The sequence below is a fragment of the Molossus molossus genome, unplaced genomic scaffold, assembly GCF_014108415.1.
Source record: "Molossus molossus isolate mMolMol1 unplaced genomic scaffold, mMolMol1.p scaffold_m16_p_3, whole genome shotgun sequence".
Taxonomy (NCBI): domain Eukaryota; kingdom Metazoa; phylum Chordata; class Mammalia; order Chiroptera; family Molossidae; genus Molossus; species Molossus molossus.
In genome coordinates, this window is record NW_023425366.1 from 3,213,304 (window position 1) to 3,357,482 (window position 144,179).

Consider the following 144,179-nt stretch of genomic DNA (forward strand, 5'->3'; position numbering starts at 1 on the left):
TTACACGAGTTATATCCTCTTGTTGGATTGACTCCTTTATTATTATGAAATGCCCTCCTTTGTCCCTCGTTATAGCTATTGCTTTAAAGTCTATTTGTCTGATATGAATATTGCTACCTCAGCTTTACTTTTGTTTCCATTTGCATGAATGTCTTTTCCCTCCCTTCACTTTCATTCTGTGCCTTTCGATCTGAAGTGACTTTCTGTAGGCAGTTTACGTGCAGGTCTTTTTATTTATCTAGTTAGCCCCCTATGTCTTTCTATTGGAGCAGTTAGGCCACTTACAGTCACAGTTAACTATTGATAGATCTGTAATTATTGCCATTTTACTAACTGTTTTATGATTGTTTCTATTGTTTTTCTCTGTTCTTATTCTCTACTCGTATATGTTGATGACTCAGTTTCATGTTTGGACTCCTTTTTCTTTATTTCTTGTATATCTCTTACAGATTGATTCAGGCTCAAAGAAGCTTACAGAAAGAATATGAAGTTCTAATTAAAGAAGAGAATTCCAATAATAAGGTTTGGGTTTAGATTTATAAGATTGCAATGTAATCATGAAATTTCTCTACCTATGATAAAGCAAAAAATTTCTAAGATGGCATTTTAATAATGATGGCTGGTAGTTTATAAACACTATTAACTTAAGGATGACTATAAAAAGCAAGTGCAAAACTTAAATGTTGCAGTTGATTTCAAGCACACTTGATAAACAGATTTTAAGTACTGAAATTTTCTAGTTGTATAATCACCTCAAATCTCTATATAAGAAACTGTGACATGTTCAATTTGAGATATCAAAAGGCATTTAAAATAAACACCACAAAATGCATCTGTAGTTTCAAGGTCAAGTTTATTAGGAGAGTAAGAGATGTATTATACATGGACTATAAATACTGTGCAGCTGACTCTAATCACAGTCAAGCACAGAGACACAGTCAGTGCCGATCTATTTTGTGGACACCCTTGTTCTTTTGTTCCAAGAAAAGTTTGCGCCATAAGACTTGGACTTGGGTTTCGGAACCTTCCTCTCTTCAACGTCATAGCTCCATCCTAGAAAACAAAAACAGACTCACAGGAACAGAATTCAACAGTATACCTGAAGTACACAGTGAGCAGAAGCTAATGTTCATAAATTTAACGTTCATTTATCATCAGGAGTACATGTCAACACATCTGAAATATAAATACTTACTTAGTAATTTGTTCCCTTATAATCCTGTGACAAGAGGATTCAAAATATTGTCTGAGGATGATTTACCATCCCTTAAATTAAAGGTATAACTCATAACTCGATTTTTCCTTGCTCAATAGTCGTCGTTCAATTACTGATGGTTATGTCTCACATACAATCCCCACCCCTGTGTGGTTTAGTACGCAGAGTCTTCGGCAACTGCACGGAGGAGCACATACAATCCCCACCCGTGTGGCTTAGTACGCAGCGTCTTCGGCAGCTGCACGGAGGAGCACATACAATCCCCACCCCGGCGTGGTTTAGTACGCAGCGTCTTCGGCAGCTGCACGGAGGAGCACATACAATCCCCACCCGTGTGGCTTAGTACGCAGCGTCTTCGGCAACTGCACCGAGGAGCACTGCGCGATGTGACCGGGCTCCCTGTTTTCTAGAGGAAGGTGCTTCCAGCAGTTTGGAGCTCACTCAAGGTGATGCAGAAAAACATGCAGAGACCTTTCTGTAGAAATCACAGGGCTGGAATAGACCATGAAGGGTACTTGGTGCAATCCCCTGGGCTTTGATGAGCTAGTGATTAAACTAAAAATGTTTCCTAACATTTGTTTCAAGGGCTACCTAGTGAGAACCCCACAGAAGCACTTGATAATGCACATTCTTAGGCCTGACCAGGCCGGTTGGATTAGAAACTGGTGGAGTCTGGGACTCCGCACTTACGGACCCCAGGAGATTTTTATGCACAGAACCTGAGATCCACTGGTCCAAACTTCTCTTCTGGGAGAGGCCCTTTGCAGTGTTTTATAATTTTGAGAACTAGATTATTTACGTCTGTGTCTTCTGCTTTAAGCCCTGTTTTTCAGTTTTCTTAAGACATGGAGGACCGTATCAGTACTTTCCTCCTTGAAATGATTCGGTGACTCCTCTATCCCTAGTCCCAGCAGTCTCTATGGCTTCCACCTTTCTGCATAAGGTCCACTTCTATCCCTGCAGTTCATCCTTCTTCTCGGAACGTGCTTCAGTGATTCATCTTGAAACAGCTGATTCATGGCTGAATCATGCAATCGTGAATAAAATGTCCAAAGTGAATATGATGTTGTCTAACTAAACAAGTGTCTCGATCCTGTGACCTGTGACCTGTCATGAGTTCTAGGGCTTCATGGTGAGTCTAGTGTTTGCTGCCACAAAGCTTACGTTTCAATAGCCCCTCAGAATTCAATTTTGACACAAAGGTGAAGCCTATGAAACTCAAGTCATCCAAGAACACTGCTACTATTGCCTATTTCAGTGTCCAAAGGGGGAAATAATTAATAATTCCACTGCTAGAACTCCTCTTCATTTGCTAGAAGGATACAAATAAGCAGGCAAGCAAATGAATCAAATTACTTAAAAATACAAATTAAACATCAGAATCTGGGAGAGAAAACACTGATTTAATTCACCTGGTTAACATAACCTCACCTTCAGAGTAGAGAAAATGTCGAGCACTTTCCTACCCATTAAAGCGAACAGACGAACAGACAAAATCACAAAGCTCTCTTACTTGAGGAGGACCTCGGCCGCGTGAGCACACGGACAAGCGGCAGTGCGACCTCAGACATTCCCCAGAGGGCGCCGCGGAGCTCCTGCCCCGCAGGCTGCGTGAGGACGGAGGAGGGGGCCGCGCCAGGGCTGCAGAGCACGGCGCTCAGCCACTCACGGCGCCCCGAGAAGGTGCTCCGGGAACCTCTGTCGAGGGGATGCGCTTCCTCTACACACAGAGGAGCCTGAGGCACAGCAGCCAGGCTGGCAGCACGAGGCCGCGCAGGAGGAAGGGGCGAATCGAGACCTTTGCCTCGACCTTGCCGCCTCCTACGGTGCACAGTGAGCACTAGGTAAATGTTCGCTATTATTTCTCCTTCACATTTGATTCTACCTTCCTGACAACACATCTTCTACATGAAGTATCAGTGTACATAAAATTTAGATGACACCGGAACCCATTCATTTTGAATCTGTAATGCTTTGGCTCTTGCTAGGTGCAATTTGACGCAGTTATTAACTATAGAAAGGAGTTTGGTAAGCAAACTAATACTGTGAACTGAGCACGATATCTTCACTTGAACATTGTGAACTTCTTAGATAGTTCATTAGTCAACAAATGATGCTGGTAATTATAAAACAATACTCAATTCAATAAAGCAGGTAAACAATAACAATATTTAACGAGCATTTACTATTCATTTACTAACTTGTATTGATGGCCCAGTCTGTCAGGGACTATGCAGACAACAGAGGTAAAGCAGTGAATAAAACAAAAATATCCCCAAACTCCAAATGAGCAGGGGAAGAGGAATTAGTAAGTGAACGTGGACTGTAGTGGATGCTAGTATAGTAATACCCAGGGTTAAAAACACGCAGTCCTGCGGATGTGCCGAGGAGGAGACGTTCCGGGGCGGCAGGAAGCCTTCCCTCCCGGGTCACGTCTGAGGGGGTCTGGAGGGCGGGAGTGATCACAGGGCTGCCCGGGCAGGAGCCGGCCCGCAGACCCGCAGTGAAGCGCAGAGGCCACGGGTGGGGAGGCCCGCCGCGCCGGCCGGTGTGCTCTGTGCTGTGCTCAGTGCTTGGGGGGCATTTTTATTGAGTTCCAAAACTGAGTTCATAGGTTGCTTGGCTTATGAGATAGGCATTACATATACCCCGATTTTATATTTAGTTATGAAGGAAAATAAAGCACAGAGAAGATAAACAAGCAGTATGAAGCCACCTGGCTAATAAGGGGCAAAGCCAGGATTTCAACCCAGGTTGACTTGAAAGCTGTGACCGTGACCACCTCATAAATAAAACTGCACTCCTATAAAAACATCCTGTAATTGTGATTTTTATCTATTCCACCCTTTTCTTTCTGTTGGTGTGATTCCATAACCTTTTCCCTGTAGCTCTGTGAATGTGTGCAAGGCTGTCTTAACGGTCCCTGGACAGTGAGCCTACGCCCCACAGGCTGCACACCAGGTGTGCCGAAGGAAGTGGTTCTAGGTTCCATGTCTGGTGGTACGTTGCCCAAGGCCTCCCTGAACTTTTCTCACCAAAGGATGGGTGACAGAAGCTGCTGCCTCCCAGTCGCCTCCTAACACACCTTCTCCAGCCCAGTGAAGACGTCACAAGAGGAGGTGAAGAAATGAGAGTACTTGGGAATATTCGGGACCTGGTACATATGCAAACACATACCCGATAATCACTTTCTCACGTACATGGCTAATCTGGAGAAAGGGTTTTAACTGAATGAGAGTGTGGACATGGCTCTGTTCAGGAATCTGAGCTGTCGGGGTCACTGCTGTGAGACCGGTTGGTACATGCAGAGTGACTGGCCGGGGTTTTCTCCTGGTGACTAAGGAGTGTGCTGGCCCTTGGGAACGGCGCCCAGATTACAGTTGCTGTTGATGGTGATAACAACAATAAACAGAAGTGTCATTTTGGGCACTGGAATGTGACGGGCAGGGCACCCTGTGAAAACAAACACAGGCACACCTGGTGGAAACCTGCCTTTGCTGATAGCACCCTCTCCCCCTCACCCCTCTCCCCCTCACCTCTCTCCCCCTCACACTCTCGACAGCTGCTCCTGTGGACAACAGCTGTGCTCCCAGAGCCGCACAGCCTCTGGTCCAGTGAAAGCAGAGGAGGGTATGAGGGAGGCGTCTGATGACAACTCACAGCAGAGATAAACTCAAGTCACAGTCTGCATGTGTCTCCCTGCGGGTTTGCGAGCCATCACTCAGAAAACGTTTCTACCACGCAGGGCTGCTGTGATCATAAAATCTGCTCTTTTATGAAACACCGTCAAGAATGCGAGCCATCCCCGCACCCCTGCCCGCAGCCCCGCCCCACTCCAGAGCACCGTCGCCGCAGACCACGTGGCACCCGGCTCCCGCTGACAGGACCCAGCTACAGGGGCAGCAGCACGGACAGGGCAGCAGCTTCTGCACCAACCGGTGCAGGGCGGACCCTGCACTTGCCTGTTCCACATCCCATCCCGTCTGAAGCTTGTTCTTACAAAGAAAGAACACAATATAACTTTCAAGAAATACCACACAGCCCTGGTCCTTTGGCTCAGCAGTTGGAGCGCCGGCTTGCGGACCAGAGAGTCCCAGGTTTGGTTCCCGCCAAGGGGATGTACCAAAAAAAAAAAAAAATACCATGCAGAAATTTAAGAATGGAACCTCTGTAAAATGTTTAAATTTCTGTGGGAATTTTTTTCTACCCTAAAATAAGGGTTTAAAAATAAAAAAGAAATAACTCAAACTCAGTTTTCTGAATGGGCTCACAGACATGAGAACATTTGCAGTCTCTGAAGAGCGCTTCTGTAAAACCAAGCTGTGGTCCCGGCCAGGTCCCAGTGCTGCTCTGCTGGACCCTGAGCACTAGCCCTGCTCTCCGCATGCTGCTGGCTGGACGGAGCTCCCGAGAGGCACCCCCCCCCCCCCCCGCCCGGAAGCAGCCAGACGCCGGTGCACCTGCCCCACCTCTGGAATGCTGTCACCAAGATGCTCCGAGCTGTATGCCTCCTTATCAGAGACACTTCTGGCAAAAGCTCTGGTAATCTCAGAATGTGACCTGTAATATCCTGTACTGGATTTTCCCCGGACCATGTATCTTGTGGATCCTCCAGACTGGTTGGGACCTTGTACTTCCTACGACAGAGATGTTCCGTGTATTCTTTTCAATTGCTAACAAAAACAAAGCAACAACAAAAAACCTCTGCACAAACCAGACCACAACAATTCACTTGTGAATTCCATGTATGAGATGGAAAAAGAAAACCAACTCCACTCATTTTTACGCCCAGACCACTTTATATTTGGTTCAGTAATACAGAAGCAGAGGACATGCGCCAGTGCTCCGTCCCTTGTGAGCCATGTTACCCCTGGTGACCCTGGTCCAGGATCTGGACAGGTTTTTCTCCTCCAATGCCCTGATCGCAAACCCAGCACCAGCTCAGAAGGACAGCTGAATGCTCTCCCTACTGCGCACTTGTGCACAGAGCAAGAACCCCCCCTCCTCTGGCCCAGCACCAGCTCAGAAGGACAGCTGAATGCTCTCCCTACTGCGCACTTGTGCACAGAGCAAGAACCCCCCCCCCTCTGGCCCAGCACCAGCTCAGAAGGACAGCTGAATGCTCTCCCTACTGCGCACTTGTGCACAGAGCAAGAACCCCCCCTCCTCTGGCCCAGCACCAGCTCAGAAGGGCAGCTGAATGCTCTCCCTACTGCACACTTGTGCACAGAGCAAGAACCCCCCCTCCTCTGGCCCAGCACCAGCTCAGAAGGGCAGCTGAATGCTCTCGCTACTGCGCACTTGTGCACAGAGCAAGAACCCCCCCTCCTCTGGCCCAGCACCAGCTCAGAAGGGCAGCTGAATGCTCTCGCTACTGCGCACTTGTGCACAGAGCAAGAACCCCCCCTCCTCTGGCCCAGCACCAGCTCAGAAGGGCAGCTGAATGCTCTCCCTACTGCACACTTGTGCACAGAGCAAGAACCCCCTCCCCTCTGGCCCAGCACCAGCTCAGAAGGGCAGCTGAATGCTCTCCCTACTGCGCACTTGTGCACAGAGCAAGAACCCCCCCTCCCCTGGCCCAGCACCAGCTCAGAAGGGCAGCTGAATGCTCTCGCTACTGCGCACTTGTGCACAGAGCAAGAACCCCCCCTCCTCTGGCCCAGCACCAGCTCAGAAGGACAGCTGAATGCTCTCCCTACTGCACACTTGTGCACAGAGCAAGAACCCCCCCTCCTCTGGCCCAGCACCAGCTCAGAAGGGCAGCTGTATGCTCTCCCTACTGCGCACTTGTGCACAGAGCAAGAACCCCCCCCTCTGGCCCAGCACCAGCTCCGAAGGGCAGCTGAATGCTCTCCCTACTGCGCACTTGTGCACAGAGCAAGAACCCCCCCCCCCTCTGGCCCAGCACCAGCTCAGAAGGACAGCTGAATGCTCTCCCTACTGCACACTTGTGCACAGAGCAAGAACCCCCCCCTCTGGCCCAGCACCAGCTCAGAAGGGCAGCTGAATGCTCTCCCTACTGCGCACTTGTGCACAGAGCAAGAACCCCCCCCTCCTCTGGCCCAGCACCAGCTCAGAAGGGCAGCTGAATGCTCTCCCTACTGCGCACTTGTGCACAGAGCAAGAACCCCCCCTCCCCTGGCCCAGCACCAGCTCAGAAGGGCAGCTGAATGCTCTCCCTACTGCACACTTGTGCACAGAGCAAGAACCCCCCCTCCTCTGGCCCAGCACCAGCTCAGAAGGGCAGCTGAATGCTCTCCCTACTGCGCACTTGTGCACAGAGCAAGAACCCCCCCCCTCTGGCCCAGCACCAGCTCAGAAGGGCAGCTGAATGCTCTCCCTACTGCGCACTTGTGCACAGAGCAAGAACCCCCCCCCCCTCTGGCCCAGCACCAGCTCAGAAGGACAGCTGAATGCTCTCCCTACTGCGCACTTGTGCACAGAGCAAGAACCCCGCCCCCCTCTGGCCCAGCACCAGCTCAGAAGGACAGCTGAATGCTCTCCCTACTGCGCACTTGTGCACAGAGCAAGAACCCCCCCTCCTCTGGCCCAGCACCAGCTCAGAAGGGCAGCTGAATGCTCTCCCTACTGCGCACTTGTGCACAGAGCAAGAACCTCCCCCTCTTCTGGCCCAGCACCAGCTCAGAAGGGCAGCTGAATGCTCTCCCTACTGCGCACTTGTGCACAGAGCAAGAACCCCCCCCTCCTCTGGCCCAGCACCAGCTCAGAAGGACAGCTGAATGCTCTCCCTACTGCGCACTTGTGCACAGAGCAAGAACCCCGCCCCCCTCTGGCCCAGCACCAGCTCAGAAGGACAGCTGAATGCTCTCCCTACTGCGCACTTGTGCACAGAGCAAGAACCCCCCCTCCTCTGGCCCAGCACCAGCTCAGAAGGGCAGCTGAATGCTCTCGCTACTGCGCACTTGTGCACAGAGCAAGAACCCCCCCCTCTGGCCCAGCACCAGCTCAGAAGGGCAGCTGAATGCTCTCCCTACTGCGCACTTGTGCACAGAGCAAGAACCCCCCCCTCTGGCCCAGCACCAGCTCAGAAGGACAGCTGAATGCTCTCCCTACTGCGCACTTGTGCACAGAGCAAGAACCCCCCCCTCTGGCCCAGCACCAGCTCAGAAGGGCAGCTGAATGCTCTCCCTACTGCGCACTTGTGCACAGAGCAAGAACCCCCCCCCCCCTCTGGCCCAGCACCAGCTCAGAAGGACAGCTGAATGCTCTCCCTACTGCGCACTTGTGCACAGAGCAAGAACCCCCCCTCCTCTGGCCCAGCACCAGCTCAGAAGGACAGCTGAATGCTCTCCCTACTGCACACTTGTGCACAGAGCAAGAACCCCCCCCCCCTCTGGCCCAGCACCAGCTCAGAAGGGCAGCTGAATGCTCTCCCTACTGCACACTTGTGCACAGAGCAAGAACCCCCCCCCCCTCTGGCCCAGCACCAGCTCAGAAGGGCAGCTGAATGCTCTCCCTACTGCGCACTTGTGCACAGAGCAAGAACCCCCCCCCCTCTGGCCCAGCACCAGCTCAGAAGGGCAGCTGAATGCTCTCCCTACTGCACACTTGTGTACAGAGCAAGAACCCCCCCCCTCTGGCCCAGCACCAGCTCAGAAGGGCAGCTGAATGCTCTCCCTACTGCGCACTTGTGCACAGAGCAAGAACCCCCCCCCTCTGGCCCAGCACCAGCTCAGAAGGGCAGCTGAATGCTCTCCCTACTGCACACTTGTGTACAGAGCAAGAAACCCCCCTCTGGCCCAGCACCAGCTCAGAAGGGCAGCTGAATGCTCTCCCTACTGCGCACTTGTGCACAGAGCAAGAACCCCCCCCTCTGGCCCAGCACCAGCTCAGAAGGGCTGCTGAATGCTCTCCCTACTGCGCACTTGTGCACAAAGCAAGAACCCCGCCCCTCTGGCCCAGGCTGACAGAACTGGCACCCCCTGCTCACTCAGTCGGGATGGGATGGCACAGCAACTGCCCCGGGAGGCCACAGCGAGGTCTGCCAGTACTTGGGAGGCTCACGACCCCTCACCAGGCTGTGCACCCATAGTATGCCTAGGTGACGCAGAGCATAAACTTAAAATATAATTTAAGGGGGTGGGGGGAGAACAATAGCCTTTCAGGAATTTCACTTTAAAATCCCTCTACTTTGAAATTCCCAAGTATCTAATAATTGGGGTGGGGGTAGGGTGAGATTCAGAACAATTTAAAAGTATCTTAGATCTTTTAGAAAATAAAACAGAAAATAAATAAGTGTTCTGGATACACTGGCAAAATAATTCCACAGAAATTATATAAAATGATTTCAATGAACAGATAAGGCGAAAATGCCGGCACTGGGAATACTAGGGTAGGGACAGCTCACACACGGCCACAGCTGAGACACCCCACAGAAAGACCCCACCTTTGACAGGACAGTCATCGTCCACCTTAAATTTTAACCTTTTTAAATGTAGCTGCTATACAGTATTATTAATCTTATTTCCAAAGCAGTAATTAGAACCACATTATTCAGAATTTGCCACAAAACAAACTGGTCTGTGTTCCAAAAGTACACTTGAAACTCAGTCAATAGAAATTTGAAACACATTTTTCTAGAGAAAAAATGATACAACGTGGATGTCCAAAAGTCGCTCTCAGAGATTGGCTGGGTGTGGTGTGTGCACGGATCCCCAGAACCCCAGTTAACCCCAGCACACAAGGAACCCCACTGACCACCATGTAGGACATATCTCCACGAGGACATGACTTCAGACGCCTCGGAGTGAATCTGAGAACCTCACCTCTCCCTTAGGAGCCCAGCAGGCGAGCGGACATCCCCGAGCAGACGGGATTGGAGGACAGGCTGCGGAGGGAGGGCACAGTGCCCCCAGAGAGCTCTCGCACCATGCCGGGCACCACAGACACCCGCCTCAGCCTGTCACTGCCTGCATTCCTCCATCACTCCGTGAGCTGTAGGTACAAGTCACCTTCACTATTTGCGGTTGGTATTTGTGAGCTCACCTACTCACCAGAATTTATTTGCAAGCCCAAATATTTACTATGCTTCCATGGTCATTCATGACTCGCATGGGCAGTGAGTTGTCACCAGCTGAGGTCGAGTGAGGTGATGCTCTGCCTCTCTGCGTCTTCTCCCACACCGTGAACAAGTGCCCGTCCTGTGTCCACTTGCAGCCACATCTCTCGCTGTGCTTCATGCGGCAGTGCTGTCTGACAGGCCCCTCAAGTGTCGTGCGTCCAGGGTCCTGAGTGCAGGGGGCTGGGATGTGCCCGCCTGTCAGACACACTTCACCCAGGCAGGTGCTATAGGCTGAGAGTTCAGTGTTCATGAATCGACAATATACTTTTAATCAGAAACACATAAAAACAACATACTGATCGTTTGACAAGATGTTGCCGTCGGAAGCTCACAGGCATGTAACTGGTATTGCATGTTCACACAGTGTGGGTAGCGACATTTCTGTGCATAACTACTCCGAACAGCGGGTGTCAACGCTCTGTCCTGTCTGGTAACTCTCCCCTCCCCGCCCCAAAAAGCCACTTTTGTTTTCCTTTGCTATTCGAAATTTATTCCTTTAAGTCTATATAGATTTGAGCTGTACTGACTGCTCCCGTGAGCTGGTTTTAACATCTGTCCGGCCTTCTTATTTCATGAGTGAAATAAATTCTTCAACACGAGTTCATTTATATCTATATTAGCGTCATGATTTATATCCCCGGAAACATTCTTTTATGACAGTTCTGGCGGTTCCACCGAGACGCCGATAGGGTGGCCACGCGACGCCAGCGAACCGCACCGGAAGTGGCGTGCTGTCTCCTGGGGCCCAGGCAACTCTCCCCTTGGCTCCGAGAAGTGAGCACACGAGAACTTGACTGATCTGGTTCCCTTATTCTAATTCTGCTATTACTCTTGGGAACCGGTTTTACAGTCTGATCACTTAACGATTCCTTTAAACTGATTGATGTTTTGAGAGATTCATTCTTTGTTGGGTGAGAAAAAACTAGAACATCTGGTTTGTTAGTCTTTTCTGTGTATTTGAGCTCAAATAAATGAAGAATTTTACTCACCGAGAGGAGAAGAGTTCTTTAGTATGGACCAGTGGATTTCACAAGCCTGCGTTCACTAGTTACCCTATGGCTAAAGTTCTGGAATCCAAGTTACAGCTCTCTGTCACGAAGCCTATCGACCGGGCAGCCACTTCAGAAAGACTGTCGCCTCTCACTGTGCGGAGGTGATACTCTGCTACCTCCAGATGTTACTAATGTGTTATATTAGAATATCTCTTTCAGGGGCTCTGTTCTTTGATCAAATAAATGGGTTATTCCTAAAGTTCTCAAAAAACAAGGAAACTGAACTTCTAATACTTTTAATGTGCTGTATTTTAAAAATATTCTTAAGGACCTAAGAAATATTTTAGAATTTAAGTTCAGATGACATTAGGCAAATCTTTGGCAAACAAGACAAATTTAGTCATTTTGGATTAATAAAAGTAGCTATGTTTTCTCTAATTTATCAGTTTAAATATAATACAAGCATTGATTTTTATTCTACTGTGACATATTCTTTCTAAACTGATAGAATAAGCTATCATTACTTCTAATATTTATAATCCTCGAAAATGTAAATTTGTGTTTATCCAAAATGATTCATTATTCTAACAGTTTTATTTCAACAGAATTATGATTTATAGTATGTCACCATAAAATTCATTTCCAAGATTTTGGGAAACTTAAAACCTTAGCTATTACTGGATATTATTAGATCCCTAGATCAGTTATAAGACTACTGAACACTGATTACTAAGCAGCATTTTGAGTTCATATACCTTGGCTTCTCATTTGTACGTTTTAAAGAGAGGCTGTACCTCTGGGGCTGGGGATCAAACCTGCAACCCAGACACCTGCCCTGGACCTGAAGGGAACCCTCTAACCCCGGGGCCAGCTGGCGAGCAGGCGGGGCCGAAGGCCGAAGAGCCCGGAGTCAGAGGAAATGCCGGCAGGCCGAGGCTCCATCTGTGTGGGCGCTAGCACGGAGCCTTCCTGGGCAGCGCCCTCTGCCCAGCGCAGGCTTCACACAGCAGAGGCGCTGCTCCGCGGACTGCGGGCCACAGCACAGGCGGCCAGTCACAATCCAGTTATTGGAATGTTAACTGGCTGCCCCTTTACTTCTTTAGTTTAGATCCCGTATTTTCTAGGCTAATCTATGTCAACAAGGGGAATATCACTTATCAATGGAATTTTATTTTTATATTTTAAATATAGTTAGTATACAATACTGCATTCGTTAAATTAGTTTCAAGTGTACAATACTGTGACTTGAAATCTTTATACCTTACAATGTAATCACTCAACTAATTCTAGTAATCATCTGTCGCCAGTAGACTTACCACAATGTTACTATGTTCCCCTTCACCATCCACCTTTCCTCAATATCCCTCCTCTCTGGCAGCCATTCCTGTGGTCTCCATGAGTCTGTTTTTGTTCATTTGTCTTATTTTTAGATTCCACATGTATGTGAGATAGATAATTGTCTTTTTCCGTCTGACTTATTTCACTTAGCATAATATCCTCTAGGTCCATCAATGTTATCTCAAATAGCAAGATTTCATTCTTTTTTAATGCTGCATAATATTCCATTATGTATACATACCACTTCTTCTTTATCCATTCACCTAGGTCACTTAGATTATTTCCATATCTCGACTCTTACAAAAATGCTACAATGAACACAGGGGTGCATACATCTTTTCAAATTTGTGTTTCTGTTTTCTTCGGATAAATACCCAGAAGTGCAGATCCAGTTTTCTGAGGAATTCTCATACTGCTTTCCACACTGGCTGCACCACTCTGCAGTCCTACTAAAACATGTTATTTGTTGACTTTTTGATCATAGCCATTCTGACTGGGGTGAGGTTACAGAGTTGTATTAATATTTGGGATTTAGGATCTACACCACACTTACTGAATCTTGTTTCTTGGTATTTTTGGAATATTACGTTCGGCATATTTATGGCATGTCTCAGGATTATTATATGATGTCTTAAGATTTTTTTCTCTGTAAAGATTATGTTCATTCATTTTTTTTAGAAATTACATGAACATTCACTGTCTCCTTTGAAAATGGGCTTAAATGACTGTTTACAGATATTTTGTCTATAACATTTTGGAATGACTTAAATTGCATTATTCTTATGAACTCACACATTTCACTTTTGAAATTCTCATTAATGTTAACTATAGCCATTTCAAGTCTTCTGTCAGATATGGATGTTTTTTATTTCACCTGATGCTTTTCTGAAAGCTCAATCAGCCCCAGCTGTGTCTTCAGAGACTCCTGGAGCCTGTGGAGGACTCACGGGCACGGCCGGTCCGGGCTCCTAAGGCTGCACGGGGGCCGGTCTGGGCTCCTAAGGCCGCACGGGGCTGCGCCAGGACTTCCAGCTGCGGCCCAGGGTCAGACCCAGGGGCAGTGAAAGGGGAGCTGATTCCCCGGGCCTGGATGAGCTGACAAGGGCTGTTGGTGAGTTCTGTTTGAAATATTTTTGACATTGCTTTAATGTTCTATTTTCTGGACATATAAGAAAGTCCTTCATCCTTCTTCTTGGGGTATGTACAACTCATTACAGTTTAGTAGACAATCACTGGTGACCTCTCTCTCCCTGCACAACAGCTACAGATTCCAGCAACTTTTTGAATATTCTTACTTTCACGGTAATACAGTTATTTGTGCATGTTCAATAACTATATGACCACCTTTTTATTAGAACATAACTGGAAACAATGGCTGAGCAACGGAAGCCTGAGCTGGAACAGCATATTTGAGAATGATGCTCATTTTATCAGATAGGAACTGAAGCTGACCGACCGCCCAGAGCCAAAGCTTACAAAGTCCTTCTAAGGAAACTGGCCTGGCACCGGCTTACCAAGCTCCCTCCGAGGAAGGAGCCTCTGGACATCTGGGGGACCTGGGAGGGAAGGGTTCCGCCCACATGAACACGTACTGCAGGAGAGATCTGGTGGCAAGTTAGTGGTTTGGCTTCCTCTTCTCAAGAGGCTTTGGAAAGAACAATCTGAGATTCCTCATGGAAATTTTCAGCCAAGCAAACTTAAGAACACTTATGTAATAAAGGGGAGCAGAATGTGTCACCCCAAAATCTGCCCCTTTGGCCTAAGGATTGGCTTGGGCTGCTCATTCTTTAAAAACAGTAAATAGCCCTGGCCGGTTTGGCTCAGCGGTTGGAGCGTCGGCCTGCGGTCCCAAGAGACCCGGGTTCGGTTCCCGCTGGGGGCATGTACTTCGGTTGCAGTTTGTCCCCGGCCCTGGTTGGTCGTGCAGATGGCAGCCGCTCGATGTGTCCCTTCACATCAATGTTTCTCTCTCTCTCTCTTCCTCTCTCTCCCTCCCACTCTATCTGAACAAAAAAATGGAAAAATGTCCTCAGGTGAGGATAAAAAAATAAATAAATAAAAACAGTAAATACAAAAAAATCTCCGAAAACTGCCCTTTTGTGAGCCAGAAAGAAAAAGACGATCACCTCTGGAAGCGCTAATGGAGGAGAGGCTAGGACTCACATCTGCACGGCAAGCAAACCCTTGCTCACAGTCTGAGCCTCACCCCCCACTCCCACCGCCTCTGTCTTTCACCAGAGACAGACCTTAACGTGATGAGTAGGGCCACTTGAGGGCTCTGCAGATTTCCTGGGTTTCTCCCGTTTAAACAGGAGGTATACATGTTGTTAAACTTGCATGCTTACCATGCTATTCTCTGCTACAGGGGTGTCTCAGCAAAGAACCTAGAATGATGGAAGGAACGGACCTTCCCTGCCCTATCGTGGTATGGGGGAGGGTAACGCGTCCCCGCTCTTCTGGCGGGTCTAAGAGTTAAACAGACGAGAGACAGAGGAACAGGAGAAGGTGGCTGAAGCCACCACATAAACACCACCTTTAGTCGAAGACACCAAGTTTCGGGCTGCGCGTCAGTCCTGGGAGGTTCCAGGGGAAGCCCATAAACAAGGGTCTGGCGGCTGGATGCGAGTCTGGGGTAGGAGGTAAGGCCCTCTCCCCCACAGTGAGGGCACACCCTCACATGGAGGACCTCTGACCTCTACAAAGGGTGAGTTCCACTTGGCTTCCAGAGCTTCTCTCACGTCTAATTTGCTTACAATTAACTAGCGGAAACAGCTCTGCCAGAAAGGTGTACTTCGGGGTGACTGACTGCAGTGCAAGTCCACACTCCTGCTGCACCTTTGAGAGTCATCACGCCAAACAGCAGCCCAATCTTATTTTGTGATCATGGACGTTTGAGTTTTTTTATTTTTTTATTTTATTTTATTTTTTATCCTCACCCGAGGATATTTTTCCATTTTTTGTACAGATAGAGTAGGAGGGAGAGAGAGGAAGGGAGAGAGAGTGAGAAACATCGACGTGAAGGGACACATCGAGTGGCTGCCACCCGCACGACCAACCAGGGCCGGGGACAAACTGCAACCGAAGTACGTGCCCTTAGCGGGAACCGAACCCGGGTCTCTCCGGACCACAGGTCGACACTCTAACCGCTGAGCCAAACCGGCCAGGGCCGTTTGAGTTTTTTTAAATTAGCAAGTGGGGAGGGACACGGAAACAACTGTTTCAATGGAAAACTGTTACCATCTGTAGCACGTCTTTACCAGTTACCGGATTTTAGTTCAATTCCTGCCTTTCATCTATTCTATCACTTCCTAAGTTGTATGTAACAGAGAGAAATGCAAATTATGCCCTAAACCCTACTGGTTCCTGGTTTAATTGTCTCCCTCCCCCACCCCAACTTCTGCCCCTCTGCCTTTCCTTCTTCTACATCCCAGCATTCCCTTTTCCCACAAAAATTTCTGTTCTGACTTTGACTTTGAATGGGTTATGCCAACTACCTAGTTCCTTTATAACATATGAGTAAAATAAATTCCTTAACATGCATGTTATATCTCTATGACAGTCTTGATTCTTACCTTTGTTTAAAGGTGTCTCTTACCAGATATATGGGTGCAAGGTGGAGCCCCGCACCCGAAGGTCTACGTTGGTGGAAGTGCAGACCTTGCTTCAGTGCCCACCTCTGGGACAGCTCTACACCCTGCCTGCACCTCCGACAGGTGCTTACTTCCCTGGATCGAGGGCCAGGCCGGGCTGCTTCCACCTCTGTCACTTAGAGGCTGGTCCTTCCCAACAGACCCACTGGGGACAGACTGCAGTTTCACAGTTTCCCTGGTCCTTCCATTATTGAAAGAAACTCTCTATTTTGAGAATTTCAGAGAGTTTTTACAGCTTACAATGAGAAAACCACAGGGGGTAAAACAATACCAGAGAAAAGTCACAAGCGTCTAATCAGAACAAAGGGGTGGGGCTGGCCTGACTCTCAGCATGTGAATGCAGCAGGCCCAGCCTCCAGTACTCTCAGCATGTGAATGCAGCAGGCCCAGCCTCCAGTACTCTCAGCATGTGAATGCAGCAGGCCCAGCCTCCAGTACTCTCAGCATGTGAATGCAGCAGGCCCAGCCTCCAGTACTCTCAGCATGTGAATGCAGCAGGCCCAGCCTCCAGTACTCTCAGCATGTGAATGCAGCAGGCCCAGCCTCCAGTACTGCTGTCCCCAGTGCTGTCTTCCCTCCCCAGCAAGCAGCCCTACCCCTGGACCCACTAGACAAAGCCAGGTGGGGGAGAAAGGTGGGTTTTCTCAGGACACAAAGATCTAAAAGTAAGATTCACCTACACTTCAGAGGAAACCTTAGATAACCTTTCTTTTTTTTTTTTTAATTCGTTTGTATTGATTTTTTTTGAGAGAGAGAAAGGGAGGAGGGAGAAAGAAACATTGATCGGTTGTATCCCTTATATACCCTGATGGGAAATCAAACCTGCAACCTGGGCATGTGCCCTGACCGGGAATCCAACAGGTGACCTTTTGGTGCAGGGGACAATGCTCAACCAACTGAGCCACACAGGCCAGGGCCAGGTAATCTTTCTTTGTAACAAGAGAAAAAGAGTATCCTTGAAAGGTTTCTCAGGAATGTATACTGAGGCCAATGGAAAATCTTTAGGATAAGGACCTGGGGTTAAAGGCAGAAGATGCTGAGGTCCCTATATTTTATTCACTCTGTATGGATGCGGGGGAGGGGGAGGTAAGATGCTGGGGTCCCTATATTTTATTCACTCTGTATGGATGCGGGGGAGGGGGAGGTAAGATGCTGGGGTCCCTATATTTTATTCACTCTGTATGGATGCGGGGGAGGGGAGGTAAGTGCTGGGTCCCTATATTTTATTCACTCTGTATGGATGCGGGGGAGGGGGAGGTAAGATGCTGGGGTCCCTATATTTTATTCACTCTGTATGGATGCGGGGGAGGGGGAGGTAAGATGCTGGGGTCCCTATATTTTATTCACTCTGTATGGATGCGGGGGAGGGGAGGTAAGTGCTGGGTCCCTATATTTTATTCACTCTGTATGGATGCGGGGGAGGGGGAGGTAAGATGCTGGGGTCCCTATATTTTATTCACTCTGTATGGATGCGGGGGAGGGGGAGGTAAGATGCTGGGGTCCCTATATTTTATTCACTCTGTATGAATGCTGGGGAGGGGGAGGTAAGTGCTGGGGTCCCTATATTTTATTCACTCTGTATGGATGCGGGGGAGGGGGAGGTGAGTGCTGGGGTCCCTATATTTTATTCACTCTGTATGGATGCGGGGGAGGGGAGGTAAGTGCTGGGGCAGTGCAAGGCGGGGCGCAGGAGGAGGAAGAAGCCCACGGAGGGCATTTACTTATTTCTCCTTCCCCAGTCCTCCGGCTCACAGAACCACCCTCGAGTGGGTGAGGCGGGAAGACAGGCCTGAGCAGGGGAGGCAGCAGTGGGGTGGGCTGCAGGGGGACAGTGGCAAGAGGAGGAGGACACCTTCGTTCTCGGGGACGAGGGCATTCTTATGTGACATGGACCTGCACAATGCCTGACTTCTTTGGTTAGGAAACTGAACACGGTGTTAATGGGGATCGTGTGATATAATACATACAGGTCTCTTTGGCTCTCTTATTTCATTATTACATGTAACATGAGTTTCCCCTTTGCTTCGTATTCGGTTAAGAGTGCCTGAGGAACAGACCTACTTCTTTAGCGTGGAATGTGGACTTGCCTAAGTTGGGTAGACTTTCCTGTTTCTTACATTCAGCACAGAACATGCATTAATGAAATATTTAGAATATGCACATAACGTGTGTCCCGTGTGCTGCCAAGTACTCTAGAGTGTTGTCCAACAGAAACATAAATGAACCACACATACAATTTAAATGCCACAATAAAAAATGCCTAAAAAGAAACAGGTAAAATTAGTGTTACTATATTTCCTTACCCAATGTATATCCATAATATTATCATTTCAATATGTAATCAATATAAAAATAATTAGATATCTTATATGTTTTTTAATACTAAGTCTTTGAAAGCTAGTATCAATTTTACATCATAGCACACCTCAATTCAAACTAGACACATTCCATGTGCTGCCCGGTCACATGGGCTCCCATGGTGGACAGAGACCTACACAGCTCGTTCTGAAGCTCACCAGCAGCACCGCATTGCAGACAACATCTGGGATCCAGAAACTGTGGCCCTATCAGTTAGGAGCTATGTGCTTGATCTTGGTCTTACTGTATTAACTCTTCTGGGTTTTAGTAGTTACAAGTAGAACAAATAACAGCTTGGAAACAACTCTAAAATTATAAAATGATCACCTCAAGTACACTGAAATATCATTCAAGGTTCTAACCCTTAATAAACTCAGAATAAACTTTAAATTAACAGAACTTTGTGGTTCTATTTTACGGACACACTAAACTATAAGAACTGCTAATCATTCTCCTATAATTTTATTTCTTCAAATTTCTAATCAGAAGAAATCAACAGTTCTTCTAAAAGACAGAACAAGTAGTCAAATTAAAGGACCTTACACAAAATCTTAAAACATAATCTGGAGAATAATTTGTGATGTCACTAAACGTACTATTCAAACGCACTGATCCTACTGAACACATTACAAGACGAAGCCGCCCCGGATGAGGCGCTTCCCTTGTAGGCGCCTGCCCCCCAGCAGACAGGACCGACCGATGGTCCCCGGAGCCTGGCTGCACTGCCGGCATCTGACAGGCGCGCCACATCCGTTGTCCTGAAGGCAACACCAAGACCAACAGGTGAAGTGGAAGCCTGCCATCGGAACTGCAGGAAGGAACGCGTTGTTGTGGGAGACGAGACAGGAGAGCACACGTCCAGCAGGGGTGGGAGAGGGACTGAGAGAGGATCAGGAGGCGACAGAAACTTTTCCAATGTGTTCTGAAGACTACACTGGAGCTCACAGGCAGGCAGGGTGAGAGAGGGACCCCGAGTGCGGCTGGGCGAAGGGGGCAGAGCTAGGTCAGTGCCTGATGCTCAGTGATGCTCACATCGTGAGGGCTCTGGGTTATCAGTCGGGCTTATCTAGTGAGCACAGGCCCTTCGAGATGTCTGAATAGAGGGTATTTTGGGATTTATATAAAAGTCAGAGAAAAAATGTTCTTAGTATTGAGGCAGTATACACAACTATTTTCTGTACCTAACCAAATATTTGCAGATTTGGGGGACATATGGTCTCTATCACAACTATTTAATTCTACTATTAGAGCGGAAAAGCAGTCAGAGAAATACACAGCAAATAAGTATGTCTGCCCTCGGGTAAGACTTGCTCACCCACTGAAGGGTCCATGTCCTTGTCATTTAATGCTGCTGACTGTCTCTAGGACCTGTTTCCTTGAACTATAAACTGGGTGACTGTTCCTGCTCCATACAGCTGTAGAGAGGGTTAAATTAGCATGAAAAGTACTTAGCACAGTGTCTAGTGCATAACCTAGTGTTCGTGCATGTCAGCTTTTGTGATGATGTTCATTATCTGAGTCAGAAATATAATTAAAAATGTTTTCTAGAGCAACCGAATCTGAAAGTCTTGTTCCTCGTTACACTGATGCTCTACGATATAATCTTTCCTGTCGAGGGAAATACTGGTCCTGGACTTTTTAACCATTTAAAAGTAAGGGAAATGAGAAAACTGAGAAAGGAATGAAAGGTAGGCTTTTCATTTTCAGAACAGTCCTCAAGTCAACAACTTGTGTGTGTGGTGGTTTTACCCTAACCTCCAATTTCTAGATGCTCCTGAAAGGCAATCATTCAATACTGATAAATGTTTGTCAAATTTTATCAGCAAACCTTTGCCAAATTTTACTGTCAACACAGAATCATCCATATCAACAAAAACACAAGGCCCTGGGTTCGACAGTGAGGAGGAAAGACGGGCCCGGGCCTGCAGGCCTGCGGTTGTGGGGCCTTCCCGAACCCACTCCTCGCTTCCACCGGGCACGCTCACCACGGCTGAGCACAGCGGAACTCGGCTGGCTCAGCGTTCTCGTGAGGTGGGCAAGAAGAAACGAGCACCCCGTTACCAGCCTCTTAGTCCATCAGTCGTCACATATCAGCGCTTCTGAATCACTTCTTCAGGCCTCCATCTACCTGAGCACTGGGCCACCCAATGCCCAGCAGCGCGGGCACAGCAAGATGGCGTGAGGGAGGAGAGGTCCGTGTTCATGTCCCCACCACTAGCCACGCATACAGCAGAGCAAGAAAGAATGGAGGGGGGCTAGGCAGCTTAGAAAAGACCCTTCACCCCACAATTATGTACTACTCCCTGGAGTGTGTGTGGACTTACTGCTACAAGAGACAGAGAAACAGAACTTAACTAAAGATATATAATGCTGAATATTAAAATAAATGCAGCAAAGTCAAGGTGAAAAAATCACTGAGGAAATAATCCCAGGAAATAAGAGTGGCCTCAAATTCTTGAATAGAGAAATGCGTATTAGAAAGCTCACAAGTTGGCCAGGTATCCAGTGTCATGTGGGCTTTGTGCTAAGTACCGGGCACAAAGCAGTGACTAGGATATAACTCCTACTACCTTGTATGTTAAAATTCCTGACCTGCTGTTAGCCTGGAGTTTTATAAGGGTTTATCCACTATGCTTTTTCAAGTTATGGTATTCATTGGCTGTGATAATGTCCTCAATTTTCTTTCCTGGGTGACAGACATCAGATTGGAAAAGCACCTGCTTGCAAAGGTAGCAGTGGCTAGCTCACACCTGCAACTCAGTGACAACTGCAGTCTGTGCTCTGTGACCACTCAGGGAGACACTACCAGATTCACGTTTAATCAGACTTCCTGTTACTAAACTCTCACTGCAGACCTCAAATGAAGACTCGAAAGGTGTCAGACATAGAATATGGTAGGCTACACATACAGCGAACATCAGCAGACTGCTCTTGAGGAGCTCGAGTCAGTGAAGGGGAATGAATACACGGCCCCAAATGTGCCACTTGGACATGTGGGTCATTCTGAGCTGAAGGTCATTAAGCCCAGCAGACACAGAAAAACTTTTAACCTCTCCCTTAGCTACCTACAAGACTTCAGATAGGTGGCCAAGCCCAGAAAGAGAGCTATTACCAGAAGCCACTTATAGGTGAATGACCTACCCGCATGGCAGAACTAACATCTGCTCTCCACAAACTGTGAACTACGCCCCGCCCCCGGAGCCCAAGTCCCATCGCACTCCTTAGCTCAGGACAGCACAGAAACCTTAACTGCACGACCTGTCCTGGGTCTCATATTCTTATGGGCCCCATACGTATGTTTAAATTTGTTTTTCTCCTGTTAATATTTCTTATGTTAATTTTATTATTAGAACCTAGAAAGGTAGACAAAATTTTTCTCCCCAACAGTTTAATAAAAAGAGGGCAATATTAATTTTTTTGGTCTTTTATTATTTATTTATTTTTGTTACAGATATTTCTCCTTTCCCCCCATTGACATTCTCCTCCCCCTCCCTCCTCGCCCTGCCCCCAGCTTTGTTGTCCATGTCCATTGGTCATGCATACATGCATATAAGTTCTGTGGTTTATCTCCGCCCCCCTTCTGGGGATTGTCAGTCTGTACCTTACTTCCACGTCTCTGGGACTATGTTCTTCAGACTGTTATGTTCACTATATTCCACAAATAAGTGACATCATATGATACTTGTCTTTCTCTGTTTGGCTTATTTCGCTTAGGATAATACTTTCCAGGTCCCTCCATGTCGTCTCAAAGGATAAGGGCTCTTTCTTTCTTACAGCTGCATAGTACTCCATTGTGTATATGTACCACTGCTTTTTTATCCATTCGTCTACTGATGGACATTTGGGCTGTTTCCAGATCTTAGCTATTGTAAATAGTGCTGCTAGGAACATGGGGGTACATATATTCTTTCTGATGGGTGTTTCAGGCTTCTTAGGGTATATTCCCAGCAGTGGGATCACTGGGTCAAATGGCAATTCAATTTTTAACTTTTTGAGGTAACACCATATTGTTTTCCATAGTGGCTGCACCAGTCTGCATTCCCACCAGCAGTGTACTAGAGTCCCCTTTTCTCCACACCCTCACCAACATTTGTTGTTAGATGATTTGTTGATGGAGGCCATTCTGACAGGTGTGAGGTGATACCTCATTGTTGTTTTAATTTGCATCTCTCTGATGAGTAGTGATGTTGTGCATTTCTTCATATGTCTCTTGGCCACTTGTATGTCCTCTTTGGAGAGGTGTCTCTTTAGGTCCTCTGCCCATTTTTTAATTGGGTTATTTGTCTTCCTTTTGTGGAGCTGTATGAGCACTCTATATATTCTGGAAATTAACCCCTTATCTGATATATCATTGGCAATTGTGTTCTCCCATAGAGTGGGTTGCCTTTCCATTTTGGTGGTTGTTTCTTTTGCTGTGCAGAAGCTTTTGAGTTTGATGTAGTCCCATGTATTCATTTTCTCCTATGTTTCTGTTGCCTTAGGTAAGGTATCAGTGAAAATTCTGCTGCGTATGTCTGAAATTTTGTTGCCTACATTTTCTTCTAGGATTTTTATGGATTCATAAGTCACAATTAAGTCTTTTACCCATTTTGAGTTTATTCTTGTGTATGGTGTAAGCTGATGGTCTAGTTTCATTTTTTTGTCCAATTTTCCCAACACCATGGCAATATTAATTTTAAATTAAAATAATATTTTCAAGACTATGAGCACTTGGAAAACAATTATGTAATTAAAGTTTTCAAATTTCCCAAAAAAAGTGTTAATAAGGAATTACACTTACATAATTTTTTTAACGTTTTTATAAGTCTACTACTAACAGGATACATTTATGTATTATTATATAGCTACTTAACTATGTTCTAAACACTACTTTTACTTACCTCGTTCAGTCCTCACTACAATTCCCATTGTATACAGGAGAAAATGGAAGTACAAGGTCATACAAATAGTAAGAGACCCAACACAGATTTGCACCCAAGCAGTGTGGCTCCAGACTCCAGATCACAGTATACAATACTAACTTGGGTGCAAAGCCAACATACATAACTTGTGTAGTGCTTTTACATTTACATCAAATGTGTTAGATAACACTAATGGTCTTTTACACTTATATACTGCCTTGTAGTAACAGAATACTTAAACAGACATTTTCTCATCAAACAGATAACTGAATTAGATTCCAATTCAATTTGATCAACTAGAACCACAGAATGCACTAGGTACAAATGTACAGCAGTGCATTTAAGTCTTAGCAAGGCAAACAGCAGAGAGCGTTATCAAGTGTCTATTACGTACTAAACTAGGCACACCATGAAATGACTGTTAGTTCAACAATGAAAAACCATTAAGTTCATTATGAAATTTATTCAAAGTCATGTAGCTTCACAGTGGCACAATTAGAATCAGAATTCAGACTGGTCTGAATCCAGACCTTCTTTTCACTACAGTTTTGCATAGCTTAACAACAGACAATGAGAAGGAAAAGAAAAAGACATTTTTTTCATTTTCCTAAAAGCAAGATCAACATAAACCAATACAGTCATGAGCCACTTAATGATGGGGACACTTTCTGAGAACTGCGTCATTGTTGGGTGACTTCCTTGTTGTGCGGACATCACAGAGGCAGTTACACAAACCCGGATGGCACAGCCCACTGCACGCGTGGGCTCTGTGGTCGAGCCTACTGCTCCTGGGCTATAAACCTGAACAGCATGTTGCTGTGCTGAATACTGTAGGCAACTGTAACACAATGGTATTTGTGTATCTAAACCCATCTGAACATATCAAAGGTAGAGTGAAAATACGGTGTGAAAGACATCGGGCACTGACCATGAATGTCACCTACAGGACTGAGGGCTGCTTGGGGTGAGTGGTGAGTGAGTGAGAAGGCCTCAAACATTATACTGTGCACCCCTGTAGACTTCATAAACACTGCACACTTAGACTCAGTTATAACACAGCCCGAGAGAAAAGGACGTGGAATAATAGACAGGGGATTTCGGTTCAAAGTAAGAAAGAAAATAGCAAAGAGGTATCAAAACTGAAAGGTTCAATTAGAGTTGAACACGAAATGTCAGTGGTGTTGCGGAGGGACTCATAAGCAGGGCAACGGTGAGACAAGTAGTTCTGTTCCCTGTCTCTACTTCAGATTAGAGCAGCTTGGCTCTTCCATGTTCATGGGCATTCCAGTTCAGATTTTTTTTTTTGGAAGGGGTATTCTGCTGTAAAATCCTTAAAACCACTGGATTAGATACATTGAAAAATTTCTTTCAACTCAAATTCTGTATTCCTGACTGGTTTTGATTAATGTTAAGAACATAAATTCCTATCTTCATTTCATTAGTTAAAGCCAAACAAACAGACCAAACCTACCATTTTTCTCCGCGAAGGCAGCGGCGTCTTCTTTGGTGCTAAAGGTCAGAACCAGGTTGGACAAAGGATCAGCTCTGTAAGAAACAATTTTTTTCCCAGGATTTAACATTAAATTTTGGCTGAAAAACAATCAATACTTAAAATAAAGTAAAATGTTTAGAATATAAACAGTTGCTATAATAACAAAGAATGGTACGGATGAAATATCTTATTTCGAATACACTCTTTAAAACAGTTACTGTTTGAGTATCAGATTGCTAACTGTTCCTCTAAATGTCGCTTGTATATTCTGAAGGGGAGCAAAAATTTCTGCCACCCCAAAAACTATACCTTTTGGGATATTGATTTTAGCTGGTTATTATGAAACAAGACACCGAAAGCAGCTCTGACCCCCTCCTTTCCACCTGAGCCCAGATGGGAAGGCCTGCCCGGGGAGAAGCATGAGGTCTGCATGGGGCTAAGGCGGCGGAGGGTGGTGGGCGGGGCGGCTGCAGGCAGGGGCCGTGCCCCACTTTCTGGGCGCCCTGGCAGGAGTGTGCCTCCCATGCTCGCTTCACTCTTCCTCAATTACCAGTAAATTGCTCGTTTTCACTTCTGAAATCTAAGATCCCATTCTCCCTCTTCTCATTTGTCCAAAAGGATACATATACCCTATTTTGTCTCACCGTCTATGGAATTTTCATGCTTCTGTGAATTCCTCCTGCACAGATATTAAAATTTGATTTTTTCCTATTAATCCATCCCTTTTAATTTGATTCGTAGCCCAGCTAAAACTTGGAAAGTGAGAGAGAAAAAATTTTTTTTAGCCCCCATAGCTCCCCGAGCTTAATCTGTCCCTCCACTTGAAGTACAGTGGAGACCACTGCTTCAGCTACAGAAGTCATCCTCGCCATTGCTCCTGGCTCACAGTGAATACCAGCCTTTTCCGAGAAGTCTTTCTTACCCTCCCTCCAACTGTATGTAAACTCTCTTTGCAGTCTTTACGCAATATGATTTATGTTTATATTTTTAGATTTTATTTACTCCATTCTCATTGACTGCAATTCCCATTTGGGTAATGGCAGATGCACCTGCCATTAAAATCAGATTGACTGGCCTAACAATGATAAACTTGGAACAAAATAACTGAAGGAATCAGAGTGACCAAAAGCAGGGAGGAAAATGGAGAGGACTTAACCTTTGAAAGGAGGAACCAGCCTGGAGTAGACCAAGGTTCAACACTTTTCCTCGAAAGGTGCTGTCTAGGCCGTAGGGCTAGGAGCACCAAGAACTCCAGCAGAAAACCTCGCGCTGTCAGGGTGCCGGCGCTCAGGACGGTGGGAGCAGCTGGAAACGGGGATGAGCACAGCGAAGGGGAGCGCACAGAGCGGGAAACTTCTGAACTGTGCAGGATAAGCAAGGCCCCAAAACAGCTACTGCGAGGCTGAAAGAACTGAGCAGAGACTTCGGCAGCTGGCTACTTACTCCAGGGGAGGGGGAGCCTGGAGCCCCAGAGTCAGGAGGAGGACTTGGTGAATACCGTGTGCTTCCCATCAGAGCCTCCGAAAGGCTAGGTCTTCTGGTTTCTCAACCTATGTTCCAGAACTAAGGCCAGGGGTGAGCCTGAGACAGGCCCCCTAACAAAGCATAAACTATATCCTCCACAATTTCTATCAGTAATCTGACTGTCTGCGAGAACAAAACTCATCATATTGCTATTGCTATTCACTAGATAAACATAAGGAATAGAAAATCAGTAGGTTGTTACTACTTTTTAACATAAACAGGTTTGATAATTAACTGATAAATAATGTTTCAGGGGTTAACTGGCATATTGATAAGTCGTATGTTCACCAAAAGATATGTACGAGAATCTTCATTTTAGTATTATGCCTAATAGACCCAAATGAAAATCAACCAAATGCTATCAATAAATAGTGCAATGATGAATCTTACATAGAGATGAACACATTAAAATCTCACGTGACTTAAAAAATACCTAAAAAAATTGTGCCTATACATCATTTTGCCAAGTAAAACATAATTCTATTTAAATTGCAACACAGAAAATGTTTTTAACAAAAATTTTTCCAGATACATCGAAGGAAAAAATGTTAAATATCGCACTTTTCTACAGTGAGACAACTGAAACTGATAACTGTATCTTCAACTGGACACATATAATATTCTAGGAGTCTCAATAAGAATGACAATTTTCTAGTTCATCTGGCTGTTTTCTCCAGAAGCGGCAACTTGTATTCAACTAGAGGTAGCTCTGCTATTTACCGTCTGGGCCATATTCCACAACAGAGATTTAGGTCACTGATTTCACTGGTGCCACAGAATTTATGACCACTTCATCTCAATGCACTGTGCATTTATTAATCACAAATCTCAGGAAATTACAAGTTTCCTTCAAAATAGCTAATATCTAATCTCGTCTAGTCTCCTCTCCTTATGACCAAAAACATACTTCATAAAAAAAGTTTTATTTTAATGGAAAAATAAGTGAAAGTGTCACTAATAATTGAGAGTACTCACAGTGTATCTTCATGTCATGCACAGAGCCTGGGGGACATGCCAACAGTGCTCACAGGTCAGTCACTGTTATCCAATAACTAGTCATTTGAAAATGACTGTTTCTATGGTTTACTTTGCTGGGCCACACTTATATGAATATTAAATATATATACTATATATAAATCTATGTCTATGTCATAGAACACAGTGATACCTACTCAAAAAGTATTGTACATGAAGGAGTTTTAAAATCAGTACGTTCCAAAGGAAAACCTACAGAGATAAAGGGAGCTGAAAAAGATACTCAAGTGAAACGAAAAGACTCACGTTGACGCCCAGCCCATCAAAGGATTTTCCCAGCGCTCCCTGGTGTCAAACTCCATCTTCCACTTCTTGGTGTTGTTCACTCCAGACTGCATGTTGTTGCGAGCAGGAACAAAGATCCTGACCTTTCTAGTTTTGATGTGCTCTTCCGGAACGCCAGTTAAAGTGGTGATGTCCTACAGAAAACAAGCAACACGTTCCTAACAGCCCAGGGACACTCACTGGTGCTTTTCCATCTCATTCAGCTCCAATCAGATTTATTTGTAAACTGAGTTTTGTGAAAAGCTTTCTGGCTTATTTCAGCACTCTGCTATTTTACAATACAAACTTCTTTCATCTACAAAAGCGAGTTTGGGTATATATATCAAAGAGTACAGTAGAAAGGGTTCATAACATTTTAGGTAATTTCTGAAGATGTGCTGGTAGAAGAGCCGTAGTCAACAGATTCTTATTTCATGAGCCGGTGCAACTGGTCAGCACAGAAAGAATGTGAAGAATATTAAAAAATGACTAAGTTTAAATAAATAAATAACCCTATGACCATGGTTTCCATATGAAACTGCTCACAGCAAGGCATTCTACTCAGAGGGAGGCCTGAATCTTTGGCAAACAATTAAAATCAATTAACACTTATAATTAGTATTTTGATTTATCTCTCCTTGGTGAAATCTGCTAAAAAGAAAATGATACATCCAATCTATCTGCAAAGGTAAGCTAAAAATGTGTGTACAATTTTGCAGAAATGCGATATAAAAACAATAGTAACTTACTTGGCTCTCCTTTTTTATAATTCTATCCAGTGTCAAATGCTCAACTGATGAGTGCATATAATTTTGATGTCCCAGATTAGATATATTTATGAAATTACAGTAGAGAGGATGCAAAATAATAAAGTGATTCAGACTTCAAGTCTCCATTTAGTAATGTGAAACACTTCCGTTTATCAAAGATCACATTAGAGTCAACCGTATCATTCTTATACACGAAGCATTTTAAAATCATGGTTTGCTTACTGATGTGTAAATTGTTAAGTAACTGGTTAAGGCATCCAGTCAGTATACTGGAGTCAGTAAATGCTATGCTCACTTCCTCCCACAAACACATCGAAATTACACTACACTACAGAACCACCGTCACTGAGAACTGCCTGAACGCAGCTTAACAGAAGTCCCATAATCTCTTCAGTTATCAGAAGTCCCATAACTGAAGAGATGCAGAAGCCATGTCAAGATGGGTAGGAGGGGTGGACACTGAGCAGGCAGGTCCCCATGCACAGTGTGGTGATTAAGAATTGGGAGGGATGTCTTGGCTGCAGAGATCCCCTGAGGAGAAAGGGGTCCCAGGCCCACATCAGCCTCCCCAGCCCAGGGCTTCAGTGCTGGGCAGTGGGACCCCCACCACATCTGGCTGTGAGAACCAGCAGGGAGTGTATCTGAATGAGACGGAGGGAGCTGGAGACCTAGCGGCTACAGACTTTAAAGGGCCAGAGCACAGGCACAGTTGCTCACCAACGCTCTGGCTCTGAGCTCCAGAGCAAAGGCAGCAGCTCGGGAGCACCAAGGACATACAGGGCGGAACTACACTGGCTAGCTTAGGGCCAAGGCTGGAAGAGCAAGGCCACGTCAGGGCAGATCCTTTCAGGACCAAAGTGTCAGCAGGACCCATTGTTCTTTTGTTGGCCTTCTCGCCCCTGTGATTACTTGAGACCCCACTCAACTCATACCCAACTAACCCTCTTCCAATGTCTCCTCCATACAAGCAGCCTCCCTCAGCTCGGACTGCTCAATTTCCTAAAATCTCTCAAAGGTCCACAAAACCCAAACACGCAGCAGCTGGCCTCAGAGTGCCTTGCACGTCTTGCTAAGCTATCCCAAATCATGCCCGAGTGGCAACCAGTCTCCACCTGCATTGTAATTCCCATCAGGGAGACCCAAGCCTGGCATAAGCCATGGTCAGTGCAGCCTAGAATGTAGCTTCAACTAAGGGGCCACAAACCAAGTACAAGAGGTAGCTGGCCAGAGCTCACACTGTGGTCCCACACCGGGTCCCACACCGGGCCCCCGCACCAGGTCCGGTACCAGGTCCCTGCACCGGGTCCTGCACTGAGTCCCCGCACAGGTGACAACAGTTGGTCAGTTTGCAGCACAGCCTCCCCCAAGTACCTCCAAGCCCAGCACAAGTTAAAGTCAACTGCAGATTCACTTTGGTGTAGCTCCCACCAGGCAACTCCAAGCCAGGCACAAAAAGTGGCTGACCTTGGTTTGCACCAGAGCCCCTCCTAAGAGCCTCCCAAATCAATACACCCAGAGGCCCACCCAACCAGCTCCACTAAGAATACATGCAAAGGGCGTACTCCTTGACACCAGATCCCGGCTTATGCAACTCCAGCTCCAAAGGGCCACCCCCCCACCCCTCACATATACAATATCAGAAATAAACAAAATAGAGTCAAAAAAAATACAATAGAAAATATCAGTGAAACAAAGAGCTTGTTCCTTTAAAATAAATTAATAAATAGAATAAACCCTTAGCCAACTAATCAAGAAAAAAGAGAGGATGCAAACTAATGTAGACATAATTGAAAGGAGACGAGACAACCGGCATCACAGAAATACAAAGGATTACCTAGCAAATATTATGAAAAATTAAATGCCAACAAACTGGACAACCTGAAAGAAAGGGATCAATTCCTAGAAACATACAATCTTCCAAGGCTGAATCAGGAAGAAACACAAATTGTGAACAGACCAATAATTACTAATAAAAACAAAACAGTCATCAGATACTCCCAACAAACAAAAGCCCTGGACCAAATAGATGGCTTCACAGGTGAATTTTACCAATATTCAAAGAGTTATTACTACTTATCCTTCTCAAACAATGTCAAAAACTTGAAGAGGAAGGAAGGATCCAAATGTCATTTTATGAGCCCAGCATTTCCCTCATATCAAAACCAGACAAAGACACTACAAATAAAGAAAATGTAGCACAATATCCCTGATGAAGATAGATACAAAAAAACTTCAGCAACATATTAGCAAACCAGACCCAGCAATATATTAAAAAGGTCATACACCATGATCAAGTGAAATTTTTTCCTGGGATGCAAGGTTGGTACAATATCCATAAATCAAATAACACGATAAGATAAACAAAATTAAGGATAAAAATCCCATGATCATACCAACAGATGCAGAAAAAGCATTTGACATAGTCCAACATCCATTTTTTAATTAAAAACTCTCATCAAAGTGGGAGAGTCTATACCTTAACAAAATAAAGGCCATATATTACAAACCCAAAGCTAACATTATATTCAACAGTAAAAAGCTGAGAGCTTTTTCTTTAAGATTAGGAAAAAAACAAGGATGTCCACCTTCACCACTTTCATTCAACATAGTATTGAAAGTCCTAGCCACAATAATCAGACAAGGAAAAGAAATAAAAGGTATCAAAACTGGAAAGGACAAACTAAAACTGTCATTTGCAGATAATATTATACTATATATACTATATGTAGAGAACCCTAAAGAATCCACCAACAGCCCTGGCCAGTTTGGCTCAGTGGTTGAGCATCGGCCTGTGGACCAGAGAGTCCTGGGTTCAGTTCCTGCTAGGGGCACGTACCACCAAAAAAAAAAAAAAAAAAAAAAAATCCACCAAAAAATTAATAGCACTAATAAATGAATTCAGTGAAATAGCAGAATATAAATCAATGTTCAGAAATTGGTAGCATTTTTATGCTCCAAAAACAAACTATCAGGAAATTAAGAAAACAACTGTATTGTAATTGCATCAAAAAATAAAATACCTAGAAATAAAGTTAACCAAGGAGGTAAAAGACCTATACTCATAAAATTATAAGACACTGAAGAAAGAAACTGAAGAGGATACAAGTAAATGAAAGCATATGCCGTGCTCATGAATGGGAAGAATTAACATTGTTAAAATGGCCAACTGGTACCCAAAGCAATCTACAGATTCAATAAAATCCCTATGAAAATATAAACGGCATTTTTCACAGAATTAGAACAAATAATCCTAAAATTTATATGGAACCACAAAAAAACCAATACAGTCAAAGCAATTTGAGAAAGAAGAACAAAGTTGGAGGTATCATGCTACCTGATATCAAACTATATTACAAGACTACAGTAATCAAAACAGCATGGCAATGCACTAAAAACAGACATGTGTATCAATGGAACAGAATAGAAAGCCCAGAAATAAACACACACCTACATGTTCAATTAATCTTTGACAAAGGAAGCAAGAACATACAAGGGTAAAGATAGTCTATTCAATAAATTATTTGGGGAAAATTGGATGGATATACGCAAAAGAATGAAACTGTATCTCTTTCTTACACCACACACAAGAATAAACTCAAAATGGATTAAAGACTTACATGTAAGACCTGAAACCATAAATCAACAAAAAACAAGGGTTGGTGAAAATGTGGAGAAAAGGGAATCCTTGTGCACTGTTGGTGAAAAAGCACATTAGTGCAGCCACTACAGAAAACAGTATGGAGGTTTCTCAGAAAATTAAAAAATAGTACTACCAGGTAACACAGAATTTTTACTTCTGGGTATTTATTTGAAGAAACCCAAAACACCAATTCAAAAAGATATGTGCAGCACTTGTGTTCATTGTAGAATTACTTAAAATAGCCAAGATATGGAAGCAATCTAACTGTCCATCAACAGATGAATGGATAAGGAAGGATACACACACACACACACAATGGGATATCACTTGCCCATTAAAAGAATGAAATCTTGCCATTTGTGACAACACAGATGAGCCTAGAGGGTATTTTCCAAAGTGAAATAAGTCAGACATAGAAAGACAAACACCGTATGATTTCATTTTTGTGGAATCTAAAATACAAAATAAATACACGAACAGAACAGACAAAAAACTCACCAATACAGAGCACAAACTGATGGTAGCCATATGGGAGGGAGGTTGGGGGATTAGGTGAGGATGGTAACAGGACTCATAAGTACAGCTTGGTAGTTATAAAAATAGTCGTGGGGATTTAAAGTACAGCATAAGGAATATAATCAATAATATTGTAATAACTATGCATGGTGTCAAATATATAGAAAAGTATAGACTTGCTGGGGTGATCAATTTGTAAGATATATAAATGTATAATCACTATGTTGTACAACCGAAACTATAATATTTATGTCAACTGTAACTGAAATATTAAAAAATTATTCTAAAAAATTGGTAAACATGTAGATAAAAAGAATGTTCTGTATAAAATTATTATAATAATGTCTAATTTATGGGGTTTTAAAAGAATTAAGATGCTGCACAACAACAGTAAAAATCAATGAATGAATGGATGGTTAAAAGAACAGAGTTTAGCCCTGGCTGGTTTGGCTCAGGGGTTAGAGCGTCAGCCCATGGACCAGAGAGTCACCAGCTCGGTTCCTGCTAAGGGCATGTACCTCGGTTGCAGTTTGTCCCTGGCCACTGCTGGGGTTGTGTTGGTGGCAGCTGGTCCATGTGTCTCTCTCACATTGTTTCCCTCTCTCTCTTTTCCTCCCTCTCTTCCTCCTGCTTTATCTGAAGATAAATGCAAAAATGTCCTGGGGGAAGATAAAAAAAAAAAAAAGCATTTACATGAAAATGACTATACTAAACTTGTGAAAACCAGAAAGTGTAATCCATTTTGTAAGTTTTTATTTCATTGTAATATATCCTTTAATACTAAAGGCTAAAGTTTATTTGTAGTACTATTCTAATCAATGCTATGGACCAACGAATTAGTATAAATCCTTAGCACTGCAGTATATATTGGGAAAACAATAAGTGTATTTCTTACTCAACTAGTCTTTCAAGTTGAGTAAGATCATAATTAAAATTATAATTCTTTAAAGATATTTTAGCTGACAACCAATCCTCTGCTTAACATAGTATCTTCCTACCTGCAATAATCAGGTGTAGTTACTTTGTCAAACTATCAAAATGAACCATATAAATATTTACACAAATATGCACTTGTAATATTTGCCTACATTTTTTAAAAGTTTTTTTATATAGGATAAAATAAAAATAAAATGAATGCAACTGGTATATACTTCTAAAGACATGAATATAAGTTTTAATTGTTTTTCCTAAATATTTTTATTGATTTTTTAGAGAGAGAGGAAGGGAGAGGGAGAAAAAGATTATGGGGTGAGGATTCACTTCTAAATTACACAGCAGCTCCTCTATTATGAGCTGAATTAATAAGAACTGGAATAATAAATTGGTTACTTTAAGATCTTAGGAAAGGAAACATATTATACTCTTAACAGTAGTTACTCAGGAAGATCAGATGAGAGGAAACAGACTTTCTTTATAAACATTAGTAAGTGTACTATATATATGTGCCAAAGTAATTAAAAGACCAATAAAGCTTTAAAAAAATGAAATAGTATTTCTTAATTTGTACTATCAAAGTGCAAAAGGACAGAATAATTTAGGATGGAAAACCTCTTTAAAGTAAGAAGCTATCAAAAGTTGCTAAGCACTTTATATTTTGAACCCTAACTATCAGCTTCCAAAAATTATGGCAATTATTTATTGAATCTTCCCCCAATTTAAAGCGAACATTCGAACTAATGAGTTTCTGAATTTGCAGCCCAAGTTCTTCTGACACACACTTCCCGAATGTGAGGTAGTACAGCTGAGCTAAGCGGCTGGCCAACAGGACAAGGCTGGCATTGCTACGTATCTGACACAGAGAGGGCACAGAAGATCTCAAACTCCTAGCCCCTGTAGGCACACTCTTAGTCTAGACAAACTGATTTCTCACACTTTTAAAATGCATTACGACACCCTATTGTTACCATTTCATCCACAGTTTCAGCCAGCGACAGAAGAACCTGTCCTTTAGAGGCGCATTTCAATGGGCTAAAGCTCCCACTCCAAGAGTCCACTGAAACAATGTAACCCTTCAAAAGAACCAGGAGGCACACACACTATGTTGAACTCGTTACTTGTGTGGTCGATGCTCTGCTTTACCTCAAAGTTCTCACTGACCTACCTGTGTGACTCAACCTTTGCAAAAAATAAAAAATAAAATAAATAAAATCTGCAAATTATTTTAGCTGTACTGAACTAATGATATTCTCTCTAGATTTCTACTTCTTTATTGCACTAGGGATCGCCACTCATTTATTTTTATTTTTAAATCTTATTCAACCTTCTAAAATTTAATTAATTTTTTCTTCTTCATTATTTTACAGATGTTTCCCCTTTTCCCCCAAATGATCCCTTCCTCCCTGCTCCCACCCCTACTTACAAAATGCAGAAATGCTTTGAAGATCTATATATTGTTTTTTACAGATTTCTCATTTTATTGGTAAAATAGAAAACTGATGAAATAATAATTCCTAAATTTTCTATGACTACAAAATGTTAAATCAGATAAGGTATGAGAAGCCTTCAAGTTGGCACTTTAAGAACCTCCTGACTCACCAGTAATAATTATCTGTAAATTCTAATAAAGCAAGTTACTTTATAGATAATATACAAAGATTCATTGAATGTTAAAACTCAATTTTTAAGCGGATGGGTCAAACATGAAACATATATTCTATTATTAAAGAATGTCACTGTCTTAATAGGATAAAGTTTCAGAAGCACAACCTCATGTAAATATGCCCTTTCTGCAACAGCAGAGCTGCGCCCCCAGATCCAGCATGCAAGCGGCCGGCGGGGGGTGCACGCGCTGCTGCAGCTCTGCTGGCTCAGTGGCTCGCTCCCAACGGGAGCTCGGGCAGGGCTCAGGTCACAAGTGTGATTCAGTGGGAGAGAAATGATAAAGATCATTAAGAAAGTATATGCCACTATCTGTAAATAAAGTTTACTCTTTCAAATACCAATTTTCATTATAAAATAGTTTTCCACATAAAAACTGGATGATTCGGTTATCAACTGTCTCCATTTATCTTGTGTGAATTCAACTTTTTTTTTTTTTTTTTTTAACAAAGGAAGCAGGGAACAAGCAATGGGAAGTTGGTGTCAAAATGCAGACCAACCTCCCAGCAAGCTTCTTGCAACCACCCAGGATTTAGAGTCTTGCTGGCCGCTCTCTTTTCAATACCAGAATTTCACACATTTCAATGACTATTATGACTTCAAAGAATCAAATTTTCATCATTGTCCGTCATCTGCCGGCTGATTTGTATAAAGGAGTTCTTCTGCATGCATCCAAACAAAAGCCTCCTCACTTTCGTGGCTATATATCAAGTTTGAAAGTTCTGTCTGTGACAGTTGTGTCTTTGGTAAATTAGGGTAACACTGAAGGGGTGCAGCTGCTCTGCAGGAACCTCCTTTTTGGCACCATTTCACTTAAATAAAAACTGAATAATTAGTTTCTGCCTTTATTAAACCACAAAAATGCCACTGGCCTTAGTAATTACTTCCGGTTGCCCCACCCACTTAACCTTAATAGTTTACACTTGTCATAAAGAGAAATAAATGAAAAAGATTTTTGCCAATGGATACAATTTTGATAGGTCTCAGTACGCTCAAAGAACCAAAATTTTTACCAGGCTTTTTTGGAAATAAGTGCACTAAATTGCTTGTTATTCTAGATCAGTTGAAAGTTTTAATAGAGCACACACTGGAAATCTACAAATATTGCTGATAGAAACTTGTTTTGTTGGAGGCTACTGGTTACCGATTGATCATGTGTTTAAATTTACTTTAGAACTGAACTGATCTAAATTTGGTGATTGCATTTATAATCTCCTTCAACCATAAAAAAATTTTAAAAGGAAGACCACCATTTATCTGTAGTAAAATCTTTAGGTATCTACAGATACCTAAACACAAGAAACTCATTAAATGGTCCCATAAAAAATGAAGGACATTTTATAAAATAAACTTTACAGTTTAAAAAACACAAAAAGTTGACAGCATAACATTTGTATTTACTCACCACATAAGAACTTTAAACATTTCTAAAAAAGTTAGTGGTCACAGTAATTCAGATACAATCAGATCTGTGAAAATAGAGGTGTGCCAGGAGAACCAATTTTTGTTTGTCAAAGCAACACACTGATGTGGGAATCCAACCAGGCAATAAAACAAGAGTTGGACTGTGACCGCCATTAGATTTTGTACACTGTAAGCTATCATGGAACCAAAAGTTAAGTTTTAAAGGAATGTTGTTGAGATAGAAATGTATCACCCCGATGACACTGCTAATCATATACTGGAGCTGTGTCTCAACCCAGCTGACCCTCTGCACAGGGCGGGGGCAGCGATGGCTGGACACAGGGCCAAGTCAGAACTGGGTCAGAATTCCAACTCACAACTTTGGGCAAATGAAGACTTCTCCCAATGCATCCACTCTGAAGTCAGTTAAAGGAGGTATAACGAGGATTAAATAATTTATGCAAAGAGCTTACCTTGAACAATAAAATGAACGTGTCTCATTAATTCAACATATTTTTCAGTATCTACTATGTATTAGATGCTGGACACAATGCTCAACAGTACAGACATGACCTCTAGTCTCATGACAATTACTACTGAACTTTTTAAAAAGGTCAGAGTAAACAAGTAATAAGTTAGTGTCAGATGCAGAAAATCTTCCCTGAAAAATATGAGTTTAGTCATTAAAATACAACAAAGGATTTTGTAATTAGAGTCAGTAAGCTGCTTCAAGTTTGGAGGAGAGAAAAACCTGGCTTTTCTTTTTAAATAAAGGTTGAACATTCCATTTCTTGTATATGTCAAGAACACTGAGTACAATAGATGTTAAATAAATTTGTTTGACTAAATATACAACTACATACTGAAAAACCTATGGCATGCATAAAAGTGAAGGAATGTGTATAATTTACCTTTGTTCATTTCAATTCAAATAGAAGGATGCTGCTATGCCAAATTATCCATGCCAGGGGCTGCAGAGGGTATAAAGACCTTAATTCCTGAATTTAAGAGGGTTATAATCTGTACACCCTTAGGAGGGATAAGGAGGGTAACTAAATAATCAAACTATGAAATACAATAGTGGCCATGAGCAAGGAGTTATGATTCAGGCAAATATGGGTGAATCCAAGCTCCACAATTTGCCATGTGTGGTACTGACAAGGGTGAATGTCCTGCTTTTAAAAATGTACAAGAAAACTTACACTATGGCACAGTTTGGAAGGGTTAAATCAGGACACGAAGCAAAATATGATAAATGCCATGGGAGTCAAATAAGAGACTGCATTTGGCTTTAAAGGTGAAAAACTTTCAGAAAATACCTGACCAAAGAGAGAAACAGAAATGGTCTTTTCAAGACACTTATTATTTTAAAAAGATATTGTGAACACATTATAATAATATTAAAGAGAATTTTAAAAATATATATCTTTCTGCTTAACACCCTAGCAACTGTTTCCTTACCCTACTATCTATCAATAATTATCTAGGTACATATCTAATCAGTTACTTTGCACTGACTACTTTCAAGTATCACATCACTAACTTTCCTCCATGCAGTTCCCCTGTCTTCATAGTTCCTGTTTTAATGGCCTCACTAATAATCTATTAAGTTGATATGCCACAATTTCTTAGCTTGTTCCCTTTTATTGAAATATCAAATTATTTGTTATTGCTTTTTAAGTATAGACTACTGCCATAAAAATCTCAGTAACCTGACTCCTTTAAGGTTAGTCACTGAGGGTAGAATGAACTGAGCCAATGGTTATGGGAACATCCATAGCCCCTGACATGTTATTAAGTTGCTTTCCAAATGGGTGGTAACATTTTATACTGCCACCCACAATGTGGGCCAACTTCTTGGTATCCTCTCAAGACACAGAGAAACAGGCATATACTAATTGGTCTGAATTTATTTAGTGTGTATTCTCCCATACAAAACAATAAAGGAAAGAATGAGGTTGATTTTTGACTTGTAAAAACATACAAAAAATTTTACAGATTTTCTCAAAATTGACCCAAATGATGTAATGTTACTTTATGAGAGCTGCTACCAGAAGAAGGAGCATGAAAAGATAATATCTAGAATCTAATTAACTGTTCAACACATAACCCCCAGAACACCATACATATGTACAACCTCTTTGTAATTATGTGGGAACAGCAAATATTTTCAGATTTTTACTTTACAGAGTTGTGGGGGTCCAGGACAAACCACCCCAGGAGGGTTCTTTCAGGACACCTTTTATTTTAAAAAGATACTGTGGAAACATTACAGGATTACTAAAGAAAATTTTAAATCTGGTAGGCAGTTTACTTTGAACTAAAGGCAATTTCAGCTTCAGGCTCAAGAGAAACTCCTCCCCGGCAGTGGACCAGCTAGAAGAACTCGGTTACAGGCTTGCCTATGAGATTGCCAGAGACCACGTCCCGAGACCTCGCTATCAGGCAGCGCAAACCTGTTTACTAACTGTCTGCTTTCTTATCCTGCAATGACCTTCGGAAGCCCCACAGCACCTGACCTCAGCCCAGCTCAGGGTGTCTTATATGCCTCAATCTCCCATCTCCGAACCTCTCAGGTATGTGGGGTCCCTGATTTCTCACATGCAGGGCTTCCCGTGCGCACAGCACTAAATCTGACCCCCGCCGTCTGCTCCTGCTGGAGGACTTGGCCAGCCAAGAGAACCAGCGGGAGGAAGGGAAATACCTGGAGAGACATCTGTGCACCCAGGCTCACAGCAGCATCACCTACAACAGCCAAGAGGCAGAGACAACACATGTGCCCATCAGTAGATGGATGAACGGCCAGACTCTGGCAAACACGCACAATAGAATATTATATAACCTTAAAAGGGAATGAAACTCTGACACATACTACATGGATGAACCTTGAATTACATGAATTAAGCCAGTCACAAAAGGACAACTACAGTATTATTCTGCTTCTATGAGGTACCAATAGTGGGCAAGCCCATAGAGACAGAAGGGATGGCAAAAGTTCCCAGGGACTGGGGGAAGAAGGTAATGAGGAGTTATTGTTTGATGGGTTCAGAGTTTCTGTTTGGGATCATGAAAAAGTTCTGGAAACAGATAGTGGTGATGGTTGCACAACACTGTGAATGTGCTTAGTGCCACGAAATTATACACTTAAAAAGTGGTTAAAATTATAAATTCTGTGTTATGTATATTTATGATTTTTTAAAAAGAAAATGAAATGACATCTACAAAGTGCTAAAATAAAAACTTTCAACCTAGGATGCTACACCCAATGAAAAGGTTGTTATAGACTAGGTGTCCCTATAGTGCTCCCCCACCCCAAATCCATATACTGAAGACTCAACCCCAGAATGACAGTGCTTGGAGACTGGACCTTCGGGAAGAAGTGCGGGTCAGACAGGTCAGACGTGGCCCCTTATGGCAGAGCTGGCGCCTTTGTCAGAACTGGCCTGGATGCGGCCGGCCCTGCCCCCGCCATGTGCAGACATCATGAGGAGGCAGCTGTCTACGAGCCAGGGAGGGTCCTGACCAGACACCACCCATGCTGATGTCTGCAGCCTGGACTTCAGTCCCCTAAAGGAGGAGAGAACGAATGTCTCTTAAGTCGCCCAGTTTGTGCCATCTTGTCATGGCAGCCTGAGCAAGTCGAGGCCTCCCTGAAGCTGAGGCAAGCCAAGGCCTTTACAGACATGAAGCAGCTTGGAGATTCTGCCCCGACAGACCTGCCCTGCAAGGATGAGCCCTGGCTGGTTTGGCTCAGGGTTAGAGCATTGGCTCCAGGACCGAAGGTCGCAGGTTCAATCCCCGGTCCTGGTCAGGGTCCTGAGGGAGGCAATCAATGCATGCAATGTTCCTGTCCCCCCCACCCCCCATACTCTGTCTAAAAATCAGTGGAAAAATATCCTCAGGTGAAGATTAAACAACAACACAAAAAAGTTAATGAGGTTCTTCAGGTTGAAGGAAAGAGATACCAGACAGAATTCTGTATCTATATGGAGAAATTAAAGCATCAAAAATGGTAAATTTGTGGGTAAATAAAAAATTTTTCTTGTTTCTTAATTTCTTTAAAAGATAACATTGTTTAATGCAATATTAATAATTTCCTATGAGATGTATAATACAGAAGTAAATGTATTTCAACATTAACACAAAGAATCCCCAGGGTAGACAGAAGTGCTGTTTTAAGGTTCTTGAGTTACATGTAAAGTGACATGTTATTAGTTCATGGTAGACTGTGAAAACGTAAGGATGTATATTGTAATCTCTCTCTAACAGAACCACTAAGAACAAGGGGCACAGCTCAGACATCAATAGAGGAGATAAAATGGGTTTCTAAAAAGGTTCTCAATCCAAAATGAAGGTGGGAAAGGGGGTGAGGAGGAAGGGGAGGAAAGAAGTCAGATGGGAATGAAAAGGTAGAGAGTCTCCAACTAGATAAAATAAAAGCCAGAGGCAAATATATGTACAAGGGACAAACTTTAAATAAAAGCTAACAGACAAGTTAAAATAAAAGAGTGTTAAGGGTGGTGGTGCTGGGTAAAAAAGGTGAGGAGATTATGCAAATAAACAAAACAAAAAAACCACACCTCATAGAGGGACAATAGCATGGTGCTGGCCAGAGGGCAAGGGGGTGGGAGGAGGAGGAAGAGGGTAAAGGTGGGACAGATGGTGATGGAAGGAGACTTGGGGTGGTGAAAACAGAATACAATATACAGATGATTCTAGAATTGTACACCCGAAACCTTAATTGGTTAATCTTATTAACCAATGTCATTCCAACAGATTAAATAAATAAATAAATTTTAAAAAAAAGAAAAACATCAGTTGGAAAACTGAATATATTTTGGAGTTTATAATGTACCAATATTAGTTTCTAAATTTTGACAAATGTTCTAACACAGAGTGCAAGATGTTAACATGAGGGGAAATAAGGTGACGGGTATTTGAAAATTCTCTATACTATCTTAGCAACTTTTCTGTAAATCTAAAATTATTCCAAAATAAAAAGTTATAATGAAAAAAAAAACAAACAAAACCAACAGGGTGGGTGCCGTGCAAAGCGAAGGTTAAGAAAAGGCGAGAGCTGTGCTACGGTCGCTGAAGCGGACTCTGAGCAAGGGAGACCCAGGAGAAGAGGGACGCTGCACAAGGACAAACCGCGCTTCAGTAAGAACATCTAACAATCCTCAATGTTTATATACCTGAAAGTAAAGCTTCAAAATACGTGAAGCAAAAAAGTGATGCAACTAATGGAAGAAACAAATTATAGTTTGAGATGTTAACACTTCTTTCTCAATAACTGATAGAAGATGTAGGCAAAAATACGGATAAAGAAAACTCAAACAACAATATTAATCAACTTAAAGCTTAACTGAAATTTACAGAACAACACCCCAAGTATCCAGAATGTGGATTCTGGACCATTAAAAAAAAAAGTCTTGCTCTGGCCAGGTGGCTCAGTTGGTTGGAACAACATCCCATACACCAAAAAGCTGTGCGTTCAATTCCCGGTCAGGTGCATATGGGAAGCAACCAATCGATGTTTCTCTCTCATTAATGTTTCTCTCTCTTCCTCTCCCTCTCTCTAAAAATCAGTAAAAATATATCCTCAGGTAAAGATTTTTAAAACTAAGTTTAAAAAAAAGTCTCAAGAAATTTCAAAACTGAAATCATAAAGAGTATGTTGTTGACTACAATGAAATTAAATTAGAAATCAATAATAATGCAGTTCACCAAATAGAGGATGAGGGTGCCCTGCAGACACCTTAGTGGGCAAGCACCTGGCAGTGCCCTGAAAAGGCTCTGCAACAAGCGGACAGACTGACACAGAGCAGAAAGAAGGCTTCACAACTGCTCAGATAGATCCTTTACATAATACATTCTGTTACAATGCAGGATAAAGTAAGTGTATTAGTGGTAGCAGTACTGATTGCTACAAAATGGCCTAACATTTTAAATATTTATGATAGAAATCCTACATATCTACTAACTGACAGTGCCATGATAGCTAAGTTCATAATGTTGATCTTCAAAATGCACTAAGCTTTGAAGTACTTCCTAAGTCAATGCTACAGCACTTAAGTACTATGTGTTTTTGTTATTTTCCAATTCTTAGATGTATAGTATTTAACTCTTAGAATTTGTTACATCAGTTTGTCAGAGTCTGAAAGGCATCTGTAGACCAGGACCCTGCACACTGAAAAACACACAGGTTGCGATGAACCACATCTTTAAAACTATATGGAGTTCATCAGAAGCAGTCTTCATTATCAATCATCTTTATCAGAAAGTATTTTAAAAAATTAATACCAAGCCACTTGATGTGGAATCCCACTTCAAAGAGTCAACCCCAAAACAAAGATAGCACTAAAGGTTTGACTTAAGTACAAAGATCTCATTCTAGCATTGTACATACGTGTGAAGACTGCAAACAATCTGCTGTACCACAACAGATGTTACAACACAGCCACACAACGGGAAATCATATAAACATTTACGATGGTGCTTTTGAGTAATTTTAAAGATAAAAATATTCACAATATAGCCCTGGCCAGGTAGTTAGCTCAGTTGGTTAGAGAATCACCCCAATAGGCCAAGGTTGTGGATTCAATCCCTGGTAAGGGCATCAACAAGAAGCAACCAATGAATGTGTAAATAAATGGAGCAACAAATCAGTATTTCTCTCTTTCCCTTTCTCTGTAAAATCAATAAATTAAAAAGAAGTATATCTTTCCATTAAAAATATTCACAATATAATTCAAATAAAGTAAAAAAAAAAAAAAACCCCACAGGATATCAAATTATAAAGCATGATTTGTGTTATATATAAATATGCTGGAAGCTGGTGCATTTAAATATTCATGTAAAAAATAAGTAAATTCACCAAGACTATATGATAAAAGGTTATTTTAATTTTCTTTACTTTAACATTTCCAAATCAATGCTTCTACAATGTGCACGTTTTATTACTAAAATCAATAAAAAATTTAATTATACATAGCTTAATGACCAGATTTAACATGTAATTATAGGAATAAGGCCTTCTGAAACTTCTTCAGAGTCACAGTTTAAATGTCCCACCATTAAAAATAGGTTGTAAGTGACTAAAAAAAATCTTACTGGAATGATAGTTATGTAGCAATACATTTACAGAATTGATTGTCAGAATCTATGTAGAGTAATATCATAAATGATTAAGTAAAATGCTGTTAGGAAAAGCAAGTTACATGACAGAAATGTTAAATACCAACTATACATACACAAATGAACACACCTAATATAAGACCACTGCAATTAGGGCCAATATTTTGCTCCAAGATCACCTAGAACTCAGCATCTGAATAGCAAATGTGAGTCAGAATAGTGTTATTTTCAATTACTTCAGATTCAATTAAAGAAAATTATAATATAATGTTTGAATCATAGCATTTCATTTCCCAGTTAATAAAAGTGTTCAAAAGTCCTATATATTCCCAAGGGGAAAAATAAGATCTACGTGAAAAAAAGCAATTAGAGGGAAGGGCCAGCTCTGTTTCTCCTCCCCAGATCTGATGTAGCTCTCGCATCATTTTGGGAGGAGAGGAAGAAAGAAGAAACAAGAAAGAAGACAACAGCTGCAAAAGTATGGGGAAAGGTGATGGGCAAGGAGGGACCACCAGGGGAAGGGAAGAGATACGGAGAAGTACAAAGAAGAAACGATTAACAACAGTAAAAAAATTGGCCAGAGAGCCAAAACCAGATAGAGGGGAAGGAAAAAAAGGAGCCAGTCGCTAGAAGGGACAACACAACACAAGCAGCCGGAAAAGGAAAGACAAACTGTCAGCAGAAGAGGAGGAGAGTCACAGAGACGAGAGACAAGTACCAAACAGCGGAGAGAAAGAGGGAGAAAGGAGAGGCAGAGAGTAGTGTCACAGTTAAGGAAAAGACACAACCATCACCACCAGCCCGTGACACCAGCTGAAGCAAGGTGCAGAAGCTTAAACATGTTTGTGCCTCTGTCAGCACCAACACTGTGGACAGCAGCTCAGCCATCTCCACCAACTTGCCCCCCTTTTTGGGTGGTGGGTGGTGGTGGTGTGGAGGGCCATGAAGAGTGGGAGATTAGAGAAGGAGATGAATTCAATATTCCAGGTCGCAATATAACCTTTATTAAAAAGCAATTTCAAAATCAGATGTTTAATAAAAGAACCATTGAATTGTTTGTTATACCATATATAGTATACCATACGTACAATCTAAAATGCAAAGTAAAATGATACTGGGATCCTTTTTTAAAAAGTAGTTAAAATGTAATCATTTGTAGAAAACTATGGAAATTATTTCATGAACATCAGGAAGAAGCACATGATTGAAATTCTTACCTGCCACAGCCCCTGCCCACCTCTCTGACCTCACCTGGCATCACTCTCCCCCTTTCTCATTGGTCACAGCTTCTCTTCTCTTCTCTGACTACCAGCAGCTGGTTTGACTTTGTGGCGTTACCTTTTTCCTCTATCTGGTATGCTCTTACTGGGGCTGTCACATAACTGGCCCCTTGCCATCACTCAGACCTCAGTGTAGATATAATGCCTTCTTAAAGCAGCTTTCCTTTTTGCCCCATAAGAACCCCTATGACACCCAACCCTGCCATCTACTCTCTGTCCTGTCACCTTGCTTGCTTCTCTTCTGTAACATTTATTATTCTATGAAGCATCTCAATGGTCTACAAGTGAAGTTGGCATACGCTACACATGAGGAACAGAAGCTCTAAGCAGCGATGTTTTCTTCGGTTGCTACCATGTCCCCAGGGCACACGGCAAGTATTCAAGTAACTGAACAAATGGAAAAGTACAGCAATATTCTATAGTATAAGCAAGGGATGAGCAAATCCCTCCAGGATCTGCAGAGACTACGGACTGTTGCAGCTGAAGACTCCTGGCCCTGGAGTTTTCATCTCTAACCATTCTAGGCAGAGGCCAGACCAGTCATATTTGAATATTTAATACACTACAATGCTAACTAAACCAGGAACCTTATTTTATTTTTTTTGGATGTTAAATCTCAAACTGCTCAATTAGATTAAAAATTCTTTTAAATTGATAGATTTTAATTATAACAATATAAACTCAGTGGTCATTATAATGTGTGCAAATCAGTACACTAATCAGATCCTCAGGTCTGAAATTTAAATTAGCTCATTTGGCCCAACGTTTTGGTATACCTGTGTCTAACGTTTCGGTATACCTGTGTCTACATGTTGCTCAGAGAAAGCCAAGACCATTTTTAATACCTATTTTACTGGAGGCATTAAAATAAAAAACCCTCATTAACTAATATGGAATATACTCAAACCTAAAAAACGTAAAGTATTCAACATGAAACAGAAGCTGAACAAAGAGCCTGTGCACACATTTCCCGAAGGGCACGCCTGACAGCAAGGCAGGGTTCTGTGGAGACACAGTACACTGCTCACAGTCAAGCCTCATCCCCACCACCCTATTTTCTGAACTTCCTCCTCTTGGAGAACATGCATGGTATTTGCAAGCTTGAAAGTGGTATTCTGAAGAGTAGAACAGAACACAAACTAAGTCTTATCAGATGAGAAAGCCTGAACTCAGAAACAGAATCGACGTTTGCTAGTCTCAAATTCTGAGATTGGCATTCTCCTTTCCTTTGCTCTAATACTATTCCCAGAGATACATGATCTAAAGAGAAAAATAACTGTCATCAAAAGATGTTACTCCTAGCCTGGCCGGTGTGGCTCAGTGGTTGAGCTCGACCCTGCACCAAGAAGTCGCTGGTTCGATTCCCAGTCAGGGCACATGCCCAGGTTGTGGGCCGGATCCCCAGAAGGGAGCATAATCACCAGTGGGGGGTATGCAGGAAGTGGCCGATCGATGTTCTCTCTCATCAGTGTTTCTATCTCCCTCTCCCTCTCCCTTCCTCTCTCTAACATCAATAAAGAAAAACCAAAAAATTTTTAAAAAGCTATATAACTAAAAACAAAATACTCTCTTTTTACTACTAAAGAAAGAAACAACAACATAAAAACCAACCTACATTCAAATATAGTATAAAAGAAGGCATCAGGTATTCACATACTCTGATACAAACTTTGATGATTTGTTAATAATTATACTCAGTTAAATGAATAAAATTACACAACCAGTTTCCAACGGGATAATATCCAGCTTATGTACTTTGACCTAATTAAAGAAAACCAATGTATCTTCACATATAAATTGTATAATTGCTAAAAGGACAAAAATATATATATATAACACCCAAACAATTAAATATTATCAATTCTACTTTATTGAGAGCCAAAGCTCCTACATAATAACATGCAAGGATTTTAAATTCTTGAAAGCAAGTGTCAAGTACTCCACACAATTTCCATACACAGCAGGTAGTCAAGCAGGAAGAAGGGACCCAGGGGCTGTCCTGACAAGAGACACAATGGGGACTGCATGCACAGCACCAGCTTAGCCACATCGAGGCAGGAAAGAGGCTGTGGCTGTTAACAGTTTAACCCTCTACTGTACTTTGCTAATTGGTACATAGAACTTGAAAGCTTCTGGAAGATAAAACATTCCAGTCAGTTCAGTTCTCCAGCACTGTTCAAGTACTCTATGCAGAACAAAGAGGGAAATAAATTGGCTTTAATTGCTAAAGAATTGCAGATAATGAAGATGGCTGAACACTGTGTAGGAGAGACGTTTTTTTGTTCCTGAAACAATTTTAATATAGAAAGATCATTCTCTATTTTAAGTCTCAATGGTCCTTGTCTGCATATAAAACTTAATATCACCATTCATTTCCTCTATAAGTATAAGTTTTATACAGTGTAATAACATGTGAAAATGACTTATTTTATTGGGACTGTATTTTAAAAAACAAAGTTCTGTATTTATCAATATATCTTATTTTAAATAACTGTATAATAAATTATCTGACTTGTTTTAATCAATGTTAAAAGCAAGAGTTATATGAAGTTGCTTTAACACTAATGAGATTAATGAGTATAAATATTTCTATTTTAAATGATCAATTAATTTTATTTAGATACATTTTCAGCAATTTTAAGAGCATGTTTACCCATAAAGATAAAAACAAGCTATTTTCGTATTAGTTCATATTCTTAGGTATATATGTCATGTGATAAGAATATTAAACATAATTTAATCTTCTAAATGTATAAGCAATCATATATTGTGTAATTAATGTTACTGGTTCATAATACATTTATTAACCTATCCCAAAGGTGCAGAAAGAACATTTACTTCTAGCTCTACTGAGCCTTAACATTTTTCATTACTTGCATTTTTGTTATTTTTCAAAATAAGTATCTCTCCCTTCTCAGACTCCCACCTCTAGTACTTGAAAAAAAGCCAATAAAAGAATAGCCATTTCACTATAAAATTTGCACTTGCAAAGTCGTTAGTCATTATTTCTTTAGAAGTTTAAGCAATAGTATTGCTACAATCTTGAAAGCTATTCACCAATTTTTTTTCTCAGTAGCTTGTGGGTAATATAAAATACCAAGAGAGAGAAAGTACATTTTAAGTTTTTTTAAATAAAACTGTACTTCAAACTAACATTTATAATTAATGCCTTTTCTCTTTTTATTTTAATAGTCTCATCCAAATACAAGAATATAAATAAGCATCTGTAGACTGAAAAACATGAAGAAACATTATTCCATATTTAGTGAAAGTCTTGAAAAAAAGAACCCCACATGCTCAACTGCCACCATGGAAGGTTCTCAAAGGCTGCTGCTATTCTTTGATGTAAAATGAAATACTACTTAGTGAATAAAACATAAAAAACTCCTGTCTACCCTTCAAAGAGACATACCCTTTGACCCAGTGCTCCAGACTAAAGCCTTGAAATCTTTGCACAAGAATGCTGCGTGAGGAGAGTCCAGACAAAACAGACACTTGAGATGCTAGGAGGCTGTATAACCCCAATCACAGACACTACGCCTTCAATAATCTAGCAGAGATAGCGCTGCCATACACCAAAAGAAAGTAATCTCACCAAAAGAAAACTGACCCCTTTAAAAAAAAGAAAAAAAAGCAAGCAGTCAAAGCAAATGTAAGCCTTTTAACTTAGGTTTATCTTTTTGTGCAGGTCACCTCTTAATGACCAATTTTTAATTCAAGTTTGAAGACATAAAAAGTTTTCATCTGTAAACTTTTAGTACATTAGGAAGTAAAAACAACATAAAATCAATACTTGTGTAGCAAATATAATTGTTTTATTTTGGAAGGCTTGCAAGAAAAGTCCTTCATTTTTACAAATTTCTTACAGCAAGGTCAAGTAATGAAAAAATTTTAAACCTATTAAAGTGACCAAAAAAATTCTATGAAATAACTTGTTGCTGCTTGCAGACATTGTAAAACAGCAATATTATCACCCAGTTGGCTAAATGTGCTAATACCACGTGCTCAATCAAACAGCAATTACTTATTGCAAGTATCAACAAGTAACCCAGCTTCAGCTGCTGTGTTATTCCTATTTGGAAGAAACTGTCAAGCAGTAAAACAACAAATTGGCAACATGCAAAACACTGGCTCTATTTTACATGCACATCTAATTTAAAAATAAAGATATTAATATAGACTATTTCAAATCCTATTAGGATTTTACATTAATGTGCTTAGTATAATTTCTCAAAAAGACTTAGCAATGATAGTCATCTTTCCTCACCCCACAGATTTGAGATTTACAGGTTGCTACATAAAGTTTCTTTTTTCATGTGCATTTATGTTGAGGATGCATGTATATCTACAGTTAATTTAAAACAACTGGTGCCTAATCATTTTTTAACAAAATAACTAGGCACCCAACTGAAAACAAACCACTGAAAGTGTCCGTGTAAACACTGAACATAGTGCCGGGCACCCACAGGCGCTCAGTATACAGATACTGACTGAGTAAATAAAGAACTGGGAGAGATGGCAGCCAGCTTGTTTTTCAAAAGCAATATACTAATGTCCGAACTATTAAGACGTATTTCACTTTACCTTTACTAATAAATTAAAATAATTCTTACAATTTGAGGGGATTTTTCTATCTTTTGTATTTAAATTTTAACTATAGTAGTAGATATTAATATAAGGTAATTGTGACAAACAGAAACTAGTATTTTAAAAATAGGTAATAACAATGATGACAAAGCATATCAAAAACATACCTATGTAGGTCTAAGTCATACTTGGTTGTTCTGTGGGGAGTGCCTACTCAAAATCTTTAAACAACACTAAAAATTTAACTTCTTTATTTTGTATAGTCCACGCCAATATAAAAAGACAACATGTTCTCCTCGAATGTGCTGAAAGGAGGCTGGAGTGGGGGTGGGGCAAAGGGAAGGGCTGTAATAAAGCACAAAGGCAGAGCCGGCCTTCACCAGCCGCCACAGAGCAGCCCTGTACTGGAAGCCAGGGGCCCAGAAAGGTGGCGCAACTTTCCTGACTACCTGCAGGAAGTACCACGGATTTGGAAATGATAGCGGCGCAAACACAAAAAGGTTTTTTTACACTGTGCTTCTACATCAGCTGACAAGATTATTTTAAGATGCTGTTATCCACTCTTTTGATATTTAAATTTTTATTAATTCAGACAGTAAATGAAAAGGATATTAACCAGCTTATACAAAACAGAGAAGACTTTCTTAACATTGACTAATTAGAAATTTATCATGTGCTCTGCTATAAAATCCGGTAATAGTAATCTAGGAAATACTCCAATTTTATTCTCTGAAGATCTGTCCTCTAACAATGTCAACATTGTATATAGTTCTAAAATGTCAAGCCCTGGCTGCATAACTCAGCTGGTTAGAGTGTCGCCCTGATACGCCAAGGCAGCAAGTTTGATTCCTGGTCAGGGCACCAGAATCAATCAATGAATGCATAAATAAGTGGAGCAACAAATCGATGTCTCTCTCTTTTTCTCGTCCTCTCTCTCTCTAAAATCAATTTTTTTAAATGCAAAAATAAAATAAAATGAAAGAACAGAGAGTCTTTACACTGGGACATGCTAGACTGACTTCTCCTCTTTACATTCTATGTCTAAAAAAGATAAAGTACTTGTTGTCAATACATAATTGATACCCGGACTAAAGCATCTTTTTCTTTGTACTTATAATGGTACTGACATACATGAAAACATTACAAAAATTCCTTTAATTTCTTAGTTTTATATAATAAATTCTGCTGTTAAATAGAACAGTAAAAAAACAATTTAAACTTTACTTGGTAACATGCCCTTTGAACCGATCTGAGAGTAACAGTTAAAACAGCAGGCAGCATACAAGTGAGAGGGAAGAGATGAAACATGCCTTGATAACAACGCAAATGGAAACACTCGGAGGCTTTAGCTCTCCATGAAGTCCACATGGGGCAGAAGTACAAGAACTTAGATTTCAGCTTCCGCACTGGAGCTGCTGAGATTGACAGGGATGGAGGTAGTGCTCCCAGAACACCCTGCTCCAAACATCTGGAGCATCACAAGAAATCCTGGCAACAACAGTTTAAAAAAGGGATTCAGTCAAACTGCAAGGTAATCAAGATGATGAATTAACTAGAATTCATGTGAAGTGAATCAAAACCCTGGGGATGTTTAACCCAAAAAAGAGAAGACTTGGGGGAATGATTCTCAAAAATTTTGGTCTTAGGGCTCCCTTGACATTGTTAAAAATTATTGGGTGGTGGGCACACAATGCAATATACAGATGATGTATCATAGAATTATACACTTGAAACCTATATAATCTTATTAACCAATGCCACCCCAATAAATTTAATTAAAAATACATGAAATAAAAGTTTAAAAAGGTTTTATTTATATGAGCTATATTTGCAGATATTTGCCACATCAGAAATTAAAATAGAAATTTAAATATATACTTAGTTTAAAATAATAAAGCAATTATATATTAACAAAACATTATTATGAAAAACTGTATTTCCAAAAACTAAAAAAAATTTAATGAGAAAAGTGGCACTGATCTGCATTTTTGAAAAATCTCTAATGAAATAGCTTAATAGAAGATAAGTTAATTTCAACATCTGTTCTTGTGTTCAAATTGTTGTACTAAGTTGTCCTGGCTGAAATATATGAGGAAAACTCATCCTCACACAGACATGTAATTAGAAAAGGGAGCACTATTTTAACAGCCTTAATATTTTTATATGTTAAATGCATTGTTCTCTCTTGCACTTTGAAGTTTTACCCGTGCATGACTGTATAACATCATACGCTGGTCATATGGAAAACTGTGGTTCACAAGAGGTATGCAGATCTTCCAAATGTTAACACAGTTTATTACATAGTACCCTAAATCACGTTCAAGAATATCACTAGCAGCACCACCAGAACCATCTCTACTGGGGGTCATCAAGCTCAATCAAATCAGTGTAGAATCAAGTTCTAAAATTCTCAGTTTTACATGGAAGCTTGAAGTTTATCATGGGTAACACTTCCTTGAAATAACAGGATTATTTTCTAAACAATGTCTGCCATGTACTGAAGACTGAATAACCCTAATTTGCTGTCATCTGTCATAATTTTGCAATTAAAAGGGTTCCGTGAAAAAGTGGCCAGGCTCACTGTGCAGCAGCAGCTCATCAATACAAGCAGCTGTCCTGGGGACAACAGCGGCCCTTGGGTACAGGCAGCACAAGCAGTTCATGCACAGTACTTCTGTTTTGCCACATTGAAAATAGAAAGATGAATATGCAAGTGGAGATTTTTAAACATTAATAATTTTCACTGCTTCATCAAGAACATTAAGTGGAACTAGCTTTAATAAAGTCTTGGTATGATTATGAAAACTGTCGGACACTGCAGATCTTCTACAGGGGTCTTGGGCTCCCTGCCCAGACCACTCTGAGCACCACTGTTTCAGGGAAGGCTGGCAAGTCTCCCCTCACGGCCCAACCCTCACCCTCCAGCAGAATCAGCTTTATCTAGTTGATTACTTAATGGAGTCTCATATAAGATTTCTCTTGAATAAAAGGTTTAACCATTTTTTAAATGAAAAATAGATTCAATAATATAACTAGATAACATCTAAAATTATCCTCTAGTTTTAAATTCCTAGGATCCGAAATAAACACTAAAACTGATCCTCAACTAAGTTGACTCCTCATGCTTAAGACCTGGACTTGAACAGGCATCACCTGCATCAATGTTTAAAATCCATCACACAGATGTCCAAAGGAAGTCACAAGGCTGGCTAGTTCCCTTACCACACAATTAAGATTCTAGCCTCTATCCAATTTCAGGTACAAATATAACTAGTATTGAGTGGTTAATAAAAATGGTATCCTAAGTTAATAAATTGGTTTATAGTACAGAATAGTGACATTAAAATGCTGTTTCCACATTTCCTTTTAGAATACTCATAAGAAATTACTTCACATTTTGACATATTTTCATCATTAATAGTGATATATATTTTTGGAATAATTTTTGTTCAAAATGCAAATATAATCTATTCCAATTGCTCAATATCTCTGTAAGTACCTTCTACCCCTGGACTTGTGACAATACTTACTGACCCTCCATCAGGTAGTATGTAGGAACAAGAAGACCTGAAACCTCTATTATCATTACATTACCTATATGATTATTCAATACTTTTGGCTATGGGTTTCAGTTATCCATATTAAATATTACCTCAATAACTAGGAATAATTATAGATAAGACTTCATCTGATTTTAGCTAGAATACCATACCTACATTTGGACTACCATACACTTCAAGAAAGACATAACAAGGATGGAGAAAATTAATACAGGGAAACAAAATTCATTAAAAGTATGCAAATGATTTGTGAGATAATTACAAACACAATGCTCAAAACAGTCTGCATACCTCTCCATATACTTCGCAGCACCTTGTCTAGAGCAACAGATTGCTGTCTGACAAAATAAGCTGACGAACCAAACAGATCCAGAGACATGGAAGTAGGGAATAGACTGACACCTCGGCAGGAGAGGGGAGGGAGAGGTGGGGCGGGAAGAGATAAACCAAAGAACTGATATGCATATATGCACAACCAATGCACATAGACAACAGTGCGGTGAAGGCAGGGAGGAGGGTGGGTGTCAATGGGGGAAAAAATGAGGGACATCTGTAATAAAACAATAAATTACTATAAAAAATGAATTATCATTCTTTAAACTAGAGAGAATAGACAGACCTTACAAGCATGACTAGTCAACTACACAAAATTTAAAAATTTTATAAAGAGTAAACCCCATAAAACTGGAACAAGAAGGGGCTTAAAAGAGGTGGTCATTGGAAAAATTAAAATAGTACCCTCATTAATTAATGAATACAAGGGATGTGTAAGTGCTTCTCCTCTCATACACCTGCCTCAATTCTTTTATACCGAAAGAAACACATGATATTTGATGAACATCTGAAGAGTAAGTACACAACACTGAATTAAAAACTAGGGGACTGGTGACAAGCAGCTAGGCAGAGTGCACGGAATCTGAATGCCCTGAAACAGGAAAAAGAGCAGCAAGTTGTAGGCACAGTGTAGCTGGAGCAAAGGGTATAGAGACAGTGACACAAGATAAACCTAGAGAGGAGGATCTCCAAGGCCATGTCAGGATTGCAATGTTCAGTCTTAGGTCTGAACTAAGGAAACCAAAACATTTTTCATAAGAGGATGACAAAAACAGCATTTTAATAAGACTACTTTGGTTATCCTTTGGTTTTCAAGTTAGAATCAACCAGCCTTAAACAGAAGATATTTAAGAGACTTCCTTATCGTTTACTTATCTATTTCTTTTCCTATTTAGCTCTTTAATGGTGCAAATAGAAACTTAAATGTGATCTATTATTTAAATTATGCTCACAGACTCAAAACTGATTGATAAAAGAATATACATTAGAAAGGGATTAGTTAAGAAATACACACATATATTTGATAACGGTAAGCCAGAAAAAAATAAAAGTACGGCTACACATTTTTACTGGAAGTCTTAGCACATTTACAAAATTTATTCTATTGTACAATATAAGCATCACTAACAAGCTGCATCTAAAATAACACTACAGTCCGGCTGGTGTGGCTCAGTAATTGAGCGTTGACCCTGCACCAAGAGGTCGCCGGTTCAAATCCCAGTCAGGACACATGCCCAGGTTGTGGGCCTGATCCCCAGTGGGGGACATGCAGGAGGCAGCCAATCAATGTTCTCTCTCATTGATGTTTCTATCTCTCGCTCCCTCTCCCTTCCTCTCTCTAAAATCAATAAAGGAAGAAAAAAAAATTTTTTTAAATACATAAATAAAATAACACAAGTTGAAAAATTTGGTTAAGTCATAGTCACCAGAATTCTATCTGCTGTGATTAACAGAACATTATATATTTATTGCTAGTTGTAATCTCTCATGCGTAATGAGAAAAAGGACGTGTACACACAAAAATAACTGATTCCAGAAAAACTCAATGTACTTAATTTTAAATAGTACTGGTACCTTACAACTTAATTAAATAGGAGCATAACTGAGAAAATAAAAAAATACTACATGCATTACAAAAATAAAAATGTTCTCATTGCTACTTATAAACACCACAAAAATGGAAGACTTTAGTAATTTAATTTATTAATATTTGTATGACAATATTTGTGTATAATGCTTAACACAAACTACCTTTACTTTTCTGTGACAAATATTTCTTAAAATAAATGTCTTAAAACTTACGCACAACCCAGAAAGTCAAATTCACATCACTTTCCTAGAAGAGCCCAAAACACCCCTCTTAAAACCTACTGTGCAAGAATAATGCAAAAGGCAGAATCCTAGCAATGTATGCAAGAAAATTCTTACCAATTTTTCATCAACTGTTATGAGCTGCGTGTCTTGTGTTTGGTCCTGCGCCAGCCTCCACGTGGAAGTGCTCAAGGACCTGCAGTGCAAGATTTTAAATTAAAAAGTGATCCAATGGGAAGAGAAGCAGACAAATATCACAGACAAGCTACTTTAACAAACCTGTCTTACGAAACCAGAACAGAACGAAAGAAGAGGTCACGGAAGCCCGTGCTCTCCCGCCAGCTGTCTGCTGAGTTCCTGTCGGACTCGCACTGGACAGCTCACGCTGCTGCCCTGCGCGCCGGGGCGGGCTCCCCGTCCCGGATGGCCGCAGGCCCACGCACTGGGTGCTCCCTAGGGCTGTGCAGCTGGCCTGCTACCACCAGGAAGGAAGATGCCCTTTACCAACTCTCTGGAATGCTGATTCCCAAATGAAAGCATCAGAATGAGAAACAAAAATCTCAATCATATTCTTTATTAAATTGATTTTAGAGAGAGGAAGGAAAAGAGAGAGTCATCAATTAGTTGTTTCCCGTACACACCCCCACAACCTGGGATCAAACCAGCAACCTTTGTTTTGTTGTTGTTAATCCTCACCCGAGGATATTTTTCCATTGATTTTGAGAGAGAAGGGAAGGGAGACAGAGAGGGAGAGAGAGAGGAAAATATCGATGTGAGAGAGCCACATTTGATCACTTGCCTCCCGTACAACCCCGCACTGGGGCTGGGGAGAGAACCTGCAACCTAGGTATGTGTCCTTGACTGGGAATCAAATCTGCGACCCTTTGGTCTTCGGGCCTACACTCTAGCTGCTGAGCCAAACCAGCAACCTTTTGGTGTATGGGAGGACGCTACAACCAACTGAACTACTCCTGCCATTCTTAATGGTCTAAAGTAAAAGTTATAGAATTTAATGTTAACAGTAAACTCACTCTAATTTCAAAACAAACGTAGTTTAAATAGGAATGATTTGTATGATTATTTTAATTACTCTTATTAGTTTAGTCCTAAATCCCACTCACAGAACTGAAGAAAGTCTTAATAGTTAAAATAGAATACTAAGTCAGAAATAAAAGGATTATGCGAAACCTATGATCCTACTAACCAATGTCACCCCAATATATTTAATTAAAAAGTACTAAAAAAAAAAAAGAGCACACAGAATCTAGCTCCTTTATATTAGCATCTTCCCACACTTACCCCCAAAGAAATTATTTAATGCTAACAAGTTTTTTTTTATTTCATGTATACATACTAACTACTCTGTACTTAGTGAATGTCATAGCTATTACTGATTGTGACAATTTACATTTTAGAGTTTTCCAAAATATTAAGCAATCCTATGTAGATTTCTCTTTTAAAAGTTATGACTCAAATTTCCAAACCAACTAAATATATAGTATTTAGTTCTGCAGTATAATCACTGTCATTATTTTGATGCAACACAACCATCAATAACTGACACAAAATTTCACACCAAAGGTTCAACTTTCAATAGCTACAATGTACAGTAGTCCCCTCTTTATCCACAATTTTCCTTTACACAGGGTATCAGTTACCTGCCTTCAACCACAATCCAAAACTATTAAGTGAAAAATTCCAGAAATAAACAATTCGTAAGTTTTAAATTATACACCATTCAGAGTAGCGTGATGAAACTATCGTGGTCCAGCCTGGGACATGACTCATCCCTTTGGCCAGTATGGCCACCTTCCTGCATCTCATCCCATAGGTACTGGTGTCATCTCACAGTGTCATGAGAAGGAAGGTGAGACTCGCACAGTAAGAGACTTTGAGAGTGAGAGGCCACAGTCACATGGCTTTTATTACAGTATACTGTTATAACGACGGTTCTACTTTATTAATAGTTATTTTTGTCAATTTCTTACTTTGCCTAATTTATAAAGTAAACTTTATCATAGGTATGTATTAATAGCAAAACACAGGAGAAACTCAGAACATATCCCTTTTGGATAAGAGGGGGACTACTGTACACAGATTTATAGTAAACCTACTTATTAATAACATCACTTAAAGGTAACTCCTAATATAAAGGTATTTTTGCTTTATGGGCATATATTATTATTTTTTAAATCTGTCACTTATTTCCCAAAATTGATATAATTCATTATCACTGCAAATATGCTGCTCAGAAATACAAAATACACCAACATAAAGATTACTTTTACAAATATATGTTCTGTTTGTTACTATATTAGAAAAGTATAAATAAGCACCTTTTAAAATCCCTTTACTCTGGAAATCATTAAGAATAATAACATGACAATAAAAGCATTTTGAACACCTTTAACCATGTCCATATAGTTCAAGAAAAAAAAAATTAATAAGAAAACTCAGAATTTGAAGTATTAGAAAATATAGCTACATTTTAAGAAAATAAAGCCACATAGCTCCTCTAATGAAGAAAGTGTTAGATCAAAATAGTGCAAATTATTATCAGATCAAAATTCTATAATCCAGGCCCTGGCCAGGTAGTTCAGCTGGTTGGAGTGTCATCCTGATAAGCCAAAGTGTAGGTCTGATCCCAGGTAAGGGCACAGTGAAGAAGCAACCGATGAATGCACTGATAAGTGAAACAACACAGCAGTGTTTGTCTGTCTGTCTCTCCCCTTTCTTCTCTCTCTCTTACATCAATAAGTAAAAATTTTTAAAAACCCAAAAACTATATAATCCAAGAACTGCACACTAAATTTAAGTAATTTTCTCTTAAAGTATATAATACAATTTTACTGTACATTAGTCACAGCGCAAAGTAAATTTTTCTAAGTATATGTACTTTAGGTTTTTTCTTTATAATTTTAGATTAATCTCCAACTAATCATAAAATAAAGCCAGTATATAATTTTCTATAAACAGACACCTATTATAAAGAAATACACAGATAAAACATTCTCATATTTTTATCAGACTATGTTTAAAAGGTAACACAATAAAAGATGAAAGATGTTAACTCATCCTAGCAGAAAGAATTAAAAATCACAATTAAAATTTTTTATAGGAAAAAACTTGTAAGATAGCCTAGACTGCAAAGAGATCATAAACAGAATTTTTATTATTTGAAACAATATATTCATATAATTTCAGGAAAAAAACTGCCTAAGTAAAAAAGCACACATAATATATGTGTGTGTATATGTATTTATGTGTGGCAAAGGGGTGGGGTCATTTAAGTAACTGCCCCTAAACACAGAGACAGTGATTATTATTATTATTTTCTTTATTGAGTTTAGAGAGAGAGGAAGGGAGCGGGAGAGAGAGATAGAAACATCAATGAAAGAGAACATCGATTGGCTGCCTGCATGCCCCCCAGTGGGGATCAGGCTCACAACCTGGACATGTGCCCTGACTGGGAATCGAACTGGTGACCTCTTGGTGCAGGGGTCGACACTCTACCACTGAGCCACACCAGCTGGGCGAGACAGCAATTATTTTTTTACAAATCGAATCTCAGATGTGAAAAAATGTTTTCCTTCAATTGTAGGAGCAAGGATCCAGAGTTCATTACAAACATAGTATTTAATTTGTTATACCTACAAAATATAATCTACAGTTACATTTACATTAAATATGAATTATATAGCAAATATTTACTTGCTGATTAGCCTGTAAAAAGTCTTATCAATGACATGGTAGGAGTAAAGGCAGTATTTTTTTTTTTTAAATAATATTACAGTATAAAAAAACTATTAAACAAGATACAAAACTCAGCAAATATAAAAAGAAATTACAGAAGCCACTACATAAAAATTTCTAAACCAAAGATACTGTAAATGGAGAATAAGACATAACAAGAAGAACATATTTTCAAAATAAGAAAGTAAAGGCTCAATATCCAAAATAAGTAAAAGAGCTTCTACAAGTCAGTAAATAGGGATAATCCTTAAGTTTCAAAAGAGGGAGTCAAACAACAGAAAAACAAATCACCCAATTAAAAATGGGAAGAATACTTGAATTTACATTTATCCAGAGATCTACAAATAGCCAATAAGCACAGGAAGACATGATCAACTTTACTAAGCGCTAGAGAAATGCAAGTCAAAACCACAATGAGATACTACTTCATACATATTAGGATGCTTATCTAAAAAAAAAAAAAAGAAGTTTTGGTGGAATATGGAAAAATTGAAATCTTTTTACATTACTGGTGGATATATAAAATCATGCAGTTGCCATGAAAAACAGTATGACATTTCTTAAAAATATTAAAACAGATTTACCCCATGATCCAGCAATTCCACTTCTGGATATGTACCCAAAAGAACTGAAAGCAGAACTCAAACAGGTATTTGTACACCAATTTCATTGTAGCATTATTCACAATAACCAAAAGCAAACATTGCCAAGATAATAGTAATCATATATTAATGGGCAATATATAACACTAGCAAGTTAAGTGTACGTATAGGGATGACTAATTTGCAACCATTAGTAAACAAATGGTCATTTTACTTTGCTATTTAGTATCCATCTTTGAGAAACAAATTTTATTTGCCTCATGAGTTTGCTTTTCTGTCTACTCATTTGTTCACATTGCCAGGTCTCTTAAGTGTCAACATTAATTCTAAGCCCATAGGATAAACTTTAAGGGCTGTGATTATTATCTATTATCATTATTACAGTGTACCGCCATTTATTAGATTTACTTTTTCTGTAAAGTTTCCTGTAAGAAAATGAGTGGATATCATCTTATTTCTAACTCTGTTTTACTACTAACTGGTTGTGTCTATGAGCAAATCACTTAACCTCTCTGTATCTCAATTTCACTCTTTGTAAATTTGTAAAATGAGAACTTGTTGCTCTCAAGTTTCATCTAGTGCTGAGTTTGTGATTCTGATAAGTTTCATCTAGTGCTGAGTTTGTGATTTTAATAAGTGGAATTGAGTATTGTTCTAGTTTAATAATCTCCTATGGAAATGCTACATAATAATTTCTCAACTCATAATCTGCTTTCCTTTAAAAATCTAAGGAGTTAAAACTTTCAAACACATACATACCACATTTATTTATCCATTCATCTGTTGATGACATTTGGGTTGTTTCTGCTAAAGACACTCGTGTGCAGGTTTTTGTGAGGACGTTTGCAACTCATTTGGGTAAATCCCCAAGAACACAATTGCTGGACTTTATGTTCTAATGAACAAAATGAACTAACAAGCAAAATAGAGACAGACTCATAGAGAGCGGGCTGACAGCTGTTGGGGGGGAGGGTGGAGGGGTGGAGGGATTGAGCAAAAAAGAAAAAAAAAGAGAGAAAACTCATGGACACTGACAACAGTGTGGTGATTGTGGGGGGGGGGGGTGGAAGAGGGTGGAGGGGAAAACGGTGTTGGGAGGAGACCTGACTTGGGGTGGTGCACACACAAAACAGTGTACAGATAATGTGCTGTGGAATTGTGCACCTGAAAACTGTATAATTTTGTTAGCCAGTGTCACCCCAATACATTCATTAAAAAGAAAAAAAGACTTTGTTTACCTTTGTAAGAAACTGACAAACTGTCTTCAAAAGTGGTTGTACATTTTGCATTCCCACCAACATGAATAAGATGTACCGGTCACCTCATTCTTGTCAGTGTTTGGTGTCACTGTTTGGGGTTTTACCTATTTTAACAGATGTGCAGTGGCATCTCTCTGTTGTTTTAATTTTCAATTCCCTGATGACATATGATGTTGAGGTACCTTTTCATATGCTTATTTCTATCTACATATCTCCTTTGGTAAGGTGTCTGTTCAGACCTTTTGGGTATTTTTAAATTGTTTTCTTATCGTTGAATTGTATATTGAGGATACAAGTTCTTTATCAGATATGTGTTTGGCAAATATTCTCTCTGCAGGTCTTTTCATTCTCTTAAAGTGTCTTTCACTGAGGAGAAGCTTATAATTTCAATAACATCCAATTCATAGATTCTTTCTTTCATGGGCTGTAGCTAAAAACTTAGCAGCAAACCAAAGTCACCTAGATTTTCTCTTACGTTACCTTCTAGAAGTTTGATAATTTTGTTTCTCACATTTAGGACCATGACCCATTCAGAGTTACTCTCTGGAGGTGTAAGGTCAGTGTGTAGACTCACTGTTTGCATGTGGACAGGTCCCAGCCCCACTCACTGAAGAGGTTGTCCTTCCTCCACTGCATTGCCTTTGCTCCTTTCCCAAAGATCAGGTGACTACATTTAAGCAACTATTTCTGGGCTACCAATTCTGTCCACTGATCTATTTGTTCCTTTGTTCATACCACACTGTCTTAATTACTGTGACTCTGTACTAAATACTGAAGTTAGTGTCAGTTATCTGACTTTGTTATTTTTCTTCACTATTATACTGAATGTTTGGGGTCTTTTGACTGTCTATATAGTCAGAATAAGTTTCTTAACATCCACAGAGTAGCTTGCTGAGGTTCTGACTGGGACTGCATTGGATCTATAGATCAAGTTGGGAAGAACTGACAGCTCAAGAATATTGAGTCTTCCTATCCATTTATTAGGATTGTTTTATATCTTTGGTATATTTCTTTTACGAGAGGGAGAGGGAGAGGGGCAGGGAGAGGGAGAGGGAGAGGGAGAGAGAGAAACATTAACGTGAAAGGGACACATTGAGCGGCTGCCTCCTGCACGATCCCAAATTGCAACCGAGGTATGTGCCCTCGACCAAAATCAAACCCGCAACTCATTGGTCCGTGGCTGATGCTCTAACTGCTGAGCCCAACTGGCCAGGGTGCAAATACTGTTTTTAATACTTCAAATATACTCTTCAAAAAGTCTTAATGGTGAAAAAAATAAAAAGAAATCATTTGTACTGGAAAACAGTATCTGATTAAAAATAATATTACTGTCTCAACATTTCAACCCCTTTCTCCCCTTGAAGCAAAATAGCCTTATCAATTTAAAATAACAAAATTCCCGTATCATTCTAGCAGTTTGAAAACACGGCTCCACATTTTTTGACACTCCTCCCTCCCATCAAGAGCTAGAAGTCGACCTTCCCTAAATATGCTCTCTGTGGCTGCTTAATCAATATAAAAGCGAGGTGGTGCTTATTTCTGGGCTCAGGCCTTAAAAATCTAGCATTTTCCACTTCCTTATTCTTAGAACACTTCCTGGGAATTCACTCTTGTAAACCAGCCACCACAGTATGAGGATGTCCAACCTGCCCGAGAGCCGCACCTGCAGAGGAGCCAGAAGCCACAACCACTTTGCCAGCCACGTGAGCTATTGGACGTGGATCACCAGCCCCAGTTAAGCCATCCCAGCACATACCACATGGAGCAGAGATAAGCTTCCCTACCAAACTCTGCCCAAATTGCCAATTTATGAGCAAAACTAACTATTGCTGTTGTTTTAAGCAAACGAGTATTGGGGTAGTTTGTGTCTAGCCACAGATGGCAATAACATCCCTACAAATAATTGGATATGGTTTTATACACATTGAAATTGAACCAGCGGCTTCAAAGGACGAGAAATGATTTGCTGGACTTCTAGATGAAGCAAGATTCCTAATCCTACAGAAATTATTTAGGAATCAATGAATCCTCAGCCTCTTCATTAAAGCCAATTGTGTTTGTTGTCAACTACAAATAAAATTAACCCAAATTCACATTAAGTCAGAAAGTGTTCAGTTCCATACTACACCATAAGAAAATATTACTGAGTTCTAACTGAAATAATAAAATAAGAATACATACTCTCTATGTCACAATAATTGTCTCAGACCTAAAATATGTTGATATTTGGGCCCTTGCTGGGTAGCTCAGTTGGCTAGAGTATCATCCCGATAGGCCAAGGTTGTGGGTTTGATCCCTGGTCAGGGTATAGATAAGAATCAACCAATGAATGCATAAATAAATGGAACAACAAATTGATGTTTCTCTCTCTCTTTCTCCCTTCCTCTCTCTCTAAAATCAATCAATTAATGAAAAATTAAAGATAAATAAAAAGTTTAAAAAACTTTTTTTAAATAATAATAATAAATAAGTGGAACAACAAATCAATCTCTCTCCCTCTAAAACAATCAATAAAAAAAATTTTTTAAATGTTGATATTGCTCTGGCCAGTGTGGCTCAGCTGGTTGAGCGCTGTTCCAGGCACCGAGACGTCACAGGTTCGATTTCTGGTTGGGGCACACGCCCAGGTGTCAGGCTCGATCCCTGGTAGGGGGTGTGCAGGAGGCAGCCAATTAATGTTTCTCTCTCATTGATGTTTCTCTTTCCCTCTCCCTTCCTCCCTCTCTAAAATCAATAAAAACATATACTTTTTTAAAATGCTGATGTTTGGGTCAAGTACCTTTAAGTTGATCTTGAAGCTTTTCAATATCTTGAAACAAAAGAGAAAATTAAACTGTCTTCAACATACTGTACTCACTAGAGAGAAGCAAGAAAGAATTAATTGTTACTGAAAAAAATAAAGATAAGAGATCAGAGTCTGTTTTAATATTCTGGAGATTATGTGTAGTAAAAGGAAAAAAGAGATCCTGCAAATGCTTTAGCTAAGTTCAATGGAAATAACTGAAGATACTTTATATTCTATTCACAAATAAGTTGATTCTAATTCAGATTTATTGCAATAATTTCTTATCTTTATGTACAGTACTTAATAATATCTTTAAATGTTCAACTGGTCAAGTCAATGAAAGTAATGGTCTCCTGCTCACAGATGTCCTGTCCCCCCTTCTTCCGAGCCCGGCGGAGCTTGTAGCAGGACCCGAGAGCAACTGTGCCTCTGGACACAACTCAAGCCAAAAACTTCAACTAATCCTCTGAGAGTCATCCAACAGACTAAGGAAAGATTTGTGCAAGAGGATAAGGGTAATTATGCTCACATACCAGACTCTGAAATGATACTGAGGAGTAATAAGAAGGAGAATGTGGGCAAGGTTTCCAAGGGTAGTAACAAAGAAACTGGAGGGCATGATGGAAAATGTCAAGTAAAGGAGAGAAACATACATCCAAGTTTACAGTACCAGGTCATCAGAATACATGGAAATAATGTGAAAATAAAGGGAATGAGGAATATAAATGTCCTGGTGATGACAGTAACTATATTACAAAACACAACAAGTATATGAAAATAGCCATTTCACATTTAATAAAGGTTAAATTACTGAGCTATCCTGGTTTGGAATGCCTTAAAGGAAGGAACTGAGTTTCTTGTTCTTTGGCATGTCTTGTAAATAATTGGAAGCAAATTTACCACAAAGATGTCAATTATTAATCTACAAATTAATTATAATAATAAAAATTCCAACAGAATTTTTAAATAAAATTAAGTGACTGTCATGGGGAAGGAAAATTCACAAAAATAACCAAGAAAATCTGAAAAACCTATAAGGTAGGATTTGCCTTGCCAGCTTATATGATATAATAATTAAAATATGGTACTAGCATAGATACACAGATTAAATATAGAGGTCAGAGTATAAAACAAGACTCTATAGATCTATACATTTATTATATATATTAAAATTACAGTTTCAAATCAGTGGTGAAAGGCTAGACTATTCAATAAATGATACTGAGACAACTGGCTATCCTTTCATGGGAAAAAAAATGTTAGAATTAAAAAAAATATATTTACATCACATACCAAAGAATTCTAGATGGACTGATACACACACACACAAAGACATTGTGCTATATATGTAAATTGCTGGAATAAAATATAAGAATTTGTATAAATTTTAGAAAGAAAAATTTTCTTAAGACATAATACCCACAATCTGTGAAAGAAAACTTCTCAACAAAAGGCACTATAAGCTAAATAAGGAAATATCAGATGTATTAAGTGCAACACACCTAGCACAGAAAAGACTAATATCTGAACACATAAAGAACTCAGAAACCACCCTAAAAAGGGAGAAGAGCAGATATAAACATGGTAGATATTAATACCAACTACATCAATAATCACTTTAAATGACTAAATATACTAACAGAAGAGAGAATGTGTCAAAACAGATAAACGAAAAACTAAGACCCAACTGTATGCTGCCTAAGAGAAACCCATTTTAAATATAAAGACACAGAGTAAAAGTAGAGAGATAGAGAAAGATATACCATGCTAACAGTAATCAAATCTTACTACAGTAGTTACATTATTCTCAAAGTGGACTTCAAAACAACAACAAAAATATTATCAGGAATAAAGAGTGGTTTTAATTATATCGAGATAAAAGGGTCAATTTTTCAAAGAGACGTTAACAACCCTTGAGGTACGCAAGCCAAACACGAGAATGTTAAGATGTGAGGCAAAAACGGAAAGAAGTACAAGGAGCAGAACAAATTCAGCATGAACAAGAAATAAATTTTTATTTTAAGCCACAGATATTTTGGGGTTTATATCCTGACTGCTACAGATTGATATGCAATTTTCCACGTACTTTTCTAGGGAATGCCACATGAGAACTTAAGTTGTAAGAAGTCTGGTTCACAATGACTATTTAAGGTTGGAAGTATTACAGATTGAGAGTTTACTATTTTCAAGTGAATGAAGATGTCACTTTTAAAAAACTACATTTTTGGTTGTTAAGGGCAACATAACTTATTTTCTTATGCCTTCAAAGCTTAGAAGGTTTCAAAATCCATTAGATAATTTGCATCATACCAGCTTAATACTACTGTTGTATCTATCTCAGACAGCTCACCTGATTTTTTTAAAGGTTATGTATTTTATCTTGATTTATCTTCACTGAAGGATTCCAACTTATTGCTTATTTGTTTCAGTTTAGGAATCGTTTGCTTTAAAATTTCTAACTGCCATAAAATCATTGGAATCGTGTTTGTATCCTAAATATATTTAAAATTAAATAAATAATAAATTTGATAACAAAAAGTGCTGAATTTATAGGACATGATAGTTGAACAGACTAGTGTTCATCATCTAGCAATTTTACATTAAAGAGTAAGCTAGTTAGCAGGTGTTTATTCTTCAATTCAAAAATGAGATCTGTGTCCATTGGCAAATCTAGCATTCTTAGGCACACTATTTTTTAAAGGCTGATGATCACATGATTAAAATTATATTTAGATCACCAACATATATAGATCTTTTACCTCCATGAACGATTTGGAGGATGGGCCCACAGTGACTGCAGTCAGTCAGGCCCCCTCTGACATTCCAGATCTGCCACTTAAGAGCAATGTGATCTCCAACAAATTACTTCATAGCACCACACTTCAATTTCCTCATCTACAAAAATAAGGGTAATGACACCCCTAGAATCGCTGGTAGGATTAAATCACATGTTAAGTGATTAGCATGGAGTGCTCACTTCTTTCCCTCCAAGAACTTGCAGGGCCAGCTCTTTTGGTGCAAGAGAGGAAAGAGAACCCTACTCAATATTAACAAACACTTCTTTTCCAGACTTTCTCTAAAAAATGTGAACAGCCAACTTTTCTTTTTCTGTCCTATTGACGATAAAGTACGTCCAAATGCATGCTCTACTTCCGTCAATGCCGCTTTTCTGAACTACCGTAACAGTAGAATTTTAAAAATAAGTGTAAAATACAATCTAGATTTTATCACCTCATAAATGTAACATGGCAAAATATATATGCACAAGTGCACAGAAGGCTGCATAAATGTAAAGACACACACACTAAACTCCACAGTGGTTAGCTTAATGAAGAAAACAGCCTGCATGTTAGTCAATTAATAGTTTTACAGGCCTTCATACCATTTAAGAAAAACTCAACAATTACTATAAGATTTATCCAAATAGTCATAAAACTGTACACTACTTGACCTGAACTGAGTAATTAAAACTCCCACTGACTTCCTTAAGTAAACTTAACTAAAACATCCAAGTCTACAACTTTTAAATAAGTATTGTCAGAATTATATACGCAATTTGATTTCAATCATAGAACTAATATAATCAATAAGACAATGACTTTTTACCACTTTTTACTTTTACCAATGACTTTCCAAAATATTCCATCTTTTAAAAATATATTCACCTGAAGATCTTTTTTTACAACTTAAAGTATAATTGACATAAAACAGTATATTAATTTCAAGTGCGTAAGTTAAGAATTCCACATTTGTATCTATTGTGAAATGACCGCCACCATAAGTTTAGTTACTATGTGTTACCATACAGTTATAATTTATTTTCCTGTGATGGGAACTTTTAAGATCTACTCTCTTAGCAATATGCAATACAGTATTATTAACTATAATCACTATGCTGTACCTAAAGAAGATGTTTTAACCTTAAGATTTTTTGGCTATGTTGATGAATATCCAGTTAATAAAATATTATTTGAAGAAAAATTAAAAGACCTGGAATTATTACGTATCGACTACAAAATAGTGTGTCCACATTCAAAGAGCCCAGATGAACTCTGTTGATCATGTATATTTGAGAATGTATACCAAGATTCTAATGCCTGTTCTCAACTCATCAAACGTCTATTAAAACATCTATGTCTCCTGCATAATGCTACACCCAAGTACCTAGCTTCAGAGAATTTACTGGGGGAATGCGGACATATAAGCAATAACTTCAGTGTCACTGCTTTGAATGCTAGTGGTGATTTCTGTGATAAAGGTTTACACAAGGTGCTTTGCTATGCAAGGAGGAACAACTGCGCGCTGGGGAGAGGGAGGTGTGGTGGGATGTTGCAGGACTGTCAGGAAAAACTTCCTTAACAATGTAGCCTGTACTGCCTAGTTACTTTGTTTCCATTGAGCATCCAAAGTTACAGGACTGAGAATGGAATTAAAACATTTGGCATATTAATTCACACATTTAGTACCTATTATGTGTGGTACAGTCTTGACAAACATGTTCAAAGTTTATTTTTAAATTAGGTATAACACCACAAAGCCAGTTGTTTAGATTTTGGTTGAAAAGTCATTAATTCTTTATTTTTTAAAAAAATGCTTATTTTCCACTAATGCTTCTTATATTGTCTCCTCCTAACTCCCTTCCAGTAAATTAAATAAAATAGTAAAATTTAACAGTATCTATAATATTCCAAAATGCCTTAAACCCTAATAGATTCCATTTTTATTTTCTTTTACTTCTAAAATAAATAAAACTGAACAAATTTAATTAAGTAAAATCATTTGGTTTGTTTAATGTGGATTATAAATGCAGAAAGTTTATCCTCAATCTCAAAAGTCAGGGTTTATTCTATATATCAAGCACTCTGCTATTCCAAGATCTGTAGTTTAATAGCTACATAGCTATTACAGGAAAAAATTTTACTTTACTATTATCAATTATTTAAATTTACATTTCCATCTTTCCCATTATTTCTTTGATGGAAAACTTTAAAGTCCTAGTAAAATCCCAAATCACAGAAAACTTCCTGATAGAATTCCACTTATACATTTTAATAAATTCTGTCCTAAGATAAAGTCTGCAATACTATTATTCGATATAAGGAAGAAGCAGGGCACACCATAAAACCATAAAAGTCATCATCTTTCAGTGCTCTGTAACAGCACTGTGCATGACAACTCCATTTAAAACCCACATGGTATATAATAAGGAAAATAAATATCTCAAATGTTATCCTGCTTTAAGAAGATATTTTTTAAATTTCTATATTATTTCATAATCAAATGAGCACACAGATGTTTACTAAAAGTATCAACTGCATACTAATCACTGTTACGATGTGAAAACACAAAGGTGAAAGAAAGGTGCACTCACAATGAAATGTAGTAAGTACTGGCAAGAGGTAAGCAAAAGGCGCTCTAAGATCACAACCTAACTTTGTGAATTCAAATAATGCTCCTTAGAGAAAGTGATGTTTAAAGTGCCACCCGAAGGCTGAACAGAACTTAAAAAGGCAAAGGGTGTGGAGGTGTAGGGACAGGGAAGATAGAGGGAAAGCAGAAGAACCTGTCCACACAAACAGAACCTCAGCTTTAAGAGAGAGAGCGAGTGTGGAGTGTGAGCAGGCGTCAGGACCACAGGCAGTTCAGGATCACCAAGATAGTTTGTGTATGGCTGGAGCCGGGCCATGAGGAACTGATGAGGATGAATGGATAGAAGGTGTGAGCAGGAAAGATGAAGGCACTACGCAGCATGCTGAGAAGTTAGGGCTTTCTCCTACTGGCTTAAGGAGAAGAAATGAAGACTGATGACATGGAGAACAGCTAGGAAGCAGGATGACAGTAACTACAGTTGCAGTAAGGATGGAAACTGAATAGGAGTCAGGAAAATGAGTACTAGGACTGAACAGCTAAGCGACAACAGGCCTGAGAGAGAGGAGACGAGAATGACACAGGTTCCTGGCAGAGGTAACTGATGGTGGTGGTGAGGGGACACGTGCAGTGGAGGAGGAGATGATCACCCAATTGTCAGATATGCTGTGACTGACATGCCTGTGGAAAATCTCAGTGGAGATGTCCTGGTTAGTTCTTAGGGTATAAAATTCAAGAAAAAGATAGAGTCACATCTTACATGAAGAGCAGGTTCTAAAGTCAGCGTGTAAGGCAAAAACTGCAAATAGTAGAGCCATCTTTGGAAATCCTGTAGAAGCCCCACTCTCTCCCCAGTGAGAACCCACATACCATCTCTTAATAATTCAATCCTCTAGCTCTGGAATAAATTGCTGTTTCTTTGGTTGAGTACTAAATGATCACTAAGTAGAATAATGAGAGAATGAACTTGAATTTCTAAATGTTTTAAAAAATATTTTCTACTCTTTTAGTTGCCATGTATATGTGCTGATTTCCTTGAGTGAAAAGTGTGTATGATGCAAATGAATTCTACACATTTAGGCTTTAGTGGAAAAAGATGGTAACTAATGTCATGGTAGATGATGAGATACAAAGAGAGTGTATTAGTTTCCTATCGCTGCTATAACAAATTAACCACAGAGTTGGTGGACTGAAACAACACAATTTATTCTCTTCGAGTTCTGGAGGTCCTAAGTGCAAACAAGTCTCCCAGGGCTCACTGATACATGTTATCAAGGCTGGTCCTTGTGCAGGCTCAATGGGAGACTCCGCTCCTTGTCTTTTCCAGCGTTCAGAGGCTTGTGGCTTCCTGAGCATGTGCTCACAACACTCAGTCTCTGCCTCCATGCTAACATCACCCTCTCCTCTGATTCCTCCTGCATGCTCCTTAAAGGAACCACTGTGATTACATGGAGCCCACTGGGATAATCTAGGACAACCTCTCATCTCGAGAGACTCAACTTAATTACATCTGCAAAGTCCCCTGGTTTGGGGATTAGGATGAACATATCGGGGTGGGGTTATTCAGCACAGAGAGTATGCAAAGAATAAAGATATTGGTAATTCTCTAGCTCTTAAATTAGATGATGGGTCCATCCATATTCATTTTGCCATTATGATTACTTATATGTGTTATATATATTCATGTGTATATAAGCTTTGCGTAAACATTTTTTTTAAAAAAAAATAAAGAGCTATATAACAAACTCAGAAACACTGACAGTTCAAGGAATGGGCAAAAGATGATGGGCATTCAAAGAGAACTGAGAAGGAAAAACAAAATAGAAATCAAAGGAAGAATCTTTCGAGAATGAGAAAGACATCTTTTGGGATTGCAAAGGTCACGTAAGATAAGCACTGAGAAGAGTCTATTCATTTAGCAACAGGGTCACTGTCAACCTTGATGAAAGCTATTTCAGTGGAATGATGGATGCCAAAAATAGACTGCATGTAACTGTGGAGTGCATGGGAGGTCACAATCTGGAAAAAGCCAGGTGCAGATCATTCTTTTATAGACTTGTGAATAAAATACTGTTAATAGAAAAAAAAAAATCCATGATGCTCTGATAATCCAGAAAGAGATACTAGAATCTAGGAAAGATTTATGAAAAGAAAAAAAGATGGGGAAGGAAGAAAGGAACAAAAAGAAAGAGAAAGAAAAAGAAGCCACAAAAGAAAGAATGCTGCTGCTGTTATTGTCACTATTTATTGGGCACTTAGCATATGCCAGGCACTGCCCTAAGGACTCTATAGACTTTACGAAACAGATTTTATGTCCATGTTATAAAAATGAAAACAGACACAAAGTAGGCAAAGAGATGGAAGTGTCAGAGCTAGGACTCAAATGCTGATAGAGCTGACTTCGAAACGTGTGCTCCTAACCACAATTTTGATAGATCCAATAGAGTAGTATGAGAAAGCTAATATAACCATGGCTAATATCAGGAGTTAACAGGAAATCTCTGGAAAACAGTTTTTCCCAAAGCTAGTGTTAAAGAAAGTAGTCAGAGATTATTAAGGGAATCAGCCACATCAATAGTTTGATCTCAAAGTCAAAATATTGTATTTGGGACCAAAATGAAAACTTGAGCCCTAAGGAGGGGCCACTTACAAGCAGAATCTAAGATACACTTAAATCATGAACTTTGTCAGCAACAGAGCAGTGATCTTTCCCAGGAAGAGGAAGCGCGATCTGGGAAACGACTGCAGGAGCCTCTGCACCCACCACTGCGGGCCCGCCACCGCAGCTGGAGCGCCCCAAGGAGCCGGAAGCCCGGCTGCCACACAGCAGTCAGCCAGAGATGTGGGACAGGAGCAAGAGCCTAAGAGGAAGCTGTGGGGGGAATCTCTACTCTGAATCATTTAAGCCGTTATCAGTGAAGAGGAAATACACGCTGGCCCGAAGAATGAGGCTGCCGAGGCTACTGGCCACTGGCCTTATCTGCTGGGCTCTGAAAGGAAGCTCTGCAGGGAGGTCTTTGTTGCTGGGCGTTGTGCACATCCACAGTCCCTGTCAACGACACAGTGTGGAAGTATCCTGCTATCATGAATTCTTTCAACATTGAATTTTACAGAAGAAACCACCTCCTCCCTGCAGGACTTCTATTATTATTTACAGTTAGGGGGTTGTAAGACCTCAGCTTCTGATCTTTGTGTTCTGAATATCAATGAATAAAGCAAATCCCAACAAATAAGTTACTTACAACCCCAGGAATAAAAACTACAATGTAATTGTCAGTAGACTATCTAAAAATGAGATCATTCACTTTCATGAGATGAAATAACATACATAAAGCAACTACCTCATTGCCCAGGTGCTCAGTACATGATATATTAGGCTTCATTTTATTAACACTGCCCCCAAAAAATAGGTTACAGAGTCTCTTCAGTTGTAAGGAAGCTTGTAACCAAAACCTTCGGTCCTCATTCTTTTGGCCCATTTGCCATCCCAACTATGGGAGCTCAGACTCAGGTCACCCTCCAACATCCTACCTCAAGTAAGCCTATCATGTCCTAGGGCCTTCAGGAACCGAGGCATAGCTTCAAGTAAGAAAAGTTAGCACCTTCTGTAACCAAAGGAGAACAGGAGCAGTAGATAAATGTTTGAGCCTCCACCTTTCAAATGGACAACAACGGAAGGCATTCTGTTGCTTCTCGGGGAGTTCCGGTGGGACTGAGCCTCGACTGCTCGCAGCAGCAATCTCACCATCCCCCTTTTTTCTTCTTCCTCCCCTATCTCATTCCCTGGCTCCTCGCTTCTAGTTCCTAGATCAGCTCATGAATAAACCACCTACACCCATATCCTTGTCTCAGACTCTACTTGAGCTAATGCCAATATAAGACAAAGCCCACCCACAAGACCCTGAGAAATGTTCATCTGGCCTTTGCTTGAGTAAGTCTACCCTACGCGTCCATACTCAAAGAGGTTCCAAGGCCACACCTCCTAGTCAAGTCTGTAGAAATGCAGTCTTTTGAAACCACAGAAGAAACACAAATATTTGTTGACTGAGTGAACAAACTTTAGCAAGCAAAGTCTTAGAGTTCATTAGGAAAAAAGATAGGAGGTCAGCCTGTACAATATATACAAACATTATTTGTCCCCTAAAGGTATCTCAACACAAAATATTCCTGTGCTTAATTTCTATTCAGGAGGGCCCGCCTTTCATTAGACCTGAGTTCCTATTATACAGCAGATGATAGAGCAATATAATTAGCATTACAAATAATGACTATATTATAGTAAATCCTTAGTCTGTTTAATCTGACTCAATTGATCATTTCCCCAAGATTTTTTAAACTTGGTACCAAGGAAAGGGATTTTTAGTCCCTATCTGGTAAAAAAAAGTTATGAGATATAAGTCTGAAGAAACTTCCATGAGGCATGATATCCACCACATGGGGGGGGGGGGTGGATTGTAGCTGTCACTCTAGCTGTACCCTTGCCCTTTGTATTGTTTGGTAATAAAAGTCAATTCTCTATTTTTGTCTAAGTCAGTGATTTGTGTTTCTAGGTTTCTGTCACTTGTAACTGAAAGGTCTAACATAAGAGCTAATATAAACAAAAACTTGTATAAGATCTAATCCTATTTATGGAAGGGCTACAAAGTGTGGGATCCATGAATCCCCTAGAAATGTAACTGATTTTATACACACACACACACACACACACACACACACACATTTCTAGAGAGGAGTCGCCAAAACTTTCATCAGTTACTCAAAATAAATCTCAGACACCTGCACCCTCTCAAAGTAGTTGAGATTTATTAGTTGATGGTCTAAACCAGTGACTCAATGTACTTTTCTACCCACTTATAAGTGCAACAAAGCTTCATCTTTTATTAAATGTCATGGTTTTCAACTAAGGACACATGTATTTCAAAATCCTTTCTCTGAACCATTTCTAAGATTCTGGTCTGTTAACTCTTCCCTTCTTCCCACCAATGGTTTAGTTGAGAATCAATGGTTTAGAATCTGATCATATGAAGAACTTTGAATCATCTTTAGATCTTTTAAATCTATTCAGATGTGCCAAAATGCAAGATATACTTGAATTCAGTTTAAAGATAATTCAACGTAGGATGGCTGGTCCTATGTAGAAGCACTCTCTACCCTCCCCCTCCCATTGAAGTATGCATGGAGCAGCTATTGGAAGACTCAGAAGAGTAAGTGAGCAGATTAGGGAAGATCAGCAGCATCAACCAGCAATGAGCTGAGCACATTCTCTCCCTCCAGTGTCCTCTGCCTTGACTCAGTGCAGCAGTGGGCACTCCTCCAGAACCACTGTCCCCAGGAGCTAGAAGGAGTGCTAGTAGGAATGGATGAGTGTGGGAATCGCCCGTTTCTCTCTTCTCTGTTCTCTCATGTACCATGCACCAGCCAGAGGCAAGCCCGCAGCCACAGGGAAACCCTCCAGAGCCAATACTCCAGGGAAGAAAGCCATCTCTATTCACTGAAGTAATAGTTCTAAGAAGGTAGGATCAACACCTATTGCTCTTTTGTTTTTTTTCTCTCTGTGTCCTTCCATCCTCAGCCATGCATGTGAGTGCAAACGTAGGACTGCAATATAGAGCAAGATAACATGAGCCACAGGTTTCTGGATGGAAGTTCTAAGGGGAAAACTCCAGGGAATTGGGTTTTCAGAACACAATGGCATTAAACTAGAAGTAATTAACAGAAAGATAGGGAAATCTCTAAATACTTGGAAATTAAACAAAACATCTCTAATCCGTGCATCAAAGAGGAAGTCTCAAGGAAATAAAATATTTGGTACCAAATAAAAATGAAATACAATCTATTAAAATAAAACTAAAGCAATTCAAAAGAAAACAGAAGATGAGGAAACACTTCCCAGCTCACTTTATGAATCCAAATCTAAGTAAATACAGTAAAAAAAAAAAGAAAGGAAAGAAAAACATAGACCAGTATCCTTCATTAACACAGATGTAAAAATCCTCAAAAGAACATTAGCAAATCAAATATGGTGATATATGAAAAGAATTAAACACAACCAAATGGGGTTTGTCCTAAGAATGCAAGGCTAGTTCAATAGTTGAAAAATCAATCAATGTAATTCACCCATATTTACAGTCTAAAGAAAAACAAGACTGTATCAATTAATGCAGAAAAGGCATTATACAAAATATAACATCCAGTCATGATAAAAACTATTAGCAAACTAGGAGTAGAAGAAAACTTCCTCAATCTATAAAAAGCATTTCTACAAAACAAACAAAACCCTTTAGTTAACATTATACTAATGGTGAAAAACTGAATACCCTCCTCTAAGATTGGTAAGTGGCAAGATTTTCTACTGTCACCACTCTTAACATTTAACATCCTTCTGGAAACCAAAAAGGAACAGAAGGCATAAAGATTAGACCAAAAGAAATAAACTGTCCCTATTCACAGAGTGTGTGATTACCTACTTAAAAATCCAAGAATCTAAAAAATAATTATAGAACTAACAAGTGAATTTAGCAAGGTTGCTAAAATCAGTCCTACTTCTGCATACAGCAATGTATAATTAGCAACTAAAAATTTTAAACAACGGTGCAACAAAATCTCAGACATCACATGCAGAATTTTCACTGATACATCACCTAAGGCAACAGAAACAAAGGAAAAAATGAACACATGGGACTACATCAAACTCAAAAGTTTCTGCACAGCAAAAGAAACAACCATCAAAACAGAGAGGAATCCCACTATATGGGAGACCATGATCGCCAATGATGCATCAGACGAGAGGTTAATTTCCAAAATATATAGAGTGCTCATACAACTCAACAAAAGGAAGACAAAGAACCCAATTGAAAAATGGGCAGAGGAACTAAATAGACACCTCTCCAAAAAGGACATACAAATGGCCAAGAGACATATGAAGAAATGCTCAACATCTCTAATCATCAGAGAGATGCAAATTAAAACAACTGCATGTATGCATGGACATGGACAACAAAGCTGGGGACACAGCGGGTAAGGACGGGGAGGGGAGAGTCAGTGGGGAAAAAAGGAGAAACATCCGTAACAAAAATAAATTAATTAAAAAAAATAAAACAACTATGAGGTATCACCTCACACCTGTCAGAATGGCCTCCATCAACAAATCATCAAACAACAAATGTTGGCAAGGATGTAGAAAAAAGGGGGACTTTAGTACACTGCTGGTGGGAATGCAGACCGGTGCAGCCACTGTGGAAAACACTATGGTGTTACCTCAAAAAGTTAAAAATTGAACTGCCATTTGACCCAGTGATCCCGCTTCTAGGAATATACCCTAAGAAACCTGAAATACCAATCAGAAAGAATATATGTACCCCTATGTTTATAGCAGCACTATTTACAATAGCTAAGATCTGGAAACAACCCAAGTGTCCATCAGTAGGTGAGTGGATTAAAAAGCTGCGATACATGTACACAATGGAATATTATGCAGCTGTAAGAAAGAAAGATCTCTTATCCCTTGAGATGGCATGGAAGGACATAGAGAGTATTTTGCTAAGCGAAATAAGCCAAGCAGAGAAAGACAAATATCACATGATCTCACTTATTTGTGGAATATAATGAACTAAACAAACTGCTGAACAAAATTAACCCAGAGACATAGAGATGGGGTACAGACTGACAAGCCTCAGAGGAGGGGGGTGGAGGGGGACAGATAAACCACAGAACTTACATGCATGTGTGTATGACCAATGAACATAGACAACAAAGCTGGGGATGGAGCCGGGGGGGAAGGGGAGGAGGGTGTCAATGGGGGAAAAATGAGAAACATCAGTAACAAAAACAAATAAAATAAATAAAATATAAAAAAATAAATAAAAATTTTAAACAACACTATTTACCATAGCTCCCCAAAATTGAGATACTTAGGCATAAATCTAACAAAATATATACAGGATCTATACATTCACAACTATGAAACACTACAGTAATGAAAGAAATCAATAAATAACTGAGACATACCATGTTTATGGATTGGAAGATTTAACATAGTAAAAATGACAACTCTCCTCAAATTAATCTATAGGTGTCAAGCAATGCCATTCCAAGTCCCACCTGGATTTTTCATAGCTATGGATCAATTGATTCTAAAATTTAGATACATAGAAAGGCAAGGAAACGAGAATGGCTAAAAAAGTGTTGAACAAGAAGGAAACTGGAAGAATCATAACTACTCAATTACAATACACATTTACTCTAAAACTATAGTAATCAAGATGATGTGTTATTGCCAAAGGAATCTAGATCAATGGAACAGAGTAGAGAACACAAAACAGACCCAGAAAAATTCAGCCAACTGATTGCTGACAAAGGCACAAGAGCAAGTCAATGGAAATAGGATAATCTTTACAATAAATGGTAGAACAAGCGTACATCTATATGCAAAAAAATTAACCTTAACTTAAATATCATAACTTACACAAAAATTCACTTGAAATGGATCACAGATCTAGATGTAAAACATAATATATCAAAACTTCAAGAAGATAATACAAAAAAACACCTTCATGGTCTAAGATCAGGCAAAGAGTTTTTAGGTATAAAAACTAAAGTATAATCCAAAAAAGAAAAAACCTGGTAAACTGGGCTTTATCAACATTAAAAACTTTTACTATGCAAAAGGTAATGTTAAAGGAATGAAAAGAAAAAAACAGATTTGGAGACAGTATCTGCAAACCATGTATATAACAAAGGACTTGTATCCAGGACATTTTTAAGAACTCACAAAGCTCAACAAGAAAATAATACATACAGTTAAAAAAAAAATACTGGCAAAATAGAATACACTCTAAGGGCTACCAAGAGGTAGTAAAGCATTAAGAAATACGGTCATTAAAAAGGGGTAAACAAGCTGGACGTGCTAAGCCTGGAGCACAGACTTGGAGGAAGAATGAGTGATGACTAATGTCTTCAATTGTCTAAAGGGCTGACATAAGGGGGGGGGGGGGTCCTAATTTTTCTATATGGCTTTAAAAGGAAACATCATTTGCCAATGAGTTTAAAAGTACAGAGGGTTTTCTACGGCTACCAGAAATTTATCATATATTCAACTGACAGATAATAAAGAAGCAGGAACTTCGAGTCCTGGCTGGTGTGGCTCCGTAGTTGGGCATCATCCCATTCACCAAGAGGTTGAGGGTTCGATTCCCAGTCAGGGCACATGCCTGAGTTTCAGGCTCGGTTCCCAGTGGGGGGTGTGCAGGAGGCAGCTGATCCATGTTACCCTCTTACATTGATGTTTCTCTCTAAAATCAAAAGTAAAAACATATTTTTTTAAAAAGAGAAGTAGGAATTTCTAGAGATTTTTGCATTAAATAAAGATGGAACAGGATGATCCTAAAATTTTCTTCCAACTCAAACATTATATGAATCTATCAACTCTAACTTCTAGAGTTAACCTACCAAAGGAGAAGGCACCAAACATCAAAAAGTACCCCTTCCTGCCAAAATATCACCTTTCACTGAGCAAAAGTAAATATTATAAAGCACTTTAAGTTCCAAATTTTAAAAAAGACTAAATAAATAATAAAATCTTAATAAAAAACATATTGAGACCTATTGAAGTCTCTAAATCTCATTTGTACTAAGGATATTAAAATTAAATTTAAATTACCAGTGTCTAATTAAATCTCATTTCATTAGCGTTAAAAGACAAAAGATATAAATGTAAATTCCATACAAATTTCTATAAGTATTTTAAAGAAGTCTCTTGGAAAAGAAGTGCTCTTTCACACACAGAGGGGTAGTCCTCGGAAGAGCCCAAACATCTGCATTCACTTTAAAGCTCATCAAAACAGACTGACATTTTTAGGAGAAGCATATGGCTTGCTGAACAGTCATCTAGAACAGAATCTTTTGTCTAGTAAACCCTATTCAAGGCCCATTTACTTATGCATGGAGTGGCTGAATAAAGGGAAAAACATATTTTTGAGTCCTAGAAAATACAAAGGAATAAACTCTCCATCGAGCTTTGTTAAGGATACAGCAACACACACTACAAGAGCAGCCAGCTCTTCACTTTCACAGACTGCTCTCAACATCTGAAACAATTCTAAGAAATCAATGAAACAAAAGAACTCTAGAAAAGCATGAAACTTTCTTAGAGAACTATATCCACCAAAGACCACCTCCCTAAAAAAGGCATTTCCATTTTAAAGGGTAAAACACTTTCTTCTTAAAACTGCGAAGGGCAGAGTTCAACAGCTGTGCTATATTAAACCTGAGCCCTTCCAAAAGGAAGAACAAGAGTCTCTGGAGAGCAAGTAACATGGCCTGCTTTCTCCAAAATTCTCAAAATGCCTGCTTTGCCTCAAAGGAAAGTTTCCCCAAGAAAAAGCCTCTATCCAGTGCATGGGTGAAATGCATAAAACTTAATTTAGATTAGAAAAATATGCAAAGATTAAAGTATTTTTGTTTGTTTCTAGAAATCTCCGCCCCTCCCCCAACAAAAAATGCATTTGAAGTCCTTCAAGATATAGCATGGAAACTATTTTTTAAAAATAAATATATAACAGTAGTTTTCAACCCTAGCTTCCATCAGAATCATCATAAAGCTAAGCCTCAACCTAAACTTACTGAACCAAGGCACCTAAATTTTTATGCACAGAACAGGTGCTTTTGATGCACAGCAAGGGCTTGAAAACCATGGAAATGGATGGAGCAGCGTCCCATAAAGGAAAAATTAAGTCTAGTGCGTAAAGGCAGGAAGGAAAGGTCACATCTGAGCAACTAACTAGTTCTAAAGAACCTAAGGTTTTATTCACTTATCAAAAATACTCCTAACAGACAACAGAAGAATTTGAAATAGAATTCTGAACTGCTCTCATGCATTACTTAAAGGACAGATGACTGAAAACAGTTCACTAAAATACCCAAATATTTAGATGAAAGTCTTTATGAAAAATGTGGCCACTGAAAAATTCAGATAGAGTAAGGTTCCATCAGATTCCTGTGAAACTAAAACAGAAAAGTTACAGTAAGAGCTCATGTGCTATATGTAATTATCTGTCAATGTTTAAAAAGCTCAAGGTTTTAATCACAAAGTAAATTGCGGCGATCATCAGGGCTTCATTAACCCTACTTTATTTTACACACAATTCTAACAGGTTTCCTTTCTTGATATTCAAACCCATGATAAATCAAACGGGGTAGTGTAACTGGTAGAGGGGAAGCAGACCAGTCAAGGAAGGACCCAAAATCATTAATAGCAAACACAGGAAATCAGAAAGCTAACAGACACTCGATAGTTTTCAAAGGCAGCAGAATACAGTAACTATTTTTCATATGACCACTGGGGCAAGACAACAAAAAACTTGGTTCACTGTATCTTGTTAATGCATACATTACATGTATTTTGTTTAAGAGGGTGAGAAAGTATAAAAATCAAGTCACCTATAGAAAGTCTCTCACCAAAAATAATTACAAAATTTACAGAAAATAATCCTAACTGGAAAGCAAACAAGCAAAAGAAAAAAACTAATTTCTCAGCTGGAGACTCACTGTACAAAAGGAACAGTGGAGCGAAAGTAAAGAGCATCAGATAGTCTCTCAAACAAAGAACATGCTTTACTAAAAAGGAAAAGAAATCAGGGAAGATGCTGAGATTTTAATTTACCATTACCAGACATACTATTCCTCACTGCAAAAGTAAACATAGTCCTTTAGACTGCTGAACCAGACAATAACATTTCCTAGTAATGTGCAGGCATTCCTCGGAGATATTGCAGGTTTGGTTCCAGACCACGGCAATAAAGCGAGTCTCACAATAAAGCGAGTCGTAATCTTTCTGTTGGTGGAAGGTCTTGCCTTCAATTGTAAAAAGCACAACATCTGTGAAGCATAATAAAGGCATGCACAATAAAACACGGTATGCCTATAAACTGAAAAATCTGTTTCCGCACCTGTATGTTTCTTCATCTGAAAAAACGAAGAGACTAAGAACACCTGAGTTCATAGGATTGCTATGAGAAACACAGGAGATAATGTAGGTCAAGTCCTTGGCACAGTGCTAATACACAGTAAGTGAGAAATAAATGTTAGCGGGTAGTATTAATTTGTGCTCAGAATGAATACTATAAAAATGATTCTCAACTTTTACCAAGGGATATATTTTAGAAAATGTTCCATTTGAAATTGTCTTACTCTGTAACCAACCCAGACCAACCAGAGACCTCTGCTAACATGCATTAAATGGGAACTGAGATGCTCCACCCTTTGTCCACTAAGCTTCATGGATTATACACTTCATGTAAAGCAGTTTGCAGAGAGCAAATCCAAAAATCAAATTTAGTTACTACTATTCCATGAAGCTCTCATGTTTCATGAGTACCCCTTTCGAAATCAATTCATTTTCACCTCTTTTAATTTGAATACAAAAGAGAAGTCAGGACACTTGCCAAGGAAACGTATAAGTACAAAAAAATCCATTTATAAGACAACTTCGATCCAGAAGTAAACAGTTTTGGATGAATAGTCTAAACTTAGACCATTACAAATAATTTGAAAAGAGTAGGTGCTGTTGATATTTCACATTCACATTTATGTAGGTTAGTACCTCCTTGGCTTTCACGGATGTGGCTATTAACAGAAATACTGCTTATGGCTTCCTCCTTTTCCTCAGTCACGCATCTCTAAATTTATATTTACTCATTTATAAGAATCTACCTATAAGTGCGAGCCTTTAGATGCCATGAAGTATACAAAAATGTATAAAAATTGTTTTCCAGCAAAAGCCTGTGAACTCACTACTGATACATCAGTCCACGTGTTAATACCTGCTCATTTACAAGTGTGCATGCATGTGTACAAAGAGTCAGTACAGGCTGTTATGCTGAGGCAACCAACAATCCAAACACCTCTGTGGCATAAACAGAGGCTCATTCTCAGTCATTTCATGTTACACAGCCTACAAGAATCAGCTTCTGCTCGGCTGCATGTCATCCTCACTCCAGACCGAGGCTGAAAAGACCCGACTCGGGATGAGGCATCTCACAGCGGAGGGAAGAGACACGGCCAAACGTGGGGCTGCGTTTCCAGGAACACTGCCCTGGCCAAAACAAGTAATCTGGCCAATGGGGCTGTAATGTATATGTATAATCCTGTCACCGGGAATGGAAGTTAATATTTTAAACAGTAATCCCATCTATCACCAAGATTAAAGAAAAATATTCTGACTAGAATTAACATAAATTCACATTTATTTAGGTTAGGTTTACTATGTGCCAGACACTATTCTAATATTTATTAGTATTAAAATATTTACTTCTCCTAAGAATTATTCGACAAGATACAGCTACTGATGAAATAGACCAACTAATAATGGGTATTTTTTAATGAGGAAAATAAGCCAAATAATAAAACCTATTAGAAGGCTCTTAAGAAACATTTCAAGCTCACAAAACTTGGCTTTGATATGTTCCAAAGGCAGCAAAAGTAGCTGCCCTTCAGAAAGGAATTTGTTTATCTATCTTATCTGAAGTAAAGCCAACCTACTGGTTGTAAATGTCCAAAATGTTCCTCGAATTTGGGCTGAGACACTCTCTCAGCCAGGTGTAACATACAGAACTCTTGTCAACCTCAGAACCTTTTACTCATCGGAAGTTCCTGCAGACTCAATTTCATACTGGCTTATCTAATGCTAAAAAAGAAAAGAAAAAGAAAACAGAGCAACAGGGCAGAGCTAGAGATTGGCATACAAAACAGACCTGAAAAAAAGGTCTCATCAAAAACACCTGCTGCAGACCCTAAGGATCGATGTCTGAGGTAAACACAAGACTCGGCCCAAATTCAGAAGTGACGAAACAGGGCTGGATGAGATAGGTGTACATGAATAGGTTAAAGAAAACAAAACAAAACAAAACAAAACAAAAACCACTGCATCAAATGCCCGGAGTCCTAAGTATAGCTATATTAAAACAGAGTGCCATTTTATCTGGCTTTCAGGTTAATATCCCAAATAGTTAAACTCACCCTGGGCAATCCCCTAGGAAAGTCAGGGAAAGTAAGGATGCTTTCAGCCATTTATCAGGTCTCCCCCCTCTTCAGTCCAGGGAAATGAGTAGCATGTGGAAACTGAGGCTCTCTCTAGAGTATGAGCTCAGATACTAGATCAGCTGAATCATCTACACTGTTAGAGTAATTTTTTTCTCTCTCTCTCATGTATATGTTTTTGGATTTTCTGGTTTGCATTTCTTTTTTTTTTTTAATCTTCACCTGAGGATACTTTTCCATTATCTTCAGACAGAGTGGGATGGAGAGACAGAGAGAAAGACATCAATTGGCTGCCTCCCACATGACCCCCACCAGGGCCAGGGACCGAACTGCAACCGAGGTACGTGCCCTTGACCGGAATGAAATCCAAGATTCTTTGGTCCATAGTCTGATGCTCCAACTGCCGAGACAAACTGGCCAGGGCTGGTTTGCTTTATTTTTTACTGATACATTATAAATAAATTCATAAGTTAATAGCTGTTAACTGCTTCTTTCCTTCTAATAATTCCTTTCTTCCAATGTTTACATTTTTTACTACCCTCCTCCTTACCAAGTGCCTTACTGATTCTACCCTCCCTAATTTACTCACCATGTCATCTGAAATGCCACATCATTTGCAAATGTTTTCCAAACATTATTGGTTCTCTTTCCACTTCCAACCTTTTCAGATCCTCATTACTCTCAAACCACAAGAACAGCAAATAATATGTAAGAGAGAAGGGCCATAAATTTCCCTTGAAATGAGATGAACATCATAAGCTCTTTGGGTAAAAAAGTGGTATAGAAAGCAAATAAATGTGTCATTTGACTTGTGTTTAAAATTTGTTTTCCTTGGCTTTTAAGTTTTTTATAGTGTGAAACAAGTCATCTTATAGGGCTTAAATTTTAATTTTCCTTCCAAATCTCTTCTAACACATTTGTAAGCATAAACTCTTTATATCTGGATAAATAGCATTAATTATCATCAAAGTTTCCAAATGTAACATCTTCAAGTAATTTAATTGCTGAATTACTGCCATGTTTTGATTAGCCATGGACCAGTGGGCCCTTCCAATTTGTTTCAGTTCTAGGGCAACTGTGGATACTTTATTATTTGGGAATGCAAAATGAATGTCCATAATGTCTAGGAGAACAAGAACTAAATTGAGTCACCTCTAGTCTAGCCCTAAATTACCCCATGAAGTACCTGACATTAGAGAAATATTTTCCATTCTTCAAGTCCTCCATATGCACAATAGGTAACTCACTGCAAACATATTTACTTTTCCCCAATCTTAGCATCCGTATTTTCCAATAACTTTATATTATACATGTATCTCTGGACCACCTTCAAGCCTTTCGATAACCCACTGACCCCCACCAAAAACCCACTATTTAAAACCTTAATAAAAATTATTAGCCCCCAAAATTCTTTCTAACTAACTCCAGTTCTAACCCTCTACCTTCCCTTTATATTTATTTACCACAGCACTAAACTAATTAGCATCTTAACCACTCCCACTCGTCCCACGCCCTTCACATCCAGTCCTTTCGTCCTTGTTCCCATCATTTAGTCTCAGGCAGAACACATTCTATACAAGCCTTGGTTTATATTTATACTAACAAGCTGTGAAACAGCAATAAAACATAACAATTACTTGCAGATAAGAATGCTTGTGTATGTGTGCGTGCTGTCGTGTTAGTACTACAATAAATTCGGGAAAATAGGGAAATGGAGAATTACGTAATGTAGTATGCAATAGCAAAAATGTCACCATCACAAAAATGTTTCAAGACAAACCAATAACAACAACTTCTGAATTACTTCGAGGCCTTAATAAAACCATGGATGGGGAAACCTCCCAGTATGACCACCAACCTTAGAAAAGTTAACTTGCACTATTTTTACCCACAATGACTTCCCACCAAGTGTCCCTCCCAAGCAGACGGATGCATAAGACCATGTCTCCCTTCAGAAACCTAATCAACACCACTGAGAGCGAAGAGGGATTCCCCATCCAGGCTGGAATGGGACTGATAGACCAGCAGGTGACTTCACCCCCAGGTAAGGACGGGGGTGACCGGCCAGCAGGTGACTTCACCCCCCAGGTAAGGACGGGGGTGACCCGCCAGCAGGTGAATTCATCCCCCAGGTAAGGACGGGGGTGACCCGCCAGCAGGTGAATTCATCCCCCCAGGTAAGGACGGGGGTGACCCGCCAGGAGGTGAATTCATCCCCCAGGTAAGGACGGGGGTGACGGGCCAGCAGGTGAATTCATCCCCCCAGGTAAGGACGGGGGTGACGGGCCAGCAGGTGAATTCATCCCCTAGGTAAGGACGGGGGTGACGGGCCAGCAGGTGAATTTATCCCCCCAGGTAAGGACGGGGGGTGACCCGCCAGCAGGTGAATTTATCCCCCAGGTAAGGACGGGGCTGACCCGCCAGCAGGTGAATTTATCCCCCAGGTAAGGACGGGGGTGACCTGCCAGCAGGTGACTTCACCCCCCAGGTAAGGACGGGGGTGACCCGCCAGCAGGTGAATTTATCTCCCAGGTAAGGACGGGGGTGACCCGCCAGCAGGTGAATTTATCCCCCAGGTAAGGACGGGGGTGACCCGCCAGCAGGTGAACGAATCCCCCAGGTAAGGACGGGGGTGACCCGCCAGCAGGTGAATTCACCCCCCAGGTAAGGACAGGGGTGACCCGCCAGCAGGTGAATTTATCCCCCCAGGTAAGGACGGGGGGTGACCCGCCAGCAGGTGAATTCACCCCCCAGGTAAGGACGGGGGTGACCCGCCAGCAGGTGAATTCACCCCCCAGGTAAGGACGGGGGTGACCCGCCAGCAGGTGAATTCACCCCCCAGGTAAGGACGGGGGTGACCCGCCAGCAGGTGAATTCACCCCCCAGGTAAGGACGGGGGGTGACCCGCCAGCAGGTGAATTTATCCCCCCAGGTAAGGACGGGGGGTGACCCGCCAGCAGGTGAATTCACCCCCCAGGTAAGGACGGGGGTGACCCGCCAGCAGGTGAATTCACCCCCCAGGTAAGGACGGGGGTGACCCGCCAGCAGGTGAATTTATCCCCCAGGTAAGGACGGGGGGTGACCCGCCAGCAGGTGAATTTATCCCCCAGGTAAGGACGGGGGGTGACCCGCCAGCAGGTGAATTTATCCCCCAGGTAAGGACGGGGGTGACCCGCCAGCAGGTGAATTTATCCCCCAGGTAAGGACGGGGGGTGACCCGCCAGCAGGGGAATTTATCCCCCCAGGTAAGGACGGGGGGTGACCCGCCAGCAGGTGAATTCATCCCTCAGGTAAGGACGGGGGTGACCCGCCAGCAGGTGAATTCATCCCTCAGGTAAGGACGGGGGTGACCCGCCAGCAGGTGAATTCATCCCTCAGGTAAGGACGGGGGTGACCCGCCAGCAGGTGAATTCACCCCCCAGGTAAGGACGGGGGTGACGGGCCAGCAGGTGAATTCATCCCCCAGGTAAGGACGGGGGTGACGCGCCAGCAGGTAAATTTATCCCCCCAGGTAAGGTCGGGGGGTGATGGGCCAGCAGGTAAATTTATCCCCCAGGTAAGGACGGGGGTGACCAGCCAGCAGGTAAATTTATCCCCCCAGGTAAGGTCGGGGGGTGACCCGCCAGCAGGTGAATTTATCCCCCCAGGTAAGGACAGGGGGTGACCGGCCAGCAGGTAAATTTATCCCCCCAGGTAAGGTCGGGGGGTGACCGGCCAGCAGGTAAATTTATCCCCCCAGGTAAGGTCGGGGGTGACCGGCCAGCAGGTAAATTTATTCCCCCAGGTAAGGACAGGGGGTGACCGGCCAGCAGGTAAATTTATCCCCCCAGGTAAGGTCGGGGGTGACCGGCCAGCAGGTAAATTTATCCCCCCAGGTAAGGTCGGGGGGTGACCGGCCAGCAGGTGAATTCATCCCCCCAGGTAAGGTCGGGGGGTGCCCGGCCAGCAGGTGAACTAATCCCTCAGGTAAGGTCGGGGGGTGACCCGCCAGCAGGTGAACTAATCCCTCAGGTAAGGTCGGGGGGTGACCCGCCAGCAGGTGAATTCACCCCCCAGGTAAGGTCGGGGGGTGACCGGCCAGCAGGTGAATTCATCCCCCCAGGTAAGGTCGGGGGGTGACCGGCCAGCAGGTGAACTAATCCCTCAGGTAAGGTCGGGGGGTGACCCGCCAGCAGGTGAACTAATCCCTCAGGTAAGGTCGGGGGGTGACCGGCCAGCAGGTGAATTCATCCCCCCAGGTAAGGTCGGGGGGTGACCGGCCAGCAGGTGAACTAATCCCTCAGGTAAGGACGGGGGGTGACCGGCCAGCAGGTGAATTCATCCCTCAGGTAAGGTCGGGGGGTGACCCGCCAGCAGGTGAACTAATCCCTCAGGTAAGGTCGGGGGGTGACCCGCCAGCAGGTGAATTCACCCCCCAGGTAAGGTCGGGGGGTGACCGGCCAGCAGGTGACTTCACCCCCAGGTAAGGTCGGGGGTGACCCGCCAGCAGGTGAATTCATCCCCCCAGGTAAGGTCGGGGGGTGACCGGCCAGCAGGTGAACTAATCCCTCAGGTAAGGTCGGGGGGTGACCCGCCAGCAGGTGAACTAATCCCTCAGGTAAGGTCGGGGGGTGACCGGCCAGCAGGTGAATTCATCCCCCCAGGTAAGGTCGGGGGGTGACCCGCCAGCAGGTGAATTCGTCCCCCCAGGTAAGGACGGGGGTGACCCGCCAGCAGGTGACTTCACCCCCAGGTAAGGACGGGGGTGACCCGCCAGCAGGTGAATTTATCCCCCAGGTAAGGTCGGGGGTGACCCGCCAGCAGGTGACTTCACCCCCAGGTAAGGACGGGGGTGACCCGCCAGCAGGTGAATTTATCCCCCAGGTAAGGTCGGGGGTGACCCGCCAGCAGGTGAATTCACCTCCAGGTAAGGACGGGGGTGACCCGCCAGCAGGTGAATTTATCCCCCAGGTAAGGTCGGGGGTGACCCGCCAGCAGGTGAATTCACCCCCAGGTAAGGACGGGGGTGACCCGCCAGCAGGTGAATTTATCCCCCAGGTAAGGTCGGGGGTGACCCGCCAGCAGGTGAATTCACCTCCAGGTAAGGTCGGGGGTGACCCGCCAGCAGGTGAATTCACCTCCAGGTAAGGACGGGGGTGACCCGCCAGCAGGTGACTTCACCCCCAGGTAAGGTCGGGGGTGACCCGCCAGCAGGTGAACTAATCCCTCAGGTAAGGTCGGGGGTGACCGGCCAGCAGGTGAATTCATCCCCCCAGGTAAGGTCGGGGGGTGACCGGCCAGCAGGTGAATTCATCCCCCCAGGTAAGGTCGGGGGGTGACCGGCCAGCAGGTGAACTAATCCCTCAGGTAAGGTCGGGGGTGACCGGCCAGCAGGTGAATTTATCCCCCAGGTAAGGTCGGGGGGTGACCCGCCAGCAGGTGAATTCGTCCCCCCAGGTAAGGACGGGGTGACAAGCCTGCAAGTGAGAAGCGGGGTGCGGGGAGCCGGGGAGGCTCCGCCCTTCTCGGGGCTCGGCACCGCCCGGGCAGGCCGCCCCACGGCCACAGGACAGACGCCCCCAGGAAACCCCCCGCCCCGCGGGGCCCGCGGCCTCCCCCGCAGCGCCGCCCGACCGGGACGCCCGGGACGCCGGCCCCGACGCCTTCTCCGGGCCCAGCTGCAGAGCCCCCGCAGAAGTGGAGGACACGCCCGAGAGCCTGACAGCCCCATTACCTGGTCGGACCCCGGAGGACGGAAACCGCAGCCCCCGCCGCTGCCCTCCTGGCCCACAGCGCTCGCCGCAGCGCCTCTGACATTGAGACCGCCGCCATCTTGCCGCTCGCGACCGCCGGACGGAGCGCCGCGAGGGACACACTTCCTCCGTCCTGTGGCCCGCGGAGCCGCGGGGGGGCGGGGCTTCCGTGCCCTGGGTGCTCCTTGGGTCTTCTGCTAGATGCTGGAGCTGAGAAAGAGAAGCGAGGTTTGATTGAAGAAAAATGCGGAACTGCTTTAAGTGGAAATGGTACCTCCGTTCAAGCATAGTTGTGTGTTGTTATGACTGCTTATTTAATGAAAAGACCAAAAGAAAATACTTGAACATTTAAACACCTGCAACTCATAATTTTTTCAAAGGACTCGGAAGATTTAGGGCTGAGCCCACTGCAAGAGCCAGAGGCCCTTTTGGCTCTTGAGAACCTAAAGTAGTACTTCTGCAAAGTGTTGCCAGATTGAGCTCGCAAGCCCCAGGACCGGCTGTGTTCTGCGTGGTGTGCAGTAATTCCGACCATCACGGTTTCCCCAGCGAGGACTGCACGTGTGGCCAGGCACAGGGTTCTTCCTAGTAGTAGTAGTACTATTTTTAGGTGTGGGTTTATATGAAAAATTCATGGAACATAATATTTGATGTCACTGTATTCCCAGTAATTTCTGAATGTATGATCTTTTTTTCTTCTTTCTTTTAATCCTCACCCGAGGATATGTTTCCATTTATCTTCATATAGAGTGGGAGAGGGAGAAAGAGAGACAGACACATGGATTGGTTGCCTCTTGCACGACCCCAACAGGGGCCAGACATGAACCGCAACTGAGGTACCTGCCCTTGACCAGAATTGGACCCAAGACTCTCTGGTTTGCGGGCCCAGCTCTAACCACTAAGGCAATCCGGCCAGGGCTGAATCTGTAATCTTAATCTACAGACACAAAGAATATTATTAACGCTGTGCCATAAAAAGTTATTTTCTGAGACACGTGTTGTAAACATGTTTGTAGTGTGGGCCACTGACCTTAAGGACAATGATTATATAAAATACAGAGCACGTTCCTTTGTGGTTTGAGAGATCTTTGATAAAACACAATGCTGCTACTTTTAGAATTAAGCACGTAGAAACATAACCTTTATTAAAAGAATAGGATTAACAGGAGGATGGGGAATGACTTGCTTCTGCATTGTGGTCAATTGAAAGAAAACTTAATATGTAAGAAAAATGAGGAAAGAGAGATTCAGCAACATAGCACCTAGCACCAAAGAGAGAAAACTATGTCCTGGGGAAGATAAAATGCACAGAAAGTTAAAGGATGATGAGGGAAAGATGTTTCAGGGAATTTCCTTTAAAACTTTTAATTTTGAAATAAATTATGGATTTCATAGGAAATTGCAAAAACAGTACAGAGAGATTTGTGTACCCTTTACCCAGTTTCTCTCACTGATTACATCATAAATAATTCTCATCGGGTAGAATAGGATGTCACAGTTGGGCACCCGACATACAGATCAAGTCCACCACTCTATTTCTGTTTGTATCATTTTGACATTTCAAGCATGTTATGTAAATGGGCTCATGCAGTAGATGGCCTTTTGAGATTGGCTTTTGTCATTCAGCATAAGCCCTCGAGGTTCCAGCCAAGTTATTGGATGTATCAATAGTTCATTCTTTTTTATTGCTGAGTAGCATTCCATGGTGTGTTAATCAGGATTTTCCAGAGAAACGAAACCAACAGGATGAAGACAAAGTCCCTAAACCTGATTTGACAGGCTTGATATGGTCTGTCTCCCACCTTCCTCTCTAGCCACGGACTGTCTTTCTGCCCTGCCTTAGAGCCCTTCACAAGCTGTTGCCTGCTGGAATGACCTTCAGTGTCCCTTATCTAGTCAGCGTCCTTGCTTGAGGTTCCAGCTGAGAGTCTCCCTGTGGCACAATCTCTAGGTGTCTTACAGGCATCTCCCACCCACCCCTTCTTGCTGACTCCTGCTAGAGACAGAAATGCCCTGTACTTGCTTTCCATCAGCTCTTGCACCTAGCACATGGCCAGGGGGATCTGAAATCCCTTCCGGAAAAAAAGCTGAAAAAAAGGGGACACACAGAGAGTCATGCCGCTTTTCCTGCCTTTGGATGCAGTGGTATGAGCCCATAATGCTTCGAGCTGTGGTATCTTCTCGCACGAGGGGACAAGGAAGAGCCTACCCCACCAAGAAAGACCGGGACAGCAGAGAGGGAAAGAGCCCAGGTCTTTAATGGTGTCGTTGAGCTTCCGAATCCACCCTGACCAAAGTACTTCCAGACTCCTTGTTCTAGGAAGTGAGTGGCTCAGTTGTCTAACCCTCTATTTGTCAGCTGTTCTGCAGCAAAAGCATCCTCACCGCTGCTCTTGCACAAGGAATGCTTTTCTGGCTTCCCTGACCACCATGTAGACCCACCTGCATGGAATCTTTCTCTTTCAAGAGCACCTCCCATGCGGCAGGGCCAATGCACTGGCGTCGCCTCTTTCTCCAAAATGGAACGTGCGTTCTCTGAAGAGATCATGTATGTGTTTGCTGATTATTTTCCCAGTACCTAGCCTAGTCCCTGACACAGGCTCCAGAGAAGGTGTAGAATGAACGAATTAATGAATGTAATCGAAAGTTTTAAAATGTCAAACATAAGTTGGGGAAAGTGCCTCTTCTTTTTGTTATTTTTGCTTAGAAAAAGCTCGTACAAATTTTCTATTATTTTAAAGTTATAGCTGACATTCAATATTATATTAGTTTCAGGTGTACAGCATAGTGGTTAGACATTTATATAACTTACAAAGTGATCCCCATGACACCATTCATAGTTACTACAATATTATTCCCTATATTCCTTATGCTGTTCTTTACATCCTCATGACTATTTTGTAAGTACCGATTTGTTGCACAAATTACTTTTAAAGTGATTATTCTCTCAGGTCTCCAGATCTTATTGGTTTCTAATATTTCATCTTTGACCAAGTGCCATTTTCTGAAGACCTTAGTGGAATGTTGGGGATAGGGGCCCAGCGTTGCTGGCGAGAGACCTGAAACCATGAATCTACCTTTTATTAGGCTTGCATTTTAGAAAAAAAATTTAATAACCCCTTTCATTTCCTTATTCCTCACATTTCAAATACAGGATATAGGCCTTTACGGAACAGGAATAATTTGCTATGTGCATTTACTGTTTTTACAATTTCACCCAATTTATAGATTCTACCACTAGGATTAGTAGATGTCTAGGCCCAAATACCATTTTAATATTTCAAATAGGAGTATTAAAATGTGAACTGACTGTACTTTTTGTTTGTATTTCAAGCATGGTGGCCAAAAGAAACATTTAGTTTAGTCTTTCTGATGGCATGTGCAATTTACAGTGGATCTGAAGTTGTCTGGTTTTAATTTTTTCCCCTTGCACATGGGTCTTCAATAAAGCATCCAGAAGAGAATAAATTAAAACCAGACATTTCTATCAGAAGTTTCACATGCAATCGCTAAGGGCATGAAAAAATTTCACCATCACTTATTGGCCACAAACTAATATTTTAAATCGCATCTTATTTTTCACTGCTAATTTAATTGGAAGCCTTGAATTAATAATACATTATCATCTTATAAAATTATTATTTTATTTGGCAGGGCTGCTGAGTCTTTGGCAAAAAATGAAATAATTTCTACCTATAGTGAAGAACTGCCACTTGGACTTATTCTTGGAAAATAAAGGGTACAAACAATCAGAACGAAGAACTCAAGGAATTTTCCCACACAGATGTGTTCACATGCTCCATCGCAGTCTGGTATGCCAATCCTAAATTCTCAAGCTTAACATGTAGAAAACCAAGCTAATATTCCTTCTCTTTCTCTTACTCGAAGAAAATCTACTCCTCCCACCCAGTATTCTCTGTCCCGGCAAAACACTACCACCTTTCTTCCAATATAAGATGCCGTCACCTGGCTGGTGTGGCTCAGTGGTTGAGCTTTGACCCTGCACCAAGAAGTCGCTGGTTTGATTCCCGGTCAGGGCACATGCCCAGATTGTGGACCAAATCCCCAACGAGGGGCATGCAGGAGGCGGCCAATCGATATTCTCTCTCATTGATGTTTCTATCTCTCTCTCCCTCTCACTTCCTCTCTCTCTAAAAAGGTCAGTAAAGGAAAAAAGAAATTTAAGATGCTATCAACTGTAAAATGCATCATTATTTTCTGTACTAATAAATACCAAAACCAAAAACACACACAAAGAAAATCCTACAACAAACCATTATACACAACAAACTATATATTATGTATCCTGATTTCAGAGAGGTAAAATGTGGGGAAATGCACATGTTTAGAAGCAAAGAAAATAGTAACTGCCTAACCCAATGTCGTTTCCTTCCTTTGTCCTTATTTCTTATTTATTGGTCTCTGGAATAAAGACTTTATTTTTCAGCCTCTTTCTTGCTGGGAACAGCCATGGAACCAGTTCTGGCCAATGAAATGTAAGAAAAAATATCATGTGACAACTGGGAAGCCTCCTTTAAACATGTAAACATACACCCCCTTTCCCCTCTCCCCTTTATCGATTTCCTCTCTCATCCTGATCCCTAGAGGTAGAGGGGAAGACTCAGATCACGAACAGTTGTCCACCATGAGCAGATGATGAGGTGGAAGGAGTCTGGGTCTGCCAACCATCCTTGGATTCCACAGGAACTGTCAATCCTTTGATCCTTCCTCCCGATCCCTGTTCTGCACTCTCTTGACGAGGAGTCCCCCTTCTCATCCAGAGTAAACTCTATGGCCAATTCGTATCCTTTTCTTTGCTTACACTTACAGCTGCCTTGCCCCTCGCACCTTCTTGTACTCAGTGAAACTGCCACCTAAGTCAAACCCAACTCTTTTTCTTCCCTGCACCTGCCCCCATGCAGCTGCACCCAACTGGAAAAAGCACCAAAGAATCCTGGTTTGGTTCACTGGGCCATGAACCTCACATTGGTCCTTAATTCTCCTTGGCAAGCCTATTAAAGTTTCCTATGTTCTATATTCATGTATTCTTATGCCATTCATTTTCTCACTTCATTTGATGACTTGCACTTTCTTCTCACTCCTCAAGCCTCTGTTACCTCTTCTCCTCTCCTCACTTCTTGCTGATGACTTTCCCACGGCACTGAGAAATTGAATGAATACAAAGAACACTTCTTGCCCTGGCCGGTTTGGCTCAGCGGTTAGAGCGTCGGCCTGTGGTCCGGAGAGACCCGGGTTCAGCTCCCACTAAGGACATGTACCTCGGTTGCAGTTTGTCCCGGGCCCTGGTTGGGTGGTGCAGGTGGCAGCCACTCCATGTGTCCCTTTCACGTCAATGTTTCTCTCCCCCGCCCCCCACTCTATCTGAACAAAATATAGAAAAATGTCCTCGGGTGAGGATAAAAAAAGAAAAATTAAAGGGAAAAAAAAAGAACACTTCTTCAGACATGCATCACCATGTCACATGCCAGCAACTGCACTCGCATCTTTTATCTTCCTTCGGCTACTGTGGAGGAACTGTTCACACCCCTATTCCCAGGGAACCCCTCCACTTGCGTGCTGGCTCCCGTCCTGAAACCCCTACCTGACAGCACTGTTCCAGCACCTGTGCCTTCTTCTCTACTCCATGAATCGTTCACGAGTTACTGGGACAGGCCCCTCAGTTCACACGCATGTGGTCACTTCTTCCATTTATTTATTTATCTATGTAGTTATTTATTTATTTATTTATTTATTTATTTATTTATTTATTTTTAAAGGTTTTTGTACTGACTTCTTTAGAAAGAGAGGAAGGGAGAGAGAGAGAAACCTCAGTGTGATATTGAAACATCTATCGGCTGCCTTCTACACAGCCCCTCGTGGGGATGGAGCCTGCAACCAGGGCATGTGCCCTGATCAGGAATCGAATCAGCAACCTTCCTGTGCATGGGGACCTCCAACCAACTGAGCCACACTGGCCAGGGCCGTTCCTCCCATTTGAAAAACAAAACTTGCGCCCTGGCCGGTGTGGCTCAGTTGGTTGGAGCCCTGTCCCATGCACCAAAAGGTGGCAGGTTTCATTCCTGATCAGGGCATATGCTCAGGCTGTGGGTTCGATCCCTGGTCGGGTGTGAGTGGGAAGCAACCGATCGATGTTTCTCGCTCACCTTGACGTCTCGTCCTCTCTCTCTCCCTTCTTCTCTAAAGAAATCAGTGAAATATTTAAATAAAACTTACCTTGACTCAGTTTATCCCACCAATGACCGCCACATCTCTTTGCACCGACCATCAAAGCACCATCTATGAACACTGTCTCCAGGTTGCTCATTCCGTCCCGCCTCTCCACCAAAACGGCTCTTTCAAGGACCCCAGTGCCCTCTCTATTGCTAAATCCAGTGATCAATTCACAGGCTTTATGTCACTTAACCTATCATTTGACACAACTGATGTACTCAGTTCTCAGATCACTCGCTGCCGTTGGTTTCCAGGATCCCATGCTGTCCTGGCTTCCTCTCACTTCATTTATACGTTTCTTCGTGGACTCCATGCTGGCTCCTCTCCCAAAATGTCCACGTTGGAGTGCCGTGGGATCCTGTCCTTGGACGGCTCTTCTCTCTGACAGCGTCCTTCCGTCTCGTGCCTTTTCAGTGTCGTCTGTGTACCAACAGCTCTCAGACCTTCATCTCCAGCTCATCCTTTTCTCGTGAATGAAAGACTTTTCTTTCCACTTGTTCACTCAGTGTCGTCCCGTGGGTGTTTCTAGACATCACAAACTTAGCACGTTCAAAACGGAGCTCCTGATCTCATAATCTGTTCAACCCACAGCCTTCCCCACCTTAGCTAAGGGCAACTTGGTTCTTTGGGCTGTGAAGTTTTGCGGGTAACCTCAACTCCCTCTCTGGTACACTAGTTCTGAAGCACGCCAGGATGTTTCTGCAAAATGACCCACACTACAGAGTTCACAAAGTCCCTGTACATGAAATCTGACAACAGTCAAAAAGACCTGAAGACAGTTACCAGAAACTATTTTAATGACTTTCAACCGTTAACACTGGAAGATGTGCAGAACATAGGGGAAAAGGAAATCTGTCCAGGTGTTAGAGGAACTCAAGCAGGTAACTCCTCACCACCTGTACCGCTAGCTCCCAGGTCAAAGCTACCCTCGTCTCTTGCCTGGAATGCTCCTAGACTCTTTTAACATGTCTTCCTTTTCTCATCTTCCCGCCTAGAGTATATTTTAACACAGCTGTCACAATGTCCCTTTTAAAATAGAAGGGGATTCGTGTCCTCCCCTTGCTCAAACCCTCCAGGGAGTCCTCACATCAGAGATAAGCTGGCTACAGTCTCTCTCCTACCTCCACAGCTATTGTTTCCTTCCTCAGTCGGTGATGGTCTCCACCATGCCCGCGGTTTCTGACCATAGGGCCTTTGCACGGAGTGCTCCCTCGGTCTGGAATACACTTCCCCCCAGATGTCAACATGGCTCGCTCCCTCCTCTCTTCAGTCTTTGATCAAATGTCACCTTTTCAAGGAGGCTTCCCCCACATACATCATGCATACACACGTATCAGTCAATGTCCTGCCAGGAAAACAGAAACCGCTTTAGATATTTCAAACAGAGGAAATTTAATTCAGGGAGTTGTTTACACAGGTGATGGAATTGCTGGGGGGCCAAACAAGGGAGCACAGGAGACAACTCGGAAAACAGACTCAGCAGGCGTGCGTCGCCCCTAGGGCTCAGCACCGCAGGGAATGGTGGTGTTACCAGGGCCCCGAAGCTGGGATCTTCCAGTGGGATCTGAAACCAGAGTACAGGATGCTGAGTGGGGGCTGGGACCAGGGACACAGGGGGCAAATAAGTAACATAGACTTGTGGAAGAGTGCCTGAGACCACCCCCAAGCTGGAGAGGGGAACACATAAATCCCACGCTAAGAAATACAGGTTTTCTTTTTCTCCTGAACCCATAAAAGAAAAGAAAAACTTAAAAGTATCGATTGACAATGAACAAAATTGGGTTTCATGATCTTAGACAAGACTAACCCCACAGTAATTTGGGAGTCAGATAATGTTTATCTCCGGTAATTTGATTTCCTTGTATTAGTTAAGATAACGCTAACTGCTTTAACAAACAAACCCTAAATCCGCAGTGACCGTGAAATAAAATTTTATTTCTCACATCAGTAAAACAAAGGTGTTCCCAGCCAGGCCAAGGACCCAGGCTCCACCTCTCAAGGTCCTGGGAGATGTTTCGTTCTGCAGGTGGCTGAGGAAAGACGTCACGCAGGTGAGTTCTGGACTTGGAAGAGGCATGCATCACTTCTGTCCTCATTCCGTTGGCCATAATTCGGTCACACAGCACACTTAACTGGAAGAAGAATTCCAGGGAAAGTAGCAAATCCATGTGCTCTAAAGGAAAGGAAATGGACTTGAGTTAACAGGTTAAGGTTTCAGCCACAGTCTGCTCTTCTGATCACCAAATATTTGTATTTGCTCATTTCCTTCCCAAGGAAAGCCAACCGAAGTTTCGCGCAGACACTCTGTCCAGATGAAGTCTCCATCGATGCACCAACTTGCAGCGCACCCTCCTGAACTAATGACAGGTGCGGGTTCCTCCCTTCCATCGACACACACACTCACATTACGGTGGCGGGACGGGGCGGGTGATGCCATACACACTCATACTGGGGAAGGGGGAGTTTAGAGGGTCACAGCTGTTGTTGGTCTTCGCGGTTGTGAGAGTCTGCTGAGCAGGCATTATGAAGGCCTTTGCCTGGATGAGACCCTGATTCTTCTCTGGCAGGAAGTCCCTTGTCCATTGTTCTCGATGACTCCAAGACCCTGCCCTCTGGAGGTATTTCCTTGTTTCGTATCCTCCACGCACATCTGGAGTGTGCCCCTGTGGGGGCGGCCCAGTTCTTGCTGCTTACCCCTGACGTTCAGGTTCGGGTTTGCAAGTGCGTCGATCGTTCAGTTCCTTCGGAACCATCGCAGATTTCTGGAATGCGCTCTTGAGTCAGTTCCATGAGTCAGTAACCATACCAACCGTCCTCGTTCGAGGTAACTCTCAAGCCTCATTCATGTCTTTGCTTCCAGTTAGACGCAGCTAAGGAGTGACCTCGCGCATTCCCTGCGCAGCGGAGATGAGACACCCGCCGAGCTCTTTCCCAGCTGCACAGTCGTGAGCAGGTACATGGCCATGCTCAGGGCCGTGTGCGACACAGCGACAGATAACTAATTTACGCCACGGCTTTTTTCTGTCTCTTAACTGGCCAGCTCTCTTGAAGGCTCTTGGACCCGGGGTAGAAAGATCACACCTATAATCTTATTTCTGCCACAAAATGAGTCATTTTAGTACTATTTATATTTAAGCGTGAACCATAACTATCCTGGGCGAACTAGAACATATTGTCCTTTCTTGCTCAAAATCTTTTTCTTGTTTCAGTCTTCTTTCCTATTCTGAAGGGGCTGACGTCTCCAATCGTCAAGGAGCTACATTTCGGGACTCTGTCCCCTTTCGTTCTGTTTGCACACCTTTGTTTGCACACCACGGTTCTTTGCTGAGCACATCCGTTTCCGTGGCTGCTTCCCAGCCGTTCCCGCCAGTGCTCTGGGGTCAGTGCTCACTTGGTCTTTCTTCAGGGCTCAAGGACACGTCTACACCAGGCGTTTCCTTCCCAGGTGTCCGGCTCTGCGTCTCCCCAGCCTCCCAGCGTCCTCACTGCCTGGTGTGCCACAGCGAAACCAGTATCACAAACTTGGCATTGTTATTTTCGTTCTTTCTTGATTTTAGAGAGAGGGGAAGGGAGAGGGAGAGAGAGAGAGAGAGACATCGATGAGAGAGAACATCAACTGGCCGCCTCCTGTGTGCCCCCCACTGAGGATTTGACCCACCACCTGGGCATGTGCCCTGACCGGGAATTAAACTGGCGACCTTTGGTGCAGGGTCGTGCTCAACCACTGAGCCACCCCGGCCGAGGGGCATTGTTATTTTCAGCACCGCTCCGCTTCCAAGAAGAAATGGTCAAGGGCTCAAAAATTATAGAGGTTTGCCTGGCCGGTATGGCTCAGTGGTTGAACATCGACCCTGCACCAAGAGGTCGCCAGTTTAATTCCCGGTCAGGGCACATGCCCAGGTGGTGGGCCAAATCCTCAGTGGGGGGCGTGCAGGAGGCGGCCAGTCGATGTTCTCTCTCATCGGTGTTTCTCTCTCTCTCTCTCTCCCTTCCTCTCTCTCTAAAATCAATAAAAAGAAAAAAAAATTTAAATAATAGACGTTCCTTTCTTACTCACATGATGTTTGAAATAAGCGTTTCTGAAGGTTGGGCAGCTCCCCTCCAAGCAGTGTTTCTGAAACAGAGGAGGCTAGTTCTACCTCGTGGCTCTGTCTCCTTCAGCATGTTTTCAAAATCACCATGTTCCTACTCTGCCAGGCAGGGGAGAGATGACATGGATGATCAGATGGGGAGGCTTTCACGACCGAAGCCTGCACGTTCTATTTGCTGATACGTCCTATTAGCTGAAACTCAGTCACGTAATTACACCTCCCCGCAAGGAAGGGGAGGTGTGTGGTCTAGCTGTGTGCACAGGAAGAGAAGAAATCGGAAAAGTTACAAGTGTACTGAAAAGCCAGGCAGTCTCTGCTAGACTAGGTCACAGAGTAACAAGCTATTTTTATTTTCAGCTTTTCATCCATAAGGATTAAGCCCAAATTTGTGGATAATGGAAATGTCAATAACCAAAAGAACATTTCGCATTGAACTTCAGTAGGTATGTTCTCTCCGAATTTGAATACGTAGGTGGCTGATATTCTTGGAGCGACCCTTTAGCCAAATAGCATGCATTCTATAGATGCTATTCCTGCCAGGCCAAGAGGGGTCAGATTAGTCATCCAGTGTCCCTAGCCAGCTCTTTCTTTGCTACCATTGACACAAATCCAAAGTGTATCATCTTTCAAGTCTTCTTTGGAGCTAGATGTGCTATTTCAAGAAACTTTTTTATTGGTTTGCAGGCTAAATGTAGAATAAGACATAAAAAAGCAAGTAGCAAGTCAATATAGAATCAGGAACCATGTGGTTCACTTTCTTGACTTTCCAGATTTGTGTTGTGCTCACTCGACTACCCGTGGGTGCTGGCGGTTAATACACATGAAGAAAATAGTTTTAAGAAATGCAAAGGGAGCATCGGTGCGGGGTAAGAAAGAGCTGACTCGGCACATACATGAACATTTTTATAGTTGGCTTCGTTTCGAAAAATTGCTTGCAAAGTCTAATTGTCACCATTCTTTACAGAATTTATGAAAATGAAGACCATGATAAAAGCTGTCAACAGTTTTCCCAAACAGGTTACACTCGTCTTCTTAGAACCCTTCGGACCTCATCATGGGAGAAGCTGGTGGAGCCTGTCTTCTCTCGTGGCTCAGAGGTTCACGTAAACCGTGCCTCTCTCCAGGCATTGAAGCTTTGAGCAAGGAGAGGCAGTCGATTTTATTAACAGGAGGAACAGTAATTTCTGGAAGACATCAAGATTCCCAAGCTTGCCTTGAAATCATCAGTCAGTCACATGGCCCCGTTGCGACAAGGGGGGAAGGAGGATGAGCTACTCCTACCACAGAAAGGCTCAGCGTACTGATGGCCCTTTGACACGACCAGCCATTCAGAAGTCAGACTTTGTCACGCTGAAGAATAGGCCGCGCACCCCCAACAGGAAGCACTGGGGAGGCCAACGTGACAGTAATTCCCCGGCCCATAGAACTGAGGTATTGTTTTGGATTCCTTCATATGTGCCCCGTCATAAATGGAAAATATTCTTTCTTTACCTCTTTGTCACTCCATGTTAGAGTTGACTATTTGCGACGGGTTAAGGGGACTGATTTTGAGAATTGAAGTGTTTTAGAACAGGTCACAGAAATGGGGATGTGGCCACTATTTGGATAATCTGAAAGTGTCACTAAAGACGACAAGTACAGCCAGTGAAGGGAAGCACTAATCAACATTCAAATATTCTCTACCTCTTCTTAGCTGGTAGAAGACAGAAGAGAGTGTGAGAAAATAAAGTGGGAGACAGCTGCTTAGAGTTAGTTTCCTCTGTATTTACACAGCTTTAAATGACCTTGTATTAACATGCAGCAAAACACAATAAACAATTCCGTGGGGAGCCTGCATAAAAACCCAGTAATGGCCCATGGAAATTTGGGGAGGTAGGGAACTCCCACATTAACACATCAAAACTAATGTGAAGGGGTTTCATTGACCCATAGGTTGGCAAAGGAAGACTTGGGCTCCTACATGACAGGTGCTTGACTGCTCTTTACCCCCTCCCCCCTTTGAAAACAGTGCAGAGAGATGTAATCTTAGTGTTTTGTGTTTATACTTACTTATTATTTCCCAATTTAACTATGTAGTTGGTACCTTATTTTGCCCAATTATCTTTTGTTTGAATCGTTTTTCAAAGGGGAGAGTATTTATTTCGGAGAGATGATGTCTTCTTCTATGGAAGAGGAAAAAAGAGGTTCACATCGGGGAGTTCATCAAAGACACCTGTAACCCGCATTGTGCTGTGTGTTTTCCCCATCAGTTTACAGAACGTGCTCAATATCTCTTCGAATCCAGCATCAGCATTTACATTTTCAGGCTCCAACGATTTAAATGTGGTACAAATATAGGATATTCAGATATAGTAGTTTACTACAATGAGTTGCCTTTTTAACGTTAAAAACAAAACAAAACAAAACTACGTGTACTTTTTTTTTAAATGCCCTTTTTGCTAGAAGTCTATTAATTGTTTTTCTGTAATTTTTACTTTATAACACTGGGTTCTATGGGGGAAATAAAAATAAGATCATTCGTTATGACCCAACACGTTCCGTTGAACCCAGGAAATGAATAATTGCAAAAGGAAAGAAATCTTTTAAAGTTTCATTTAGTGCGGAGAGCCTTCCCCTGGCAGTCAGCTCCAGTTTCATTCTCTTGCAAGAAGATATTATTATTTTAGAATTTCTGAGGAGTAACTGGTTCACAACACAGAATTTATTTTCCTTGATTGCTCAGTTACCAAAAAATTTTTTTAAAAGATTAATTTTTAAATTGTAATTGAGTTGTTCTGATCCTCTCGCCAAGTTTCCACATGGTTTTAATTTAATGTTCATCCGTTGGTATCTTTATTACTGCATGCCTTCCTCTTATTGAGATATACTGGGTAATTATATTTTTCCTCTCTAAACAAGAAGAGTGATAAACGAGTGATAAAAGGTAATTATATTTTCCCTTTCTAAACAAAAAGAGTGATAAAATTCAAAATTATTAAATGCTTTATTAAAAGTTACTTTTTCTAATCTCGAGGATTGTAGGAATAGTTTTCTTAAGAGAGAAACATTTCATGTTTTAAAGGACAACATTATGTAGAGGATTGATACATAGTATAAATTGTGTTTTGTTGTCCTGGAAAAGGAGAAATTTTTACTTTATTTTAAAATTATATTTGAGGGGGTTATCAGTAGGGGGAAAAGGAGAAACATCTGTAACAAAAATAAATAAATTAATTAAAGAAAAATAAATAAAGAAAAAATAAAAATAAAATTATATTTGATGGTGTGGGTAATTTATGAACAGCTGGGGCTTATGCACTTTCTAATAAACATCTGTAAACATTTTAAATTTCACAAAACATCTGTAGTAAAGGTGTAATTTTATCAGAATACAGATAAGATTATTACAGATAAAAAGTCTCCCTAAATAAAAAAATGTATATCAATTTTATCTCTGATTTTTTGTTGTTGTGCTGAAATGAGTAGTTAGTAACTGTATGTTACTTACCTTACCAATTCATATTTTAGTGTTTTAAGTAGTATTTGGATTTTTAGGACTTGAATGTTGAAGGGATCTGGTAAAACAACTGGTCTGTCGGTAATATTTTACTTACTGTGGTTTCAAGACTGATGCTTTTCTTTCTGCAGATGAGTGGCCCCACCCCCTTAGCCCACCACAAGAAAAGTGTGGCCAGTTTTTTCTTGCGGCATCAATTTTACTCTGGAATAAATAAATTTACATCTCATTTTGTGTTGAAATTACAGAAATCTTATGAAATACAATGCAACATTCTCCTAATTTCTTAGATCAAACAGAAGACTTTAAAGAAATTTCAAGATTGTGGAGGACTTCCAGATTCTCCTCTCTAGAGTTCGGGTGCCCAAGTAGAAGAGTGTGAGAAATGCTGAATTAACCCAGAGAAATGTGCCATCTTTTTTTTCTTTTCCTAACTTGATGGTAGTTTATATACACACCATAAATATATATATTTAATTTGGGGAAAAAAAATAAAGCAATATAGAAAAAAAAGAAACCAAAATTCACTCGTGTTGGTGGGATCTGGCCTATTCGTATTTCTAGCATCATTACTGCCTTGAGATTAATCCTGTTCATTTAACAAAATATTGGATGCTGTCTGTATAACAGGGACATCTTTCTACACACACACACACACACACACACACACACACACACACTTTTACAGAGACATACTGTACTTGCTGTTCTATTACATGGTTTTTCATAATAAAAAATGTCACAGACAACAAATATATGTATCTCATTTTTTTTTATAGTGGTCTAGTATTTGTTTATGTAGTGCTAGACTATTTACTTAACCATTGCTGTTATGGTCTTCCTTAATGTCTCACCCCCACACCAATCTCTTGAGACTGGAGCTTTTTTAAGTTTACTCTAAAAATGACTATTTCATTATTTTTTGACTGAAGACTGCAAAACACAGTCCTTATCCATACTTAGGAGTTTATATATCCATATATGTATGTGTGTTTGAAATACGTGTGTGTGCTTGACCTAATGTGTGTATTTTTGCCTCACTCTCCGTTTAAAACTTCCACAGGTTATACAACAAAACACACCTTTACCAAGTGCATCCAGTAACAGATTATTTGCAAATCAAGCCTGTGTAACTTCCTGCTTGGAACACAGTCGCTTCTTTCGAACGACCTCTTTCAGAACTCCGACCACTGTCTTGAGGAAGAAAACACCTAACTGGATCTTAATTGTCAGAGTAACTGGTCAACGTCAGCATGTCTTGTTTTGGTTTCCTGGCCCTTTGTGCTTCATCTTCTCATGGAGTTAGTCATCCGAACTGGATTTCCTCCTGGGAGACCGTACCCACATTTTCTGCATAATCTCTTGAGGTTAAAGGCTTTGAGATCTTTGTACGTAATGGAAGAGGAGAGTCCTTTGACTACAATTGTCTTAATCCTTGCGATGTTCTGTGTGTCATGAATGGGAAAGCCATCATTTCTTGTAAGGCTTCCTGAGACAGGATCTGTAAAGATATTTGCCTCTTGGTGATTATTGAGCAAGGCGCTGAATAGATGAAGTTAATAATTACTAAGTAAGCACATGCTAAATAAATTTTCTTTGACTATATTTTAAGGTTAATTGGTACCCTCGGATTAGATCTAATGACCTGGGATGGCATTTCATAGTAAAAAGGCATTTGCCTTGTAGAGTTGCGTGATCCCTCCAGTTACGTGGGTGAACACATTACCCCGAGCTCCATTTGGCGCGTTTAAAACTCTTCCTGCTGCAGGGGGAACTTTTTCCACAATATTGTACATAATTTTTATTTTACAGCATTTCACAATATTTTGCTCAATAATTATTTTGTTACCAATATCTTGATCTCAAATCAGACTTCATACAGGAGTTCATTATAAATGCAATCATAAGACAAGTTTGTCCTGGATGTAGCTGGATTTAACATGGAGTCAAAGGAACAGTTTCTTCTGTTTCATTGTTCCCAAAAGAAAATTCAGACTCACCTCTCTCCTCCAGTTAACCTGCAGAACGTTGTCAAATATAATGGATACATTTAAGAACGTTGTCAAATATAATGGATACATTTCAGAACGTTGTCAAATATAATGGATACATGTAAGCCCAATGGAGATAGTGGATTTCTCTCTCTCTCTAGAAGACTTTTTTTTTTAAAGAGACTTTCAAGTTTTTCTAGAGTATAGCTGCCTCCCTTTAGGTAACAAAGTGAGCAAAGTGATTTTCTGGGTGCTCTTTAGCCTCATAACAGGGTGATCTTAGCTGGCCCCAGCAGCTCCATTATCTCTCTCGCTTTCAATTTTCTCCAGAGATAGATGGATCCTGGCACCCACTGGGATTTAACTGCAAATCTCAGAAGTTTGATTTCCAGAATCTAGTTTTTTATTCTGTCTTGCTTTGGCCCTGGAGATATAGCCAAACAAGATTTTAAATATTTTGGAAAGTTATTTGCAACTCTCTTCTGACTAGTCATCTATTCTTTCATTGTGAATCAAACTCTAGTCCACAACTCATATGATTACACTTGAAAACAGGCTTAACTGATTATTAAAGTAATGCATGTTCAGCAAAAATATTAAAAAGCCATCAACAAGTATAATAAGAATGTGCATGTTCTATCAGCAATAACCATGATAAGCATATATAAATTTGAATCTTCTGTTTGTCCATATTTAAATATATTTGTCTAAGACAGATTTCTAGATCTGAGAGTTGCATCAATTTATAGCTTCAGTAGCTGTGGACATGGATGCATCCTATTTTTTTTTTTTTTACTCTCTTGCCTGAACTGAATATTTGCAGTGTTTAAGCTTTGCTAATTTGATAGCTATAATGGGCTGGATGGTGCCCCCTCCAAAAGGATAAATCAGCACCCTGCTGTCCAGTCTGTGAGTATCACTTTATGTGGAAAAGATGTGACTGAGTGAGAGCTTCGAGAGCAGAATGTATCCACCTAGCTCAGACTCTCATCTCTGCTCCGGTTACTTAGCTCTAATGCTCTACAGATCGAGTGACTTGAGAAGAGATGAGTCCGGGGGAAGGTGGGTCAAGGTGGGCCCTATGCGTGTCTGTATCAGAGGAAGGCAGGGGGCGCTCCAGGCAGACGAGCAGAGAAGGCCGGAAGGCAGGCGCAGAGGCCCGAGCGGCGAGGCCACAAGCCCAGGAATGCTGGCCCGCTGTTCCCAGGAGACAGAAGGTGAAGAAACAGACTTTCCCTGAAGCCTCCAGAGGGAATGTGTCCCCCCATACACACACACCTTGATTTCCGACACCAAGTCTCCAGAGCCGGGAGGAAATGCATTTCTCCTGTTTGGAGCTACCCGGTTGTAGTGATTTGTTAGCGCGCACAGGAAACAAACACCACAGGCCACTCTGGCCTTTCGATGTCGCTTTCATCTGCATTTCCCTCACCAGAGACACTGTCGTTTTACACTTCATTTATTTAACTGGTCATAAGGGTGAGTGAAACGAGGCCACACAGCAGAAAGGAGAGGAAGGCCGTTGGGAGGCCGCTGCGCTCTTTTAGAGGAGAAACACGCGGCTGGAAACGGGAGAGGAGGGGAGAGAGCAGGAGGCGAGAGGAGGCTGATTACCTGCGCTCGGCTGCGGGGGGGAGGCGATGGCTGCCATTTACCGAGAAGGAAAGTACTGGAGGGAAGGAGCAGGTTTGCAGGGAAAGTAAAGAAATCAGTTGGGAGAAGCCAAGCGTCTGTGAGACACCCACGTGAACTCTCTAGAGGGCTGTTTGCTCCCGAGTCTGGAGCTCGGGACAGGGACCTTGGCTAGAGCCAGACAGGGTGGTCGTGGGCATTTGGAAGCTTTCTCGATATGGTGTTCAAGGTACAAAATGAACAAGGCCTGGGACAGAACCCCGAGGAACAGTGTAAGCGGGGTGGTCGGAGAAAGAGCGCCCTTCAAACCGGATCGCGAAGCGGCGGGCGTGGAGGGGAGAGCCAGGGGAGGGTCTCGCTGCAGAGTGACCAGCCTGGCATGCAGAGTCCAGCTCCCGGCACCCTCAGAATCGGCCCCCGCTCTCAGCCTGCGGACAAGCTCGCCAGGCAGTCCACGGCCAGTGACGAGTGTGACCAGTGATGAGTGTGACCGCGGCCTGGAGTAAAGGAAGGACACGTCCGCCCAGCACAGGGCTCCTTTAACAAGCGATTTTTGTCCCCGAGTTCCCTGTCGGGTTAGCCAAGCATTTTCTCAGATTACTTCACCATCTGAAGGCTTCTCATGGCCAAATCCTGCTTCTTCCTGTGAGGGAGGGGACCCTTCCCCCCTTTTCTCCTCTTAGTTCTTCTGGCTGGTTTAATAATCACATGGACAGGAGAGAGAGCAACAGGAGAAAAGAGCCAACTTTAATTACACATGTACATGGGGGGGGGGGGGTTCCACAAGAATATGAGACCAAGGACAGTTCCGGGCAGTTGAAGCTTCGGACCTGTCCAGAGCCAAGAAGTGAGCAGTGGTCCGGGACTTCAAAGGGGAGGGAGCCAATCCGCATGGACGTAAAACAGCAAATGTTTGGTAAATGGATGTTTGCCGGGCCATCCGTAACAATGGGACACACAGGACCTCATCAGGCAGGCCTGGCTGGGTTAACTATGGTTATCTGTGATGAGAGCTCCCTGGGGCTGGTCCTCTATCTAAATTCTTGTAGGCAATGCTGGGGAAGATCAAAGGATTTTCCCGAGACTTTCATTTCTTAAAAAACCAGCTTAAAATAATCAATACACAAACAGGCAAATGCGGGGGGGGCGGGGGGGCAGAGCCCGCTCCCCTTCTTTCCCACTCTCCTATCTCAGAGGCGCAGTTTCCGAAGAAACCTCTTGCAGTCTCCCCTCTGCCCACCTCTGACGCAGGGATCTCGCGAGGAAAGTGTCCTTGGCATTCAAGGCCTTAGAGGTAGCTGGAAAGTAAATGCACAGTAAGTTCTAGACCTGACGAGGAAGAGGGAGGGCGGGAGCTGGAGGGGACTGCAGCCAAGGTGAGCCTCTCCCTCAGATGGGATGGGCATGAAATATTCCAATCTGGTAATCTTTCATGAGGAAAGAGAAAGGATAACAGCCCAGGATCCTCAAGAAAAGTTACCAGGGGGAAGTCCTGAGCAGAGCCGGAGGAATTACGTTGAGACAGAAGGAGACATCGCTCTTATGTGACGAGAGGAAGGAATTGTGGGAGGATGTGCAAGTGAGTTGGCAGGTGTAGTAGCAGGTGAGGCCATCTGATGAGAGGACGGGCAGAGGTGTCCCAGGACCGCGCAGATGGTTAGATGTGGAGCTGGATGGCTAACGGTCAGACACTAGAGGCATTCCAGTGTAAGCCAGGACTAGATGGAAGTACTCAGGATTATCGCTTGGATCGGTAAGATTTTCCCAGCAAGAGACAGATGACACACTCAGGTTGGGATATTGAGAGGAGAGGGGACTATTTTATAAAGGTTTGGACCAAAAATAAGAGAAATTGGGAGATGCGTCACAACAGTCCAGGACGGGTAATGCAGGTATGGTTATTACCCAGGACTGGTGTAGGCACAAGAGTTAACAGTTACTGGGACTCAGGCACTTCGAAAGCTGAGGGAAAAGACAGGCGTTTAGGAGCAGGGACTTCTGGTAGGAGGAGAGGCTGCCATCCATAGGGCCCCTCAGGTGGGAAGCTGGTAGAATAAATGCTTAGACCTCACTATCCTCAATCTCTTCTCTTTGTTGGCCAACCCCAACCAGAAGCCAGACAGCACAAGAAACTATGTTCCGATTCACCTAAGGGTGAATTTGGAGGATTATGATATGCTGTACCATCTGTTCAAATATACTGTAAAGCTACTGATAAAAACAAAACTGTTTTTTATTGGCTCAGAATAGGTTTGTAAAAAAAAGCTGGTGAGCCCTGGCTGGTTTGGCTCAGCAGTTAGAGCTTCGGCCCGTGGTCTCCGGTTCGGTTTCCACTAAGGGCATGTACCTCGGTTGCAGTTTGTCCCCAGCCCTGATTGAGTCATGTGGGTGGCGACCATTCGATGTGTCCCTTTCACGTCAATGTTTCTCTCTCTCTCTCTCTCTCCCTCCCACTCTATCTGAACGAAATATGAAAAAATGTCCTCCGATGAGGATAAAAAAAATTTATTTTTTAAATTTTAGCCCTCTACCCATCTATTCATATGGGATTAGACAAGAAAATTAAGGGAATGAACCTACAGTGGAATACTTGATGGCCATTAAAATTAATATATGTTTCTATATCAATTCATGTGAAGCTATATCCACAAGATTCTGTCAGTGAAAAAGACAACATGTATAGAATAACCCAGCTTATTTAAAGTTGATTACTAAGCATAGTAATCTAGAATCATTGTATCTGGGAAGATTTATACAACTATTAGCAGCAGATATCATTGGGTGTTGGTATTTTGGGGACTTATTTGGCTTTTCTTGTTCTGTTTGAATTTTTTAAATGAATATGTGTTATATATATGTATGTATTATTTAACATATATTAAAGTAAGAAATGAAAGCGTTTAAGTGAAGACTAGAAGAGATTGTTCTGCAGAGAATGACAGGGTTTCAGGAACTACTGAGGGTCCAAGTCAAACCGGAAATGGCATTGGTGTTGCGGATGTTAGTGATGCTGCTGTAGTCTCCGTGCAGCTCAGCGGCTAAGTTCTCTCTTCAATATCAAAAGACGGTTTCATGAACCACATCATAGAGTTTTAGCATAACGCATAGAACAGGGAGAAGATGAGGGATGAGAAATACCTACCAGACAGGAAGAGGGAAGAGACAGATTAGGCAGGAATGCAACTGGAGACAAAATAAGCAGAACTGAATTCCTGAACAGGAATTTGTTAAGCCGTCATTCTGGGCCTTGGGCAAAGGAGGGTGTGGCAAGAGGACAGGAACCCCAGATGGCCTGAGGGGAATCTGAGGCTTATCTGCCTCATTGCTTTATCTGTCCTGGTGGGCAGAGGTCCTCCCCCTTGCCCGCTGCTGGTGGGAATGGACTTCTCGCTATCCCTAGAAAAGGGGTTTTCTGAGACTCACATGGGAGGGTGAGATCTTGTAGAAAGCTTTATTTCTGTGGGATTACAGCCCTGAGTTTCCAAAGGCCCATTTCCCTTTGTCCTGCCAAGGAAGAAGTCCCATTTTGTCTTCAGCGAGGCTAAGAACAAAGCCAGTGTCCAGAGTATTCGCTCCATGTTAGGGCATAGTCCAATCCAGCAATAGGCTATGGACCATGTGTCTGTGGAAGGAACATGGGCGGGACAAAGCCAAAAGAACCAGACAGCAGAGAGAGAGAGCGAGAGAGAGAGAGAGACAGAGAGACAGAGAGAGAGAGAGAGAGAGAGAGAGAGAGAGAGAGAGAGATCCTTTGTCTAGGAGATTATGTATTCCCAAATATTCACAGGTTTACAGTGGCCCTGCCTACTCTGGCCAATGATATCTCTTCCTAGGTTTGACTGACAGGCATCTCCCTATGTCATCTTGACTTTACTGTTCATGCCCCACCTTCCCCTTTGTCCTGTCCCTTGCCCCAGCGATCTGCAGGGAGGGCTGGTGGCTCCCCGGGGAGTGTGAATTGCAGCTTCCTGGTGAAGCTGCCCAAGGGACATGCTTACAATGTGCGGCCTTCCCTTTGCTCCTTCCCTATATTAATAACTAGCTAATTACAATGGCATAGCTCTGGAACGGTCAATCCGCAGGGCAGTGGAGGGTTTCCGAGCAATGGGCCTGGATGTTACCCTTAGCCTACGACCTCCATCTGCATCTTTGTGACAGGAAGCCGAGATGCCGCAGGAATTAAGACTTCCACACCCAATTCCAGTGTAGGGAGAGGTGGGGCATTCCTACCCAGCAGCAAGTCTCAGACATCAGCTGGGTGCCCTACAACTTAACTCAAGTCTGACACTATGTCCATGATGTCAGGTTAAGGGTTCAGTCCTGCAAGACTGTCCTCCTCTCCCCGCCCATTTCAGATGCCAATCACAAGTCCAGTTTTTCACCTGTGCTTGCCACCCATTGGTTGTGAATCAGAGGTTCCCAGGACCCCTCCTTGAGTTCAGTTACTTTGCCAGGGCCGTTCACAGAACCCGAGAGACATTTTACTCACTAGATCACTGGTTTATTGTAAAAGGATATAACTCGGAACAACCAGTTGGAAGAGATGCGTAGGACATGAAGGACTCGAAACTTCAATACCCTTCCCAAGCGTGCTGCTCGCCCAAATCTCCATGTGTTCACCAACCCAGACGCTCTCCGAACCCTGTTTTTTCGGGTTTTATGGGAGCTGCATTACTCAGGCACAATTGATTGATTAAATCATTGACCACTGGTGATTCATTCAACCTCCAGGCCTTGTCCACTCAGGGCGGAGCATTGGGACAGAAAATTCCAATCCTCTGCTCCCTGGTTGGTTCTCCTGGCAACCAGCTCCCATCCCTAGGTGTGTTCCCAACGTCACTCATTAACATAACAAAGGGCCTTTATCTGCTCCCGCTGCAGGAAATCCCAGCAGTGTTAGGAGCTCTGTGCTAGACACCGGGGAAGACCAAATACTGTATATATTTTTTATTATAAATCACAACATCACAGACAGATCAAAGTGGCTTCGGTTGGGCGAAGAAAGCTGTCGCTGGTGGAGAACGTAGAGCCGGAGGTCAAGACGGGGAATGTCATTCCCAGTACAGTCATCATGTAGGACCTGCCCCTTCTCAGCGCAGGCCAGTGTCCACGGCTGAGGGGACTGACCTGCTGCACAGAAGCCCCGGAGCAGTGCTGACCCATGAAAACACAATGCAAGCTACGCACGTCATTTTAAGTGTTCTAGTAACTCCATTAAAAAGGTAAAAAAATTAAAAGGTGAAATTAATGTGAATAGTTAACATACTTTATTTAACCCAAGGTATTAAAAATATTTTCATTTCACCTTGTAACCAATATAAAACATATTACTAAGTCTTTGTAACCAATATAAAATATATAACTAAGTATTTCATATTTGGCCACATTTCGGGTGCACAGGAGTCCTACGTGGCCGGACTGGATTGGTCCCCACACATCAAGGGAAGGGCAGACATCGGAAGGCCCTTCTTCCCACCAGCACACACATAGCAGACACTTCCCTCTCCAGCTCCAGAACCAATCTTGACGAGGAAGAGGGGGAGAGGAGACCCAGCAGCAAGGAATGTCTAGCAGTAAGATAAAGAGCCAACGTTCTTGATTGAGTAAGAGACTTTCAACTGGAGGGGACAGTTCATTTTAACTAGACACTGTTTCCCTTCAATTATCAGTGGCAGTGGGCACTCAAGGACAAGAGGAGATTATTTAAAATAAATAAAGGTATAATAGTTTGCATAGCTAAGGAATAGTGGATACATTTCAACCCCCGTTCCGAAAGCTTGGAGAAGTGTTTTGACTGTGAGCGAGCGTAGCCGCTATGGAGCAGGTTGATAAGTAGGACACGAGTCACCTCACCACTCTGAGGCCCATTTCTCCGGAACTCAGGCAGTGTTGCTTCAACCCTCCCGAGGCCTGTACCTCAAGCCGAGACTACACGGCTCTAGTCATTACAAACAGGTCATGATAACCGGGAACAGGTGGCGTGTGGGGGCAGCAGCCTTGTGACTAAGTTGGCTTCAAGCCTGCTGTCAGTGCCTGGGCCTTAGAAAAACTCCTCTCCAAGCTTTCTCATGACTGTGCTGCACCGTCTCACTTCATTGCCTCTCTCAGATGTTCCTCCATCCCAAATACCCCATCCTCCTTTCTGGTACCCAGTTCTCCCCATACTTCACAAACCAATAGCACGTCCTGTGCTGGCTATGTTCTGGGCCTGGACTTGTTCACTTTAAATAGAATTGATGGCGCCCTAGTTGGGTGGCTCAGTTGATTAGAGCATTCAAATACGCCAGGGTCGCAGGTTCGATCCCTAGTCAGGGCATATATGATAATCAGCCAACGAATGCATAAATAAATCAAACAACAAACTGATGTTTCTGTTTTTTTCTCCCTCTCTCTAAAACATAAATAATTAAAACAAAAATATTCTTAAAAAATTAAAATAAATCAATCAATAGAATTTATTGTGTGGCTCAGCTCCTAATTATATACCTGCTTCTAGAAAATGTATCTTTATTGTTGAGAGCATATTACAGATGTTCTCCATTTTCCCTCTGTTACCCTCTCTACCTGGTCTCTGCCCCACCCCAGGTCTTCACAGCGCACTTGTCTGTGTCCATGGGTTATGCATATATGTGTAGAAATTCTTTAGTTAATTTCTGCCCCTCCCCTTTCCCCCTTTTCTCCCTTTCCTCTGAGATTTGTCAGTCTGTTCTATGCTTCCATGTTTCTAGACCCATTTTGTTTGTCAATTTATTATGTTCATTAGATTATAAAGATAAGTGAGATCATGTGATATTTGTTTCTCTGACTGGCTTATTTCGTCTAGCGTAATATTCTCCAGGTCCATCTATGCTGTTGCAAAGGATAAGAGTTCCTTCTTTTTCACAGATGCATAGTATTCCATTGTGTAAGTGTACTACAGCAGTCTTATCCTATTGTCTACTAATGGACACTCGGGCTGTTTCCAGATCTTAGCTATTGTAAATAACGCTGCTATGAATATAAGGGTGCATATATTCTTTCTGATTGGTGTTTTGGGATTCTTAGGATATATTCCGAGAAGTGGGATCACTGGATCAAATGGCAGGTCTATTTTTAACTTTTTGCGGAAACTCCATACTGTTTTCCATAGTGGCTGCACCAGTCTGCATTCCCGCCGGCCATTCTGGTAGCTGTAAGGTGATACATAATTGTAGTTTTTAAAAATATATTTTTTATTGATTTCAGAGAGAGGACAGGAGAGGGAGAGAGATAGAAACTGATGAGAGAAAAACACTGATTGGTTACCTCCTGCATGACCTCTCTGAGGATCAAGCCTGAAACCCGGGCATGTGCCCTGACCGGGAATTGAACCAGTGATGTCCTGGTGCAGGGGACCACTCTCAATCAACTGAGCCACACTGGTCGAGCACTCACTGCGGTTTTCTTTTTGTAATTTTTTTTCTTTATTGATTTTTAGAGAGAGAGGAAGGGAGAGGGAACAAGAGATAGAAACATCGATGAGAGAGAACATCAACTGGCCGCCTCCTGCATGATCCCCACTGGAGATCGGGTCTATAACCTGGGCATGTTCCCCAACTAGGAATCGAACCGGCGACCTATTAGTGCACGGGTCAATGCTCAACCACTGAGCCACACTGGCTGGGCTCATTGTGCTTTTAATTTGTATCTCTGATAATTAGTGACATTAAGCAGTTTTTCATAGTCTTTTGGCCGTCTGTATGTCCTCTTTGGAGAAGTGTGTATTCAGGTCCTCTGTCTATTTTTTATTTGGATTGTTTGTCTTTCTGGTGTTGAGTTGTATAAGTTCTTCATATATTTTGGAAATTAACCCCTTATTCAATATATTGTTGGCAAATATGTTCTTCCATACAGTGGGTTCTCTTTTCATTTTGATGATGGTTTCTTCTGCTGTGCAGAAACTTTTTAGTTTGATGTAGTCCCATTTATTTATTTTTTACTTTGTTTTTCTTGCTATAGAAGATGCATCAGTGAAAATTTTGGTATTTTGCTGCCAATATTTTCTTGTAGGATTTGTATGGATTCACAATTTACATTTAAGTCATTTACTCATTTTGAGTTACTCTTGTATATGGCATAAGTTGATGGTCTAGTTTCTTTCTTTTTTTTTTTTTTTGCATTTATCTGTCCAATTTTCCCAACACCATTTATTAAAGAGTCTGTCTTTATACCATTACATACTCTTGTCTCCTTTGTCAAATATTAATTGAGTGTAATGATGTGGGTCAATTTCTGGGTTTTCTGTTCTGTTCCACTGATCTATATACCTGTTCTTCTGCTAGTACCAGACTCTTCTGAATACAATGGCGCTGTAGTATAATTTGATATTAATACTGTGATCCCTCCAACTTTGTTTTTCTTTCTCAAGATTGCCGTTGGGGTCTCTTTTGGTTCCATATAAATTATTGGAGTATTTGTTCTGGATCTGTGAAATATGTTGTTGGTATTTTAATAGGGATTGCATTGAATCTACAGATTACTTTGGGTGGTATGGACAGTTTAATGATGTTAATTCTTCCAATCAATGAACAAGGTGTATGCTTCCACTTGTTTGTATCTTCCTCTATTTCTTTTTTTCAATGTCCTGTAGTTTCCCAAGTACAGGTCTTTTACCTCCGTGGTTAAGTTTATTCCTAGGTATCTCTTTTTTGTTGTTGATGTTGCAATGGTAACTAGGATTTTTTTTTCAGTTTCTTTTTCTGAGAGTTCATTATTGGTGTATAAAAATACCATGAATTTCTGGGTGTTAATTTTGTATCCTGCTACTTTGCAGAATTCATTTATTAAGTTCAGTAGATTTTTGGCGAAATCGTTAGGGTTTTCTATGTACAATATCATGTTATCTACAAATGATGACAGTTTACTTTCTCCTTTTCAATTTGGATGCCTTTTATTTTTTCTTCTTGTCTGATCACTGTGGCTGGGGTTCCAGTACTGTGTGGAATAAGGGTGGTGAAAGCAGATGTCCCTGTCTTGTTCCCATTCTTAAGGGAAGTATGATGTGGGCTGTCACATATGGCCTTTATTATGTTGAGGTATAATTTCTCTATTCCCACTTTGCTGAGAGTTTTTATCAAAAATGGGTGTTGTATTTTATCAAATGCTTTTTCTGTATCTATGAATATGATCATGTAATTTGTATCCTTCGTTTTGTGTATGTGATGTATCACATTTATTGATTCACAAATATTATACCAGCCTTGCATCCTTACAATAAATCCCACTTGGTCATGGTGTATGATCTTTTTAATATATTGCTGGGTCTGATTTGTTAATATTTTGTTGAGAATTTTAGCATTTTTGTTCATCAGGGATATTGGCCTGTAATTTTCTTTCTTTGTGATGTCTTTATCTGGTTTTGGAATTAGGAGAGTGCTGGCCTCGTATAAAGAGTTTGGAAGTCTTCCTAGCTCTTGAATTTTTTGGAATAGTTTGAGGAGGATAGGTGTTATTTCTTTTTTGGATGTTTGGTAAAACTCCTCTGTGAAACCATCTGGTCCAGGACTTTTGTTTACTGAGAGGTTGTTTTTTTTTTACTGTTTTAATTTCATTAGTTATTATTCATCTATTCATGTTTTCTGATTCTTCCTGATCAAATTTTGGAAGATTGTACATTTCTAGGAATTCGTCCATTTCACCCAGGCTGTCTAATTTGTTGACATATAGTTGTTTACAGTATTTTCTTATAATCTTTTGTATTTCTATGGTGTCAATTACTTCACCTCTTTTATTTCTGATTTTATTTATTTGGGTCTTCTCTCTTTGTTCCTTGATGAACCTGGCTAAAGGTTCAGCAATCTTGTTTATTTTTTCAAAGAACCAGCTCTTGGTTTTATTGAACTTTTGTATTGTTTTTTTTTAGTCTCTATGTCATTTATTTCCTCTCTCATCTTTATTGTTTCCATCCTTCTACGTACTCTGGGCTTTTCTTGTTGTTCTCTCTAATTTATACTCTTTTGTATTATTTCCAGTTGTGTTCTTTGTGAGTTTCTTATCTCACCAGTGAACTTGTGCTTTATGTATGGAAGGAAACTTTTATTTCTTTTATAAACCTGGCACATTCAACAAAGTGCTGGGCTTGAGTGTAAGCCACATAAAATATTGTGGCTCGAATGGAATTATCTAAGTAGTCTGTGATGATTCCATTTTGACATTAAAGAAGTCAATGTAATTATTTTAATGTATTCATATTCTGCTAGCACAGGGATGCATTTTCAGAGAGGGGAGTGCTGAAATTCTAGGCATTGTAGAGACCATTTTGATTCTATTTTTTTTTAATATCCTGAGTAGAGAAATGCTCCTGACCTTATGTTCTTCCAACCACTTGTTCATACGGCAGTGGGTCATGTAATCTCAGGTGCAGTGAGAACAGAGGATAATCACCCCCTTGAAATGGCTCTGCTATTTACTATGTATTTTTTCCATCCAAAGTGATTCTGGAGCTGGGCACTATTGAACCTCCTTCAGTTCTGCAAAGGGTGCGTCTTTCATCAACGATCGTGGGCTAAAACTATTCACCAAAACATGAAACCAAGCCTCACTGTCACGTACTTTGCTCTTACTTTTACCATGTTCAAGTAAAGACACAGATCGGCCTCAAATGGAGGCACAATCAGCGCGGTGTGTGATGATGCATTATTGCTAATTGACTCATCAGGAGAAGAATGCTTACCGAAGCGGTATCCCATGTGTTTTCCTGCACGCACGCAGGCACGTGGACACAGTTTAATGTGAAATACTTCAGCAACAACGGCACTCTAACAGATCAGTGCATTCAAAGCAGATCTCAAAGAAGCATGTTTCTAGTCCTCAGGGGAGTCGTGTAGGCCTTCTGGCACATTGTAAGAGAATAAAGATATCTCAATGAGGTTAGAGCCTCAGTTTTGATTTTGGATGACTTTACAAAACCTTTCGCTTATCATTTGTTTTTAATCATAGCCCTTGAACATTTGTCAGGCACGCGGCTTTTTCTCTCTCTCTCTCGCTGGAGAGTTTTGATTATGATATGCTATCACCGAAATTGTTTTTACGCTCTTCATTTTTGTGGGTGTGCCGAAATCAGAATTCTTTAACTAGAAAGATTTGTTCAGGAATTCAGTTCAAAGGGCTTTGGTCAAAGAAATGTACGATTTAGTAATTGTGAAGTCCATAGATCCACAAATTTAACATCGGACTTCTCAGAGGCTTCAAGGAGTGATGTGAGCTAAATAATTTCTTTATGTGAGTCCAACGATGGGGGATAACGTGGGTTAGTAGATTAGCTGCTGTATGTAATTCTCTGGCTTGAGGAATTATAGAAATCTATGTAATGGTGGTTTATGTTAAAACTGAGTGCAGCTATTCATTCTGCAAACGTCTATTGAGGGTGTACTGTGTGTCAGGCACTGTCTTCGGTGATGAGTGAGCTGCCCTGAACTAGACAGACACTGTTCCTGAATTTGGGAGTTTCGAATCCAACCGATACTAATATATTGGTAGCAGAAAGAGTGAGTTGAACAGATTCTTATTCTTAGCTCAGGTGACTGACTGGAAGTTTGCTGGTACATACAATGTTGCTTAAAGTGACAGCCAACAAAACATTGATTTAGTTTCCTTTGTCATATTCCTTGTAAAGGGATGTCAAGGTTTGAGTCAGGTATATTACAACCCAGAGTATTTAGCTTCCCAGCAAAGGAAGCATAAAACCTCAAGTTTGTGGCTGAGTTAGGCATTTAAAGTGCAGAGTGATGGCTTGAAGAAGTTTTGTTTGGATTTTTTTTTCAGTCTAAATAATGTTTTGTAATAGATGCTTTTTTTTTTTCAAGTTGTCACAATTAAGCCTGAGAAAAGTGCATGTTCTCATCCTTTACACATTTTCCGCATGATCTGGCCTTGGCTCCCCCTCCAGCTTCATTTTCGACCTGTCTCTGCCTCCCTTACCGAGTTTCAAATTCAGTGACCTATTTGCTGTTTCTCAAATGAACCAAGCTAGGTGATCGCTCACCACCCATCCCAACTTGGTCACCACTATTGGCTAGTTCCTCCTCAACCTCTAAGTCTCAACGTCAGCGACCCTCCATTCTAGATTGTATGTTATTACAGTATTCTATACTTTGTCTTTACGCATATGGCTTGTGTAAGTAAAATGACTCAAGCCAACAGTCATTTAAATAGAAGCGTGATGAAGTATTTATTGTCTGTCTTTCTCACTAGCTTTTAAGCTCCTGGAGGGCAGGACTGTCTGTCTTACTTCTTGCTGAATTCCGTGTACCTGGCATTGTGCTGGACCCATAGCTGTGCTTAAACGTCTATGGAATGAGTAAGGGTGTACTGTAGATGTGGCCGGGCTCAACGGGAAACCTTGTAATCACTTTCATGTGCACCTTGAACCAGGATTCAGCTCCTTGTTCCATGCAAAAGCTTCAAATCTAAACAACCTAAGAAAACAAATGATGCAGAATTTCTTGAATACTTTTTGGGGAGCTGGAGAATGACATTGCATACCACACAGTAAAGCTTACTTGGAAGTTTCTAGTAGACATTTCTGTTCTTCCCCTTGAAGTCCTTTTTTAGCTTCTTGTCTTCCCCTCCACCTTGCAAGCAACCTGTCCAGCTTTTCAGACTCTTAGCCTTTACCAGTCTGATTTCACCAAGCCAAGGAGGGTCTCTATTCTTTTTTGAATGTAGCACATTTTAGCTCTCATCTGCCTGTTTGCTTTCTAGAACCCCCATAACAAAGTTCGGCAAGCTGAGTGGTTCTAAGGATATAAATGTATTGTCTCACAGTTCTAGAGGCCACAATTCCAAGGTCAAGGTGTCAGAGGGCTGGGTCCTTCTCAGGGTTGTGAGGGAGAATCTGTCCACGCCTCTGGTCCAGCTTCTGGTGGTGGACTGGCGATCTTTGGTGCTTCTTGGTTGATAGACCATCACCTTGATCTCAGCCTTCATCTTCTCATGGTGTTCTCCCTGTGAGCTGCTGTACCCAGATTTTCCCTTTTCACAGGGACACCAGTTATCATGGATCAAGGTCCACTCGAAATGGCCTCATCTTAAATAATTACATTTGCAATGACTCTGTTTCCAAATAAGGCCATATTTTGAAGTATTGGGAGTAGGCCTTCAACATGTCAATTTTCAGAGGACACAATTCAACCCATAACAATTTTCCTGCTCCTCATCCTTCTCTATAAAGAAGAGACTCTTTTTTTTTTTTTTTTTCACTCTATCTTTCCTATAAAAGGGGTTGGAGGGAATTATAGGTGAGGGCAATCATTAACAACAAAAACATTTTATGTGTCCAAGATCATTTCTTCTTACAAGTGATCAAGAATTAAGAAAACCGTCAATCTTTTCTACAGTTTTATCTTCCAAAACTAGAGATTGGATGACACAAATCTCCTGCACAAAGACTGACGGGAGGCAGCATCTTGGCCCTCTTGGTGACCACTGCATCTCTTGTACCTGGCTAGCTGCTGGTCACATCATAAGTGCTCATAGATGTTTGCTGAATGCAACTGAAAAACATCAGTGGCCACTTTTTACTTCCGAACGAAGGCCAGTTCATCAGCCTGACCTACAACAGCAATTTGACTGCCACTTACCTTTCTCGCTTATCCTACTATCCACACTGCCAACCATATACTTTGTGCGTTAGCCATAGAATTCATTCCACTGTGGTTCTCTGAACCCACTGTGCACTTGCACCCACGTTCTACAATTTTCCCAGTAGAACTCAAGGAGAATTATTGAGAATCATGTCTATCTCCCAAGCAGATTAGAATTCTTGTAGGATGCAGAACATGTCTTATTCATGTTGTTACTCCTCACAAAAGCCAAGTATACACCTTTGTATTATAGGTATCAACCAGCACCGTTTCAATTAGTGTGTTTTAAAATTAAACGCTACTTATTTTGGACTTGTTCCCCTAGTTAGCTTTTTCTTTCTTTCTTGTTTTTAATATAAGCACTCATTTGCAATCATATATTTTGACTTTCCCCAAAAAACTGTATAATGGCAAATAGGTACTATGAATTCTATGTTATTTTAAAATAAGTTTTTGTTGTATTTATCACCAAAGCATCTACAGACATAGGAAAATTTGATATTCATATGTTATCAGACATATTACAATGTTTGGCATGTACATGAGTTTGTGGACCCTTTGAAGACTCAGTAACTTACAAATTTGCAGTTTTCTAGGAAATAAGGACCATTTAAAGGTGTTTGGGTAAAGACAAAGGAAAGTCAAACTCTGTAAAAAATAAGATAAAAACATGTTTCATAAGACTCTGCCTTTGCATTCATACCTTTGTTCATCCAATGGAAACGTGTTCAGTATCTGGCGTGTGCAGCATTCTAGGTGCTGGGCATACAGCAGGCACCGATTGGTGTGCGAGGAGGTGGTTGATTCTGGATGTGTTCTGAAAGCAAGGACAACAGGATTTCTGAACAGAGTAGACGTAGTGTACGTTCAGGAAGAATGAAAGATGACTCGAGCTTCTGATGGGAGGCTGGGAAGGACAGGGTTGCTCTTGGCTGGAACGCAGGAGACTGTGAGGGAGAGACTTCAGGATGGGGGTAATCAGGAATGTGGTTTTGGAGCCATTACTTTCAAGATGATTATTAGTCAAGAGAAGACGTCTGTAGGTATATGCTTTCGTGGGAATGCCTTCAGGGAGAGTAAGCACAATTCCAAGTGTGTCAGAGCTGGCTCACACCGGTTCACGACAGCTGTTACACGTTCAGGAATTCTGGGAGCCAGGTCTTAAAATTGAGCAAAACGTTACGAAAAATATAAGCTATAAAAATGTATAAAGTCTAATCACTGTGTTGTACACCTGAAACTAATATGATATTGTCAGCTGTAATTGAAAAAAAATTTTTAATAGAAAATACAAATTATAAAAAAATCTACAGTGTGTTAAATAAGTGTTACCAAAACAAAAGTAGTACACACTTTCAAATGAGTCACTTCCTTATTATGTTACTATTTTCTCTGATGCTGTATCTGGTCAGTGCAAATACTGCAGAATGGTGCACATCTCTTCCCAGTTCTTGGTTCAGGGACATGACTTTGGTATGTACATGAGTTTGTGGACCCATTTTGAAATGGACTATGACACCATGGTCAGCAAATGCCACCAACCTCCTCCCCGGAGAGCTGACTGTCCAATCACACTTCCCAGCCCACTTACGAAAAATCCTCAGTGGAAGCAAATTGTCTCTTCACACCCATATCCCCTTATCATCGTCATCACAATGTTGGTATCTTCCCTGCTATGTAAGTAACAAACAAGTAAAAGTACACAGAGAATAAAAGGTAAGGAGACATAAAGGGTTGACGAGTAGCCAGCACAGGGCACCACACTGGGAAGGTCTTCTGTCATAGACTAAGCCGTGTTACCTCTATGCAACGTATCACTAAACACCAATGAGCCACGCCAAAGTGGTGAGGAACAGTCTGCAAGATGTAAGAAGTGGGCAGAGCAAGCTGTACAGCAGAACTTCTCGTATGGGGTCACTTATGCAAAACAAAACAAAACAAAAACACGGGTACGTGCTTGTCTAAGCATCGAATAGTCCTGGGACCTAGACAAGGATCTGATAATGTTCGTGACTTCAGAGAAGGGGAGCCTGGTGACCAGGGCACAGCGATAGGAAACATGCTTTTCTTTAGATGTCCTTTGTTCTCCTTGAATTTTACAGCATGTATAGGCATTTCCTATTCAAACCAAACCAACACGCCTTTCTTATTCTTAAGTGCGTAAGAACGGCTAGGAGCAGGGCACACAACAATCTCTTGGCCTAAGGGAGGAGGAAGAGCAAAGCTTTTCCACTTTAAATGTGTGCAGATTTGTCTGTTTCATAGCTACTTACACGAATGCTAATAGACGTTTATAAGGAAGTCTGCTACGGCAGGCAGGCCGCTTCTAAATAGAAAGGTGTTTGTTAACAGCGGTACCTCTCATCGCAAGGCTTGCTCATCTCGGAGCATGCTTAAGCCGTTTACCTATAAGAAACTATGTATTTAAATATTTGTTATACGAACTCACATTTACACAGAGCAATAAATATGTTGTCTTAGGAATGTGAACTTACTTACCTACTTGTGATCATGAGCACATTGTCCAGGATCTTCTCAGTCTTGTAATTATCCTCTCCACTGTATAAATAGAATGAGCTCCCTCGTTAATTCAAAAAATGTAGCAGATTCTGAGTCTAGACTTTTCTCCTCAGTGTGCAAGGAAATACAAGAGTGCTTATAGCAGACTCATGTCAACACCACAACTGAAAAGCATGCTTTCAGACCGGCTGGTACCGTGGTGCTGCTGCTGGGTCTCAGCAGAGGGTGACATGCAGAGGGTGGGGGATGTCACGCCCACCCTCGTCCAGGGGCTCACGGCAGCTGCCTGCCGTTGCTGCCTCGTCCCAGTCTGAGCGCAGGAAACTGGTCTTCTCTGCACGAGATGCAAACCAGCGCGCATCAGGTCTACTGGGTAAGGAGCCACCGTCGGGGAGCCAGTCGGCAACGGCCATGCTTTTGATGGCATGAAACGAGGTTGATCACCTTGAGGAGCACCCCTATAGTCTGTGGTAGAGAAACTGTTGTTCCTATGTGTCCCCCAACCTTTCCCTGTGTGAATTAAGGACTGATCACCCCCAAATCAGGTCTGAACAGGAAGTCTAGTGGCCCCCATGTCAGTAGGGGTTCATGGCAGAAAGAGAGAAGTCACCCCAGACAATCTGTGGGAACCCCCCTGCATGATAGGACCGGGTATCGACGGGGGTGGGCAGGTGGGGGAGTGAGCCAGGGAGGTAAGGCACCCAGGCTAGCCGTTGTGGGAAGGAAGCCCTCACTGTCCCTACAGGAGAAAGGACCAGGGGAGGAAATAGTTTCTGGAGCGCAAAGCGAGCTGGGAAGGGACAGGCCGGGCTGCCTCGCTCTCCTGGATGGTGCTGGAGGACGGAGCCGCAGCTGAGACTGGAGGGAGCAGCAAGAAAATACCCCCCTCTGCTCCCACCCTGCGCTCCCTTCTCAGGGGTCTGGCCAACCCTAGAGGGAACCAGCTGGGAGGGGGGCCCGGAGACCGGGCTGTAGGGTTCAGCCTCCCAGGGCACAGAGCAGGAGAGAAAGATGGAGACGAACGGGAGGGGTGCACACACTCAGCAGAACACTCGCCTGTGCACCCATGAAATCCTCTGGGCCAACTCCAAGGGGGAGCATGATGGCCGTGTTTCCCTGACAGGTAAACTATGAGTAACCTTTGTCTGTCTAAACCCCTACTGGCTTCGGTGGTTATGGGAGCCCTCAGTGAACGGAGGGTTAAGGGAAGAGTCCCTCTGCATAGCTCTGTCTGTCTGTCCGTCTGTCCATCTATCATCTCTCTCTCTATGTCTGTCTATCTATCATTTATCTATGTCTGTCTGTCGATCATCTATCTCTATCTATCCACCTATCTCTATCCATATACATACATATGAATCATTGCCATAGTATCTGTGTATTATATCTGGAGATACATAATCAGTAAACAACACAGTGCTTGCATAAATTCTCAAGTTTATTCCCCCCAGAGGGACTGAATTATCAGATTAGAATCTGAAAGGAAAAAATAAGGTGCACATTCAATTCTAAGGAATACGAACCTGAGTATGATGGATTTCGCAAAAGATCTGGTTAAGGAGAAAAGGTATAGGTGACTCTTTCTTCTTCCACATTCTGAACAGGAGAGCTACAGTTTCAAAGCTGCACAGAAATCTACCTACGCAGCTGGGACGTGTTAAAATGTAACAAGGTCTTGTATACATGGGTTGTTATAAAACTGAATCAATTTTGAAATTAAATGAAACTATGATATACTTCCACTTAAATTAACTGGTTAATTCAAAAAAAATGACAGTGTTATTGTGATAAAATTTACATACCGTACGATTCATTCATTTAAATGTACAACCCGCCCTTGCAGGCAGCTCAGTTGGTTAGAGCATCCTCCCGATACACCAAGGTCATGGGTTTGATCCACGGTCAAGGCATGTGTGAGAAACAGCCATTGAATGTGTGGATGGGGAACAACAAACCGATGTTCTCCCTGTCTCCCTGTCTACAAAGGAAGTACAATCCAAGGTGTTTATATATTTACAGAGTTGTGCAGCCATTACCACAATCAGTTTTAAAACATATTCATCTCCTCAAAAAGAAACCCTGTGCTCACTGGCGGTCGCGCCCCGCATGCCCCCCAAACCCCCACCCCAGCAATCACTAATCCTTCTTCTCTATACCTTTGCCTATTCTGGACATGTTGACAGAATTTCAAGGCGCAATAGTTCTCTGACACATTCTGAATTTTATCTTGATTTATTATATATTGTTATAGATTTGTTTGTGTGTTCCTCCTAATTAATTGTGAAGCTTTACATTAATTTAATCCTGAGGTTATAGATAAGATTTTTGAAAAAAAAATGACAGTTGATCACAGAACGATTGTTATAAAATATAAATGAATGACACTTGTGGTTTTTGTTGCAGATTAATTTTAGCCCATAAAACACAAAGCACTTAAGGAGAATAAAAAAATTTTTTTTTCTTTATTGATGTTAGAGAGAGAGGAAGAGAGAGGGAGAGAGAGATAGAAACATCGATGAGAGAGAACATTAGTTGGCCGCCTCCTGCCTGCCCCCCACTGGGGATCGGGCCCACAACCTGGGCATGTGTCCTGACTGGGAATCGAACCGGCGACCTCTGGGTGCAGGGTTCGACGCTCAACCACTGAGCCACACCGGCCAGGCTTAAGGAGAATTTTAACAGATGAATAATCAATTAATCAGACCAAACAACTTCCAAAGCGTTACCTCAGTCTATGTTCATTCCCACTGCCCCTGGATATGGGTGAAGGAAATTGTTTATCTTGTTCTGGTCCTTTTTCTTTGGTCACCCAAGGCGCTGTCCCTGTCCTCCGGCCATGGGACCACACTTTCCCACAGAAGGGTCTGTGGCACTGTCGGAGAACGATCGGTCTGACCACCTCTGCGCGGGGCTGGTTCGGATCCCCGGTGCTGTCTGTCTGCGCTGGTTGCTGACTGGCCCACACGCTGGAGTTCCGGGACCTTCCCTTGAGACCGGCCGGCCTGCCGCACTAACTGCCCCTCATCCCGACTCGGGAAACTGCGCTGCTCCGTGTGCGCCTGTGTGGTCCTCGACCCCTGTCTCTGCCCTCCCCGCGGTCCTCGTGGTGACGGAGGCTGCCATCTCCCTGGCAGGAGCACTGGACGGCGGTGGGTGTCTGGGAAGGGCCTGGACGCTTGCTGATGAAGAATTCTATTCCGCCCCTCTGGCTGCCGCCACTTGCCGGTCTGCAGTTTTAACAACTCGACACCTAAGCACCTGTGTTTTGAGTTTCTAGTAGCCGCGCCCTCACTGTGGCTGCTGGGATCTTTGGGACATCTTCCGAATCTCCTTTATTCTTCTCTAAGCTGAATTCTAGCTTCCCAGTTTCGAACTTAATCCGGCCTTCCCAGCTGCCCTGGCTTGGGACTTGGCTTCGCCGATCAGATGCGCTCCTGTGAGATGCTGACTGGGGAGGAATCTATGTGAGGAAAGAAGCAGGTGAGGGGCACCCCGTGGCAGGGGCCGAAGGTTTATTATAGACAGGCAATGCCTTCATCAGAGAGGAGGAACTATGCTCCGAAGCTCAGGAACACGTCAGGGCTGGTCCTAGAGGTCTGCAGCCACTGGCGTGTGGACCGCGGTGAAAACCATGGTGACACTGGCATCCTGTGACTCCACAGAAGATGGTGTGCAGGGCAGTTGGAGAATGGTACACGCAGTGAACGGGGCAGACACACCGCCTCTAAATGCCTGAGCTGCTTCCTGTCTGCTCTGCCCACGTGGACTCAAAGGCACCGTGATACTTCAGGCTTTTCAAGAGGAAGTAGAAATGCAACTTTTTGGGTGGTTGTCCTACATTTTCAATATTGTCAATGAATTCAACATTATTTTACAGGTGCGTGTGACCCAATCGACTGTGAATCAGATGCAGTCTGTGCATCGCCAGCTCTGGGCCCTGCTGCACTGGTAAGAAGGTGTGAGTCATCAAGAAGGGGGAGGGGAGGCGGGGAGGGGGGATGTGCGAGTCGGAGTCGCCGGAAGCTGGTCAACAGGGTGCAACTCAGAGAGGTCCTTTGATCAGGACAGGATAATGTCTATTGTATTGGGAGTTTGAAAGCCACTGATAACCTTTCTCAAACCCCTTCAGATGACTAATCGGAGATAAATCCAAATTGCAAAGGGTTGAGGAATGAGGGCAGGTGAGGTGTGGAGACAGAGTGGAGATTACGCTACAGGCTGTGTCTAGACGGAGGCACAGGAAGGCTTTACCAATCGTTTTATGGGCTGACGCATGTGCGTGCTGAGTGTGTGTGTGTGTGTCTTTGAGCGAGGAAAATTCTATTCATGATTTCAATTTTAGATAACCTAATTTTTAAGACGCACTGGAACGTATGCATAGGCTCAAGTTGAAACTGCTAGAGAGGGAGAAAGGAGAGGGGATGGAGGGAAAGCTGGGAATCGAGTGAACTTCGGCCAAATGGAAGGCAGTGAGGTGGGAAACACAGATATGCAAATGAGGCTCTCTGTGATTGGAGGGCAGGCGATTGGCAGTGGTAGGGACCTGGGCAGAGGTATGGTGAGTGCTGGCAGTGGAGGAAGCTGAGGTCATTCTTTCCTGATGTCAGCAATTTTCCAGGTAAGCAGATGAGATCAGGTTCACTGAAAGCGAGGAGAGTTGGGGTGCAGGGGCTGCTTGATGAGAGGTGGGGGTTTGGAAAGGCCAGAGAGGGGAGTGGGAAGGAGAGGTGTCCACAACATACTGCTCAGGAGGTCCAGGAACCCCGCTGAGATCGCATCGCCTACTTGAGTACGGGCACCCCTGCTCATTTGTGAGGATTTCATTCTTGCTCAGCAACATAGGTATAAATGGGAAGAAGGTGGATTTCACGGATCCAAAGTTAGATTTTTGGCCAGAGGGTGTGGGCAAATAAATGGATGTTTCATTTACAGAAACAAGATTCTGCTGAGTGAATCATCGAGATTGAGACAGGAAATGATATGAGGCCAAGAGAGACAGAATGGCAGGGAAAGGAGAGAGCGGCCCCTCCCCCCTCGGTTCGGGCTGTGGGCCTTGAGATGCTGCTGCATCTGGGTGCCTCCTTGGAGGACACACTTAGAGTTGTTTTATGCCTGCACATCTGTTCCCTGTGGTTGCTGCGGTCTCCCTGTTCTTGGAAGGGGTGGGTCAGACGGGGAGCAGTATGGGCTGCAGACCTTCTCCAGGGAGGGCCAGGGTTGAAATGTCACTACCCTTCATTCAAAACTCAAGTCTCTTCTTGAGAAACCTACCACTCAGTACATTGGCTGGAAGGGTTGGGAGGCAAGTCCACACTCCTAGCCAGTTCAGCTGAAGTTTCATTGGGAAGATCTCCCTGAAGATAATAGAGGATGGAACATTCTTAGGAAAAATGTGCTTAGGGATGTCTATGGCCAAGTGCTTCTATCACCACGAGTACAGTCCTGCAGCGCAGGTCAGACTGCATGCGGGAATCCTGGCCGGCTCAGGCTGGGGGCAGGGCTAAGCAGGGCTCCCCTGGACTCCCCCAAAGGCCCACGCTTAGGTATTCTGGTTGCTTATGGAGCATCAGGTAGTCAAGTCTCACTCAGAGCTTGACATGATTCTAGGGCAGTAGGTCTCAACCTTTAGCATGCATAAGAATTACCTGGAGTGCTTGTTAAAAAGGATGTTTGGACCCTCAGTGAACTTGTATTTCTAACAAACTCCTAGGAAATGCTGATGCTGCTGGTCCAAGCACTACACCTTGACTAAAAAATTTATATTGGGGAGTTTCATTGACCAGGTCCTGGTGCCACGTACCCAGTGAATAAATCGCCCTCCATCCTTGTCAATAACTTCTGGGGCTCTGATCCCACAAAAAAACTCTACATGAGGAGTTCTAAGTATCGCGGGCCTTTTGCGTGATCCGATCCTTCTGCTGAGTGTTGTCATTGGGCCATCAGCCCACAGCAATCTCAAGAAACCATAGCGGTTGGCTTTCTGGGTCTTTCACTGATACCACTATTTATGGGAGGCATCATGGCCATAAAATCATCCCAACAATTGTTTAGTGCTGGAATGGAGCGAGATCTACCGAGCTGTCTCCTGGGAACTAGAATAGAATAGAGCCCTTCTTTCTCACCAGCATTGTAACTTTGTTCCTAATTTCTTGCTTGCCCCACATTCTTGAGAAAAGCTTTATGCTCATTCTTTAGCCAGAGACCCGAGTCCTTAGCGAATGGATACAAGAGACTTTGGATGGGAGCGTTATCTGGCTCCCAACAGTACCAGTTGGTTCCCCGGGCCGTATTCTTAAAATAGAAAAATGACAAATTACAGCTGTGCCAGGGCTACATTTGGCGTAATCCAGAGAAGATGTTTTGAAGTGTCTGAAGGACTCAACCACAGGAATCTTGACAGTGCCAGCCAAGATATCTGAGGTCCAAGGAGGGCAAAGTCCAGGGACCATCCAGTACTCGTGGGGGGATTCCAGCTAAGCAGAAGCTGGGATTTGGACATGTCTGGGCATGCCTGGAGTCTATTTACATGACAACTTCTGGCTAGAGATTGACTGCATGCTGATCTGAATAGAAAGTGGAATGGGAAAAACAAATTCGGACCCAGGTTTTGAAAAATTCTTTTTGATAAACAAGTTTATTAATGAAATAACATGTCATTTTTATATCTGGCGAGTGTATGGTTTACATTAGGATTTTTGATCATTTAGAAATCATGTATTTAGGAATCTATAGTCCTCATGTAGGAAATCGTGTGAACATGAAAGATTGGTTTAATTGCGTTGACTCCCAGGGGCTGCACCGGGTGTATGAGTAAAGGGACAAGTGCCACGTTTTGTGGCTTTGGACATGGTGGTGGTGAGTGAGTGTCTTCCTCAAGTTCTAAGAAAAATAATTTATAAACCTATTATTTTGAACTGTGTACTTTCGCTGCAGCACCTACTTCCTGAAATTTTGTTAAATATTAACATGGCTACGACACTTTTCAATGATGTTTATCTTCCATTAAAGACTCGTTTACACCTGTGCCCCTGGCCGGGCACGGTGCCGTGTCTCCCGCCTGGCATTTTCCAGGTTGGGTTTGCTGGATGAGCTGCAAGTCCATATTTTCCCCCTCTAATTAATAACAATTATTATAATCCTAGAAGACACTTAGTAACTGACATTTTTATGTGCCAGGCACTGATCTAAGCGCTTTACACATCTGATTTCTTTTAATCCTCACAACAGTGTCACGAGGCAGACTTCCATCATTCTGATGACTACGCAGGGAGGCAAATGCAGGGAGGCTCACTGACTTGTCCAAATAACGGACAGCCAGCGGTAGTGGGGCAAACGTCTGTCTTTTTTTTTTTTTTTTTAGTGTTTGGAGTGTTTTAACAAAGCTCCTCAATCACTCAATCACACAGGGAAGAAAATGCTGTTTCTCAGTTTGGGTATGGTTTGGGTGTCAGGAATTCCCACCACCAATTACGATTCTTTAAGTAGCCTTGGTAAAGTCACCAGAATTATTCTCTAGAGTCTTTTTGTCATTCAAAATGATTCTTTTAAAAAACCTTTTATCCTCACTTGAGGATATTTTTCCATCTATTTTCATACAGCGTGGGAGAGAGAGAGAGAGAGACATTGATGTGAGAGAGAGACATTGATGTGTCAGAGAGACATTGATGTGAGAGAGAGACATTGATGTGAGAGAGAGACATTGATGTGAGAGAGAGACATTGATGTGTCAGAGAGACATTGATGTGAGAGAGAGACATTGATGTGAGAGAGAGACATTGACGTGAGAGAGAGACATTGACGTGAGAGAGAGACATTGACGTGAGAGAGAGACATTGATGTGTCAGAGAGACATTGATGTGAGAGAGAGACATTGATGTGAGAGAGAGACATTGATGTGAGAGAGAGACATTGATGTGACAGAGAGACATTGATGTGTCAGAGAGACATTGATGTGAGAGAGAGACATCGACTGGCTGCCTCTCGAACAACCCCGACCAGGGTCAGGGACCCAACCGCAACCAAGATACGAGCCCTTGACCAGAATCGAACCTGCAACTCTTCAGTGTACGTGCCGACGCTCCAACTGCTGAGCCAAACTGGCCAGGGCCAAAATAATCTTTTAAATGACTGACACTTCACTTGCTTTATTAGAGAATGGGACAAGCAGTCACCCTTGTGAGAACGACTTTGAAACACTTTGAACTTTATATTTGTATATAATTTCAAACTGAGAGAAAAGTTGCAACTACATAGTATTAAAAACGCTCATTTACTTTTCATTCAAATTCACTCTACTTTCTTGAGCATTTGTGTACTCTCCCTTTACATACATGTGGGGGGAAACTATAGAAAGCTATATGTTTTCTTTCTAATTCATTTCAGAGTACATTATATACAGTTTGGCCATTTTCCCTAAATATGTACTTCAGTGTGTATTTCCCAAGTATAGGAATATTGTTTTACATGGCCACACTACAGTAATCAATTTCAGTAAGTTTGACATTGATTCAGTACTTTGATTTATTTTATTATTTTTTCTTTATTGATGTTAGAGAGAGAGGAAAGGAGAGGGAGAGATAGAAACATTGATGAGAGAGAACATCGATTGGCCGCCTCCCACATGCCCCCCACTGGGGATCAGGCCCACAACCTGGGCATGTGCCCTGACTGGGAATCGAACTGGCGACCTCTTGGTGCATGGGTCCACGCTCAACCGCTGAGCCACACCGGCTGGGCCAATACTTTGATTTATGAACAGCATTCTAATTTTGTCAATATATAGCATTTTCCTCCCAAGATAGAATCCTGTCTAAGGTGTTTAGTCACTGGGTTTAGCTGCCTTGTTTGAGAATGACCCTAATGATGTCCAATTATATTTCTGCTATGCTCTAGGAGCCATACCTATTTAACATATAAACATCCGAAGTGGATATCTGATGAAAATTAGACTTCTGATATTTTTCATTATTACTTGATATTTTGCAATTCCCGATCATTACGATACAGTCATTCCAATGAAAACTAGTTACTGGAACCTTTTGTATTAATTACATTATATGCCTATGTGATTAGTTTTTTGAGTCATAGCTGAAATGCTAACAATAGCCGAGTAACATTCATGTCATTTGAATTGTAGAAGAGACTTCTATTTTGGGGTAGTAATTAGCCTGATGCAGGGTTACTGGAAAAGTGGGAAACTCCAAGGAACATGAGATTTTTTTTTTTTTTTTGCTTGAGAGGCATGATCGATGCCGACAAATATGAAATAAAAATTTTTAATAATCTGAATGTTGTTTTAAAGACAAGCTGTTGATTTCATCACTCTCTCTTGCCAAGACACACATCGGTGCCTGTTCAATTTGACGTTTTTACTCCCACTGTCAGTGAGTGTGCCTGTAGATCCCAGGACAGAGTCAGAGAGCCACTCCAGGAGGGACTGTGAAGACGCATCTGCCAGCCGTCTTCCCTGTCCCGAGAGCCTGTCCCTAGCGGCCGCCAGGAGCTCCCAGGCACTGGCGTGACTGCCGTGTCCGCCGTGTCCCCCGCTAATGGCAGCCCGTGTCTCCTGCGTCTCCCACTCTTCTCTGGGAATCTGGCTAACGGAAACTTACAGGCTCCTAGGCATTACCCAGGAGGTCACTCTGTCTCCACAATTCTCATTTGGTTACCACAGCTGAGAGCCAACTGTCTTCTATAGTCATTATTTATTTAGTTTTGTAATGAAAGAAAAAACTCTTTTTCTTTTGGAATCAGACCTACAATTATTTTTAGTACTTCTTGTTCAACAGTGTTGGCAATATTGAAAGTCCCCCCCCCCCCCCGCCCGCCAACCAATCCTTATTTCTTCACATCCTGCACTTTTGATAGTTTTAATATCTGTAGTCAGTGCATCGGCACCCAATGACCTGGGAACTTGCATTGATGATCTAGTTGTTCCTGTGTAGTACAATGTATTACAGGGACCCCATAGGAACGCCGATGTCCCAAGTGCCAATCTGAGGTTCTAAGTGTATGACTTGGCTATCTAACGTTACTGCAAAATACTGACATCCTTGGCGTGTGGTTATTTACTCCCCGGCACACATGGATGTCATTGCGAAAGTCCACTCCATCCTCACCTCATCAAGTCCCTACAGTTCCAACACTGTCACGCCAAGTCCTATAGTTGATCGCCCGATATCTGCCATGTGCTTAGCCTATTTTCACTTTTCCTTGTGACTTGCTGTATGTTAAAGAGCTGAGATCCACTGTTAAGTATGTATAAAGGGTGCCTGTAGCTGTGATGAGCTCACCACAAGAACAGCTAAGACGGCTTTTCTCAAGAGGAGGTGTTCTGCTGGCTCAGCACATGGCAGGGACAACCTCGTGTGCTCTTACAGAGTGGGCGCGAAACCTCGGGGCCCGTTAGCTCTCAGACTCCCTGGGGTGGTTTGTATTTCACTCTGCTTTGGAGCAGCTCCTGCCCTGGGCACCTCCTTCCAGTGACAACTAGTTCCCAGCAAACGTAGTATATACATTTTCACCCCAAAGCCCCTACATGTTCTTTGACACCACCAGCAATGGAGATCGTTGGCTTTTTAAAATTTTTTTATTTTTTCACTCATCATTTATTTACAAATACACATTATAACTTTTATATACATTGCACATTTACATGGTAGAAAAGTACAAAACTATATATTTAAATGAATTTATATTTAACTTGCCATGTTTGAAAATATAAAATTGCATCAGAAAAAAGCATTATGAAAAGCAAGAAACTTGAACTGATAAAGCTTCCATATGACTTTTCGTGACACACTCGTTGAAAAGGAACTAATTTAAAGGTACAGAAGACCAGCTGAAAGGAAACACCTGGGGAAGGTGAGGGTAGCGCGCCCTCCTCAGCCCCCGGACCCCATCACTCGGTTTCTTTGGCTCTGTCACAGTACATCATTAGAAGTCGAGCATCGCGATCGCCTGTCTCACAGACGTCGCCGTCACAAGAGCACTGAAGGAGGAGTCCCCTCAAAGACGTCTCCCCCGTCCCTTCTATTGGAGTCAGTTACAATGCCTTTTGGTCAGTCAAGATTCCTTGTAAACAAAACCCGAGGGGTCATGTATGTACAGAACAGGCAGCAGAGAACCCAATAAATAAACATGACAAACTGACATGCAAGTTTGTTAAATTGGAAAGGAGTCTAACAACAGCGAGATGCAGGGGACAGGTGAGTGAGACGGTAAGGAATGGACTTAAATGGTTTACAAGGAAAAAAAAAAAAGAAAAAGCTTCCACTTGACAAGCAAGAGACCTCACAATAAATAACAACTGCTCTTCCTTTCACGAATAAATTTCTTCAAAAACAAGGTGTACAGTCAACCAGACATTTTATGTATAAATTATAAAACATGACACAGTATAAATAAATGTCTACAAGTCTCAACTACGGGCCTCATCCAGTAGACCTCACAATGACTGCCTCTCCGTGTCCGAAGGGTAACAAGGTGGCCTGGGAGAGAGCTGGAGGACAAAGGTCCTGTATGTATAGTTTCCCCCCAAATAAATAAGCGTACACTTATTTACAGTATGGACAATATATATTTTTTCTTTTTCTTTTTTCTTTTTTCTTTTTCTTTCTTTCTTTCTTTCTTTTTTTTTTTTTTTTGCCCAAAGGCTATGCCAACCCTGGTGGAGGCTTTACCAGTCTAGAATGGAAGATATAGGGAAGCTGTAGTCCTGATCTTCATCTTCCTCCTCTTCCTCGGTGTCTTCCGAAATGGCTAGATGGGGGAATACAGGGGAGCTGTTGTTTAAATGTGGACCACAACAGCGTAGAAGCAGCTCAGTGTATGTTTCAAAGCCCTCTGATACGGCCACATTACAGCGGCGCACGTTTACGTGACTTGAAGTGAGATGCTTTTTTTTTTTTTTGGGCATCTGCTGTTACGCAATACGTTTAAAAAAAAACCATAATCTATGAAGTCAAAAACTGCAGAAAGTTCTGAAGAATCAATGGCTCAGGTTTTACGGGCAGATTCCTGAAATCAGATAAAAAGCGTTCTTGTGTTCTAGGTACAACTGCTTTGGGTCCTTATTTTTCAGAGTTAGCGCGGGCGCCTGCGAGAAGCAGCCGCCCCTGCGTGATCAGATCAAGCTGTCTTTGCAAAAGAAAAAATACAAAACAAAACAACAACAACTTTGGAAGCAGTTAGTTTAGATTCAAGTGTTAATAAAACAAACAGCAAAGCACACGACTACAGCAGAAGAATGAGAGCAAGTGACGGGACGTAGGTGTTTAGAGGCAACCCCACGGACGATCACTGGACACGGTTTAGAAGTCAGGCAACATTCCAGGGCATTTTTCTGTGGGTCACTGAATTGCTGGTGAAATTTAGCCGCTACCTAACTCAAACAGAAATGAGCTGGTACTGGGGAGGTTCTAGACTGCTGGGCGTCTCCATCCCTAGGGGCTTCCTGGGAACGCCTCACACTGTAGCAAGTTTAAAACAGCACTTACAGTTGCAAGATCCGGAGTGCTTTACTTCCAGCAACACACCCGAGGAGCAGGCAGCCTCCTTCATGGCACATTCGCTGGCATATGTGGCATTGTCACTGGCACAGACGGGCTCCTCGGACCTACTCTCAGAGCACAGCTCATCGCACAGGGAACATCGACCTCTGCCAACCTTGAAGTCCCATAAACACTTTTTTCCACCAGTGCACTGGATATCTTCACAGGACTTTGCTTCTAGGATATAATATACCTGTGATTAGTAAATGGACTCTCTCTTTGCCCCTTTTCTCCCTTTCTCTACTACCCTCTCAAGAAATCCAAATATATAACTTGTATCTTCTTACTCACTAATAGGGATAATGAAGATACGCAAACATGCTTGAGAATAGAACGGAGACACACACGAATCCCCAGCTTCCTACATACTATATCTGTGCATCAAAACAGCATTTTTGGAACAGGATTTCACAGTATCCTAGAGTTAAAGAGGTACTTGATGATTTCGTGGGATCTTTAAAGAAAGAAAGAATCCCACCAATTATCAGAACCTAATGACAGATTTTAAGAACTGTTAAGTAATTGCTTCTTGCTTCTAGCAAGTCTGGCACTTAAAAAAAAAATGTGTAAAATTGAGTTCTAAGTTTTCTAAGACAAAATCGTTTCCTGTTTCTTGCCAGTATTTGAATGTACGAGCCAACGCTTCCGGAAGACAGTGGTTTCTTAGAGGAATGCTGGGAGTGTTTCTCTCTCGGGGGAAACTTTGCATCTGGGGAGGTTTTGAGCTTCTTTATTGGGTAACCCCGGTTTTAACTCTAGAACTAGCCTTTTCATTCCTATTTTCTCTTTTTGTTTCTCAATGCAGAATACCTACTGATACACTTTCCCTCGTAGGCTAATCCAATGGACCTGCCCAGGAGGCAGGTAGCCTTCCGCAGGTGACAGGCACTGGGGTAGGTCACTCCATCGTTCCCACAGAGGGACTGCTCAGAGGAGCTGGGCTCCGGGCAAATCCGGTTACACGTCACACAGTAGGCATTATTGGTCTGGTCCACCACACAAGTGGAGCTGCCTGGACAGAAAACATCCCGACAGGTCTCTGAAATAAGGAGGGAGACACGTTAATAGGCACCTTGTGGTCCTCAGGGAGTGAAAATGTGGTATTATCAAGGAAATCACAAAATGGATGAGTCCAACTTTCAAAAGGCACTTGGGAGCCCTGAAGAAACCCATGACTTTAGGTCGGTCCTTCCCGTGTTCTTAAGGAGTATTTTGAAGTTAGAAAAGGGTTCCTTTTCTTGGTGTGTCTTTATTATCATCATTAGGCCCTTCCAGGGGACTACCCACCCCCTGGGACCGGCTGGTGGGTCTGCTTACTTTTACACTTGCCCTGGTACTGGACTTCCAGCTCGGGCTGCTCTTTGCACCTGGCCTTGAGGAGCGCGCACTCGTTGCGGTAGGTTTTCCCGTCCAGTCCACAGACCGGGCCTCTCCAGGTGATGTTGGAGCAATCTGGGGCGCAGACGCAGCGGGGTTTGTTCTTCTTGTTCATCCGGCATTTTTTCCCGGGGCCACAGTCCACGTTCTCGCACGTTTCTACCAGTTGGAAAGAGGCAAGGATTAAACCAGGGCCAGGCAGGATGCAGGTCAGCTGGACCACTGCGGGGGGAGGGGGGTGACTTGCGCAATTGCGCAGTTGGCGCCTGAGGGGCCCAGGCTCCCTCCCAGAAGTTGAGGAGGGGTAGAGGGGGGAGGGAACGACACTGGGCCTCGCCCGGTACTCTCCAAGAGCCCGGGGTGGCTGGCTTCACCACCACACTTGGCTAAGCAATCCAGGAACCTCTGCCGACCTTGTTTTGCGTAAAGTATGCAACAGGCAAGACTCGACCCGAGGGCTTCCCTGCTTCCCGGGGCTGGGGGAAGAGAGAGGGACCCCGGCACAAAGCTGGGCAGTGGGGAGACCGAGGGTAAGACGCCCTCTACTGCGGGCCTGCCTGCAGCTGGGGGAGGGAGAGTCCCACCTTTACAGGGGATGCAGTTGGGGGCGCCCCCGTTGAAAATCATCCACTTGAAGAGCGTGTTGTCGTTGACGTCCTCCTCGGTCCACGAGGTGCTCAGGCGGCCGGTGCTGCAGCACTCCTCCTTGCTCAGCTCCGTCTTGTACAGGACCTGGCAGCGGCCGTTTCTGGCTTGGCGGAGCCAGCAGTTCCCAGCTGCGAGGAGACGGGCGGGAGGTGGGCGAGCGCGGCGGGGAGGGGAGGGGAGGGGGCGGCGAGCAGGCCGGGAAGGAGCCCGGAGGGATGGGGAGGGAGAGGCGTGGAAGGGGCAGGAGACCCGGACCAGCAGAAACCCCGGGAAGGCCGCGGAGGGTGGGGAAGAAGAGAGGCAGCCCAGACTGGAGAGGTGGGCGGTGGGCGAGGGGGGAGGGCGCGAGCCAGTCACCGGGACCCAGACACAGCACGTGCGCCCGCACTGACTTTGACTAGACTTTTATTCGTCCCATTTCATAACCTGCAGCGACTCGAAGAGCCGATTAAAGAACTTGACACAAACAGGACGCGACGGATGTTTTTACGTGTTGGTTCCACGTAGGCGGAGTGGGTATTATATGTGACAGGGGTGAAGGAAGTGGGAGGACTTGAGAAAGACAGAGAAAGAGTGAGGGGCCGAGGCAGACACAGCACACAGGAGCAAACCAAGCCAAAGGCACTTGTGAAAAATGAAAGCAAACAGGCAGCCGATTGCTGCCCGGCCTCGGGGCGCAGCCCGCCCGACGGGCCCGTTTTGCAATCCGCCAGGCCCAGGGGACGCCCGCGGCCACCGCGGTCTTTCGAAATCTGCCAGGGCTGCTCTCCCGGCGCCCACGTCCCCGGCGCCCAGCGGCGCCTCGCCCCGAAGGCGGGCAAGGAGTGCGGGGCGGACGGCGGTGGCTTCCAACACGCAGGGTGAACGCGAGAGCAGGGGCTGTCACACCTCCGAGAGGAGAGAAGTGTAGGGGAAAGGCACCGGGCGAGGGGAGGCTTCCTCCCATTTCCCGGTAGCATACCTATCCTGCACCTACCAAGAAATCTCTGCAAGTACCCTCCCCCCTTAACGTTCGGGTTTGGGTCGGGCCGACTTCTCATGAATCATCCATACAACTTTAACAATAATTGCACTATACGCTGCTATTACTTCTTTTAAAATCTGCTCAAAGACGAACTGAAATAAATCTAATGAAAATACTTTAGAAATTTGCTTTCGATGCATCTCAGAATTTAAATCAGCTGTGGGCTCCTTACCGTTCTACAGAAAGTTAACAGTCAGAGAGAGGAGTCAAAAGGGGGAAAAAAAAACTGTAAACTACTTAAAACACTGCGGAGTAATAATTTGGGTCTTTTTTTTTTTAAACCAGGGTTCGGGGGAGGGGGTCGGAAGAAGCATTCACTGGGCAGAAAGCTTCTTCCCTTTACAATTTCCAGCACCCACATTTCCAAGTTTGGGCAAAGTTTCTGAAACCACGTCCCCCAGTCACCGAAGAAATTTCGGTTACCCCCCCACCCCACAACCCCAGGCATTTTTTACAAAGTACCCAAAAGGTGGGAGAGGAAGAGACGTTAAACTGCAAACGAGTCGGCTGAAATCGCCAGGCTCCTGATGCTTGTCCCCTACTCCAGAGCCAAAGCCGAGAGATAACATCTACTCTCATTATGTCCAGAACTTGGAGCATCTCACCCTAACTCCCTTTCCTTTTTAAGGACAACCGCGCTCCGAACTCGGCTCCCAAAGTGTCACTGCCTCGGCCCCCCACTGCTCTCCATCCCGGAGTCGCTGAGTTGGTCCGAGGATCCGAGAACAGCGGCGCTTGCAGCAGACCCGGTGGGGACGACGGAAAAGTACAAGCCCTGCCTCGGCCGAGCCCGGCGCATCCCGCGTCGCTTACCCTGGGCGCTGCGGTCCTCCATGAACTGGCAGAGCAGCAGCAGCAGGAGGCAGAGCCCGCCGGGCTGGTGCCGGGAGCGGCCCATCGTGGGGCAGGCGCGGGCGAGGAGCGGCGGTGGCCCGGGCGGGCGCAGAGGCGGGCGGCGGAGGGCGCAGCGATCCCGGCGCAGCCCCGCGCTCGCCGCCGGCCGCCGCGCGATTCAATGGACGTCAGGAGCCGGGCGCAGCCGCGCTTTAAATCTGGACGGGGGTCTCCGCGGTGTGCGGTGGGCGGTCTCCCAGGGTGTGGGGCAGCGGGAGGGCGGCCGCTAGCGCGGGTGTGCGCGGCTCCTTGGGGGTGGGGAGCTTTTAAAAGTTCAGTGTGAATCAGGTGACATTTCCCACCTTCTGGAAACCCTTCCCAATTATCTGCTGGAGGTGCCCGAAATCAAAGCGGCAGGAGGGGAATCGCCGAGTTCTTATTGCGTAGCAGCGAGAGGGAGGGGGGAGGCGACCCGGCGGGGGTGGGGGCGACGCTTCGGGGGTGGGGAGTGGGGAAGAACACCCACTTCTGGTCCTGCACGCCGCCGCTCGCAGACAGCGCCGGCGCGCGCGGGGTGGCGGGTGTGTGTGTGAGTGTGTGTGTGAGTGATTGTGTCTGCGCGCGCGTGCGCGCGGCGGGGGCGCGGGGGGGACCCGGAGTTTGTGTGCGCACCGCCGCTCCGCTCCAGGAAGACTTTGCAAACGCCCAAGAGCCCGGAGCTGCTGCACATCCCGCCCGCGCTCGAGCCGGGGCGCGCCGGGTGTCGGGCCCCCGCAGCCGGTCGCGGGACAGGCGACGTTTTGTGTCTGGGTCTGTGCGTGCCTCACTTTGCGGCCACCCCCAGCCCCAAGCTGTGGCCAAGAACCCCGGCCCCTTTCACTCGGGCTGAGCCGGGCCCAGACGCGGCCCTCGGTCTCCGGGAGTCGGGAGCAAACAAAAATGTTTAACACCTCGGGCCCGGCCTCCCCCGACGCAGTGTCGCCCTCTCCCTTTCTCTTCTCCCCTTTCACGTCGCCGCGTCTGGAGTCGCAGCGCGGAGCTGGGGCGCCGACGTAGGCGGTCTGCCCCTCCCCCGCTCCGAGGCTCCCCAGTTTCTGCCCCGAGTCTCTCTCGCTGCCCCCCCCCCCTCGGTTCGCGGAATAAAAAGATTGCAACATCGATAATGAACTTCTGTAGCCTCAGTTTATTGAGCACAGTGCCTGCCATTCTTCGCTGAAAGTTGGCGGGTCTCTCATTTATAACATTTTTGGCACCGCTGAATGAAACTGAGGAGGCGATATTTCCTTTTATATAAAACGATTACTTCACGGAAAATGCTATATTGTTTATTCCAAAGCTGCCTTTTAAATTTCTATTCTTTTCGCTTCTGGAGCCCGAAGGACAACAGACAGCGAAGTATGCAGACAAAATTCTTGGACATTCGCAGGTCACTGGGATTTTCTCCTACGGATTTCGAATCCATCCCCTCCCCCCAACCTCCCCCCGCCAGGCCGGCCCCCCACTTCTCCCGCCTCCCCCCCATCTTCCACCCCCCTCCACAACTGCAAATAACTCAGTGATAACAGATTTTTTTCCACCAACTGCAGAAGATAGTGCTAATCTTTTAATAAAAGATCCCATTACAATGGGATCTGTCTGGACAGACTATAATAGATCCCGAAATACAGCCGTGCTAATATTAGAAGACAGTTGTTTGGGTGCCTCTCAGACGGGCCCAAGCCCCCCTTTGAACGTGGGCATGAATCACAAAGCCCCGCGGCCGCCGCACCTGCACCGCGCGCACTCCGTGCTGCAGGCTGGTAAAAACCGGTGACCCCGCCGCTGCTTTTCGCTTTATAATTACCGTCCCGAGGACGAGCGGGGAGGGGCGCAGGCGGCCCCGGGCGGGGGAGGGGGGGGCTTTTTGCTCACTTCAGACGGTTCTGGGACTCCACATCCCTCTTAATCTTTCCAGATTCACTCCTCTCTTCCCTCTTTTCTCTGTCCCTCGAGTCCGCCCACCTCTTCTCCCTGCTCTCCTGACTCTGCTAGCCCCCCTTCTCGCCTTCCTTTCTCTTCCCTCCAATGCAGCGCTAATGTGGAGTTGTTTAGTGCCCTCTAATGGCAGACGACATTAACAATTAATAGCCAACTGTCCCCTTTGCAGGAGCCGCCACTCTGTGGCAGAGTTCCAAAGCTGAATTTATTTCTCCTTTATCCAGAGAGATGGATATAGTGCTTATATAGTAACAGGCAGGAAGGGTCGTTTTCCCCCATTGAAGCCCCCCCCCCCCGGAAATCTTAGTTGAAGAAAAGGGGAAGGCTAACAATTATTGTCACTTGACTTCATGTTTCTCATACAAAATTATCTTTTAATAGCAGCCAGAGACACAGCTTCTGTTTTCGCTAGGTTTATCAAACCGTGTATCTAGGGTTGGAAAATAAGTGAAATATTCTAAACACTTTTAAAGATCTTAGGGAATAAATGATGGGATTCATAGCAGGTGCTGCCAATGGCCAATAAAAACTTTTAAGGCCCAAATGTAATGATATGATTCTATATGTGCCCCCTGTTTAAATGGATTTATCGGTCCTGAATCTGCTGTAGCCACTGGAAGCTGGGAAAGTAGAATTCTCATTAGATTTTTGGCCCTGGGATCATTCAAAACATTAAAATTTTACTCATGCGGGGTCATATATGAAGTCATCTTGCCTAGAGGAATGTAGGGTCACATTTTAATCCATAGTTTATTTTCTCCATACTTTTGAGAAGATTGCTTTAAAGACTATAATTTACTCATATTTTGTAACCTTACAGCAATGATAATAGTGATGCAACTCTCATGTTTTTATTAGATTTAACTCTTGTTCACTTGCATGTGCAAGTATATAAATAAATATATAGGTTAATATAAAAAGAGCACACAGATATGTACAATATGGCCTTCCTTTTTTGGGGCTGCGGATGGGGTGGAGGATCCATGTGATCAAACGAAAAATAGAATAGAGGCAAATTTTGGGGGTTAATCAAAAAATATTTATCTGGATATTTGAGCAAACATATTTGGTTTATCCACATAATTATTTTAGTGTATGTATATCAAACAACTGGTGTCATAAAAAAATTCTAAATTAATTTAATCCAGGGTGTGTGTACACATTTCTAGTATGATGTGTGGAAAGTAAAAATTCTGTTTCTGTTTTATATTTTGTCTACACCATGCCAAGTACTCAGACCCGCCATTTGACTGAATCGATGGTGGCGACTCGTGGCTTCAGCATCAGGAGCACAAGGCCAGGCCGAGCGGGCACAGTAGCTCTCATTGTGGAAAATGCCTCGGCTCTGGCGTGCTCCAGTGTCGGAGGCCGGCCCAGTGCAGGGTTACTACTTGCCCCGAGAGGGTGGCTCTGCGGGTCAGGGTCGAGGTTCCTGGCAAACACACTGTGGAAAACACAAGTGCTGTGTTGCTCTTATCCTTGTGAATAAGCAGCTTGGTGTTTGTTCAACGATACAAGCTCATCCTGTTTTTCAGCTGCACCTTGTATCGTATTGATCTGTTTGGGAGAACGTCTGCCCTGAATGGGCACAGATCGGCCACCAGAACTCTTGTTGGCCCTGGGTATTTTGGAGCCAATCTGAGGAAATGATACACAGGTCAATACTGGCTCCATATGGGCCTCCGTGGGCATCCGCAAGAGAGCCATCCAGTTTCCGTGGTGTGAAATGGCATGACACCTGTTCATTGACATCACAGGAAAACAGCTGCTGTCTCCTTGACTGTTTTATCTCCTGTAAATGTCAAATATTGGGGTCGTCGGTGTCTAAATGTCAAGGGCACATTTTAAAGTAAAAATGCTCTCTTTCATTTTTGTTGTATGCCTCCAAGTTTGACTTCAAATTTTTTTCCTTTCTGCGCTGCCAAAAGAGTCAATGTAAATCACGAGAAACACAATAGGACCACTTTGTAACGGACTTTCTGGGCAGCACACAAAAGACCACTGTTCTTATGATTGTTTTTTTGTCAGCTTCAAAAGCTATCTTCCTTCTGAAGTTTATAAATTTAAAATATTAGAGTTTAACAAATGATTGAATCTAGCTCCCAAGAAAGCTGTTTGAAATCATGTGAAATGGTTGTTTGAGACCAGAACTGACCTGGTTAAATTTCAATCTCTGAAAAGAGAATATGGAAGCAGTGGGGTGAGGGTATGCATGGGAAATTCGAAAGTGATGGAGTGGGTAGCTTAGCTTTGCCTTAAAATTGAATGTCAAACTTTTTTGAAGTTAGGTGTTTTGCAAAATGAATATTAAGCTTTCAAATGCCAATACTCAATCTTGATTAAACAACAGGATTTAAGCACTTGAGAAATAGGCTGAAATGTTTTTAAAATCAGATTTTGTTCTTCTAGGTACAAAAAACAGTTACTTAATGCGTCATGGTCATTGGAATTATGCAACTTTCTAGGCTAGAATGAGAACTTGGAGTGGAGTGGGGGGTAATAGTCTGCACTAGCTGAATTGTTGCAGAACTAAAAAGTTAAGAAATGTGAGTACGTAGAAGCAGTGTTTATCCATGTTGTCCAAATCACCAGTTGATTAATTTTTTTAAAAGCCATTAGAATATGTTTTCTATATAGTACCGAGGAAGCAGTTAATTGATACTTGAACTTTTCTGTTTTCAAGGGAGCCTGGATGTTATATAGAGTCAGTCAATCATGAACAGAACTTTCTTTTGATACTAGTTTCATTTTTATTGCCTTATTTTCCCCTCCACATTTAGAAATAGTATTGGTTTCCCTAAGTCGTCTAGGATATGTCACACTGGCTGTATCAGCGTATTCAAGTTTAACATAATTCATTAAAATAAACCTTAGTAAGGAATTCAAAGTATGTCTGAGGAAAGAAATGTTATACTGAATTGATCAAAACTTCTAAATAGTTTACTATATTTCGGTCACTTTGACAATACAAACGATTCATACAGTTGGTTATAAGGGAAAATATCAGGGTGTGATGGTTAGCTCTTGCAACCCTCATTCCAGTTACACTTTCTACTGTAGTGAAAGTGTGACCATAGCAAATTAGTATTTGCTCTTTTGTTCTACTACTTTATGATTGAAACAATGTGTCAAAGTCATAGCCACCTCCCTGGATTAGTCACTGGCTGAAGGTGAGTTGGTATGCT

The 144,179-nt window shown here is 42.5% G+C and overlaps 2 protein-coding genes across 3 annotated transcripts; both read right to left on the minus strand.

Moving 5' to 3' along the window:
- Positions 1-834: 834 nt before the first annotated feature.
- NDUFS4 (NADH:ubiquinone oxidoreductase subunit S4) lies at positions 835-89,113 on the minus strand. Its single transcript, XM_036280835.1, has 5 exons — positions 89,003-89,113; positions 55,607-55,685; positions 27,835-28,007; positions 25,009-25,082; positions 835-1,053 (listed from the first exon to the last, which is right to left on the minus strand). The coding sequence occupies exons 1-5, from the start codon at positions 89,098-89,100 to the stop codon at positions 950-952; spliced, it is 528 nt and encodes a 175-aa protein (XP_036136728.1). The 5' UTR covers positions 89,101-89,113; the 3' UTR covers positions 835-949.
- A 44,039-nt stretch (positions 89,114-133,152) lies between these two features.
- Positions 133,153-139,246, minus strand: FST (follistatin). 2 transcript variants are annotated; one of them, XM_036279627.1, is made up of 6 exons: positions 138,997-139,204; positions 137,096-137,287; positions 136,452-136,670; positions 135,949-136,173; positions 135,081-135,311; positions 133,153-134,601 (listed from the first exon to the last, which is right to left on the minus strand). In XM_036279627.1, coding segments are annotated over exons 1-6 (954 nt in total). In that variant the 5' UTR covers positions 139,082-139,204; the 3' UTR covers positions 133,153-134,599. The 2 variants fall into 2 exon arrangements, with proteins under 2 accessions (XP_036135520.1, XP_036135519.1); XM_036279626.1 differs by having other exon boundaries at positions 134,213-134,343; positions 138,997-139,246.
- Between the last annotated feature and the right edge of the window lie 4,933 nt (positions 139,247-144,179).

Coding starts and splice junctions, on each gene's coding strand:
- NDUFS4 (XM_036280835.1), bottom strand. CDS start 89,100: ATGGCGGCGGTCTCAATGTCAGAGGCGCTGCGGCGAGCGCTGTGGGCC. Junction 55,686..89,002: donor GTCCTCCGGGGTCCGACCAG/GTAATGGGGCTG, acceptor CTTGCACTGCAG/GTCCTTGAGCACTTCCACGT. Junction 25,083..27,834: donor TTGATGGGCTGGGCGTCAAC/GTGAGTCTTTTC, acceptor TGTTTCTTACAG/AGCTGATCCTTTGTCCAACC.
- FST (XM_036279626.1), bottom strand. CDS start 139,081: ATGGGCCGCTCCCGGCACCAGCCCGGCGGGCTCTGCCTCCTGCTGCTG. Junction 137,288..138,996: donor GGAGGACCGCAGCGCCCAGG/GTAAGCGACGCG, acceptor GTCTCCTCGCAG/CTGGGAACTGCTGGCTCCGC. Junction 136,671..137,095: donor CAACTGCATCCCCTGTAAAG/GTGGGACTCTCC, acceptor TCCAACTGGTAG/AAACGTGCGAGAACGTGGAC.